Source organism: Delphinus delphis, chromosome 11 (genome assembly GCF_949987515.2).
Source record: "Delphinus delphis chromosome 11, mDelDel1.2, whole genome shotgun sequence".
NCBI classification, from domain to species: domain Eukaryota; kingdom Metazoa; phylum Chordata; class Mammalia; order Artiodactyla; family Delphinidae; genus Delphinus; species Delphinus delphis.
In genome coordinates this window covers 858,950-967,304 of record NC_082693.1, presented here as the reverse complement: position 1 = coordinate 967,304, position 108,355 = coordinate 858,950, and the positions used below count along the sequence as shown (strand labels likewise).

General features: G+C 47.5%; 2 protein-coding genes across 2 annotated transcripts; both read left to right on the top strand.

Annotated features, from left to right (window-relative positions):
* The first annotated feature begins 8,528 nt into the window (after positions 1-8,528).
* On the top strand, positions 8,529-24,842 carry TUBA8 (tubulin alpha 8). Its single transcript, XM_060026015.2, has 5 exons — positions 8,529-8,646; positions 17,646-17,868; positions 19,289-19,437; positions 20,996-21,676; positions 24,531-24,842. The coding sequence occupies exons 1-5, from the start codon at positions 8,644-8,646 to the stop codon at positions 24,822-24,824; spliced, it is 1,350 nt and encodes a 449-aa protein (XP_059881998.1). The 5' UTR covers positions 8,529-8,643; the 3' UTR covers positions 24,825-24,842.
* A 21,961-nt stretch (positions 24,843-46,803) lies between these two features.
* On the top strand, positions 46,804-63,925 carry USP18 (ubiquitin specific peptidase 18). Its single transcript, XM_060026014.1, has 10 exons — positions 46,804-46,913; positions 48,063-48,159; positions 49,629-49,774; positions 54,902-54,981; positions 55,244-55,390; positions 55,746-55,841; positions 56,277-56,444; positions 60,828-60,959; positions 61,423-61,472; positions 63,323-63,925. The coding sequence occupies exons 1-10, from the start codon at positions 46,910-46,912 to the stop codon at positions 63,366-63,368; spliced, it is 966 nt and encodes a 321-aa protein (XP_059881997.1). The 5' UTR covers positions 46,804-46,909; the 3' UTR covers positions 63,369-63,925.
* The last annotated feature ends 44,430 nt before the right edge of the window (positions 63,926-108,355 follow it).

Genomic DNA, 108,355 nt, shown 5'->3' with positions numbered 1-108,355 from the left:
TCTCCTATCCACCCAGCGTCCCCTCGCTGCACACGGTGCCCTCACATGCCCGGAGGTCAGCCGCCGAAGCTCGCTGTCAGCATGCAGCTGTGTCTGGAAGGTACCGCGGTCCGAGCGAGTGGGCTGGTCCTGCAGGTTCTGAGAGGATACGACGTGGGTTCTGTGGCCGAGGGGCCGCTGGGGAGGTGGGGTGAGGTGACGAGGGCTTGGGCTGCGGTGGGTGGTCACCGGTGCGGGTGGGGAGCAGCGGAGGGGAGGATGCAGGGTTCTGCTTCTAGAAGGGGGTTCGGAGGGGCCGAGGGCGTATTTCGTGGCTTTGTGCAGATGACGCCGTGGATGCGTTTGCACATGTGTGTGTCTAGACTGTTTAGAAACTATTTGAGGTTTACGTGTATAGTACAGAATTCAGAAGTCACAAAAGGGTGTTTGTGAAAAAGAGCGTCTTTCCTTCCCCGGCTGCCTGCCCCAGCCTACCTCCGCTGCCATCCGTATCCTCCCACAGCTAACCTCTGACACGAAGCTTCTCTTCCTCTCTGCAGAGGATGGCATCCTACACACACGTGCCACAGTCTTTTTAAAACTTAATTAATCTTGGATGTTTGTTCCGTATCAGCTGATGTAGAGCTGCCTTATTCTAACGAGCGCTCTGTATTCCGTTGCATGATAGGCTCACAGTATAAAGCCCGTACCCTTTCCCCTGAATGCAGTGAAGCCTGTCCACCCTCTCCTAAGCCCGAGTCTGAGATTAGCAGGTGGGGGTCACACCTCTGCTGTCTGCCTGCTGACTGCCTCAGCCACAGGGGAGCTGAGAGCCGGCCTCTCACACTCCGGACACTCCACTTCTGAACCGGGGCTCTTGCGTCCACTATTCCCCAGCTCCTCCTTTTCAAGCACCTCTTTGAAACTTTTCACATCCCCTTGTTACTTTTTCTACCATCCGATGGGGACTGACAGGCATCAGGTAATATTTGGAGACTTGGTTGAAAAACGAAAGGATTTTTGCGGAAGTACGTCAGCATAGAGAAGAGTCACTTTAACAGTAGCACCAGCATTATTGATGTGGAGAGGTTGCTTAGGCAGAAAACCAAAGTGTACGGTCCTTAGAAGGTAACCAGCAGCCTCACCCGCAGAGCTGCATTAAGTTCCGGAGAAAAGCACTGATGCTTTTATGTTAAGAGGCTTGTTTTCCAGATGCAACAGAGCGTAGTCCCTTCCTTGGCTCCTTGCTGCCTCTGAGGGCTCTGACTCTGCCCTTTCTGTTTCTTGGGCTGGTTTCCCTCTGCCCTTGGCCTGCGTGCTTGGAGGGAGCACACCCTCAGGGCTCTGCCGGCAGCTCTGCTCTGTCTGGTCTCCACCCCCATCTCTGACCTCACAGGCTATTTGTTTTTTATTTCTTCTTCTAGAGTTTCTTTGTATATAAATTTTTTCAAATTTGGTTATCGATCCCATTTTCTCCTGTTTTTAAATAAAAATATACACACTGTTTTATTCCTTTTTTATTTTTCAAAGAAGTGGCATGATTTTGAGGAATATAAAGGAATATAGGTTATTATAATGTGTACTTTTGCTGGTTTGGGTTCTAGCTCTGCTGCTGAATTGCTCTGTAACTTTGCAAAAAACACTTAATCTTTAGGTCTCAATTTTCTTACCTTAAAGATGGGGATAAAATTTTTCTGCCTTATTTTCTTTATGATACTTTTGTATCTTATGAGCAAAAGTCCACTAAAAAAACTTTGAAAAGTATTAAGTGATACATACATACACGGGATGGAGTATTTAAAACACCATGAAATATTTACTATTATAAAATAGGATGGTTCTCCAGACGCGCAGGCTCAGCGGCCATGGCTCATGGGCCCAGCCGCTCTGCGGCATGTGGGATCTTCCCAGACCGGGGCACGAACCCGTGTCCCCTGCATCGGCAGGCGGACTCTCAACTACTGCGCCACCAGGGAAGTCCAGTTAAGACTTTCTGATAAAATAGGTCTAAAATATTTGAAATAGGTGCGTGAAATAGGTTACACAGACACTGACTTTCCATATGGGCACATTTAGTTGGATTAAGGAAGACTAATGGCCCACTAGGGATCTGTGTCTAGTTACACAGGCAAATGCAAATCAACGCTTTCTCTCCTCTTTTTAAAATAATCAGGACTAGGCCAGGAAATGACACGCCCTCTGCCTCACCTTTACTTCAGGCCTGTGGGAGGAGGAGGGTGGGGCTGGAGAGTAGGCTCTGTGAGAGAATATTTGCTGAAGACAAAGGCTGGGGGTTGTGGTCTGAGGGGGTGGCTGTCTCAGAGGCAGGGAGAGTTCACGACAGGGAAGCAGGTGCAGGTGGGCACTCGAATTTTAGAGATGGATCTGTGAGCCGGTACTGCTGGGGTCAAAACTCTGACACCAAATTGACCAGAGTGAAAAATAGCTGGGGTCCAAGCCTGGCTCTGCTGCCACATGGGATGACCAGACTTTACTTTCAGATCTGTGAACAGGCCACGTTACTCATTATGTTTGTAAGACATGAAATGTGTTCATTCAAACAACCTTACTAAAAACCCCGTAGAAACATCTCCATCTTCTCTTCGATACATATGCCTATTGTTTGTCATAAACATATATCTAGTACTTTCAGTTCTGCGGTTTTCATTTAATATGATCATCTATTCAGTTTTCAGCATTGCTGCTTCTTTATGTATTTGTTTCCTGGGGTTGCTGAGACAAAATTAGCACAAACTGAGGGGCTTCAAACAACAGAAACGTACTCTCTCACAGCTCTGGAGGCTGGAAGCCCACAGTCATGGCGTCTCTCTCCGGAGGCCCTGGGGAGGGTCCTTCCTGCCTCTTCCAGCTCCCAGAGCTCCAGGTGTCCCTGGGCTTGTGGCCGCATCCCTCCTGTCTCTGCCTCTGTCCTCATGTGGCCGCCTTCTCAGTTTCTATGTTTTCTGCTTTTCTGTCTCTTTTAATGTCGCCGAATTTAGGAAACACCGTAATCCAGGTGATCTCATCTCGAGGTCTTAATTACACGTGCAAATGAGGCGACAGTGGAGGTTCCAAGTGGACGAATCTTTGGGGTCTCAGTTTTCCATTTTAGCAGCCATGTAACCCTTCCTACTGATGTGCTGGCCATTCTAGATCTTGCTGACATTTTGCTAATGTGAGCAACAGCTCTGCACAGACTGTGTGTACGAGGGCCATGTAACTGTTATTTTCCTTGTGGGTTATTTTCTTGGGATAGTCTTCTGAAGCAGATTTATGGCAACGGTGAGAGTGGTTTTCCAGCTCTTTTAACATGCTGCCAGGGTGTGGCCCAGAAAGGCTGGATGTCTGTGATACCCACAGCATTATGTGAAATATCTGGAAAACAGAGAAGCCAGCAATCGTTTCAGTGTCTGATAGGAGGCAGATATCCAACAAGTGAAGAATCAGCTGCATGCAGAGCACCAAGGCCTCAGAGAAGACCTGACCTGACCGCCTTACCTCTTCTGTGGTGCCGCTTTACCCCGCGCAGCTCGTTCGGTGCTTTCTGAGGGGCTGGCGGCTGAAGAAGGCGGTCACCGGATTGGTAACAGAGCCTTGGGTGAGGGCGGGGGCTTCCCCTGGCCTGTGAGCCACTTGCCCCTGTTTGTGAAGGAGACGAGTTTTCTTAGTTCACCAAGCTCAGGGTTCTCTGCACTTTGCCTCCCATCCCAGCTGCCTTGTATTTCTGCCGAGTTTTCTGTGCCTGACAGGTGATGGCCTAATGGGCTGCCCCCTGGGAGGTGAGCTTAGCAGGGATCAAAGGCAATGCCATGAAGTGTCCCACTTCTGACATCAGCCAGTTGGCGGGAGGGGAGCAAGGGGAGAATCCGGGCCGTTAGGAAAATGCTTCCATCCCCAGCTTAAAACAAGGCCACCCAGACCCTCCATGGTTGGTTTTGGAAGGGGACGCGCCTTGGAGAAGGGTTGGCTGGACCGTGTGTCTCCACATCTGCGCCTCTAGATTTCAGTGCCGCAGCCGTCCGCCCTCAGAGGGGAACCGCTGCACCCGCGACCCTGTGGCCATCGATGCCCCCTGCCCATCCAGCGCCCTGCAGTGCCTGAGACACAAGCGGGGAGTCCGGTATTCAGATGCGAGTGGTCTTACGGCAGGCGGTCACCGGAGTTAAATCCATGTGGCAAGTGCCTAAATCTAGATAGTCTGGTTATGAAACAGAGTCCCCCAGCAGCGTGGGACCTGGGAAGTACCGGGTCTTCTTTCTCCAGGCACCCATCGCCCTCTGCGGTCAGCTCCACCTTTAACACCCACCCCTGGAGCAGCTAGACATTTGACCTCCAAGTCTAGCCGAGCATGACAGGCCTCTAGCTGAGGCTCAGTCTGGAGGTGATGACTAAGCATGGAGTCTGACCCCCTGAGTGCAAACCCCAGCTCTGTCTCTTACCAGCATGTGATCAGTAATGACAGCTAACACTGCTAAGTTTCTGATTCTTCACCTGTAAAATGGGGGTGATAAGAGTGTTAAGTTCAGGGCCTTGTTGCGAGGAGTAAAAGAGATAAGCACCCAGCACAGCATCTTACACACACAGTGCTGAGTCAGGGAATCTGTAAGGAACACACACGTTGTGAAGGCCGGCCCCAGGGGCTTCCCTGGTGGCGCAGCGGCTAAGACTCTGCGCTTCCAATGCAGGGGGCTGGCTTCGAGCCCTGGTCGGGGAACTAGATCTCACACGCGTGCCACAACTAAGAGTGCACATGCTACAACTAAGGGGCCAGTGAGCCACAATGAAGGAGCCTGCCTGCTGCAACTAAGACCTGGCACAACCAAATAAATAGCTAAAATAAATATTAAAACAAAACCAAACCAAAAGACTGACTTTCCTCCTGGGGGATTGATAGGAATGATCTTACCTCCTACTCAGATGCGTGTGGCTCAGCACTTTAGGCATCACTATAATTATCGTATTGGAGAATACGACCCCATAGCACTAAATCCACACAAGAAGAAATAACATGGTCTCTGGAGTCTGGTGGATGTGGAGTGATCGCTTTACAAGGCCTAAATCACACTGGGAGGTTGCTTTCTCATGAATAGCCCAGACTTTTTTTTTTTTAATCATTGCAAAAGCTAATTTATTTCACTCTTTTTATAAGAACAGAACAAACTCTTGATCCCAGTTGGGCCCAAATCACCTATTTTCGAGGCTGATTTTTTTTTTAAATTTAATTAATTAATTAATTTTTTGGCTGTGTTGGGTCTTCGTTGCTGTGCACAGGCTTTCTCTAGTTGCAGCGAGCAGGGGCTACTCTTTGTTGCAGTGCGTGGGCTCCTCATTGCAGTGGCTTTTCTTGTTGCAGAGCACGGGCTCTAGGCACGTGGTCTTCAGTAGTTGTGGCATGTGGGCTCAGTAGTTGTGGCGCATGGGCTTAGTTGCTCCACGGCATGTGGGATCTTCCTAGACCAGGGCTTGAACCTGTGTTCCCTGCATTGGCAGGCAGATTCTTAACCACTGTTCCACCAGGGAAGTCCTCAAGGCTGATTTTTTAAAATCTCTACAGGGAGCAGGGAACTTTAAAGCTATTAGAGCAATGGTGCTCTCCTCTGTGAATAGCCTGAATTTGACTTCAGTTTTTCCACCTGCAAAAAAGGGGGACTGTGTTAGGGTTCTCCAGAGAGAGAGCACCCATGGGATATATGGAGACACACACACATGCACACGCACGCACACACACACACACACACACACACACACACACACGGAGAGAGAGAGAAAAAATAAGGAATTGGCTCACATGATCATGGAGCCCAAGATCTGGAGTCTGTAAGCTGAACCCAAAGTAGCTGCTGGTGTGAGTTCCAGTCCAAGGGCAGGAGAAGACCAGTATCTCAGCTCAAGGGTCAGGTAGGCAGCTGGTCCCTTTACTCAGCCCTTTTGTTTAATTCAGGTCTTCAACTGATTGGATGAGGCCCACCCACACTGGGGAGGACAATCTGCTTTCCTCAGTCTACTGATTCAAATGTTCATCTCATTCAGAAACACCTTCACAGACACACCCAGAATGATGTGTGGCCGAGTGTCTGGGTGTCCTGTGGTCCAGTGAAGCTGACACATAAAGTAGCCATCACAGGGACTGAAGACATGTGTCCTTCCTCCTTTCCAAACTTCTACTCAGAAAGAAAGGATGGAGGTGGGCTCCAGGTTGCCACAGATCAAATAATTGTGAGACAGAGGTCTTAAAAACCAAGAAGAAGTAGATGTTTTTTACTCTTAAAGACGGTCAGGCCACTATCTGAGTCTTTTTTTCACTATCTGAGTCTGAATGGGCTGCCATAACAAAATACCACACACCAGGTGGCTTAAACAACAGAAACTTATCATCTCACCATTCTGGAGACAGGTAGCCCCAGATCAAGGTCCAGCAGGGTCAGTTTCTGGTGAGGCCTCTCATCCTGGCTTGCAGACGGCCACCTTCTTGCTGTGTCCTCACCTGGCCTCCCTCTGTGCATACACTCCTGGTGTGTATTCCTCTCCTTATAAGGACACCAGTCCTATTGGGTCAGAGCCCCACTCTTACGACTGCATTTAACCGTAATTACCTCCCTAAAGGCCCTATCTCCAAGTACAGTCACACTGAGGGTTAAGGCTTCATATATAAACTGGAGGGGGCGGAGTACCCATCTTTTTACCTCCCTGGAACCAAAAGATGTCATATTCAGCATTTATGGTGTAGACATGGCTCCTTCCAACCCTTAACCCCATAAAGAGGAAAGATGATGAGGTTCAATGAATTATAATGAAGGCTCTGAATGCCATCATAATTACCACTGTTGTCATTATCATTTTTATCCCAAGACATTAAGAACCTGTTCATAACATATTTGGTGGTTTACAAAGAGAACTCGAAAAATCAATTTACTCAGCAATGTTTATTGAGCATCTTTGATGCCCTTGACTAGCTACTTTTGAGGGGGAGGGAACCAAGATGAATAACAACCCCTGCCTTCAAGGTGTACCACTTTTGTAGCAATACTTAAACACATGCACACGTACACATACCAAGAATCCAAAGTGGAAAGTGATAAATGTAATGGAAGTGATAAAGTGACAAATGTACACTCTGGGAGTTTGGAAGGGAGATAAATGCATAGTTGATAATAGTCATCATCCTTTATTGAGCATTTACCATGTGCTTGGCAGTTAGCTTAGTCACGGTTCTCAAGTTTTAGGATCTTACATTATAAGGTAGACAAAATTTAACTCATAGTTTACTAAGCACTGTATGTATCGATGGGTAAAGCATTGTGTCTGAGACTCTCTCAAATGCGAAGATGATTAAGACACGTGTCCCGTCCTCTAGAAACTCATAGTATAAATAGGAAACTATAGGAGTGGGTGCTCAGCAGAACAAATTGCTATAAAATAAAAAAGTGTTCTCACTCTCTACTGGCCGGAGATAGGCACCTGTCGGGAAGGGAAGGGAAAGTGAATCTGTGTTTGTGCTTGGACACTTGGCGAGTCTCCACGTCCGGCCAGAGCAGCTCTACGTGGTAATCCTTGCGGAAAAGCCACGGATTTGCCTGGAGTGACATGGGGTTGGAGGTTGGGGCCTGAGGAGAGCGGGAGAGGAGACAGAAGTGCCTTAACTCTCTTTAGCACTGAATGGACTCTGGTGGGGAAGTTTGCACTGAGACCAAGGATCAATGACGGTCCTGCCCACCACTAAACTGGGGAGGGGAGGGGAGAGTGAGGGAAATTCAGTAAGGTGGACAAAATCTGAAGTGTGAAGAGAGGGCCAGACCCGTTGTCCCCACCCCCTGCAACCAGGGGAAGCGGGGCAAGCCCCTGGCCCTTCAACATCACTTGTGGTCACCAAGAGAAAGGCTTATTACTGAGCAAAGAGGCAGCCAGAATCCTGGTATCGTTGTGCAAGTTCTGGGCTTAAAAGTAGGAAGAGGGAGTGATGAGAAATGGATCAAGAAAGAAACTTGAAAATAATGGTGGAGGGAGGAGTAGAAGCGGGAACAGAGGACGCACTGAGCACCTGCTATATTCTCACTAATTCTTATCTCAGTTAATCCCCCAGTAGGCAGGCCGGCCTCGATGGAGGCACAGCGGGCTTCAGAGCAGAGGCTCCACCCCTCACTCAGCACAGGCTGACGAGCGGCAGCAGGGCTGAGCTCGGAGACTGTCCCTCCCACCCGGTACCCTGCCCCACCACTCCTGCACTCCCCCGGGTTGGGGGTGACTTCGCGAGCTGAGCCCCAAGCAGGTGCCTTTCCTGCCTGGGCCGGGCCTTCCTGGCGCAGCTAGTGTTTGGCCGCAGGAAGAGGATGAAAGTTTGGGGACCGTGAACGTTTATTCTAAGCACTTTACATTTCTTCCTAAGCGGCTGGAATTACAAAGGCTGATCCTACAGACCATAGCGTGGGAGCCTGGAGCCCAGCCGCGCAACGCGCGCGTGCGGCGCCCGGGCAGAGACCCGAGCCGCGGGTGGGCGGGGAGGAGCGATTGTGACCTGCCCGGTCCCTCCCTCGCCAGCACTGTGATGCTGCAGGGCAGCTGCTGGCCCCCTCCCGCCTGGTGTCACAACAGCGGAGGCGGCTGTATCTGGAGCAGTTGGAGTGGGCAGGCCCAGCCGGGAGCTAGCGGGCTACGGGAGCGGCCGCGATGGTGAGCCTGCCGGGCCGGGGCGCGGTGCGCTGGGGGTTGGGGGTACGCGGCGCCCAGCGCAGGGCCGCATCCACGCGGGGGCTTGCAGCCATCGCTTTGGATCTAAGGAGTTCGAAGTCTCTTGGGGGTGTCAGTTCAGGGTCGAGGGATTCGTACCCTCGGGCGGAGGACAAGCCGGTGCCAGTGCCCCTTCTCGTAGAGAGAAAGTAGGGACGGGGGCGAGTTGCCCCTTAAAGGGACCCAAGGGAGATGTGCACACTCAGGTGAGGGGAAGGGGGACATGGGGGCCCTCGCAGAAGAGGTGAGGCTCTGAGGCATCACCTTGAGGCAACTCAGGAATCCGAGTGGGGGAGGGGCAGGCAGTCCAGGGATTCCCAGAGGCTGGGGGCGTGGGCGGTCAGGTCCCTACACCCAGCCAAATGTGACAGAGCCCCGAACGTGTCAGGGGACTTAGGGCGTCACAGCCCCACGCCTGGGGGCTTCGTTCTCCTTTCCCAACCCCGGCCATCTGGCTTGGGCTTCCCAGGCCCCCGGCACCCGCTCCAACTCCCCAGTTTTTCCAGTGGTCCAAGCCAGAGGACTCTGGCCCACAGGGCTCTCCTTCCGGAAGGCGGGGGGTGGGGTGGGGCTTCAGACCTGTGGTTTCCTACCCTGGCCTCTGGTCTGCCCGTCTCCTTCGCGGACTTACTTGCTGGAGAGGACCTCCCCCACCTCCTCCCTTCACCCCCTGCCCCCTGGGCTGGGTAAATTTGCCTCCAATACATTTGCCCGGACGCCTGGAAAACCAGAAATCTCCTCGTCCAGAGCCCGGCTGTCTGGGCCACTGGGAGTGGGGTGGAAAGGTTGGGTGGGGAAGGGGGCAGAGTGAGCAGTCTCACAGGCCAAGGTCAGGCTTTCCGCACTCTTGCCCGGGTGTCAGTGACCAGCAGGACAGGTGAGGACTGCCCTCCTCCCGGCCTCTGCTCGTTCTGGAGAGTGCCCAGGGCCCCTGGCTCTGGCCCCAGCTCTGCTGAGTCTAGTCCAGGTCTGTCCCGCACCCTCCCTCCCCAGAGCAGCCTCCTCGTGGCCAGAGGAATCCACTCCTGCCTGAGGCCCCTGGTGCCGGGTCATGGAAGGAGCTGAGCTGGGAGTTCAGAGTTTTGGCTCCTGTCTCTGCAGCTAGCTGTGTGACTTCAAGAAAGTCACTTAACCTCTCTGAAGTGGTTTTTCTCATCTACAAAATGAAGAGGGCTTATGGTTCAAATTTTCAAGGCTCCACCTAGTTTTACTATTTTAACCTTTTTATTACAGAGAATTCCAAACATATACAAAAGAAGAGTGTTATAATGAACCCCTGTATATGCCTTATCCAATTTCAACAGTTATCTACTTATGATGAGTCTTGCTTCATTTACTCCCCTTCCCCTCTCTCCCTGTTATTTTGAAGCAAATCCTAGGCAGCATACTCAAGATTTGATATTTAATATTTATAATATCTAGCACGTAGCTAGTGCTTTATAATTTTCAAAGTGCTGTCTCTTGCACGTTTTACTTCTGACCTGAGAACCGTAGTGAGTCTTAGAGGGGATCCCATGATTCTAATCCAGCTCTCTGAGCAAACTTCAACGTGCATTCAATAGGCCAGTTTCTGAAAATACCTAATAAACCAAAAAATGTGAAGTAAAACCTTATTTTAAATGTGCTAAAGAATTTGAACGATGTTTAACTGAAAACCTATGGCTGAATATTTTGGAAAGAGAATATCTTTATTTTGAAACACTGAATTTTGTATAGCAGGTTCTATTTGGAATATTGATGTACATGGGCAGCACTGTCTTGATGGGGAAACTTTTTTTTTTTTTTTTGCGGTACGCGGGCCTCTCACCGTTGCGGCGTCTCCCGTTGCAGAACACAGGCTCCCGACGCGCAGGCCCAGCAGCCATGGCCCACAGGCTCAGCCGCTCCGTGGCATGCGGGATCCTCCCAGACCGGGACACGAACCCATGTCCCCTGCATCGGCAGGCGGACTCCCAACCACTGCGCCACCAGGGAAGCCTGGGAAAACATTTTTATTGACCATTTCACACTCACAGAATCTAAATTTATTTATTTATTTATTTATATTTATTTTTGGCTGCATTAGGTCTTCGTTGCTGTGCACAGGCTTTCTCTAGTTGTGGCGAGCAGGGGCTACTCTTCGTTGTGGTACACGGGCTTCTAATTGCAGTGGCTTCTCTTGTTGTGGAGCACGGGCTCTAGGCGTTCAGGCTTCAGTAATTGCAGCACGTGGGCTCAGTAGTTGTGGCATGCAGGCCCTAGAGTGGGTGGGCGTCAGTAGTTGCGGCACGTGGGCTCAGTAGTTGCGGCACATGGGCTCAGTAGTTGTGGCACACGGGCTTGGTTGCTCTGTGGCATGTGGGATCTTCCTGCACCAGGACTGAAACCCGTGTCCCCTGCATTGGCAGGCGGATTCTTAACCACTGCACCACCAAGGAAGTCCCCAGAACCTCTTTTTCAAAACCCCTTGACTCATTCCTGAAAGGCTAGGCTGACACATCTGCACACCTGGACCCAGAGTCCCACCCGTGCCGAAAGGACTCTCCTTCCTCCAGTGGCTGGGCTTCCCTCCTGAGGGTTGGGGAAGGCTGCCCGTGTTGAGGATGGATGCAGCATTTCTGTAGTTTCTAGGTGAGGATTTTAGAACTAACCCTGTAACTGAACATTCCCATCTGCTCCCAGGGTCCCTCTGGTAAGCAGGTCTCCTGGGAACTGAGACTGTGACAACTTTTTTGGTGTCGGTGATTCCAGGCCTCAGAGAACGTGTCTGTGGTTCACGGGGGGAGTTGAGAACACAGCCTCCTCACTGCACTCCTCCTGGGGGGGCGGGCCCATGAGTTCAGGTGGGAACTGGCATCAGATGGCAACAAAGAGCCTGTCTTCCTGCAGAAATGGGCAGCTAGAAGGCAGAGTGTCCTGGGGGTGAGGTGGATGCTGCTTCCGAGTCCACGGGCCTCTGCAGACGACCTGAGCGGGTGGCGTGGCTGAGCCCCACAGGGCCCGGGCTTAGCTTCTGACTCCGAGCACCCCAGGGGCTGCAGTCACTAAGTGCGGGTCCCCAGAGGTCCCTGGGCATGTGCTCTGGGTGGCAGCAGAGGCCCCACCCCCAGGCACTGTGTCCACAGGGAGCGTCTGGGCTACAGTTGGGCCCACGCAGAGCCTGGGAGTGAGGCTGCAGCTCAGTGACCTCAGTGACCTTGAGAGGAAGAGAGAAAGTTACAGTAATTTTTGAGGAGGAAAGAGCTAGTGAGTACACGGCTAGTGATGGGGTGGGTGGGAGGATGTGGCTCTTGGGGGCAGAGTAGACCCACTGCTCCCTCCCTTTGGCCACGAAGGGACTGACAGGACTGTCTGTGGCCTTTGTGGCTGACGTCCCCCGTCGGCATCGTCCTGTTAGAATTTCTCCCAGATGAAGAGACCAGGAGGAGAGTGGGTACCGTGTGCGGCGGATTAACACTCGCTCGCTTTCTCCGGCACCTGACCCCAGTGTCGGCTGAAGCTCAAGGGCCTTTGGCCTCAAAGGATCTAGAGAGTCTAGGAGTCTACGACCAGCCCTGGCCACTCCTGAGGGCCGTCTCTGCCACCCCTGTTGCTGCCCTGCTGCAGCGCCTGCAGCCTGATGTTAACTTAGGTCGACTCTGTTCCTGCTGTTTCTGGCTTGCTATCTATTCTTTGAGTCCAAATATGCTCTAATTGAAGAATTTTGAGCAGAGGTAGTGCAGTCTTTCGTGAACCACGTTGTTCTTACTTTAATTATCCCTCTGGAACACTGGTTCTACTTTTTACCTGTCATCTCCGACCTAGATCCTGAAGTGTAGGTGATTTATTATCCTAGCCTGACAGCTAGAAGTAATTGGGTCTAAAAATATGCTTCCTGAAGGCAACTGTGTGGCCCTTGACCCACAGGTGGTCGGGGTATGTGGCCTGGTCTCAGGTTTTCACTGGCCTACACTGTCAGGTCCCTTCCAAGATAATATGCCAATTACACTGTTTTGTGATAGTTCGAAACTATTTTTAAAGCTACAAAGCCTCCTTCTGCAGAGGATTGCAGTGAGCTTATCAGAGTCCTCTGAGAGCAAATGAAAAGGAAACGATTACTATTTAAACAGAAATAATATAAGGTTGACCTAAGGAAAGATTCCTTGCAGTGGAGTTATAAGAGGACTGCCAGGTTCTGGAGTGTCTTTCTTCTGCTGTCCTGCAGAACTGGGCGCCCTCCCCGGGGAGGATGCTCGTGGGCAGCTCTGATGCTGCTTCTGCCCAGCCTTCACAAGCCTACACTTCGGACAAACAAAGCAGTTTGTGGGAGCTGCCCTAAATTCTCCCGCCTCTCGTTCACACTGCTCCAGAGTCCAGCTGAAACACCTGCTGGCACACCTACATTCTCCAAGATGTCTGCAAATATTCCTGCTGGGGGAAACCAAGCTGCAAGCTGTCTTTTCTCCTTTGAGCTCCTGTTGCCTCTCAGGCCCTGGCCACTCCCCTTGTTAGATGGACTCCAAGCCTCAGCAGGGTTTTCTTTCCAATCACCCCTGCTGCAGTCAAGCCCTGTACTCGATGCTGGGTATCTGGCCAGGAAATGGGGGCTCCTTGCTCTCCACCGGGTAAGTCAGAAAAGCAAAGAGCGGCTAGGAGCCGTGCAGTAGAGCAGTGATGGGGAGGCGGGGGCTGAGGGAGGGCGCGTGGGGCCCTGGCTGGTGCGGGACCTTCCAGACCTTCTGCAGGAGGGGACGACTAATGAGCGACTTGAAGGGCGAGTGGGAGTTGGCCCAGCCAACTCCTGATGCCGTCTTGCAGACAACGACAGTAGCTCTGTGCTGTGGGAACCAACAGAGCAGGTCACTTTGGTAGCCACCCAGCACTAGGTCTGGGGAGGGGTGTCATGCTTTCCTCGAGGAAGTGCGCTCCTGTGTTAGGTCTCTCCAGCTCCCTCACCTTCACCCCCTGGACTGCTGGGCCGGAGGCTCCAGCACCACTGGTGGGACCCCCTTCATCTCACAGGGGCCCAGGAGCAGAAAGCTGGCCTGAGCCCTACAAGCCCAGGGTCAAAATAGAACTGAGGGAGGAGCAGTGTGAGAGAGAAAGCAGGAACTCTGCCCAGCCAGAGAGGGAATCTGAAACATGAGTTTGGAGCAAACGCATGATGTAAAGGCCCTCTGCTGAGTCAGCTCACCCCCGGGCCCCGGCCTCGGCACTCACCACCCGGAGAAACAGTCCTGGTCTTGCAGGGAGGGTGGCCCACTTTCAGAGGCTCCCACCGCGGGCCCTTCCGTTTCTCTCTGCGATGGAGTTTTTTTGGTTTCGAGGTTTGCCGTCCAAGCTTGCCTTGCTCTCTGCTATCAGGCTTGTGCTGCCGTAGGTGTGGCCCACTAGAGCCCAGGGGGTTAAGAGTGCAAACGAGGCAGGGGGGTGGGTGGTGTCAAGGAGAGGACTCGGGCGGAGGTCAGAAGACCTGGATTTGGGGCCAGGCTCTTGCCCTGTGAAATTTCCAATCTGCCCCTTCACCTTTCTGAGCCTCAGCTTTTTCACCTGTAAAATAATGGGGTGGGAATCATATTCGGTGATCCGTGAGGCCAGCCCAACTCTAGAATCCTGAAGGCTCTGAGCTCACATAACGTCCCTGGTCATGGCAGATGGGTGACCTGTCTTGGGCATGAGGGCCGGCCCCCAGGCCGTCCGCACTGGGGGTGCTTTGCGTGTTCCTGTATAGAGCCTCCAGGCAGGAAGGGGGTGGGTGGCAACGAGGCACAGTGGCCAGAGGAGCCGTGGGGTCCTTGTCCTCTCAGAGCAGGTGCAAATGGTGCACAGACCTTAGCACCATTAGTTAAATGAGGGGCTCACCTAACTGTTCATTTCACTGGTGATTTCTCATGTGACTTTTTGTAATTAATTAATTTATTTAGGCCGTGCTGCGTGGCTTGTGGGATCTTAGTTCCCCGACCAGGGATTGAACCCTGGCCCCGACAGTGAGAGCACCCAGGTCCTAACCACTGGACCGCCAGGGAAGTTCCCCCCTCCATACCTTTAAAGTTCTCTTTTGCCCTGACAAACTGGGCTCTTGGTCATTGCTAGTTGAATCAATGACAGAGTGAAAAGGGACAGGAAGAGCCTGGCCCTTCGCAGTGGGTCGTTAGGGTGAGGGGAGCCGTCACTTGGCTCATACTGTTTCCTTTCTTTAATTTTTGTCATTTTAGTATGAAAACCGTCAAACCTTCAGAGAAGTACGGTAGTGTATCGCCACCCATATATCCATCATCTAGATTTAATAATTACTATTTCTCTGCCATGTTTACTTTACCTGATGTGTTTGTGTTCGGTAGTTGTGGCACACGGGCTTAGTTGCTCTGCGGCATGTGGGATCTTCCTGGACCAGGGCTCGAACCTGTGTTCCCTGCCTTGGCAGGTGGATTCTTAACCACTGCGCCACCAGGCAAGTCCCCCCCACACCATATTTTGATTTGTTCAAACCAGAATTCAGTTAACATTCACATACTCCATGTGGATGTTATGTGTCTTAAGTTCCTCTTGATGTGGGTCAGTCCCTCCTTCACCTTTGTTTTTCATGAGTTAAAAAGATTGGGTCAATTTCCCTGTAAAATGTCTCACCTTCTGGATTCATGTCGTTTTCTCGCCATGTCCCTTATCCCTTGGACCCCTGTGTTTTCTATAAAGTGGGAACTACATATAAAGGGTGTAATACGTTAAGGCTGAGTACTTTTTATTTTTTTTGCGGTACGCGGGCCTCTCACTGTTGTGGCTTCTCCCGTTGCGGAGCACAGGCTCCGGACTTGCAGGCTCAGCGGCCATGCCTCATGGGCCCAGCTGCTCCGCGGCATGTGGGATCTTCCCGGACCGGGGCACGAACCCGTGTCCCCTGCATCGGCAGGTGGACTCTCAACCACTGCGCCACCAGGGAAGCCCCTGAGTCTATCGTATACGTCCCGTTACTCTTGTGAATTAGTGTAACAGGGAAAACTGCTCCTCCTAAGGAGTGTGTGTGTGTGTGTGTGTGTGTGTGTGTGTGTGTGAGACTGATTTCATCTGTGGAGACTGGCATATTGACTAGCATGAGGTTAAAGGGGGGTGAAAACCTCCGTATCACTGTGTTGGTGGTTTTCAGGACCCTGAGATCCTTTACTCTTCCTTCTCTGACCTTTGATCTTCCTGAAATACCCCTGTTTCCTTCCAGAAAGGCCCAGGGGATGCTGGAGGATGGTTGGGAGGTGGGGTCACAGGACAACATGTGGGACCTGCTCCTTTCAGGTCTCTCCGGGTCCCCTCAGTTCACACACCCCCGAGGAAACCACAGCTGCATGTGAAGGTGTGGTCTGGTCGGTAGCTGCTGGTTATGGGGGGTTCCTGGGGGAAGGACCCTGCTGCCTTAGGCCTGAATTGAGTCCAAAGATAAAGTCGTTTCATTGTGAGAGGAACGTAGCCTGAGGTCTCCGGCTTTCCACCTGTGCCTCTTCCAGGTGGAGAGTGAAGCTCCAGTAATGAAAATGCATAATGATAAGAGCAATCACAACAAAAGTGATCGAGGTAACTTATGCTTTTCAGATGAAGGGGGTTTACGTAACTCAGCCCAGGTCACACAGCGCAGCATGTAACTTGAGAGGCAAGATTTGTGCCCTGGGGTGTGGGTGGCTGTGAGCAAAGCCCTTTCCTGGCCACCAGCCTCACAGAAGCACAGAGGCCAGGGCACAGAGACAGGTGTGGAGCAGTGCCACGTTGTATAAGTGTTAGGGCACCGGCTCCTGACACCGCTGGCTTCCCTGCACCCACACCCAGGGAGCCCCAGGGTCCCAGGAGTCCCATACCCCATGCCCAGCCACGGTCTCTGGAGGCTCTGCTCCTGGCTTGGGTTCCCCGGAGCTGGAAAATGCCAGGTCGGGTCACAGTTAAGAATAGAAGGCCACAGAGCAGGCACGTGCTTCCCTGCCCAGCTCCATCTGGAGCACACGGTCTCCTTGCAGGGCCCCTGCTTCCCCGGTGGGTGTTGGGGGTGACGAGTACACCGTCCCAGCAAAACCATAACACACACTCACACACTCACATCCACACACACACACTTACACATATATACACACATACACACCACACGAATGTACACAACACAAACACACACGCACACCCCTCCCCATCCTAAGCTGTTAGTACCAGGACCAATCAGGTAACTGCAGCTTCACACCAGAGTAACATGGAGAAAAGGACACTCTAAAGGTCAGCTTTACTTAGCACTTGGCCTGACGTGGGCGAAGGAGCAGGTTATGGTGGCCACAGAGGAACTTTCCAGTCCCTCAGAGTTCAGGAGGCGCCTACTTTGTCCCCTCCCAGCCCTCCCTTGCTGATGTACTGATCCTTTCTCATTCCTACAGTTGTAGCCAGAACACTAATGACACCCATGATACAGACTCCAAAGTACATTCCACCGTGTGCTTCCCTGTTCTGTGATGCGGAGACGGGGAGCGCGCGTGTGTGTGTGTGTGTGTGTGTGTGGCGGTGGCTGGGAGGCTCAGGCTGCAGCAGGAACGGGAGACCTGCGCCGGGCACGGCAGTGGATTTGGGAGTGGTTTCTGCTGTCCTCACTGGTTCTTCCTTTGACCGGCTCCATCCGTGCAGGAGTCTCGTGGTTTGGAATTAGCCCAGTTTCCTCCACGCAGCTGCCCTCTTTTTCCTTTTCTTGACACAAAGGATTAACCCTGGAAAGCAATCTTTACAGCAAACCACAAAGCTGCGGTGCTTCTTTGAGGAACCGAGTCTTGATCCGGAGGCTGTGGTGCCCAGACCCCACGTGGCTGGGGCATGGCATGGCGGGGGGCATGGCATGGCGGGAAGCATGGGTGTCCTGCCCGTCGAGTTCCAGGGATGGACAGGTCCTCAGAGGTGGGGGCCTGGGGGCCTGGGGGCCTGGGGCAGAGGCATGGCCGGGCTGGGGCTCTGACTGGGCTGCTCTCTCCCCGCAGCGGGAATGCATATCCGTCCACGTGGGCCAAGCAGGGGTCCAGATCGGCAATGCCTGCTGGGAGCTCTTCTGCCTGGAGCACGGCATCCAGGCCGATGGCACTTTTGGCAGGCAGGCCAGCAAGGTCCAGGACGACGACTCCTTCACCACCTTCTTCAGCGAGACCGGCAACGGGAAGCACGTGCCCCGGGCCGTCATGGTCGATCTGGAGCCCACCGTGGTGGGTGAGTGTGGGCCAGGGTCCCCGCACAGGGACAGCACCGGACTGCAGAGGTCGTGGTGTCTGGGGAAGCAGATCTGCACGTGGAAGGGGTGGCTCATCCGGAGCCCACCACGTGACTCTTGGCTCCTAGAGTTCTCCGCAGTCTCGGGATCTCAAGTGGGGATCACAGATCTCTGCTCCCCATTAAACCTCCAACCTAGTGCTCTCCACCGAAATCTGCTGAGACAGAGCGACATTGCCGACATTGTTTATTAAACACTAAGGGTCAAAATACAAATAATTTCAGAAATTATAAGGTGCCCTCCAACAGTCAGTTTCCCAAAGTGTATGTTTCCGCTCCTACGGTAATTGCAGTCTGTCCCGGCGGCCTGGGATAACCTTGCAGCGTCTCGCACACGAGACGAAATAGCAGCAGGCGCTTCCTCTTACAGCCAGAGGCTGCCGTAGGTTAGAATGAACCTCTTCTGGATCTTAGGGAGCAGGAATTCTGACTTGTGTTGGGGCAGGATTCTTGCTCTCCCAGCTCCCCCAGCCCCAGTACCCCCTGGATCAGTCCTCGCTCTTCATCAGGATTTTCTCATCTTCAAAGTCTGCTCACCAGCGAAGGTGGACAAGTCCCCCAGGGATGTCTGGGCACTGCCTGCGGTGCCTGAACACTGTTTCTAGGGCCACAGACCCCAGGCCCTCTATCCCATGGACGCTTGTACAAATACAGAAAGGGCAGATGAGCTTCCCAGGCCACTGCATAGATGGGTGCTTTCCCTGGGGGAGCAGAGGGACCCTGTAGAAGAGAGGGGCTGTAGGTGGGGCCTGAGGCACCTTGGCCTGCCGTGTGTCCACCTTGCGTGGACCTTGGAGGTGAGCAGAGCCCCCGGCCCCGCGGCCTCTCTTGGGCTCCAGCTCTTCTGGAGCCTGGAACATAGCTTTGCTTCAAAGTTGTTCTGAAATATCTCTAATGCCTGACATGTGTTGTTGCCACCAGAGATGGAGGTTAGGGCTGGGACAATTCCGGGGGAGCCTAGGAGCCAGGCATATTCTGAATCTTTCTCTGTGTCCCTGGAACATTTGGATGCAAGTGAAATCGGGTTAAATTCTGGGGTAAATTTTGCAGCATGAATGAAAAACAGGAGGGAAGCCTTGTGGGTCCAGGGGGAAGAGGCAGTCAACTTTGGTGTTTGGCCAGCTTTGTAAACCCAAGGCTTTTTAAGGTCCAGCCAGTAGAGCAGCTGGCTTCTCATTGCTGCTTGAGTCCCGGGCTTCTGGCTCTGTTAGTGCCTGTGTTACCCTGGAATTCTCTTAGCCTCGCAGGTATATTATAGGGTTGTCTGGTTCCACCTCAATGGAGTTCAGTAGGTAGGGGTGCCATGTGTATTCTCGTCTGGGAACCAGGTAGTAACACTGACGGTCCCCTCTCTTGGTAGATGAGGTTCGGGCAGGAACCTACCGCCAGCTCTTCCATCCAGAGCAGCTGATCACAGGAAAAGAGGATGCAGCTAACAACTACGCGCGCGGCCACTACACGGTGGGAAAGGAGAGCATCGACCTGGTGCTGGACCGCATTCGCAAACTGGTATGTGTTTACAAGGGCAGGGAGCTGCTGAGCTGGACGTACTAGGATTCACCTCTCTGAACAGGCTGGGTGGAGGCACGTGACCCCTGGCTACAGGATAAACGCCTAAGGTCTGGGAATTTCTGGGAATTTCTGCTTATGTCCGTAAGAGGCATTCACAGGGCTCACGCCCCTTCCTCTGGCTGGATGTTGTGGGCTGCCCTCCAGGTGATGCCCCGGTGGTGTCTGGGGAAATTCCAGGTGTGAGAAAGGCGAAGCTCTTTGCTTCCTGGCAGCACAGTTTAACAGAGCATTTAACTTGGAAGAGAAGAGGAAGATTGTTGATCTATTTCAGCACTTACAAACAGCATTACCAATGTCAAATACGTTCCGTTTAATCCCCTAAATAATGATACAAAGGAGGTCTTGTCCTTGAACTTTACAGATGGGGAGATTGAGGGCCAGGATGGTTCAATAACTTGGTCTGGGTCCCGCAGCTAGAAAGTGGCCAAGTCAGGATCTGAACCAGGTTGGTTTGACTAGAAAGCTCAGGGTGGGTCCCTTGTCTACTTGATCCCCCTTTCCTAATCTGTACAACGGAAAAGGTTGGGCTTGATCAGGGGTCCTTGGGAGCTAAGGATGCCGAATTTTCTGTTTAGAGGAGGGCTAGTAGGGTTCATCAGTCTCAGAGCCATCTGTGATCCCTAAAGCTCAGAACCACAGGACTGAACACAGTCATAGATCCCGGCCAATGGGGAAGTTCTGTGACCTGTGAATTCTCTTAGTTCCGGTGAGAGCTAACTGTCAGGTCCTTGCTTAATTATCACAACAACCTCATGAGATGAATTTTTTTTTTTTTTTTTTTTGCGGTATGCGGGCCTCCCACCGCTGCGGCCTCTCCCGTTGTGGAGCACAGGCTACGGACGCGCAGGCCCAGCGGCCATGGCTCACGGGCCCAGCCGCTCCGCGGCATGTGGGATCTTCCCGGACCGGGGCACGAACCCACGTCCCCTGCATCGGCAGGCGGACTCTCAACAAATGCGCCACCAGGGAAGCCCGAGATGAATATTTTTTATTGTTCTCACTTTAACCAAGAAGAAACATGAGTCTGGAGGATTCAGTTCAGTAACTTGCTCGAATTTTTACAACTCGGAAGTGGCAAAGTTGATGTGAAATCTCAGGTTCTCCGACCCATTTATCTTCCGGAGCCACCTTCCAAGGTTGGGCTGGGATGCGTAGGTCTGCAGTTCCCGCAAGATCAAATGACTAGGGCTGGGGAAGTGGGCAAGGAGCTGGGGCCCTCATGGGGCAAAGTCATTAACCGCCGTGGTTCTGGAAGCTCATTCCTGGTCCAACCAGGCCACTGGGCTGGAAGCTTCATGGACCCGGAGGTGTGTGCAGGTTTGCTGCCCGTATTTTAGCGGTTCCTCCCAAGACCGCCGAGGCTCCTTTGTGTTTCCTTGCTCCTTCAAGGCTGTTTTGATTTCACCCACTTGACAATGTTGAGGGATAGAGTGGGGCAGACAGAGAGGCCCGTGAGGGAGTCCTCAGAGCCTTGTCTCGTGTCCTCCGCTCCCAGACAGATGCCTGCTCAGGCCTGCAGGGCTTCCTCATCTTCCACAGCTTCGGGGGCGGCACCGGCTCCGGCTTCACTTCTCTGCTGATGGAACGCCTCTCCCTGGATTACGGCAAGAAGTCTAAGCTGGAGTTCGCCATCTACCCGGCCCCCCAGGTGTCCACGGCCGTGGTGGAGCCCTACAACTCCATCCTGACCACGCACACAACCCTGGAGCACTCGGACTGCGCCTTCATGGTCGACAACGAGGCCATCTACGACATCTGCCGCCGCAACCTAGACATCGAGCGCCCGACGTACACCAACCTCAACCGCCTCATCAGCCAGATCGTGTCCTCCATCACGGCCTCCCTGCGCTTCGACGGTGCCCTCAACGTGGACCTCACCGAGTTCCAGACCAACCTGGTGCCCTACCCCCGCATCCACTTCCCCCTGGTCACCTATGCGCCCATCATCTCGGCCGAGAAGGCCTACCACGAGCAGCTGTCCGTGGCCGAGATCACCAGCTCCTGCTTTGAGCCCAACAGCCAGATGGTGAAGTGTGACCCCCGTCACGGCAAGTACATGGCCTGCTGCATGCTCTACCGGGGGGACGTGGTGCCCAAGGATGTGAACGTCGCCATTGCTGCCATCAAGACCAAGAGGACCATCCAGTTTGTCGACTGGTGTCCCACAGGCTTCAAGGTGAGAGCTGGTGGCTTGGTGGAGACAGACAGCTAGAGAAGCAGAGGGAGACACCAAGGATGGGGAGAAAGAGGTGGACACTCAGGGTCTTGGACTGATGCACATTCCGTGGGAGCTCTGGGATGAGATGGGAAGAGGGGCTTAAGCCAAATGTAACACTAATTTCATTCATTAATTCGTTCATTCACCTATTTTAGGTCAGGAGAGATTTTGAGAGGATTATTGGAAGAGGGGGAGGGCACTAGTACAGTAGGGAGAAGGGCTCCACCTCTCCTGCCCTAAGATCTGCAGACATCTCAAAGGTCAGGCAGAAAGGACTTTTCTCTTACAGGGAGGAGTGAACGGGGCTAGAACGAACTTGTGTGCAAGTGGGATGAAGAGGATGACTGGGTGGAAGTAGCTCTGATCTGACGGTAGATCAGAGAATGCAGTAACCAGATTATTCAAGTTGCTGGAGAGGTGTAATTCCCTCCTCTAACACCTCAAAAGATGTGTTCTTCTCTCCCCAGTTTATTTTGAAAAATTATTCGCCCTGTAAGTTTTCATCGATTTCGAGAAAGGATAAGAAGTTTCATGGTTATCATATGGTTGTGATTCACATTATGAAGCCCTGACATTTCCACTAAGCAGGAGTGAGCTGGGAGCCTGTTGTAGGTCTGCGGTCTGGGGAACACCAGACTCTGAGGGTTGGTGTGGGTACACAATAGCCAGGGAAGACCCCCAGCTCCCAGGACCAGAAGATGTCGAGCACTGGAAGCCGCCCCCTGAGTCGCCCTGGCCGGGCAGGCAGCTGTCCCTGCACTCGTGCCTGCTTGACTGCTTTGTCCTGTGTCCCACGGTCTCATCCGAGTCCACCATCAAAGCGGCTGCCACCATTCATGTTAATTAGACCCCTGGCAGGCCTTTAATAATTTAGAGGTTTGCTGAACACCAGAGGTGGTTGTGACAGTTGCTCGAGACAGAGATGAGCACGTCTCAGTTTTCCCTGCTGGGACTTAATGGAAACAAGACACCTCATGCTGGCTTCTCAGCTGAGAGGCTGATGGCAGAGAGCATCTCCCACCCTGCTCTGCTCCAGCCACGTACAGAATCCTTTCCCCTGGACTGTGCCTATTTTTATGTGGCAGTTCTGGTCACTCTTGCGAAAACATTCAGGATCTTCCCCCAAGTTGTTGGGTTTTTCTTCTTTCAAATGGAAACAAACAACAAAACAAGCTAGTAGTAAAATGAATAGGCAAAAAAAAAAAAAAAAAAAAAAAAAAAAGAATGAGATATGAGGGTGGTGGAGAAATTAACAAAAAGGACATGCCCCGTATTCTCGCCCCTTTATTTTAAGCTGAAGCTCCAGGGTTATGACCAGAAAGATAAGGCAGTGCTGGAACCTTTAGCTGCTTCTCAGAAAGGCACATGCCGTGGGGGTGGATGGTGTTGAACTTCACCCTGTAGCATCCTCCCCAGGGTCAAGGGCTGCTACTGCTGAAAAGAGAGCAGAGTTGGCTGGTCTAGTGAAATGTCATGTGGCATTGCCTTCTCCCTTCTCACTTTGGTCCTTCGCCCCTGTCTCAGCATCACCTCCACCCCCAAGATGCCACTTTTGTTTAAGAGGAATGATAGATCATTGTGAATTCATTTAGTGGGTTACCCACCTTGGCTGTACAGCCTGCTGCCACTCCCACCTCCACCTCTCAGAGGACATGCATTTTAAAGCTGTGAATTTAAGAGACTGGCAGTTCAGACCTGGTGGCCTGGTGGAGAGGCATTTTGGGGCCAGCTCCATGGTTCTCAGTGTCCCATGAGTATTATCACAGTCGTCACCTGAGGCCCCTTCCAGGCTCCTAGAGTTCCTGGGGTCGGCTCCAGTTTGGGGTATGTGTGGGGAGAAGGGAGACTTCCGGGATATTAGCCCCCTCATCAGGGTGGGCTGGATCAACTTGGAGGACCCTCCGTGCTGCCAGAACTTGGGGGATTGGCTCATCCAGCAAGTTTTAATTGACTTTCTTTGATTTCCATGCTTTTCTTCCAAGAAACCCCACTCCCCAGAGACAGAGGGCCTGGTAAATGCTGACACCATCCGCAGAACCTTTTGCATCTCTTTATTTATTGCTTGAGGATATCTTTTTAAAAATTGATTAATTAATTAAGTTTTGGCTGCGTTGGGTCCTCCTTGTTGTGCATGAGCTTCCTCTAGTTGTGGCGAGCGGGGGCTACTGTTCGTTGCAGTGCGCCGGCTTCTCATTGCGGTGGCTTCTCTTGTTGCGGAGCACGGGCTCTAGGCGCGTGGGCTTCCGTAGTTGTGGCTCGTGGGCTCTAGAGGGCAGGCTCAGTAGTCGTGGCACACGGGCTTAGCTGCTTCGTGGCATGTGGGATCTTCTTGGACCAGGGCTCGAACCCGTGTCCCCTGCATTGGCAGGTGGATTCTTAACCACTGCGCCACCAGAGAAATCCTCTCCCTGATCTTTTAAACCGCCCTTCACCCTTGGCAGAGAAACTGCCCTAAACCCGTTGACGGCATAACTAAGAGGAACCCGAGATACCATTGGAAGGAGTGAACTTGTAATAACCCCTGTCTGCTGGCACTGTACACGCGCCCTGCTTGACCCCCTTTTCCCTATCCTCGTTTGCCTGCTTGAGTCTCCCACTAGGGTTTCCACCAGCCCTTCCCCTCCCCTTGAGTCTCCTGGCCCAGTGCCGCTTGCTTTTGCTTTCTCTCCCACACGCACCTCTCTACCCACCCGCGGTCCCACCTCCTGATCCCCTCTTCACATCCAGGCCTGCTGCCCCACCCACCACGTGACCAAGGTGCCCCAGCTTGTGTTATCCGCTGATTGCTGCATCTTCACCCTCTCTTCCCCAGGTGGGCATCAACTACCAGCCCCCCACGGTCGTCCCCGGGGGAGACCTGGCCAAGGTGCAGCGGGCCGTCTGCATGCTGAGCAACACCACGGCCATCGCCGAGGCCTGGGCCCGCCTGGACCACAAGTTCGACCTCATGTACGCCAAGCGTGCCTTCGTGCACTGGTACGTCGGAGAGGGGATGGAAGAAGGAGAATTTTCCGAGGCCCGGGAGGACCTGGCTGCCCTGGAGAAGGATTATGAGGAAGTGGGGACTGATTCTTTTGAAGAAGAAAACGAAGGGGAGGAATTTTAAATACAAACGTTCCTCGTGGCTGTGTCTCTTTATTCCTGCTGCCCCTCCAAGCACGTTTAACTTTTCCTAGAGCAGCAGACCCCGGCCTGGGTCCCGACACCAGTACCTGTGGGTGACGGGGCCAGCACGGACGCTGAGCTCTGCCAGACCCTCCCGTGGGGGAGCGCAGCTCCGTGTCAGCAAAGGAAACGAGAGTCACTGTCTCTGGGTTAGGGTGCAGGCCAGTCACACCTGTGCAGAGACCTAAGCGGGATTTAAAATTCTCTGTTAGGCTGGGCTCACCCCAAACACAGCCTGCTGGCTGGGGAGCAGAAAGGTGAGATCTGGGCACGGGGGAGATTCTGGAAAGGGAGTGTTCTCAGAGTTAGAGTTAGAAGCAAGAGCCCATTTCCTGCCCTTGTGAATACACAGATAAACGAGTGGGATCATTCCAGACAGTGTTCAGTGCTGTGAAGCGAAAAAGCAGTGATGGGAGAAGTGGGTGGTGAGGTCAGAAGAGGCCTCGTGGAGACCCGGGTGCAGCTCGGAGCCACCGCGGAGGTTCTGGAGTCAGAGCACGCCGGGTGGGTGTGTGAAGAGCAGGGAGGAGGTGAAGGTACCCGGAGGATGGAGGTGAGGGGTGCGGCCAAGAGCCAGGCGGAGTGCAGGGCACACTTAGGCTATCCTGCACAGGACGTGAGGAGCTTAGGTTTTCTCTGGGTGAAACACAGCATTTCTGTGTGGAATTCGGAAGGTTTTAAGCAAACACCTACTAAGCTTTATATACACAGACACCTTATCTCTAACCCCAACCATCTCAAAATGGATGGTCTTCTCATTTTATGGCTGAAGAAGCTGAGGTGTAGGGCGTTTATGTGTTGAGACACAAAAGGGCGGGGGCCAAGAGGCTGTTCTCTCGGCTACCCCGCCCTCTTTCCACCGTTGGTGTTTGTGTCCGGTTCCAACTGCTGCCTCATAAAATGAAAGGTGGGGAGAAGCAAAGTCCATTTATTGCAAAGGAGAGGACAAATTAATGCATCTCTTCCCTGAAGTTGGCAGCTCCGGTAGGATTTTTGGAAAAATCAAAAGGCTACTCTGATTAAACTAGTGATAAGACACCCAGGGTCGGGCCGTAGCAGGTCCCTCGTCAGCTGTGGACTTTCCCTGCATGTTTCTACTCTGTATTCCTTGGAGGCCCCGGGAAAAATAGAATAAAATGTTCCAAGGAAAGGAAGACCAGGCAGGAAGTGACGCTAACCACTCGCCGAGGACTGTTTTCGGAGAGACCACACTTTCTTGCTCTTCTGTGAAGGAGATGGTGGCGCTGAGGAGGAGTCCAGATCTCTGCCCATCAGGACCCCCTTGCCCGAGGTCACGCCTCACCAAGTCCCGCAGGGGCTGCAGGGACAGACCCAGCTGTGCGGAGAACTGGGGTCAGGAGCTGTGGCCCATCTCAGGAAGGGGCATTTCCCCTCTGACCGACGTGAGAGACCTACCCACGGGTTTCAGATAAGCCTCGAAGGACTTCCCGAGTGTGTAACTAGGACCTAATTAGGGAGAGAGTAACAGACCCCTGAGACCAGGGTTTAGGGGAAATCACCTACAGTGTCTTCCTTCCCTCTAGATCTATGTGAATTAGGTTAAAATAAATACGAATGGCAAAGTCACAGAGGTGATGTCTGGGAGGTATGGGGAAGGGGGAGTTTGAGGGGTGATATTTTAGGGCCTTGGATGTATTTCCCCCCAGTTTCTTTCTTTTTTTCTTTTGCGGTACGCGGGCCTCTCACTGCTGTGGCCTCTGCCGCCGCGGAGCACAGGCTCTGGAAGCGCAGGCTCAGCGGCCATGGCTCACGGGCCCAGCCGCTCCGCGGCATGTGGGATCATCCCGGACCCGGGCACGAACCCGTGTCCCCTGCATCGGCAGGCGGACTCTCAACCACTGCGCCACCAGGGAAGCCCTCCCCCCAGTTTCTTCTCTTCCATTTTCCCTTGTTTGGTTGAGTCCCTGTCCGATCATGGGGTTGGGCCCGTCTAGCCCTGCTGGCTTTTATCTCTGTTCACGAAGCAGGAGTATTGAATTTTAGAACTGGAGAAATGCATCCCTAGAAAGAGAGTGAATAGGAAGGTGGATGAGTCTCTATCTTCCCCCAAGAAAAGGCAGCTTCATAATTCTCCAGCACGGGATTGGCTAGAGGCTTCTTAAGACGGTAAAGTAAGTTTGGCAGGTGCCAGAATTGGGCCACGGCCCGTGGTAGGCAGCTTGTTTAGCTCACTGGGCTTTAGCCTGGGTTATCCAGTTTCTGGAATCCTAATGCCATCTCTGAAGGATTCCTAAGTAATTTCTACCGATAAAAAAAAAAGTCTTTTTTACTATTTTACCCCAGGAATTAGGAGAGCCCGTAGTTAACATAGTATCTAGTGGAATCCACATGCATATTCATATGTACTCCTCACCCCAGTGTTTGCAGTCTGGGTCCTTCTCAGCAAGAGGGACAGATCTCCAGCCTTTGAGTGCAAACAGCTTAGGTTCCAAAAAGAACCTACTGAGGAAAAAGATAGTATGTTTATATATTTATTTTCTCCAAACTGCTGATTCTATCAGTGATTTGATCGGCATTTAACTTTAATACAAAATTGCCACTAACCCCACCATTCTGAATTTTTAAGGGTCACTGGATCAACGTCATGCAACTGTCTTTCCTATTACAATGCCAGTCTACTAAAGGAATCAAAAACTTCCCTTTTTAAAAATTTTTTTGGCCACACTGCACAGCATGAGGGATCTTAGTTCCCTGACCAGGGATCGAAGTCATGCTCCCTGCAGTGCAAGCAGAGTCCTAACCACTGGACCGCCAAGGAATTCCCAAAAACTTCCCTTTTTAAGTTATCAGTCTAAACTGTCTACATTAAAAAACAAAAAAACCCCAGTGCTATAATTAGTTTTTTATTTTTAGGTCTTGTGACAAATTTATGATGTCGACCACTTTAGGGATGAAGGTGAGAGAGTGAGTGGGGCAAGAGGAGAGGATATCAATACGGATACTGTTAAATTTTGTAGAGTTTATTTCATCCTTCCTTCCCATATACACAGAACCCCCAAGAGCTAAGGTGAGTTGTCACTTATCCACATTTTTTTCATGAATATGCAAAATGAAGCTTCTTATGTGACCTTCTACATATTGTATTTGGGGCTTAGACACTGAAGTCTAAACTGTAAGGCTGTTTGTTTGGCTCATGGTTAGTGAGACAGGACATTGTCTCTCCAAGCAGGTTCTATTATCTTGCAGTGGGGAGAAATAAAAACACATGAAGTGATCTTTTGTATTAATGCCAGGGACTTCCCTGGCGGTCCAGCGGTTAAGACTCCGCACTCCCAATGCAGGGGGCACAGGTTCCATCGCTAGTTGGGGAACTAAGATCCCACATGACGCGTGGTGTGGCCAAAAAACATCCCGAAAAAAAAATCCCCCAAGCCCCAAGATTTGTATTAATGCCAATGCAAAAAACATTAGTAAAATGTCAGCAGAGTCCATACCACGTTAAAAAATATAGCACAACCAAGAAGGATTTATTCCAGGAATTCAACCGTGGTTCAGTTATTAGGAATTCCATCAGTCTATTTTTTTTAAGTAATTTTATTTTATCTATTTATTCGTTTATTTTTTGGCTGCGTTGGGTCTTCGTTGCTGTACGTGGGCTTTCTCTTTAGTTACGGCGAGCAAGGGCTTCTCTTCGTTGCGTTGCATGGGCTTCTCATTGCGGTGGCTTCTCTTGTTGCAGAGCACAGGCTCTCAGCGCACAGGCTTCAGTAGTTGCAGCACACGGGCTCAGTAATTGTGGCTCATGGGCTCAGTAGTTGTGGCTTGAGGGCTCTGTAGCGCCGGCTCAGTAGTTGTGGCGCATGGTCTTTGTTGCTCTGTGGCATGTGGGATCTTCCTGGACCAGGGATAGAACCCATGTCCCCTGCGTTGGCAGGCAGATTCTTAACCACTGCACCACCTGGTAAGTCCTACAATGTATATTGATGTGGATTTCTGTGGCCTTATCTAGGGAGTCCACCCAGTTTCTTAAATCTGCAGATTTATGTCTTTTGCCAAATTTGGGAAATTTTCAGCTTGTCATATCTTTGAATAGTTTTCAGCCTCACACTTCCTTCTCTTCTTTGGAGCTCAGTGAATGTTAGATCTTCCGTTATAGTACCACAGGCCACTGAGGCTCTGCTAACATTTTTCAGTCTATTTTCTCTCTGTTGTTAATATTAGATAATTTCAATTGTTCAATCCTCAAATTCACTGATTCTTTCTCCTGTCATCTCTCTTCTGTTGAGCTCACCCAGCGATTTTTTCCTTTTGAAACTCTGGCATGACCAAACAATTTTTTCTTTTTTAATAAGCTTTTTTGGGCACTGATTGTAAATACAGATTTTATTTAATACATTGCATTTTACAACATGTTAATAAAATGCAATGTTATTTCCTTTCCCTGTGCACATATTCCCTAAGTAATGAGAAAGCCAGTAATTCAGTACAGTATTGAATTACTCAATAGCTCAACCTTAAGACTGTCACTGGATTTGTTGTGAATTTGGCTCCTTCAATTTTTTTTTTTTTACCGTGGAACAGGGCTGAATTATCTATGCTCAGGTTGGCTTCACTTATATCTTCAAAGGTGGGCCCGGAAGAGGAGCTCCGTCAGCCGGGAAGCCCCAGGCCTTCCTCTCACACTCTGCTACAACTTGATAATGATGAGGTTGCAAATTTTCTCCAGCTCTTTCTGCCAGATTTCAAGTTCTTCCTTTTCTGCAGTCAGATTCTTATCAAGCCAGTTGATGATTTCATTATACTTGTCAAGAATCTTCTGTTTGTCCTCATCTTTGATCTTGCCTTTGAGTCTCTCATCTTCAACCTTTGCTTTCATGTTGAATGCACAGAACTCAAGTGGATTTCTGGAAGCCATCTGCTCCTCTGCTTCTCATATTCAGCTTTGCACTTCTTAGCTTTTGGACCATAAGCTCAATGTGTTCTTTGCTCAAATGGCCCTTGTCATTTTTTGATGGTAATCTTGTTCTATTTTCCTGTACTCTTATCCATAGCAGAGACACCTGGGATACCCATGGCATCCTGAAACTACATCACCAGAAACAAATACATTGAACTGTGTATCAAATGGACACCATAACCGCATAGAAGAAAAATAAAATCCACAGTATTGAACACAGTATTTTGACTATATATCTTCTGTGTAAAGATATAAAGAATGGAAAAAAGTATCTTGAACTTAGTAAGTTTGCTGTTGGTAGGTAGTGTAGCTATTCTCAAACTACGGTGTATGTGTTCTCAGATTGAGCAAAGAAAGAAATAGATTCATGCTAATGGGAACCAGAGTTCTCACTGTGGAAGAAGGAATATACAATTGTGGAATGGGATGGAGCAAAGAACAGCCCTGGGATAGTGGATCATATTGTAAATTGGAGTCTTCAGCATGAACTCATGTTTGCTTCTGTTTTTTTTTTTAATTTTGGCTGCACTGGGTCTTCGTTGCAGTGCGTGGGCTCTTCGTTGCGGTGTGCGGGCTTCTTTCTAGTTGTGGCGTGCAGGCTTCTCTAGTTGCAGATCACAGGCTTCTCTAGTTGTGGTGTGCCGGCTCCAGAGTGCATGGGCTCAGTAGTTGTGGCACTTGGGCTCTCTAGTTGTGGTGAGTGGGCCTAGTTGCCCCGTGGCACGTGGGATCTTAATTCCCCGACCAGGGATTGAACCTGCGTCCCCTGCATTGCAAGGTGGATTCTTATCCACTGGACTACCAGGGAAGTCCCTCATGTTTGCTTCTTTGGTTTTTTCTTTTTCTTTTCTTTTTTTTTTTTTTTTAGCTCTGCCATTGAAAGGACCTAGCAGCAATGACACCCCATAGCAATGAGAACATCTAGTGCTTGTATCTTGGTTTCTAAATACCATTCCCCTCTAAAAGGAATTATGACTCATTGGAGAACTGGCTGATTTCAGGGCTGAATCAGGAAAAGTACAAGATGAACCTGGAACATCTTGTGCCAGAAGGTAAAGAAGTGCTCAAAAAATGGTGGAAAACATGTCATGAAGACACAGGAGCCAGTCTGACAGAGCTCCTGCTGGCCAATTGAGCACCACCATTAATAAAGGCAGCACACATTGAGTAGAAATATGAAGAAACAAAGAAGCAAAGAGGAGGGGAGAAGAGAAAGGTCTTCTTTCTAGTAGAATGCCAACTAATAAAGGAGAACCATGACAGAATCACTAGGGGAAGCTAAAACCATTAGGTGAAAGGTTCTTTGGTATCAAAGATAAACAAAGCCAGCTATTAGTTTAAGAGGTGAAAACAGATTTTATTCAGTAACTACTGACAGTAGGGGAAAGAGCTGAACTCCCTTCTGATTGGCACAGAGGTGACTGGGTGTTTCAAGGGGAGAATGAGGGTGTGGGGAGGGGGCTCAAATGAGAAGTCACAAAGGGTTGGTCAGTGTGTGACCAGGCCAGCTGTGTCTGCTGCTGGCTGTGCTCCAAGGGAGGGCTCTGTCGCCACAGAGACTGGGGACAGGGGCCCGCATCGCAAAGGAATGGCTTTCAGGTATTTGAGAAAGATGCTCCTGAGCTGAAGGAGACACAAATACATCTTGGAGGGACAGAGAAAGGATTCACAATTGTGCCTTCTGAGTAAATGCTCTGAGAAACGGAGGTCGGGGCCTACCATCCGCTATCAGAACAAACAGTAAATTATTTTGACAGCCCTGAGGCTTTTCCAGACAGAAACTCAAGAGAGGGCTGGGTGTCCCAAAGATGTGGCTTTGCTGCTAGAAGCTGTGTTAAAGTTTGGTCAAGTCTCTGTTTTTTTCCCCCCACGTCTACCCTTTTTTTTTTTTGAATCAAGTCTCTTTGTTCAGAGGTTTGGATGGAGTGTTCGTGTGCAAAGTTTTTAGAGTTCTCATGGGTTAAAGAATATTTACACATTCTCGAAGTATCTGTTGTCAGATTACTCATTAATTAAAGGGAGGGAGATTACCTTTATAGTGGAGAAATCTGGTGGACACCGTCTTAATCAAGTGATGGAAGCTATCATCGCCAAAAACAAGACAAATGGCCACTGAGTGGCTCCTGACTTAAGGCACAGAGGATACGTCATGTACACAGCACTGCTGTCAGTCATGTGGAACCTGAATCATATTAGTAGGAAACAAGCCAGCAAACCCAAATTAAGGAACATTCCGGAAAACAAGAGGCCTGTATTTTTTAAAAATGCCAGTGTCATGTAGGACAGTGAAAGGTCAACCCCAGAGGAAAGGAAACTGAAGAGACATTAAAACTAGATGAAAAACCCCAATGAGATATTACTATAAACCCATCAGAATGGCTCAAATGAAAAACACTGATAACACTAAATCCTGGCAGAGATGCAGGGAAATTGGATCACTTACAGACTGCTGGTGGGGGTGTGAAATGGTATAGCCACTCTGGAAAAGAATTTGACAATTTCTTAAAAAATTAAGCATACACCATCCTACCACCTAGAAATTGCTCTCCTGGGCAACTATGCCAGAAAAATAAAAACTTATGTCCATGCAGAAAAGTCACATATGATTATTAATAGCAGCTTCATTTGTAATAGACAAAAACTGGAAATAACCCAGATATTCTTCAACAGATGAATGGATAAACTGTGGTCCATTAAAATAAAAAGGAGCAAACTCTTGATACACTCAACAACCTGGATGGATTTCTAGAGAGCTAAACTTAGTGAAAAAAAGCCAGTCCCCAAAGGCTACATACTGCGTCATTCCATTTGTATAACTTTTTTTTTTGGCCATAGCCCACTGCTTGTGGCATCTTAGTTCCTCCATCAGGGACCAAACCAGTGACCCTTGCAGTGGAAGCATGGAGTCCTAACCACTGGACACCAGGGAATTCCCCTATACAACGTTTTTTTAAAAATTTATTTATTTTTTATTTTTGGCTGCATTGGGTCTTCGTTGCTGAGCGCAGGCTTTCTCTAGTTGTGCTGAGCGGGGGCTATCCTTTGTTGCGGTGCGCGGGCTTCTCATTGAGGGGGCTTCTCTTGTTGTGGAGCACAGGTTCTAGGCGTGCAGGCTTCAGTAGTTGCGGCTCACGGGCTCTAGAACACAGGCTCAATAGTTGTGGCACACGGGCTTAGTTGCTCCGTGGCATGTGGGATATTCCTGGACCAGGGCTTGAACCCATGTCCCCTGCATTGGCAGGCCGATTCTTAACCACTGTGCGACCAGGGAAGTCTCCCTATATAACATTTTTGAAATGACAAAGTTATACAAATGGAGAACAGATTAGTGGTTGCCAGAGGTTAAGGAGGGGGATGGGCAGGAAGGAGGTAGGTGTGTCTATGAAGGGCAACCTGCGAGATTCTTTCTTTTCTTTTTTTCTCTCGTTCTCTCTTTCTTTCTTGCTGCGTTGGGTCTTAGTTGCGGCACGTGGGATATTTTGCTGTGGTGCATGGGCTTCTCTCTAGTTGCAGCACGCAGGCTTAGCTGCCCCGTGGTACGTGGGATCTTAGTTCCCTGACCAGGGATCGAACTGGCGTCCCCTGCATTGGAAGGCGATTCTTAACCACTGGACCACCAGGGAAGTCCCGGGATTCTTGAGTCTATGGAAATGTTCTGTATTGATGTTGGCTGCACTGGCGTCAATATCCTGGTTGTGATGTGTGCCACAGTTCTACAAGATGGGAAAATTCGAATCTCTCTGCATTATTTCTTACAATTATCGCAGAATAAAAAGTTTAATAATAAAGAACCTAAATGAATGAGATTATGGCTTAGATTCTGTATCGGAAAAAGGAGTTGATATAAAGGACAATACTGGGATAACTGGCAAAGTTTGAATATTGACTGTATATGTTAGAAAATATCAGTAATATTGTATTAGTGTTAAATTCCCTGAACTTGATAATAATTAAACTGGAGTTATATAAGAACATGTTTTTGGCCCTAGCAGGTATATTAGATTATTTGGGGCTCATGAGTCTTGATTGCTATTTCCTCTCAAATAGCCCAGCAAAAACAAAAACCAAAAAAGCTGATTTAATATATACTGATATAGGGTGTGTGGGTGTGTATAAGAGAGAAAAGTAATAAAGTCTGCCAAAATGTTAATAATGAGTGAAGAGTATATGGCGTCACTGGGATATTTTTGTAACCTTTCTCTATGTTTAAATTTTTTAAAAAATATTTTATTTATTTACTTATTTATTTGGTTGCCCCAGGTCTTAGTTGCAGCTCTCAGCTCCTTAGTTGCAGCATGCAAACTCTTAGTTGCAGCAGGCATGTGGGATCTAGCTCCCTGATCAGGGATGGAACCCAGGCCCCCAGCATTGGGAGCGTGGAATCTTAGCCATTGTGCCACCAGGGAAGTCCCTAAAATTTATTTTCCAAAATAAACTATTTATTTATTTATATAAATTTATTTATTTGGCTGTGTTGGGTCTTCGTTGCTTTGCACGGCCTTTCTCTAGTTGTGGCAAGCAGGGGCTACTCTTCATTGCGGTGCATGGGCTTCTCATTGCGGTGGCTTCTCTTGTTGCGGAGCACGGGCTCTAGGAGCGCCGGCTTCAGTAGTTGTGGTGCGAGGGCTCAGCAGTTGTGGCTCACAGGCTCTAGGTGCGCAGGCTTCAGCAGCTGTGGCACACGGGCTTAGTTGCTCCGCGGCATGTGGGATCTTCCCAGACCAGGGCTCGAACCCCGGTCCCCTGCATTGGCAGGTGTATTCTTAACTACTGCGCCACCAGGGAAGTCCCAAAATAAACTATTTAATTAAGAAAAAGTTCTCCATTAAGGCAACAAATCACTAGAGGACAGAGAATGACCAGGGATGGTAAGGGACGCCAAGCCACAGGCTGTTTCGATGCTGCCCTGAGACCTTTTGCTCCGTTTACTCCCAGCCCTCCTTCTCAGGAGTCTGTTCACCCAGATGAATCCTGTGGGGGAGGTTCGATCTACACACCTTAAAGGCAAATTTATTGGTTGTTTTTGGAACCCTACAAAATAAAGTAAAATTTAAAATAAAAAGGCATATCTTGACAAAATGCAGAGAGGAAAATGGGCAGGAGTTGTGCAGAGGAGAGGCGGACAGGTCACACAGAACCACCTGTTTGCAGAGAAGTGAACTTTATTCGTCATTGTTTTCCTTTTCTTTTTCTTAAAACACCACTTTCGCTTTTCGTAGAGCAAAAATTAGTGTCAGGTTCTATAAATTGCTCCTCACCTTGGACACATAACTTCTCTAAAGCAGCTTCCACCGTGAAGGAGAACTAGGTTATCCCACAAAGCCGTCAAGCGCCTTCTTCTGTGAGCAAGTTTTTAGGCAGAATTTTCAAGAGAGGCAGAAGGTGTGGCTTCTTGCCTCATACATCCAATTAAAAACAAAAAAAGGATAAAGAGAAAGAAATCCAGCTGCTGAGAATTTCAGTGACATTAAAAATATCTCAGGACTTCCCTGGTGGTCCAGTGGTTAAGACTCTGCACTCCCAATGCAGGGGGCCCGGGTTCCATCCCTGGTCGGGGAAGATCCCACATGCCGCGGGGTGCGGTCCCCCACCACCCAGAAAAATTCCTAAATAGGCAGAAATACTGCGTGAACTACTCGGGGCCCAAACTTTCTTTTGAAACAGGTGTTATGCAGTTTCAATTTAAACTCTTTCTGGCAAGGTTTTCAGAAATCTTTCAACTAATGCTCTCCAAGAGCACAATCTTTTTAATAGACTTCAGAAAAAAACACCAACCCATATTACTTTTTTACGTTAAAAAATGTTGAAACAGTGCTGAACTTACAGAAAAATACAAACCTTGTTTTCCTTGAACTATTTGAGAGTAAGTTTCCTCATGCTGCTTCATTTCTCCTAATGCCTTAGTGTGAGGCTGCTGCTACCTAGTCCTCTGACCCCATTCAGGTTATACCAGCTGACCCAATATTGTACTTTATAGCAAAAGGATCCCATTCAGGCTCTCCTGTTGCATCTGCTTGTAATTATCTCTTTGGTCTGGAATAGTTTCTCAAGCCTTTTTAAAAAGATTTTTATGACCTTGACACTTTTGAAGATTACAGGCCAGCCGTTCTGTAGAATGTTCCTCAGTTTGGGTGAGTCAGGTGCTTCCTCGTGGATGGAGGAAGGTTGTGTACTTCTACAGGAGCATCTCAGAAGTGATGCTGCGTTCCTCCAGTTTCATCCTAACAGACGGCACATAACTCAATTTCCCATCACTGATGGTGTCCAGTGAAAGTACTTCTTTTCCCATTTGTAATTAACATTTACATTAATTGTAAGTATAATGTAATATTACATGTGCATAATATTAGTAATTAATAGTATGTGTTTGGTGGCAAAGTGTTTTAAAACTGTGTAAATATTCTGTTCCTCATGAAACTTGGAGATTATTCAATTATTTATTTTTATTGGTGTGGACAGTGAGTTCCTATTTTATCTAGTGAGTTATAATCTGTCCGTTTCGACACTTATTTTGATGCTCAAATTGTTCTAGGTTGGGCCAATGGGAGTGCCTTCCAGCTGGCTTCCATGTCCCTTTGACATGTCCTCATCATTCTTTGAGCATTTTCTTACTTTCTGACAGAACAAGGCGTCCTAGACTCATCTTGTACTTAACCCTGAAAACAACCATTTCTCTAAGCACTCTGGCTCCCGTAACTAGAGAATGGCAATTAGAAGCAAATTCTGGGCGCTCGATGGGCACAGTGCTATCGGGGTGTCACTGGTCCAGGCCTTCTCAGTGGACAGAGTTGGGGACACAGTTATGCATACACACGGTTACCGCTCTGTTTGTTTCTCTGCCTATCTCTCTAACCATTCTGAAATCTTGAGTCCACACTAACTCCCATTCCAGTTCAACACAGTAGGGTTCATGCCCCCATTGGCCTCTCTGATGGTGACAAATCTGGTTCCAATTATCCTTCTCACCCTACTTGGGGGCCAACACCCTTGCTCAGGCCTCATAATAATTGTTATGGATTCTTACATTGTGTAGTCCGGTCTCCAGCCCCGAGACTGACCCTGACCATGTTACACCCGGGCAGCAATGCCAATTCCTTTGCTCCACTGCGTTACCAAGATTCAAATAGAATGAACTGATTGACTACAAGTAGCATCTGCTAAGAATCACTGAAGGCAGATACAACTGTTCCCTAGAATTCTACTGACTTAAAGTACTTAGAAATTGTACCTAATTTACAACACCCTCTCCCCATGCCCTCGCCTCAGGGGTCTGAGGCTCCTGTTTACTGATGGGTGATATTGGTTATATTGATTGCTCTGCAGTCACTGCACCTGTGTAAGCATGGGCTGCATACACTCAGCCCCAGTCTGGAGAGGACGTGCCCTGCGGTGCTCTCTCCTGCTTTCCATTCCGACAGCGGGGAGGGGGAGCTTTAGCTTATGTGCAGGGTATACGTGCATTCATGCACACCGACAGGTATATGCAGCATGGATACATGTGCCTTGTTCAAGCTTCTAACAGACACGTTATGCTACGTATATCTTCACATCAGGACAGTGTGAACAGGATACCTCACTGCAGACCTGCTGCAGCCTCAGTGAGGCCCCGGCAGCTTTGGGTTTCTGAAGCCTCTCACCCTCACACCTGGCCAGTGGATGGCTTTCCGAAAGGCTGAGCACTTGTGAGGAGATTCCATTCTGCTTCCCTGCACAAATCTACCACTGTCCAGCAGGGTGTCTGAGGCCCCTGGCAGACAACCCTTCTGCTGCCACCCCACGGGTCTACACACGTGAAGTGCGTTCTAAAGAGGTAACAAGAGTTTCACGTGTGCAAGTTGTCCATCCCTCTTTGAACCTTAACCTATCTGCATGCCCACCCGGTGAGCCCCTGACTTCACAGAACTGGCATTTCATATGAAGGGGTGCAATTAAAGTCAAGGTGGTGGCAGTGCGGGGTTAAGACCGAAGGTTAAGACCCCTCTGGAATCCTGGCTCCACCACTTGTAATCTCGTGACCTTGGGCAGGTCACTTAACCTCTTTGAAATTTAATATTCCCTCCTATAGGATTGGGATAAAAATAGGGCCTACATCAGGAGACTGTTGCATAGATTGAATCAGGTTTAGAGTTTAGAAGCGAGCCTGGCATTTCTCTGGGATCCAGTGTATGTTAGTTAGGTTCTAAGCAGCAAGAGGCAGTTCACTTTCTTTTCCCCAACTGCTCTGCGTCACAGCGGGTCCTCCCCTCCGAGCAGATAACCATGTGCGTATTTCATCGAATCTACAAGCCATCGATTTTAAGATACCCAATTTAAGAAATTATATTATGTCTTTAAAAAAGAAAAACATGCTGCCACGTGTACTACTAAATGCCAAACGATTGTAAGACGCCCCCTAATTACTACGAGGATCTTCAAATGTCAAAAGAATTGCTCATTCTAGGAGCCGCTGGGAAAGGGGATGTAACGCAAAGTGCGCGCACGTTTAAACGCGAAACCAGCTTCAGCTGCACTTGCTCGGTGCGCCGGGGCGAAACTCTCGGGTGCCCTTGAAGCGAAGCCTCGGTTGAGTTTCGCTTTCGGTTCGCAGGAAACGAAAGCTGCGCGGCGCGGCGGGGCGGGGCGGGGCCGTAGGCGGGGACATAGGTGCTGGCACAGAGGTGCCCGGCGCTTGGGGACAGAGGCGCGGGGACCGAGGTGGGGACATAGGCGCAGGGACAGAGTCGCAGGGACAGACGCGGGGGCCGAGGTGGGGACAGAGGCGCGGAGGCAGGCGCGGAGGCAGACGCGGGGACAGAGGCGCAGGGACTGAGGTGGGAACAGAGGTGCGGGGACAGACTTGGGGACCTAGACTTGGGGACCTAGGTGGGGACAGACGGGGCCCCGCTCACCCCGCCCGCAGCGCCCGCCACGCCGCTGCCTGGAGGTCCGGACGCGGTTGCTGAGTTTCTCCCTCATCCAACTTAGCAGCGCGGGTCTGACTCTTCGCTGCACCTGAGGCAAGTTTGGTGATACTTTTGGAGGCTTTCTTTCCAGGGAAGGCACAACGGGGCTGTGCTCAAATGCCACGTGGATAATTATGGGATTTTTTGGGGCTGAGCGAATTATAATAATGGTCTGTATTCGTTAATACGTATATTAGATCAGTGAAAATTTCCCACGCTGATATATTTATTTGGACTTTTTTTGCACGACTGTTTTTAATTAAAGAAGAAATTGCAAAATCCGCCTTCTACCGTCTCCCTCTTTTCCTGGAAGAAAGCTAAATTTAGACCTTTAAACCTAAAACTCTATTCTATGACCTCTGAAAAATCTGGGTTCAAAGTGTTTTGAAAACTAAAGCAGAGCCTTTAACTTCATGCTTTACAGCATTGAGGTAGTTATACTTTGAAATTGTTCAAAAAAGAGGCAAATATTTAAAACATATCTTTCTGGTGTTATATTGTGAGAGTGAGGCGGACGATTCAGGCCTAGACATCCAGGTGGTCTAATGTGCTCATACAAATCGGACTAATACAGGTGCACAGATCCATCTTGGTTTTTGGATCACTATCAAAGAACTGAAAAAAAAAAGAAACCGCTTTTTGTATTTTCACTAACAGAAATGTGTTGCACAGTTTGGGCACTTTTACACAATGATGAGCTTGCAAAGGGGAAAATGGGTTTCATCTGGAGTGTTCTAATCTGTGTGCCCGGCACATTACCATCACTTGAGAAACACACACGAATGATTAAGAATGAGGTCTGAATCTGTCGTTGCCATGATGGGTTGGATTTAGAACACTGTGAGGCTTGTGTCATTGGCTCTTTTCCTGGGCTGGTGGTTTTTCTTCCTGTGCTGGCAAAGATGGTCTGATTTATGTTCTTCTGGCTTAAAACGCCTTAAAAAGAGGCTGATTATGAGCAGCCCTGAGCGGGTCACGTGACCACTGCTGAAACAGTCACCTTGGGCCCTGAGTGGCCAGGCCTTTGAGCCGGACTGTGCGTGTGGGCTCCACCCAGTACTCATATTCTGAAAGTGGAGATAGTGTTTGTAAAGAAGAGGTGAGTATGCTACCAAAAGGTGGGGCACTGGGCTGGCAGAAATGACAGGCGTCCACTGGGGTCATTTTCAAGGTTGCGGTACATGTTGCCAAGTGGTCGTCCAGGCTGGCTGTGGCAGTGTCCACTCCCAGTAGCTGGCTGCTGCTGTGTACCCGGACTGAAAGATCTCTCTGCACAAGTAACACCAGGAGGCCTTCACTGGTGACCCCTTAAATGGAAATAAAGCAGCCGGGAGTCATGCACCTTCAGGGAGAGCAACGCTGGGACTGAACTGAAAACAGTCTTCATGAAATGACCTGAAGGTAGCTGGTCTGCAGTAAATCCTCTATGCCGGTGGCCAGTCCCCTGCAGCCTGAGCTTGGTCAGTGCTTGTCTAGAACAGCTTCTCAACCTTAATGCTTGCGTAGGTCACCTAGGAATCTTGTCAAAAGGCAGATTCCAATCCTGCCTTTTTAACAAACTTCAGGTGATGCTGTTGCTGCAGGTCCAGAGACCTGCCTACCTGCTTCCAAGATGCTGGACCAGTGGTTGCCAATATTTTAGCAGAACAAAAGAAAAAAATTGAGGACCCAGCTCCCCTTCAGATAAGAACTGAACTCTTAGTAGCCATTAATTGAGAAAACGCACTGAAAATCTCTGCGTTCAGGAAAGCTTTTGCACCTTTTGGCAGAACACTGAAGGGCTGAGTGTTAGACTCAGTGTTTGGTTACAGTCGAGGCCATTTGCCCCTCACCTTTGCTTAAACGCACAGTAATTTCAGCACATCACTGGGACTGTAGAACGGGAGGATCTTACAGCAGTTATCGCATGAGAAATATTTGGATTCTCAAGAAGACTTTTAGTGTGGTTACTTCAGTAGTTTCTAGTGAACAAACTGCAGGTGCTAAGTTCTGAAAACTATGGCATTAGGGCTTCCCCCGCCCCCAACCCCGTGGTCGTTACTGTCTTAGTAGCCCTTTAAACACATAGTGTCTGCTACCCCATAGTGTTTGAACATCTCACATAAGTACTTGACGAGACTATTCCAAAGTCTCTGATGAAGGATGATGAAACCGTCTCCCCATCTTTCTCCTCTGACCAGGATTTCTTGTTACATTCTTCTGTGCTGTAATTACCCTGCTGTACGCATACTGAAGGATGTGAACAAAACACTATATACAAGACAGTCTACATAACTTGTAGGTCCCCTAGGAAAGTAAAAACTTGGGGCTCCTTATTAAACAATTGTGAAGAATTTCAGGACTGCAACAGGAGAGCATTAAACCAAGCCGGGGTCTTCTGAGTGCAAGTCTGGGCAGCTACACAGGTTGTGTACTCACCAAGTCAGCCCTGACCAAGTGTGTGATTCCCAAACCATTCATAGCCTTCATCTTCTTTGTTCCACTGTTGATGACAACTGTATGGCGTTGACATTTAAAAAACTGGTTTTCCAGTCTATAAATATTTCTTCAATCAGACTTGCAAGGAGAGAATCGACCGAACTCACCATTAACCCACCGTTCTGTTTAAAAGAGGCTCTGGTTGTTTCTGCCTGTTCAGATGCCTGATATACATGATATAGAAGTAGCACATTTAAAACTATCACTTTTTTTTGTGTGTGTGTGTGTGCGCACAGCGGAATGTAATTCAGGAAAATTATTTTTAGGAATGTATTTTCCAGAGCAATGTTGTCCCTAGGATTCATAGTTTGGGTAACTGTCAAAAGTTGAGAGTTTTATTTCCAACTATTAAACTGAGTGACAATCTAAAGCCATCATTTGAACAACAGTTTTTAGCCTCCATAAGTAGACCAAACATTACAAAGAGCAGTGTGCTTGATTCACGTGTGTAGTCTGTGGTTTTTGAAGTTTGACTAGTGAGAACAAGCTGTGTTTTGGGTGCTTTGGTTCTTTTCAGATTTTTTATATTCTTTATCACACCTGGATTGAATGATGATTTAATTATTGATTTTTTTGTAGATATGTTTGGAGTTTTTCCTCCTCATGATAAGTGGTAAAGTTGATGTTCTGGTTTTAATTCATCTTCACAAGATGTGAAGAATTTGCAAAAAGGGTTTTTTTCTTGAAAGACTCATGGCTTAATTGGGATTAATAATTAAAATTTAAATACAATTCTTAAAGATTATTTTGTTTAATATTATGAGAAGGCTGGCATACCAAACAATTTTGCAAAGTCTAACTCTGTTAGACTTGATACAGTCTAACTCTGTTATTCTCAATTACTTTTAAAATTTAATAAAGTTGTAAGCCAAAAAAGATATAATATCCTCTATAAACTATTTAGCAAACTTACTCTCTCTTTACTATATGTATTAATTTCTTTTCCTTTTTTAAGATTTTAAAATAATTTTATGCATATAATGGCCCAGACCATTCACTGTTGCAGCATCTTTCTTTTGCAGTGAAAATTATGCTTTTATATCTCAACATACAAAGTACAATATATGAGATTTTCTACCCTAAGTTGTGTGGATCATTTGCAACTGGATATTCAGATATTAACAGTTAATCCAAGTGACCCCCCCCCCTTTCTGTTACACTGGTCACATGGGGTGGTAACCAAAGTGATCACTTGATTGTGTACCAGCGCAGGGACACCAGAAGGGGACTGAGGTGGGCGTTTGGTGGATGGCCTTTCAAAGGCTGAGGCCAAGGAGCAGATCTCAGATGAATAATAATAATAAAGTGAAGCCATGCTTTGGTACTTTTCTACTTCATCTGAAAAATGTACGTCTTCATACAACGTTTAGCATGCATTTGGATGCAATGCCACTATCATTAAGTGCTCTGGCAGTAGGTGGGAACGACTGGTCTTTCGGTATGATTCAGGGTTTTCGTTTTAGGTCTTTTATTATCTGTCCTTGGGTGTGTGCTCCTGTCTGTTTACTTGGTACCAGCCTTGGCAGTCTGTCTTCAGCCCACGTCCACCGGGACATTCCCATGTATCCACTAGGGGGCAGTGCCGACACTCCCATGCCTGGTTTGGCCTCTGCTTTTCTCACTGGAGAGAGAGATCTAAGGGCATCTGCCTTAAGGACTTCTCTAGTCAATTAAAACTGAGCTTGTTGGGGAAAGTCCTGGAAGTGATTTGTGGTTCAGATCTGTCAGCAGTTGAGTTAGCTGTGCCTTCACTGCTGGGCTGTGTGCGTGCTCTTTGCAGAGAATGACTCCACACCTGCATCAGACCATGTCTGTTTGCCTCAGACCACTGGCCTTGACTCCAAGTTCCAATTAATTAATTAACTAATTAATGATAAAATGAACACTTATGAAACCCTTCCCCCCAAACTAGAGCATTACTGGCGATTACATGCTCTCTACTTCTCTCATCCCTCTGCCTGCCCATTGGAGGTAATGACCTGGTCTTTTCTTAATATTTATTTATTTATTATTTATGTGGCTGCTCCGGGTCTTAGTTGCGGCAGGTGGGCTCCTTAGTTGCAACTCATGGGCTCCTTAGCTGCAGCATGCACGTGGGATCTAGTTCCCTGACCAGGGATTGAACCCGGGCCCCCTGCATTGGGAGCACAGAGTCGTAACCATTGTGCCACCAGGGAAGTCCTTGGCCTGGTCTTTTTGATCTTCATTATCCATTTAAAAATCTTTGTCACACATGCACGTTGATGCCTAAATAGCATAGTGTCTCATTTTCCTTGAGTTTGAATCTACAAAAAGAAATACTAGATATTATCTTCTAAGAATTGCCTTTTGACTCAACATTGTGTTTCTAAGATTCACCCTATTGTGACATGTTCACTCAGGTGCAACTGAGGAATATTATTTCATTGTATAAATTTATTACAGCTCATGTACCCACTCTTCTGACATTTGGGTCGAGCGCTTGGATTGTTTCCATGTTTTTGCTGCACAAACAGCACTGCTATGAACATTCTTGTTTATGTCTCCAGGGACACATGTAAGAATTTCTCTTTTGAATTTTTAGGTTGAAGTTAAGTGAATGTTTAACTTTACAAGATGATGCCACAAAAAAAAAAAAAGATGATGCCACGTTGTTTTCCCAAGCGACTGTATCATTTTACACCCTCCCCTAGTAGTATATAAAAGACCCTATTTATCTACATCCCCTCCAACAGTTGGTTCCATCAGAATTCTTAACTGTTGCCAGTTGAATAGTGTAAAATGGTATCTCATTATGGTCAAGGTTTGCACTTCCCTGACCACTAGTGACCACTTACTTTTTATAAAAACTAAAATTCTGGAATGTCTACATTTTATTCCAGTCCTGGCTTGGGTTCACCTGTGCAGGTCTGCTCACAGCCCTTTGCACACTCTTCCCCACATGCTTCTCCCCCAGACCCCGGGGCTTTTTTTGCATAACACCTGCCCTGCCTCAAGGTGCCCCTTATTTTAAACCATACCCTTTCCTCTTTAATAAACTCAGATCCAGACTCACTTTTCCCACGAACCCTGCCCTCGTGAATATCAGTGAACTTAGGTCACTTCATTAAACCACTGAATCCTGACGGGCCTCTGAGCCACTGACTAGAGTACAGACGGGGGCAGGTCATTTAGCTACGTATATTAAGAGCCTTAAACTTCGTACACTGTGACCTTGTAATTATATTTTTAAGAATATGTCCTAGGGCTTCCCTGGTGGCGCAGCGGTTAAGAATCCACCTGCCAATGCAGGGGACACGAGTTTGAGCCCTGGTCCAGGAAGATCCCACATGCCATGGAACAACTAAACCCGTGTGCCACAACTACTGAGCCTGCGCTCTAGAGCCCGCGAGCCACAACTACTGAGCCCGTGTGCCACAACTACTGAAGCCCGTGTGCCTAGAGCCTGTGCTCCGCAGCAAGAGAAGCCACCGCAGTGAGAAGCCCGTGCACCGCAGTGAAGAGTAGCCCAAGAGTAGCCCCTGCTCACCGCAACTAGAGAAAGCCCACGCTCAGCAACAAAGACCCAATGCAGCCAAAAATAAAAATATAAATAAATAAATTTATATAAAAAAAGAATATCTCCTAGATATTTAAATACTTTTTTTGAAGTGGACCATTTTTAAAGTCCTTATTGAATTTGTTGCAATATTGCTTCTGTTTTATGTTTTAGTTTTTTGGCCGCGAGGCATGTGGAATCTTAGCTCCCCGACCAGGGATCGAACCCGCACCCCCTGCATTGGAAGGCGAAGTCCTAACCACTGGACCGCCAGGGAGGCCCCTCTCCTAGACATTGATTTAGCATCTGGTTGTATCTGAAGGCCACAGGTTTATCTGCACGGGGACAGAGGAGCAATTGAGGAAAGAGCATGGGTTGTGCCCAAGCTTAGACCCGGGGGCAGGCCTGAGCCCTGGGGAGAGATGGCTTCCCGCAAAGCTGAAGAACTTGGTGAAATGAAAAGGCACGAGGCAGTAGGAGGACTGGGCTTGTATCCCACTTCCACGTGAAGACCCTGCTTGTAGATATGAGGGAACCTTTGTGCATGGATTGCTGTGTCGGGCAGTGCCCTGCAGACACCAGTGGGCACTCCAGGGCAGGAAGGGACAGGGTATGGTGGTTGTGACCTCGCTCCAAAACACAAGAGACTCCTCCTGAGATTCCCACACACCTGGGGAGAATTCACAGGCTGAAGCCTGTGTTGCCAGGAAGACGTGGGTTCTGGTTAACATGACCTGGTTTATAGCTGCAGTTTTGTTGTGTCTATGACCTTTGGTTTGCCTGAGGAAAAATCACATAGGTAGAAAAAGGTTTTATACCTAAAAATGTTCACTGCAGTTTTTTTATAACTGCAAAAAATTGAAGACAGCCAGAATGTTCTGCAATGTTCTGTTGCTGTATCAGGCATCACTGTGACATGGTTGAAAATACACTGCTTTTTCCATTTCACATTATAACAAGGATATTCGATTACAGGCCTCTTTCAATTGCTTGTGCCCATGCAAGGGAAAAAGGAGAAAGCCCAGGGCAGAAAAGAATGTGTCAGAAAGTTTATGTATGTGAATATATACATATGGGCGTGGTGTTTGGGTTCCCAAGGACATTCGCCAGCCAGTCCTGGCTGAGTCTCGGCATTTCTTGGTGGAGCCCGTTGAGAAGTCTCTATACCCTGTGTGTGTGGGTTTTGTCTGAGAAAGCTCAATAGACTCAAGGCCCTGCCATTGATTTGCCCTCCTTTGACGGTGTAGTCCCAGCTGAGCTGTGTGTGGGGAAGGTCTGCTGGGGAGCACCCTTGGGAACGACACCCAGAGGGTGAGCACAGCAAGGTGGGCAAACGGAGGACTTGAACTCCCAAAATTTGTGACAGAGGCTTCAGCCAATGCCAAGGGGAGCTCGGGGGCTGGGTGACCCTTCAGGCAGGTGGTAAGGCCCTTAGGCCCCCTCATCGCCCAGACTCTGGATAGGAACCGGGCCAGCTTTCTTCACTGGGGTGAATTCTGGAGGGGGCCTCAGCTGGGGGCCGTCGACCACCAACACCCGGTGGCCTGGGGAAGGGCTCCTGTTCCGCTGGAGTGTGAGTGGTCACCACCTCCCGCTACAGGCAGACATAGCTGTTCCCAGCCCCAGTTACTTGAACGGCCCTGTGTACAACACGCGTGGGTGTTCACAGCAGCCCCTTCCCCAGGAGCCAGGACGGGCTTCCTTGGGGCCAGCGTGTGGACAGCAAGGAGAGGGCTTTGAGCAGCCTTCAGGCAGTGGAGGGCCTGGGAGTGAGGAACAGGGAGACCCAGGTGTCTTGGTCTGGACCCCTTGGTGAATGTCGAACCATTTGCCAGAACAGAGGGCCCAGGGCAGAGGCTGGGGCCGTGGGTCCCAATGAGGACACAGTGGGAATGAGGGACCAAGGGGACGGAGTCTCACCGAGTTGTCGTTTCTCGCCCTAGAGCTTGGCGGGCCAGTCTCCCCAGACACTGATCTCCCCCCAAGCCTTGCTCTTGGGGATCAGAACTGATCACATGGATATGCTTCCCCTTCTCTCATCCTTTCCTCTGCGGTGTGTTTTCACAGAGGTCCGGCCAAGGCCGGCTCATGAGAGCTCTTCCTGGAAGTGAGGTCGCGCCGTCCTGAAGACGCCCTGCAGCTGCCGTCCGGGGGTCTTGGAGTGACTGCTGATGGGTATGGTTCCGGGTCCCTAGGCTGGTCTTGGCTGTCTCAGCGTTTCTCAGCAAAGCCCATTAGGAGAAGGACGGGAGCAGCAATGGGAAGAGACACAGGGAGCCCCGAGCCCGGGCTCCCAATGGGCCGAGAACCCCAGTCTTCTCTCTTGACTGCGCAGAAACGCTTTGCTCGTCCGCTGGGCCGTAGAGTTCTGTGGTTGATGATTGCTGCTCTTTGTGCCTCCACTTCTGCCTCTGTGAAATGGGGATGATTATGCTCCTGAGCCCATAGGATTGTTGGGAAGAATAATGAGGTTGTTGTGGAAGCTGCTTTAATCCTGTGCTTGGCATGTCGTGGCCCCCAGCCTTCCCCTGGGTGCTAGTGTGTCTGGTGACAAGGTGCTTCTGCTGATCGGGTTCCTGCTGACCGTGGATTCTTACGTTCTTACTGCCCCAGCTCGTACACCAGAGCCCTTTCCCCGGGAGCTCTGAGATTAGTGGACTCCCTCCCTCTTAAATTACACACCTTGTGGGGTCTGCGGAGCCCAAGGTTGGGTGGGAAAGGGGAGGTTGGTTGCTAGTGGGTCAGAGAAATACTACCTTTTGGTTTTGTCACATCCTCATAAGTTCCTTGTGGTTTCCAGCCTCTCAAGGTGAGTTTAGATGAGGTGGATCTCCCCCAGAGCTTTCTTCTGATTCCTTTCCACCACCTGGTAGGGCCTGGGCAGGGGCCTTACCCCTGGGGCCCAGAGTAGATTGCCTGGGAGATGACTCTCGCCCCTGAGCCCATAGATGCCCACTGTGAGCCAGCTCTGTAGGGACAGCTTGGGTGGGCAGGGCCCCTAGTTCTCCCCAGTGCACTGTCTGTAAGGTTTCTCTTCCTTTGCTCTTACTGTTGCTTGGGTTATAAGTTTGACAACGAGTGATACACCTCCTTGTGGCCTCTCTTTTCCTAACGGACTGTTAAAACTTCTGCTGCTATTCACTTTGCAGAGGGTCGTGTTTCTCTCTCCTTTCCAATTTGTTTCCAAGCTCCTTAGTGAATTCTTTATGCCTCTGGGAGTACCTTATAGTGTTTCATGTCCTTAGGAGGGTCTGGAGGAGTGTTTGGTATTTTTTGAATTCTGTGGCAGGGCTTCCCTCAGTATCTTCCCTCTGCTCTTCATAGGCCCGGTCGGTTTACACAACATTGGGCAGACCTGCTGCCTTAACTCCCTGATCCAGGTGTTCGTTATGAACGTGGAATTCACCAAGATACTGAAGAGGTAAGGCAATTGTTCAGGCAGATAAATGTGTATATTATTTTATGTTTTCAGTTATTCAGTTATTCACAGTGGTTTGGACTTTTAGAAGTCTACTTCCAAAAGCTAACAGAGAAAAGATCTTGCTCTGCACAATCTAGACGATATACTATAATCATCTAAGATGATTTTTAAAAAATGTAAATGCTGATCCCACCCCCAGATATTTGGTTCCACTTGGGGCCTAGGTGGGTGTCTAGGGTGAGGCCCAAGCATTCGTACTTTTCGGAAGATTCCCCAGGTGATTCTAAAGTGTAGCCAGATTGGCAGCCACTGACTTGGTTAAAAGGAAGTGGGGACCCTGCCAGTGTCTAATCAACGGGCAGGTCTATGAGTCTATTGATTTTTCTCAAGTGAAACACATCCACACTCACACAGTATACACATCCTGAGAACCCTTCTTTCTTTTTTTTTAAAAATGATTGAACATTTATTTTATTTTATTTTTATTTATTTTTGGCTGCGCTGGGTCTTCGTTGCTGTGCGCGGGCTTTCTCTAGTTGCGGCGAGCGGGAGCTACTCTTTGTTGCGGTGCACGGGCTTCTCGTTGCAGTGGCTTCTCTTGTTGCGGAGCACGGGCTCTAGGCGCACAGGCTTCAGTAATTGTGGTGTGCAGGGTCAGTAGTTGTGGCTTGCGGGCTTCAGAGCACAGGCTCAGTAGTTGTGGTGCACAGGCTTAGCTGCTCCGCGGCATGTGGGATCTTCCCGGCCAGGGCTCGAACCTGTGTCCCCTGCGTTGGCAGGCGGATTCTTAACCACTGTGCCACCAGGGAAGCCCGAGAACCCTTCTTTCTTCTCAACCTGTTCTGCAGAGACATGCTGAGACTCCGCCAGGACTGACAGGCAAATTTCCTTGGGAACGCAAGCACCACGCCCATATGTATATGTTCACATACATAAACTTTATCACTCATTTTTTTCTGCCTTTTGCTTTCTCCTTTTCCCCTTCCATGGGCATGGGCAGTTGAGAGATGCCAGTGATTAAACAAACCATTGCCAAGATACACTGCCATTCCTTTATGTGTCCTTCCCAGGGCCTAGGTCATACTTGCTTTTGGCCTTTGGAGAACTTCAGGCTGGCCATTTTGCTGTAGGTGCAGGACCTACTGCACCTGCCGTTCGTTTTGGTGTGACTGCCATGCAGGGTGGGGAGAGGGGTGAGGCCGCAGCTGTGCTGATTCCCCTCTTGAGAGGATACTCCCCTATAGCTGATTTGCTAACACGGTAGCTCTTCAACCTTGTCTATATGTCTAAATCATCTAGGAAACTTAAAAATCCTGGTAACTGGGCCCACCCGCAGAAATTCTGATGTAGTTAGTCTGCAGAGTGGCCTGGACGTGAGATTTTTGAAAGTTCTCCCATGTGATTGTGGTGTGCCCCCAGCACTGGGAACTGTGGGGACAGGGAGGTTCGTGGCTGTTCTCACTTGGCAGGATGACAGTGCCAAGGGGAGCTGCGGAGCAGAGGAGAAGTGTCCCTTTCCAGCTGCTCTTGCTGCTGGAGAAGATGCAGGACAGCCGGGAGAAAGCGGTGCGACCCATGGGGCTGGCCTACTGTCTCCAGATGTACAGTGTACCACGTAAGGCGTTCCTCCTCCAGGAGCTCAGGATCCTGGCCTGGTGCTCTAAGAGGGAGGGGAGTGCGAGGGGGAGGGGACGCGGGAGGGGGCAGCAGAGGAGAGGAGAGGAGAGGAGGGGGACTGAGGCTCAGTGAGTGAACAGGAAGGAAACCCTTGTGTCGGAGGCACGTGTGTGGATGCGAGATCTCTTAAGGAACCCCCATCTTCCAGGCGCAGCACTGATGTTATCTATGCATGTATTACTTCCACACTCACCCTTTTTCTGCCTCCTGGTGGAGTAAATAAGCCTAAGAGTCTCCTCAAAGCTGATTCAACTGCAGGCAAAGGATTCTAGGGAAACAGAATAAAGGATTCATAAGGAGAAACTGTGTTCTACAAAAGGAAACTCTTAAATAGCTTAGTTTTTTTTTTAACAGCCTTAATGAAGTATACATCACACACTGTAAAATTCAGTCAATTAAAAATGTACAATTCAGAGGATTTTCGTATTTCACAGAGTTGTGCAATTATCACCACAATCTAAATTTAGCAAATTTTCATCACCCCCCAAAGCAACCCCATACCCATTAGCAGTCATTCTCCTTCGTTTTCTTCTAGGTTTTATACTTTTAGCTCTTACATTAGATCCATGTTTCACTTAGAGCTAAATTTTGTGAATAGTGTGAGATAGGAGTCCAACTTCATCCTCCTGCATGTGGGCATCCAATCGTTCCAGCACCATTTGTTGAAAATACTACTCTTTTCCCACTGAATTGATTCAGTCTCTTTCCTTGTTACAACAAGCATCCTTTCATTTCAGCTTGACGAACTCCTCTCAGCTGTCCTTGTAAGGCAGGTCTAGTGGTGATGAGCTCTCAGTGTTTCTTTGCCTGGGAAAGCCTTTGTCTCTCCTTCATTTCTGAAGGACAGTGTTGCTGGGTACAGTTTTCTTTATCAGCAGTTTTCCCTTTCATCACTTGCCCTATCATCCCACCTTCCCATGGTCTGTAAGGTTTGTGCTGAGAAATGTGCTGATAGTCTTATGAGGGTTCCCTTGTAGGTGGTAAACTTCCTCTCTCTTGCTTTTAAGATCTCTCTTTGTCTTTGATTTTCGACAGTATTTTTGACAGTATTATGATGTGTCTTGGAGAACATCTGTTCAAAGGGAGTATGTTTGGGGACCAGTGAGCTTCATGAACTTCAATGTCTAAATCTCTTCCCAGATTTGGGAAGTTGCAGCCGCTATTTCTTTAGATGAGTTTTCGGCCCCCTTTCCCCTCTCTTCTTCTGGGACTCCATTAAAGTGTAGGTTGTTTCTCTTAATGGAGTCCCATAGACTTTCTTCAATCCTTCTCAGTCTTTTTGCTCCTTTGACTGGACAGTTTCAAATGACCTGCCTTCTAGTTCACTGATTCCTTTTGCTTGGTCCAGTCTGCTTTTGAAGCTCTCTGTTGAATTTTTCAGTTCAATATTCTTTAGCTCCAAAATTGCCCTTTGGTTCTTTTTTATGTTCTCTATCTCTTTGTTGAACTTCTGTTTTTCTTGTATTGTTTTCCTGATTTATTTAAATTGTTAATCTGTGTTCTCTGGTAGCTCTCCAAGCATCTTTAGAACAATTATTTAGAATTATTTTTCAGACAATTTGGTATCTCCATTTCTTTGGTTTCAGTTACTGGAAGTTTACTGTTTTCTTTTGGTGGTATCATGTTTCCCTGATTGTCCATGATCCCTGTAGACTTGTGTAGGGACTTTGCTAAGAAGGACCTTCACCTGCAGCTGGGGTGTGCTGTGATCCAGGTGTAGTGGTGTGAGGCTTGTGGTGGCTCTGGTTCTGGGTGGGTGTGATATCTCATTGGCTCAGGCTGCTGGGGTCCACGACCTCGATTACTGTGCCATCCTTGGAGAGAGCTGCAGGGGGTCTGAAGTAGCTGCAAGGGCTGTGAGGTAGTATTTCATTGTAGTTTTCTTTTCTTTTTTTTTTTTTTGTGGTACGCGGGCCTCTCACTGTTGTGGCCTCTCCCGTTGCGGAGCACAGGCTCCGGACGAGCAGGCTCAGCGGCCATGGCTCACGGGACCAGCCGCTCCGCGGCATGTGGGATCTTCCCGGATCGGGGCATGAACCCATGTCCCCTGCGTCGGCAGGTGGACTCTCAACCACTGCGCCACCAGGGAAGCCCTTCATTGTAGTTTTGATTTGTATTTCCCTAATGATTAGTGATGCTGGGCATCTTTTCATGTGCTTACTGCCATTTGAATGTCTTCTTTGGAAAAATATCTATTCCAGTTCTTTGCCCATTTTTGAATTGGGTTATTTTTGTTGTTGAGTTTAAAAGTTCTATGTATTCTGGATGTCAATCCCTTATCAGATATATGCTTTGCAAATATATTCTCTCATTCTGTGGGGTGCCTTTTTACTCTGGGGATACTGTCTTTTGATGCATACATTTAAAAAATTTTCATGAAGTTGAAGTTTTCTATGTTTTCTTTTGTTACCTGTGCCTTTGGTGTCACATCCAAGAAGTCATTGCCAAATCCAAGGTCGTGTGCTTTTGTCCTATGTGTTCTTCTAAGCATTTTATTGTTTAGGGTCTTACATTTAGGTCCTTGATCTGTTTCGAATTAATTTTTGTATATGCAGTTAGAAGCGTTCAACTTCATTTCTTTGCATGTGGATATCCAGTTTCCCCAGCATCATTTGTTGAAGAGACTATCCTTTCCCGACTGTATACTCTTGGCTCCCTTGTCAAAAATTATTGGACCAAAAAAAAAAAAAAAAATTATTGGACCATACATGTGAGGATTCATTTCTGGACTCTATTCTATTGCATCAATCTGTATGTCTGTCCTTATGCCAGTACCACACTGTTTTGCTTACTATAGCTGTGTAGTAAGTTTTGAAATGAGAAAGTGTGAGTCCTCTAGTTTGTTATTCTTTTTCAGAATTGTTTTGGCATTTTGGGGTCCCTTAAGATTCTATATGAATTTTATGATGAGTTTTTCTATTTCAGCAAATATCTTATTGGGAGTTTGTTAGGAATTGCATTGAATATGTAGATTGCTTTGGGTAGTATTGACTTTTAAATAATATTAAATATTCTAGTCCATGGAATGTGTTTCCATTTATTTATGACTTCTTTAGTTTCTTTCAGCAGTGTTTTGTAGTTTTCATAATACAAGTCTTTTACCAATTTGGTTAAGTTAATTCCTAAGTATTTTATTGTTTTTGAAGCTATTATAGATGGATTTGTTTGTGTTATTTCATTTTCAAATTGTTTATTGTTCATGTATTTATAGAAATACAATTGACTTTTGTGTGTTGACTTTGTATCATGTTTTTAATTTCATTTATTAGATCTAAAAGCTTTGTTTTGTGGAGTCTTTTAACATATGAGATTATATCATCTGCAAACAGCGGTAATTTTACTTCTTCCTTTCCAATTTGGATGCATTTTATTTCTTTTCTTATCTAATTGCTCTGGCTAGAACTTCCAGTACTGTGTTGAATAGAAGTGGTGAAAGCAGGCATCCTGCTTTTACAGAGACCTGCACTCCACTGTCCTAGTTGTATGTCACCTTTCTTTAGCTTTCCATAGCAGTTTGTACACCTGGGGAATTTTTCTCATTCTTCTTCTTTTTTTTTTTTAAATAAATTTATTTATTAATTTTTTTTTTTTTTTTGGCTGAGTTGGGTCTTCGTTCCTGTGTGCGGGCTTTCTCTAGTTGCGGTGAGCGGGGGCTACTCTTGCTTGTGGTGCGCGGGCTTCTCATTGCGGTGGCTTCTCTTGTTGCAGAGCACGGGCTCTAGGCATGTGGGCTTCAGTAGTTGTGGCACGTGGGCTCAGTAGTTGTGGCACACGTGTTTAGTTGCTCCACGGCATGTGGGATCTTCCTGGACCAGGGCTCGAACCCGTGTTCCCTGCATTGGCAGGTGGATTCTTAACCACCGCGCCACCAGGGAAGGCCCTAAATTCTTCTTTGAATTGTGAGTACATGGATACTTGCCTCCCACTAGACTATAGGTTTCTTGGGGATAGGAAATTTCTCTGGCCTCTGCAATGCCTTGCACGTAGCAGGTGTGAAGGAAGTTATGGGTTGGGCAAGCATCCCTGTATTTCTTAGATGAATTGGGACTTCTGGCTCTGGGATGGTCAGGTGTGGCAAGGTGGCTCTATGTGGCAAGCTGACGCGACTCCCTTTATGTCCTGTGTGGTGGACAGCCTTCTGAAAATAATTCCCTGGAGACTGCATCAGTGCAGCCTGCTACCAGGCTGCTTGTCTACAGATTGGGATTATTAGCTTGGAATGTGGATTAATTAACCATTCAACTAATATGTAATGTTCACCTATTATGTGCCAGTTACTGAGCTGGTAAGGGAATTAGACTGACAGAGTATTTGCCTCCATGGAGCTGACAGTTTAGAGGAGAGACACAGGCCAAAACAAAATACAACCCCAAAACATTAAGTACAGATTGTGATAAGTATCATGGAGGAAATGGTGTTGAGATAGTAGATATGAATGTTTAATACCTTTTCTTGCAACGTCTTTGCAACTCGGGAACATGGATTCATTCACCCCTGTGCACCGCTTGTAGCCTGATGTTCACGTGTGTAGGATTCATGGCTTATTCCTGCTTCCTCTCCGCTAGCACCTTCTATCACCGAGAAGGTTATTTCCCTTCTTGTTCTCCCGTACACCTTTGGGGAAGACCTGGGTCAGGTATTAGTGTTGGGAAACTGCTCAATTTTAAGGGGAGTGAATAAAGAAAGTACGGAGAGGCATAGAGAAGTCAGTGGCCACAGGAGTCCAGTTGGAGGCTTGGCAGGGACATAGGAGAGAATCCACCACTGACTATTGGTTTTGTGTAGCTGGGTTCCCCAGCGGAGGCCAGCAGGGGTGGGTGGCAACTCAGAGGACAGAAGACTTGTGTGATGCAGTGGGGCTGGACTTTGAGTTTTAAAAGGAGTTCTCAAAATCAATACCAAGCTTATCTTTCATTTTTATGACCGAACATCCTGTGGAAACTTAGCCTGAAAGCGGGGAAAGGCAACGTGACGAGTGTTCGCATGCATCTAGGTAGCTGGGGCAGGAGGGCAGGACAGGTGTCCCTGGGTCCTCACCCTGGGCGTTACTTTTCTCTTTGGCCAGTGTTTGTCCAGCATGATGCTGCCCAGCTCTACCTCACAGTCTGGAACCTGATTAAAGACCAAATCACAGATGTGGACTTGGTAAGTCCTAGAACGAGAGAGCTCAGAAGGTGAGGATGCTGTCCGTGTGACGTGTAGAGAGGACTGAAAGGGGAAATGCATGTAAAATGCTTATCACGATTGCATAGTGCAGTTGCTGTGATTTCTCTACGCCTTTGTGAGCGAGCGGAGAGCGGCTGCCCTTCCGGAGCTGTGTGCGGTGGCTCCAGCGCTGGAGCTTGGCCGGACCTGCTTACTCGCGGCTTTCTCTGCACCTTCATCCTCCTCCCCCTCCCTTTTGCAGGTAGCGAGGCTGCAGGCCCTCTATGCCATTCGCGTGAGGGAGTCCCTCGTTTGCCTTGGATGTACCATGGAGAGTGACAGAAGCAGCAGCATGCTGACCCTCCCCGTCTCTCTTTTCGACATGGATTCAAAGCCCCTGAAAACACTGGTGAGGGGTCCTTGTGGGGAGTTTTCTGTTCCCACACAGCCCAGAGCTTCTGGTGCCCCCTTCCTTCTTTAATCCACCCTTGGCTTTTAAAAAATCATTTCCGCTTCCTTTGCATGGCACTGGCTAAGTTCTCCTTTCATTTGCGGGGAAAAAACGTTTCTCCTCCTATAGCCCCTTATCCTCACTGCTTCCTCCAAAACGTAGGTCTTTCCTGAGACCCTGGCACATGTACCACGCTGGGCTGGATGTTAGGGGACCTGGGGAAAATGAGGAGAGAAGCTTAAGCTCATCGGCAGGGTGAGGGGTTGTACCCAGAAGGTAATAACCTTGCCTTTCCCTTGCTCCCCTGGGACAGGAGGACGCCCTCCGCTGTTTCTTCCAGCCCAGGGAGCTGTCCAGCGAGGACATGTGCTTCTGTGGGAATTGTGAGAAGAAGACCTGCTGGAAGCAGGTACTTGCTCCCAAACCGGGTGCTTCTGGCCCGTCTGGGGTTCCCCTTGGGGGCCTCCCACTGAGGGAGGGAATCCCTTCAGGCTGGGGATCCTGGGGCTTGTGACTTCCAGGGCTGTGGGCACGCTCCTCGGACCCCATCACTGAGACGGAGGGGGGAAGGCACAAGAGCAGGTGCTGTTTTCCCCTCAGGGCCAGACTCCCCTGGGAGGGGAGCAGACCCCGTAGTTCCCCTGGGTTCCTGGGCGGAGCCCTGGGCTTCTTGAGTCTTCCGTGGGAGGCCCAGCAGATCCAGCAGGCGGGGCCCTTACCGTGTGATTCCATTCCGCTCCCTTCTTTTCTGGAAGAAGAACATACCGTCGGCCCTGGTGTTTCTCGGAATCGACCTGTTTCAAGTGCCTGGGACTCGTCTCCATGGTGACTTTGCTTTTTCCAGGTCTTGACACTGACCCACCTGCCCCAGACATTGACCATCCACCTCATGCGTTTCTCCAGCAAAAATCTGCGGACAGAAAAAATCTGCCACTCACTGTGTTTCCCCCAGAACTTGGATCTAAATAAGCTCCTTGAGATGGAGGGAGAGCCCTGCGCTGCTGAGGAGCAGGTGAAGGCCCCTCGTGTCCCTTCCACCCCCCACGTAAGACACCCCGTCCTTTGTCTTCCCTCCCCTGAGATGATTGGCATCAAGATCACCAGAGATGCATTTTGAGCATCCTTCTCTTCTCCGGTGGCCGAGCTCGGGACACAGAGGGAGGGACGCTCACCAACGGCTTGGTATGATTCATAGAAACATATTCATACACTCGAGAAACACTTGTTTTTCAAAAAAGGAGTTTAGTGATGGGAACCCGAGTCTCTCGAATAACAGCGATGGGCTGTCAGCCTCACGTTGCCACCAACATTTGCTGTTGGCCGTTGCATTTCTTTTAAGATTCAAAAGACTTTATTTCTGATGATTGGATTTGTACTCATCTACCTCACAGCAATGAGGGAAGGAACCCATAAGTCAGAACCTTCCTTTTAAATAGGATGTGCAGTGCTTACGTAGCCACAGGTAACCACAGCACCCTGGGTTCTAAATAGAGCCCCAGCCTAACGTTCTACTTCCGGCAGCTTATGCTTACCTTGGGGATAATAAGAAAGCAGCCAGCATGTTGGGCCAAATTGATTCAGAGTCAAGTTGGATTCAATTGTCTTGAGCTAATGAATTGTTGGGAAATTCTGAGAAAAAAGTGACATAAATGTCTTTTCTCCATAGGTTTAAAATGCTACATTTATTCCCATACATATGTGAGTCCATTTGTGGACTTTCTGTTTTGTTCCACCCCTGGGCGGTTTACTATCCATGCTCTAGAACCATGGTTTTTTAAAAATTGAGGCCTGACAGCGTGTGATGGTGGCTCCTTCCCTGTTCAGGGCATGTACATTTCATAGGATTCTCAGTTTCTTTCCTTCTAGTTTCCTTATTTCCACTTGCACAGCCTACCTAATGAAATATATCTTAAAATTTTTTTTCCTCTTGAAAAGACTTGTGAGGAATTATAGAATGAATCTCCACATCCACCAACGGCTTAAACAGTTACCTAACTCATGGCCACTCTTGCTTCACCTACACCCCATCCTCTTCTTTCTCCAAACCTCTACTGGATGATTTTGACGCAAATCCCAGACACCATACATGTCATTTGTAAGCATTTCATTATGTCTCTCTAAAGAATAAGCACTCTTTTTCTAAACAAGACCAAGTCCATCTTATGATTCTTTAATATCCTCTAATAGCCGGTAAATATTTGCATTTCCCTGACTGTCCTGTAAGTTGTTTGCTTCGTTTGAATCTAGAGCCAAATAAAGTCTACACTTGTATTTGCTTACCTTTGTTTCCTCCCTCCCTCCCCCTTGCCTTTCTTTCTTCTTCAGGTTAAGTTTCTTTGATGCTTCCCCTCCTTTTCTTTTCCTTGAAATTTATTTGCTTGAAGGTTTTTTTAAGTGTATATCCAGAATTGGCTGGCAGGTCTTATTTGACATACTCCTCTAGCCCTGGTATTTCTCGTGAACTGAGAGTTAGATCCAGAGATTGCCCCGCACTTTTTGCACAGCAAAGGAACCCATAAACAAGACAAAAAGACAACCCTCAGAATGGGAGAAAATATTTGTAAATGAAGCAACTGACAAAGGATTAATCTCTAAAATATACAAGCAGCTCATGCAGCTCAATATCAAAAAAAAAACCAACAACCCAATCCAAAAATGGGCAGAAGACCTAAATAGACATTTCTCCAAAGAAGACATACAGATGGCCAACAAGCACATGAAAGGATGCTCAACATCACTAATCATTAGAGAAATGAAAATCAAAACCACAATGAGGTATCACCTCACACCAGTCAGAATGACCATCATCAAAAAATCTACAAACAACAAATGCTGGAGAGGGTATGGAGAAAAGGGAACCCTCTTGCACTGTTGGGAATGTAAATTGATACAGCCACTATGGAGAACTGTATGGAGGTTCCTTAAAAAGCTAAAAATAGAACTACCATATGACCCGGAAATCCCACTACTGGGCAGATAGCCTGAGAAAACCATAATTCAAAAAGAGTCATGTACCACAATGTTCACTGCAGCACTATTTACAATAGCCAGGACATGGAAGCAAGCTAAGTGTCCATCGACAGATGAATGGATAAAGAAGATGGGGCACATGTATACAATGGAATATTACTCAGCCATAAAAAGAAATGAAATTGAGTTATTTGTAGTGAGGTGGATGGACCTAGAGTCTTGTCATACAGAGTGAAGTAAGTCAGAAAGAGAAAAACAAATATCGTATGCTGACACATATATATGGAATCTAAAAAAAAGAAATAAGGTGCTGATGAACCTAGGGTCAGGACAGGAATAAAGAGTCAGACGTAGAGAATGGACTTGAGGACACGGGGAGGGGGAAGAGTAAGCTGGGACGAAGTGAGAGAGTGGCACTGACATATATACACACTACCAAATGTAAAATAGATAGCTAGTGGGAAGCAGCCGCATAGCACAGGGAGATCAGGTTGGTGCTTTGTGACCACCTAGAGGGGTGGGATAGGGAAGGTGGGAGGGAGATGCAAGAGGGAGGGGATATGGGGATATATGTTTACGTATAGCTGATTCACTTTGTTATATAGCAGCAACTAACACACCATTGTAAAGCAATTATACTGCAATAAAGATGTAAAAAAAAATCCAGTGTAACATCCCCACGTGAGAATAGAGAATGATTTTAGCCCTCCCTTTTGGGGGACTAAGCTTCGTTTGTCCTACCCTCATCCTGTCCCCTTCACAATCTTGTTTCAAAGTGTCAGGTTAGAGATATTATTTGACTGTGTTGAGAAAACAAGTACAATTTTCCCAACTCATGTGGAGATCTTGCTCACAATCAGTGAAAACTCTCTCTCTTGCCACTGTTGTCTTTTCACAGAGAATTCTCTCATCTTGACTTGCTAAGATTTGAGGGAGTAGAAAGACTTACTGCCAAACCTAGTGAATACTTTTTGGTCTTTCCCTTACTTGATCTTTTTGTGATATTCTGTTATTGATCCTATTCTCCTTCAAAGTCTGCCTACTCTAGGCCTCTCTCCTGGGGTTTCTTTCTCCATTGCTGGATCCTTTCCTGCCCATTTTTATTGGTATTTAGTTTTAATTCCATTCCTTTTTCTTCCCATTTTTTGAATGTCATCTCATTAATTCTCATGGTTTCAATCACCTCAAACTGAAGACTTCCAGTCCCTGTCTCCTGCTCAGGTCTCACTCTTGACCTCCAAACAGTGTGTCCACCTCCTACTCAGTGCTGTCACACGGTCCCCAAATGCACTGTCTTCATCCCCAGACACCTCTGTTCCATGTGTGACCTTATAGCAGCAGCGTCTTCCTAATTTCCAAGCCAAAAATCTGGGGTTCATCCTTGTAGTGCCCCCTACTTGCTCCCTCACCACCATATCCATCAGTTGCAAAGGAACTTATTATTTTTCCTTAACTTTGCACAAATCTGTCCCCTCGTCTCTACGTTCACCCTCACTTCCTCAGTATAGGGGTCGAGAGCTTGGGCTTCGAAGCCGGGCAGGCCTGGGTTAAACTCCCGCCTCTTCTCTTTATGAGCTCTGACCCTTGAGTAAATTACTCTGCTCCCTGAGCTCAGACTCCACGTCTGCAAAGTAGGACTTATGCTGGCACCCAGTTTACAGGTTTGCTGTGGATGTTAAATGGAACAATGCATGGGAAGACTTGGCCAGGTGCTGGCAGTCAGCTAGTAATTGCTGTGTTAATAATGCTTATTATCGTTTACTGGCTGCTCCTGGGGGTAATGGCTGGGCTCTCAACACTTCTTCCTCATGCCATCATGGTTCCCTAACTTGTCCCGTTGGCTCTGCCTCACTTGAACTCTCAGTCCATTTTTCACACCACGTTATTTCAGTGTTTCTCAAACACAAATCCGATGATGTTGCTCCCCTGCGTAAAGCCTTCCGACGGCTCCCGCTGCTCGGGATAAAGTTCTGGTTCCTGACTTGGCCTTTGTGGACGTTAATCCCATGGCTCCCAGCACCCCCAGCTGCATTTCCGGGTATACTGTTCTGTTCCCACCGGGCCGCCACAGTTCCTGGTCCATACTCCATCACGCGTGTGCCATGATGACCCTTCAGGATCAGTTCAAGCACGTCTTCTCTGGGAGCTTTCCTCAGCAGGTCATTCCTTCTCCTTTTTGGGGCAAAAAGTGGTTCTTCCCAAATTTACCTCCAAATGCATCTGGTATAAAACATGGGATTACAGCTCTGGCATAATTAGCTGTGAGTCTTGAGGTCAAAGACGGTTTTCTAGTGCCCTGGAAGCACCAGTGCCTGGCAGAGAAAGGCACTGAATGAGCAAAGGCACGATGAAGTAGTTTCCTCCTCCTAGACGAGGGTCAGAAGAGGAGGGATGATGGGGCTCTCTTTGTCCTTGTGTTCTTCAGCGTGGGGGACAGTATGAACTCTTCGCTGTGATTGCCCATGTGGGGAAGGCTGACTTCGGTCACTACTGTGCTTATGTCCGGAGTTCTGTGAATGGAAAATGGTTCTGCTTCAACGACTCCAACGTTTGCTGGGTGAGAAACATCTTCCAGAACTGCCTCTTGCCCTGGATTCTGCACCTCTAATAAGTTCTGAGCCAGGACTAGATGGGCCCTCAAGGCCCAGACACGCTGTGGTCCTGTTCTCTGTGTGTGTGGCCTTTCGTGGGCTTTGAAGCCCTTTTCTGCATGGAGTCCCTGTCTGGTTTACAGCGTTCTGCTACTCCACTTAGCTCAGTGTCTAGGTTTTTGGGATTCTAGGCTCAGTGCCCTGTAGCCTCGTGCTCTGGGGGAAGCTTACTGAAAGCAAGAAGAGTCAGAAAGAGTTAGAAAATCCTGGCTCATCAACACCAAGTTTAAACAGAGGGACAGTGTACTAAAGAAACTTCATACCATGGCACCTGTCACTAGGTGATCCAGGTCATGGGCGTAACGGGGGTGGGTTTGTCTGGGTGAGTGAGGGAGGGCCGCTTCACCTTGTCTGTCTGTGTGCTTCCAGGTGTCCTGGGAAGATGTCCAGTGTACCTATGGAGATCACAGCTACCGCTGGTGAGAGAGCACTGGGGTGATGGGGTCCCAACGCGCTCACACACCCTGAGCAGCGTAGGGTGCTAGCTACTCTATGAAACACTCACGGACTCAGCTGCCACTCGCCTTTGGATGGCCCTCTGGTGAATACTGCTCAGCCTCATCTTTCAGTACCACCCACCACACTGCTCTTCCTGCAGTTTAGACTCCAACAGTACTGAAGTATAAGTGGCTCCCAAATATCACGCTGTGCGTGGCTTTGCGTGGGCTGTTCCCGGCCTGTACTGCCTTTTCCTAATTTGTCACTGCGGCAACCCCCCTCTCATGCTTCAGTACTTCTGCTCGTGCCCACCTGCTCTGTAAAGGCTTCCCAGCAGCATCCAGGCAGGTTTGTAGGAGCTTCTCAGATGCTTTCCCTGCATTTGGAGCTCACCTCCTTTACAGCAAGGATCCCACTGCTCTGTAAGTGTTCGCCTACATAACATTCTTTCACATTAACCATGAACTTTTTGGAGGCAAGGATCACTCTTTTCCTCCTTCTTTGTCTGGTACAGTGGCTTGCATGTAGTAAATAACAATAACTAAATTGTTAAAAATCAATAACTACAGAGGGGAAGCTGGAGAGAAAAAAGCTGGGTGAAGGTAAAGCAGAGACTTTGTAAGTTTTTCCTGCTAAGCTTAGAGATGACATTGTACACTAAGCATGATGTGCAGGATGACCCCAGCTGCACACGTAGGCCTTCACTTGGAAACTAATGAATTAGGTGAAATTCGTGCTTGGAATCCTCCCCGCCTCCACCTTGTACCTTTCGTCTTCTCTTCCTTTTCTTCTAAGCATCTCCTTAGATGCCCACTCTTTGTCACCTTTTGGTTGTCAGTGATCCCCCATTATTATTATTTTTTAAAAAAAATATTTATTTGGCTGCATGGGGTCTTAGTTGTGGCACGAGGGATTTTCATTGCAGCACACGGGCTTCTTTCTAGTTGCGGCATGCAGGCTCCAGAGCACGCGGGCTCAGCAGTTGCAGCGCGCAGGATTAGTTGCCCTGCGGCATGCGGGATCTTAGTTATCTGACCAGGGATCGATCCCATGTCCCCTGCATTGGAAAGCGGATTTTTTTTTTAAATTAATTACTTTTATTTTTGGCTGCATTGGATCTTGCTGCCCATGGGCTTTCTCTAGTTGTGGCGAGCAGGGGCTACTCTTCATTGCGGTGCATGGACTTCTCATCGTGGTGACGTATCTTGTTTCGGAGCATGGGCTCTAGGCGCGCAGGCTTCAGTAGTTGTGGCACGTGGGCTCAGTAGTTGTGGTGCATGGGCTTAGTTGCTCCGTGGCACGTGGGATCTTCCCGGACCAGGGCTGCACTGGCAGGCGGATTCTTAACCGCTGTGTGGAAGGTGGATTCTTAACTACTGGACCACCAGGGAGGTCCCGATAACCCATTATTTAGATCAGGATTTGGCAGACTTTCTCTGTAAAAGGCCAGAGAGTGAATGTTTCAGCCTCTGGGACACAAAGTCTCTGTCGCAACTCCTCAACTCTGCCTCTGCAGCACAAAAGCAGCCACAGATGATACGTGGGTGAATAAGCGTGGGTTTGTTCCAGTTATGTTTATTTGCAAAAACAGGGTTGGATATGGCTCACAGGCTCATAGTTTGTCAACCCCTGATTGAGACGTTAACTAGCAGCTTAATAATAGTTATTTTCCTAGGTCACCAGTTTTGTCCCCTCTAAGGTGATGGATATGAAGACTTGATCCAATAACCTGGAAAGTTTTCTGACGGGTGTCCTATCGTGAATTAATAATGTATTAATTAACTATGAATGTTTCATTTCTGTGACACTGTTGCAATTGTTTTCTTCCTAGGCGGGAAACTGCATATCTTCTGGTTTACATGAAGATTGAGTCCTAATGGATGTACCCTAAACCTTCAGAGACCTACAGAGTATCATTTTCCTTTTCTGTTCCTGGATCTGCAGACTCTTTTAAGATATTCTGCAGTGAGGAGAGGCACTGTTTTGAAATTGTTTAATTAAACTTTATTTATTATCAGTGGTGGTTATCAAAATACTTAACAGTGACACTGTGCAGGTTTGGATCAGTCAGAGTGGATACTTCCACCAGTGGACCCTGGCCCCATGGCTGCATCAGGTCTGGAGTACTCCTGCTGTACAAGGTGGTGGTCCTTCAGCTGGGAGATTGTGGAGCCCAGGGGCTCCCAGGGGAGTAGAAACCAGGCCAGCACTGGTAGCAGGGGGCAGTCAGGTGGCAAGGGGCAGTGGTAGGGAACTATTTCCATATTTTACAGCTAAGCTTACTGTACTGGTTGGTACTGACTGTATATCATTTCTGTTTATAATTTAAAAAATTTTAGAACCTGTATCAATTACATAAAACTCAAGTACTTTGTAATTGTTATTCATTTATTTGGCAAATATGTATTGATCACCTACTGTCCATGAGATGGTGTGCCAGACACAATAATGAATAAAGTTCTTTCTCTCAAAAGGAGTTTTTAGTTTAATGGGGGTTATACTAAGGGTTAATGCTACAGGAATTCAAAGGAAGGTGAAATTTCTCCTGTTTGGGGGCCATGGGAGAAGGCTGAAGGCTGAAATGGGGCTTAGAGTGAGGACAGTTAGTTTACAGGGAGAAGCATACCCAGTGGCATGCTTGAAAGGGCAAGGTTCAAGGTCCACAGGTCATCCACACACCTGGATGGAAGGGAAGTGGGGCTCAGAATGTAGAAGGTCTTGATCTACCCTCAGAAGTTTGGGTTTAATTTAATAAGTAATGAGGAATTTCTTTTTTTTTGGAAAGGGTTCAAAAAGGAAAGGAACAGTTAGTGGTGTTTTCGTAAAATGGATTTGCCAGGGCTGGCGACATGGATTAGAGACAGGATGGCAGAGTGGGTGGAAGGGCGTTCACAGTCTCTGGAACCACGTTAGAGGAAGAACATGGACGGTGAGGGGGGGTCCCGGGAGAATCCGTACCAACCTGGGAGGTGAGTATGTGGACAGCCCCGTCTTACAGATGAAGTGACTGAGTCCTTCACATGTTTAACAACTTGCTCCAGGTTTCATACTTGGTAAGTGGCAGGGGCCAAAACTTCCAATGTGAAATGTGAGTGGTTTATTATTTTACTTTTTTTGGCAAAAAATTAGCCATGCAAGAATAAATTCTCACTGTAAAATATATTGATAGAACCTCTTCCTGAGACGTAAACATTGTTAAACAGGTGTGTATTCGTTTCCCAGCACTGCCGTAACAAATTATCACAAAGTGCTTGGCTAACAACAAGAGAAATTTTATTCTCTCACAGTCTGGATGCCAGAAGTCTGAACTCGAGGTGCCACAGGGCTGGTTCCTTCCGGAGGCTGTGAAGGAGAGTCTGGCTGGCCTCTCTCCTGGCAGCTGGTGGTACGGCCCTGCCTGTCATTGCTTGTGTGTCACTGGGTCACTCTGGTCTCTACCTCTGTCTTCCCGTGGCCGTCTTCCCTGTGTGTTTTAGTGTAAGGACACCAGCCACAACTTAGGGCCAATCCTAATCTGGCGTGACCTCATTTTCACTTGTCTGATTACATCTGCAAAGACTCTATTTCCAAATAAGTTCACACATTCTGAGATTCCAAGTGGATAGGAATTGTAGGGCATACTATTCAGAGTAGTAAAATGTGTATATCCCTCTAGGCCTCCTTCTAGGCATTTGCATACGTGTATATAGCAGATACAAATACTTTTTACATCATAAATTCTACTGTACAAATTATTCTGCTCATTGTTTTTTTTTCACTTAATAATGTCTTAGGAAAATTTCCAAGTCTGCATACAGATGGATAATATTCTTTTAAATTGTTACATTTAACCCATAAATAGATACACTATATTTTTCCCATTCCCATATTGGTAAATATTGAGGACATTCCCATTTTTTCACTATTTAAAATGCAGAGCGAATGAACACCTTTAGATGTATTTTTGTGCATGAGTAAATATTCTGCAGGTACTGAGAGGTGGAAGTACTGGATCAAAGGGCATGAGTGTCTAAAACTGTGGTAGGCACTGCCAAGTTGACTCCAATTAACACCAATTACTTAGTAAGTTTTAATTTTTGTCAGTCTGATAGATTTTAAATATCTCATCTTTTTTTTTTTTTTTTTTTTTTTGCAGTACACGGGCCTCTCCCATTGTGGAGCACAGGCTCCAGACACGCAGGCTCAGCGGCCATGGGTCACAGGCCCAGCCGCTCTGCGGCATGTGGGATCTTCCCAGACCGGGGCATGAACCGGCGTCCCCCGCATCGGCAGGCAGACTCCCAACCACTGCGCCACCAGGGAAGCCCTAAATATCTCATTTTTAAAAAATAAATTTATTTATTTATTTTTGGCTGCGCTGGGTCTTTGTTGTTGCACGTGGGCTTTCTCTAGTTGCAGCGAGCAGGGACTACTCTTCGTTGCGGTGGACGAGCTTCTCACTGCAGTGGCCTCTCGTTACAGAGCATGGGCTCTAGGTGCGTGGGATTCAGTAGTTGTGGCTTACGGACTCAGTACTTGTGGCACACGGGCTCAGTAGTCGTGGCACGTGGACTCAGTAGCTGTGGCTTGCGGGCTCTAGAGCGCAGGCTCAGTAGCTGTGGTGCACGGGCTTAGGTGCTCCGCGGCATGTAGGATCTTCCTGGACCAGGGCTCGAACCTGTGTCCCCTGCATTGGCAGGCGGATTCTTAAGCACTGTGCCACCAGGGAAGCCCTAAAAATCTCATTATTGATTAAATTAGATCAGATTTAATTTATAGATTAATACAGTTGAGTATCTTTCCATATGTTTATTAATCATCTGTATCTCTTCTATGAATTTCCTATTATATACTCTGTCCTTGTTGTAGTATTTTACATTTTTGTTATTGATTCATAGGAGTTTTCATTTATTTTGGATAATAATTTTGTCTATTACATATGTGGCAAATATTTCTCCCCAGTCGGTTGCTTGACTTTAATTTATTCGTTAGTATTATTACTTTATGTTGCAAAAATTTAACATTTCTTCCTAGTTGTATCTGCTAGTGGGTGGAGTAACTGTGGGGGGTTAGAAGTTGGTGTGCGTGTGAATACAGTCTTTTTGGAAAATTCCATGGTTAGGTAAGATGTTGGAGGGGGTTCCCATCTGGGAGTCCTGTCCTTTCATACCAGGTTTGGGGCAAACTTGCTCTGTTTTTCTCTCCTTCTTTCCTTTGGCTCTGATAGATTGATAAAAGCTTGATTGGACTTCAGGGAGGAAATGACAGAGTGGCTTGTGATCTTCTTTGAACAGAGGATACAGAGGCCTGTCTGATATTGGAAAAATGAGTCCTCCACTTAGCTTGGCTTAGCCACTGGAGTTCTGTACTGGTGTTTGGGGTCAAAGCTCCAGCTCGTAGTGAAATGTTACCTTGCTTGCTTTGTATACTTTAGATAAATCTCTTCTGGTTTCCTTGAAGAGAACTGGCTGGATGCAGATATCTTTTATTTATTTATTTATTTAGGTATTCTATGTTTTTTAACATCTTTATTGGGGTATAATTTCTTTACAATGGTGCGTTACTTTCTGCTTTATAACAAAGTGAATCAGTTATACATATACATATGTTCCCATATCTCTTCCCTCTTTCGTCTTCCTCCCTCCCACCTTCCATATCCCACCCCTCCAGGCGGTCACAAAGCACCGAGCTGATCTCCCTGTGCTTTGCGGCTGCTTCCCACTAGCTATCTACCTTACGTTTGGTAGTGTATATATGTCCATGCCTCTCTCTCCCTTTGTCACAGCTCACCCTTCCCCCTCCCCATATCCTCAAGTCCGTTCTCCAGTAGGTCTGTGTCTTTATTCCGGTCTTACCCCTAAGTTCTTCATGACATTTTTTGTTTTCTTAAATTCCATATATATGTGTTAGCATATGGTATTTGTCTTTCTCTTTCTGACTTACTTCACTCTGTATGACAGACTCTAGGTCCATCCACCTCACTACAAATAATCAATTTCGTTTCTATTTATGGCTCAGTAATATTCCATTGTATATATGTGCCACATCTTCTTTATCCATTCATCCGATGATGGACACTTAGGTTGTTTCCATCTTATGGTTATTGTAAATAGAGCTGCAATGAACATTTTGGTACATGACTCTTTTTGAATTATGGTTTTCTCAGGGTATATGCCCAGTAGTGAGATTTCCGGGTCATATGGTAGTTCTATTTGTAGTTTTTAAAGGAACCTCCATACTGTTTTCCATAGTGGCTGTACCAATTCACATTCCCACTAGCAGTGCAAGAGGGTTCCCTTTTCTCCACACCCTCTCCAGCATTCATTGTTTCTAGATTTTTTGATGATGGCCATTCTGACCGGTGTGAGATGATATCTCATTGTAGTTTTGATTTGCATTTCTCTAATGATTAATGATGTTGAGCATTCTTTCATGTGTTGGTTGGCAGTCTGTATTTCTTCTTTGGAGAAATGTCTATTTAGGTCTTCTGCCCTTTTTTTTTTTTTTTTGCAGTATGCGGGCCTCTCACTGTTGTGGCCTCTCCTGTTGCGGAGCACAGGCTCCGGACGTGCAGGCTCAGCGGCCATGGCTCACGGTCCCAGCCGCTCTGCAGCATGTGGGATCTTCCCGGACCAGGGCATGAACTCGTGTCCCCTGCATCGGCAGGCAGACTCTCAACCACTGTGCCACCAGGGAAGCCCTGCCCATTTTTGGATTGGGTTTTTTTTTTGTTACTTTTTGTTATTGAGCTGCATGAGCTGCTTGTAAATTTTGGAGATTAATCCTTTGTTAGTTGCTTCATTTGCAAATATTTTCTCCCATTCTGAGGGTTGTCTTTTGGTCTTGCTTATGGTTTCCTTTGCTGTGCAAAAGCTTTGAAGTTTCATTAGGTCCCATTTGTTTATTTTTGTTTTTATTTCCATTTCTCTAGGAGGTGGGTCAAAAAGGATCTTGCTGTGATTTATGTCATAGAGTGTTCTGCCTATGTTTTCCTCTAAGAGTTTGATAGTTTCTGGCCTTACATTTATGTCTTTAATCCATTTTGAGCTTATTTTTGTGTATGGTGTCAGGGAGTGTTCTAATCTCATACTTGTACATGTACCTGTCCAGTTTTCCCAGCACCACTTATTGAAGAGGCTGTCCCTTCTCCACTGTACATTCCTGCCTCCATTATCAAAGATAAGGTGACCATATGTGCGTGGGTTTATCTCTGGGCTTTCTATCCTGTTCCATTGATCTATATTTCTGTTTTTGTACCAGTACCATACTGTCTTGATTACTGGAGCTTTGTAGTATAGTCTGAAGTCAGGAAGCCTGATTCCTCTAGCTCCATTTTTCGTTCTCAAGATTGCTTTAGTTATTCGGGGTCTTTTGTGTTTCCATACATATTGTGAAATTTTTTGTTCTAGTTCTGTGAAAAATGCCAGTGGTAGTTTGATAGGGATTGCATTGAATCTGTAGATTGCTTTGGGTAGTAGAGTCATTTTCACAATGTTGATTCTTCCAATCCAAGAATAAGGTATATCTCTCCATCTATTTGTATCATCTTTAATTTCTTTCATCAGTGTCTTATAATTTTCTGCATACAGGTCTTTTGTCTCCTTAGGTAGGTTTATTCCTAGATATTTTATTCTTTTTGTTGCAATGGTAAATGGGAGTGTTTTCTTAATTTCACTTTCAGATTTTTCATCATCAGTGTATAGGAATGGCAGAGACTTCTGTGCATTAATTTTGTATCCTGCTACTTTACCAAATTCATTGATTAGCTCTAGCAGTTTTCTGGTAGCATCCTTAGGATTCTTTATGTATAGTATCATGTCATCTGCAAACAGTGACAGCTTTACTTCTTCTTTTCCGATTTGGATTCCTTTTATTTCCTTTTCTTCTCTGATTGCTGTGGCTAAAACTTCCAAAACTATGTTGAATAAGAGTGGTGAGAGTGGGCAACCTTGTCTTGTTCCTGATCTTAGTGGAAATGCTTTCAGTTTTTCACCATTGAGGACGATATTGGCTGTGGGTTTGTCATATATGGCCTTTATTGTGTTGAGGAAAGTTCCCTCTATGCCTACTTTCTGGAGGGTTTTTATCATAAATGGGTGTTGAATTTTGTCGACAGCTTTCTCTGCATCTATTGAGATGACCATATGGTTTTTCTCCTTCAATTTGTTAATATGGTGTATCACATTGATTGATTTGCGTATATTGAAGAATCCTTGCATTCCTGGAATAAACCCCACTTGATCATGGTGTATGATCCTTTTAATGTGCTGTTGGATTCTGTTTGCTAGTATTTTGTTGAGGATTTTTGCATCTATGTTCATCAGTGATATTGGCCTGTAGTTTTCTTTCTTTGTTACATTCTTGTCTGGTTTTGATATCAGGGTGATGGTGGCCTCGTAGAATGAGTTTGGGAGTGTTCCTCCCTCTGATATATTTTGGAAGAGTTTGAGAAGGATAGGTGTTAGCTTTCCTCTAAATGTTTGATAGAATTCGCCTGTGAAGCCATCTGGTCCTGGGCTTTTGTTTGTTGGAAGATTTTTAATCACAGTTTCAATTTCAGTGCTTGTGATTTGTCTGTTCATATTTTCTATTTCTTCCTGATTCAGTTTTGGCAGGTTGTGCATTTCTAAGAATTTGTCCATTTCTTCCAGGTTGTCCATTTTATTGGCATAGAGTTGCTTGTAGTAATCTCTCATGATCTTTTGTATTTCTGCAGTGTCAGTTGTTACTTCTCCTTTTTCATTTCTAATTCTATGGATTTGAGTCTTCTCCCTTTTTTTCTTGATGAGTCTGGCTAATGGTTTATCAATTTTGTTTATCCTTTCAAAGAACCAGCTTTTAGTTTTATTGATCTTTGCTATCGTTTCCTTCATTTCTTTTTCATTTATTTCTGATCTGATTTTTATGATTTCTTTCCTTCTGCTAACTTTGGGGTATTTTTGTTCTTCTTTCTCTAATTGCTTTAGGTGCAAGGTTAGGTTGTTTATTCGAGATGTTTCCTGTTTCTTAAGGTAGGATTGTATTTCTATAAACTTCCCTCTTAGAACTGCTTTTGCTGCATCCCATAGATTTTGAGTCGTCGTGTCTCCATTGTCATTTGTTTCTAGGTATTTTTTGATTTCCTCTTTGATTTCTTCAGTGATCACTTCGTTATTAAGTAGTGTATTGTTTAGCCTCCATGTGTTTGTATTTTTTACAGATCTTTTCCTGTAATTGATATCTAGTCTCATAGCGTTGTGGTCGGAAAAGATACTTGATACAATTTCAATTTTCTTAAATTTACCAAGGCTTGATTTGTGACCCAAGATATGATCTATCCTGGAGAATGTTCCATGAGCACTTGAGAAAAATGTGTATTCTGTTGTTTTTGGATGGAATGTCCTATAAATATCAATTAAGTCCATCTTGTTTAATGTATCATTTAAAGCTTGTGTTTCCTTATTTATTTTCATTTTGGATGATCTGTCCATTGGTGAAAGTGGGGTGTGAAAGTCCCCTACTATGAATGTGTTACTGTCGATTTCCCCTTTTATGGCTGTTAGTATTTGCCGTATGTATTGAGGGCTCCTACGTTGGGTGCATAAATATTTACAATTGTTATAGCTTCTTCTTGGATCGATCCCTTGATCATTATGTAGTGTCCTTTGTCTCTTCTAATAGTCTTTATTTTAAAGTCTATTTTGTCTGATATGAGAATTGCTACTCCAGCTTTCTTTTGGTTTCCATTTGCATGAAATACCTTTTTCCATCCCCTTACTTTCAGTCTGTATGTGTCTCTAGGTCTGAAGTGGGTGTCTTGTAGACAGCAAATATATGCATCTTGTTTTTGTATCCATTCAGCCAATCTGTGTCTTTTGGTGGGAGCATTTAGTCTATTTACATTTAAGGTAATTATCGATATGTGTGTTCCTATTCCCATTTTCTTAATTGTTTTGGCTTCGTTATTGTAGGTCTTTTTCTTCTTTTGTGTTTCTTGCCTAGAGAAGTTCCTTTAGCAGTTGTTGTAGAGCTGGTTTGGTGGTGCTGAACTCTCTCAGCTTTTGTTTGTCTGTAAAGGTTTTAATTTCTCCATCAAATCTGAATGAGATCCTTGCTGGGTAGAGTAATCTTGGTTGCAGGTTTTTCTCCTTCAACACTTTCAATATGTCCTGCCACTCCCTTCTGGCTTGCAGAGTTTCTGCCGAAAGATCAGCTGTTAACCTTATGGGGATTCCCTTGTGTGTTATTTGTTGTTTTTCCCTTGCTGCTTTTAATATGCTTTCTTTTTATTTAATTTTTGACAGTTTGATTAATATGTGTCTTGTCATGTTTCTTCTTGGATTTATCCTGTGTGGGACTCTCTGTGCTTCCTAGACTTGATTAACTATTTCCTTTCCCATATTAGGGAAATTTTCAACTATAATCTCTTCAAATATTTTCTCAGTCCCTTTCTTTTTCTCTTCTTCTTCTGGAACCCCTATAATTCGAATGTTGGTGCGTTTAATGTTGTCCCAGAGGTCTCTGAGACTGTCCTCAGTTCTTTTCATTCTTTTTTCTTTATTCTGCTCTGCAATAGTTATTTCCACTGTTTTATCTTCCAGGTCACTTATCCGTTCTTCTGCCTCAGTTATTCTGCTATTGATCCCATCTAGAGTATTTTTCATTTCATTTATTGTGTTGTTCATCATTGTTTGTTTCACCTTTAGTTCTTCTAGGTCCTTGTTAACTGCTTTTTGCATTTTGTCTATTCTATTTCCAAGATTTTGGATCATCTTTACTATCATTATTCTGAATTCTTTTTCAGGTAGACTGCCTATTTCCTCTTCATTTGTTAGGTCTGGTGGGTTTTTATCTTGCTCCTTCATCTGCTGTGTGTTTTTCTGTCTTTTCATTTTGCTTATCTTACTGTGTTTGGGGTCTCCTTTTTGCAGGCTGAAGGTTCGTAGTTCCTGTTGTTTTTGGTGTCTGTCCCCAGTGGCTAAGTTTGGTTCAGTGGGTTGTGTAGGCTTCCTGGTGGAGGGTACTAGTGCCTGTGTTCTGGTGGATGAGGATGGATCTTGTCTTTCTGGTGGGCAGGTCCACGTCTGGTGGTGTGTTTTGGGGTGTCTGTAGACTTATTATGATTTTGGGCAGCCTCTCTGCTAATAGGTGGGGTTGTGTTCCTGTCTTGCTAGTTGTTTGGCATAGGATGTCCAGCACGGTAGCTTGCTGGTCGTTGAGTGAAGCTGGGTGCTGGTGTTGAGATGGAGATCTCTGGGAGATTTTTGCCGTTTGATATTATGTGCAGCTGGGAGGCCTCTTGTGGACCAGTGTCCTGAAGTTGCCTCTCCCACCTCAGAGGCACAGCACTAACTCCTGGCTGCAGCACCAAGAGCCTTTCATCCACACGGCTCCTTAATTTGGGATGATTCTTTGTCTATTCATGTATTCCACAGATGCAGGGTACATCAAGTTGATTGTGGCGCTTTAATCCGCTGCTTCTGAGGCTGCTGGGAGAGATTTCCCTTTCTCTTCTTTGTTCTCATAGCTCCCAGGGGCTCAGCTTTGGATTTGGCCCTGCCTGTGCGTGTAGGTCGCCGGAGGGCGTCTGTTCTTTGCTCAGACAGGACGGGGTTAAAGGAGCCGCTGATTCGGAGGCTCTAGCTCACTCAGGCCGGGGGTAGGGAGGGTCACGGAGTGCGGGGCGGGCCTGCGGCGGCAGAGGCCGGCGTGACATTGCCAGCCTGAGGCGCTCCTTGCGTTCTCCCGGGGGAGTTGTCCTTGGATCCCGGGACCCTGGCAGTGGCGAGCTGCACAGGCTCCCCGGAAGGGAGGTGTGGATAGTGACCTGTGTTTGCACACAGGTTTCTTTTGGCGGCAGCAATGGCCTTAGCGTCTCATGTCTGTCTCTGGGGTCCGCACTTTTAGCCGCGGCTCGCGCCCGTCTCTGGAGCTCCCTTAAGCAGCGTTCTTAATCCCCTCTCCTCGCGCACCAGGAAACAAAGAGGGAAGAAAAAGTCTCTTGCCTCTTGGGCAGGTCCAGACTCCCCCCCCACCCCGCACTCCCTCCCGGCTAGCCGCCAAACCCAGTCCTCTCCTGGCGCTCCGACCGAAGCCGGAGCCTCAGCTCCCAGCCCCGCCCGCCTTGGCGGGCGAGCAGACAAGCCTCTCGGCTGGTGAGTGCTGGTCGGCCCCGATCCTCTGCGCTGGAATCTCTCCACTTTGCCCTCCGCACCCCTGTTGCTGTGCTCTCCTCCGCTGCCTCGAAGCTCCCCCACTCCGCCACCCGCAGTCTCTGCCCGCGAAGGGGCTTCCTAGTGTGTGGACACTTTTCCTCCTTCACAGCTCCCTCCCGCTGGTACAGGACCCGTCCCTATCCTTTTGTCTCTGTTTATTTTTTTCTTTTGCCCCAACCAGGTACGTGGGGGGTTCCTTGCCTTTTGGGAGGTCTGAGGTCTTCTGCCAGCGTTCAGTAGGTGCTCTGTATGAGTTGTTCCACGCGTAGATGTATTTCTGGTGTATCTGTGGGGAGGAAAGTGATCTCCGCGTCTTACTCTCGAGAGGTATCATTTTCAATGGAAAAGCATTTAAAACAAGATTGAAGCTTCAGCCAAGATTATTAGATGTACATCCTTGGAAAGAAATCACTTCGTTTCTCTAATAGTGACCTGACAAATAAGACAAACCTTTTCACTGAACTTGCTTATAATAAAGTGATGGAAATATCCAATGGAAGTGTCAGAAACATCTTATTTTACCCAAGCCTTATACACTGTTCTATGTTAATTACAGTTTGGCTCACACATCTGTTCATTGAAGTTACAATGTTCTCAATTTCTGTTACTGATCCTCCAGAGTGGACCCCAACAAGGGTCCCCCTGCCCAGTGTCATTGGAGCCAACAGATCGAGACTGAGTTTGGTTCAGAAGCAAGGGAAATTTTATATTTTGATCAGAGAATGGAGAGATGAGAGCGTGTGCTACCCCGCGGGCTGTGGGCCGGGCTGCTGTGTAGGGATCCCCCTCCCCCCCCCTCCCCCGGCAGCCTCAGCGGGAGGGAGGGGGCGGAGCTCTCGAGGGCCGGGTTGGCTGCAGCTCAGGCTCTATGTTGCGGAGTCTGCACGGGGCCCCGTGAGCTGAGGTGTCGACCCAGCCATTCTGCATTAGGAAATCGGGTCTGAAGTGCCAGCTGTGGGACCTCTGCATGTGGAAACCTAGTGAAATTAGCAAAGCACAAAGGAAAAAAAGGTTAGACTTTATTTTATTGCCCAGATTCTATTTTTATCTCCCAGGAATTTTTCATGGGCTTTGCCGGTGACAAACCCCTCCTCTGCCTTTTGTCCCATTCCTCATTCTTGGGGCGCTGTGGGTGCAGACCCCTCTTCTGTAACTACTTTGTGCTGAGTTGGGAGTCCTCATACGTGGGGGGAGGGGCAGAACTTCTCCCCAGCAGCCTCCAGGTGAGGTTGATTGTCCCCAGGCCTCCTTCCTCACTGCTCGTCTGCCTGAGCACCGGCATTGGAAGTGTTATAGATTCTAATGACCTTTAAGGGTCCAGGAAAGAGACACACAGAGACGCTGTGGGGGCCGGTTTCACCCCGCCCCACATTTGTTCGGCCACCTTAGGCTGACGGTTTCTGCCAGCCTAGATGCTCTGACCGGTAGTCTGCGCTTTCTTCAATTAGGCCCCTGAATTAACGTACAAACAGCACCAGGTGTCAGAGCCCTGCCCGCTCAACTCCCAGACAGTCCAGGCCCGGTGGTGATCCAGGACCATGATGGCCACTGAGTCAACGGCCTTTTGAAGTAGCCAGGAGTCCAGCCGGTCTTATTGGCCACCATCATCACGGTGTCTGTAGGCTTTTCTATGGTGACAGCGTGATATACGGTTCCCCCGCCAAGCTTATTAGCTCCCCTCTGGGTGCCGTAAGTCCTGCAAGCAGTAGTCTGCTCTTTTGGGGCACACTCTTGTTGTTTTCTGAGAGAAACTCCAGGTCAAGTGATGGTCACACGAGTTGTCATCGGGGCCCGTTGCCCCCAGTTGTCTGTCTGGAGGTTGGAGTTGGAGGGCCTTGTCACTCGAGGTCAGTGTGCCCACGGAGCGAACCCTGCAACTTCAGGGCATGGTTGGTGGTTAGGATCACCACGTGGGGTCCTTTTCCCTTAGGAGGGAGCTGGATTCGTGGGCTGCTGATTTCCAGGTTTTTAGATACTGCCAGTATCCTGGCTGGATGGGGCGGTGGGCCAAGCCCTTGGTGACCATAGTTTATCCTACCTGGAGGGCATTCTTGCGTTGTTCCATTTCAAGTGGTCCCAGTTTTTGCACTAACACTCCAAGGGCGATTCACATTCTATGGGGATGTAAAGTTCAAAGGGTTTAGCTAAATTAGGGAGTTCCAGGGCAAGGGTCTGAATTGACTGCTCTTTGCATTCTTGAAAGGCCGCTTCTGGATTCTATTCAAAAGGATCGTCATCTTTTCCTTTCAGTGTTTCATATAGAGGCCCAGCTATTAGACTGTAGTTAGGGATCCAGATGCAGCAACCCCCGGCCTCCCTAGGAACCCCTAAGCTGTCTTCAAGTTTTAGAAGGGGTCAGACTGCAAATGGCTTCTTCCCTTTCCTGGGATGGGCTTCTCCGACCTTCTGTGAGAATGAAGCCCAGGCAGGTCACCGCAGTCTGTGATATTTGAGCTTTTCCTTGGACAACTTCTATCCTTTATTGGCTTGGTAGTTCAGAGGCCTCCTTAGTAGGGCTGGAGATCAGAATGTCGTCTGCATGTTGAAGGAGGGTTCCCTTTTGCAGAGGTAGAACTTTTAGGTGTTTAGCTAACGTTTCCCCAAAGATGGTGTGGGAATTTTTGAACCCTTGGGGCAGGATGGCCCAACAGTATTGTTTTTGTTGTATGTTGAGTCCTGCCACTCACAAGCCAAAATTTCTTGTGACTCTGGGACTAATGGAATACAGAAGAAGGCATCATTGAAGCCTAATACCGAATACCATGTCCTGGTGGATGGTAGAATGACCAGTAGGGTGTAGGAATTAGGAACTACTGGATGTATATCCTCGGTGGCTTCACTGACTGTCCTGACATCCTTTACCAGGCCCCCAGCAGCCCACGGGGCTCTCGTGGTCAGGCCCCTCCCAGGATACAGAGCTCCCCTGGGCAGGTACCCCGGCAGGGCTGGGCACACAGGAACCGTGCACATAGCCCTCATTGCAGAACACCCCCAGCTCACCTGTCGCTCAGAGTTGACCCTGAGCACCTCAGAGCAGGACTTGAACTAACAAACAGCAGCTCCGACAGGTCTGTGACCCTGGGCATCACTCTGTGCGGCTTCCCTCCACGTGGTCTTCCAGAGACTTCCACTGCAGCCGGGACACAAGGCCTCTGTCTCCACCCACCACCCCTCCTCTCCCTGACTCCTGGGCTCCTCTCATTAGGAGAGGGTCTTCTTGAAGTTGTCTCCCACTCATGGGCCAGATAAAATGATTAGAAAACAAGCTAGAGCTGCAGCCCCTTGTCTATCTATCCTGACTCTCAGGAGCCCACACCTGTTCCTTGGACCTGGCTGGTTCAGCAAGGTCCATTTGCTGCAACTGTGAGCCCCTGAGGGGTGAGGATTGGCTGACCTGGGCAGCCTGACCGTGTGGGCCAGCCCTCCCCAGGTGTGCCTGGGTTGAGGTCAATATAAACACCGCTCCAGGCAGCAAGAGCCCCTGCAGCTGTGCCTGACGCCATATTCTCTGCCCCATCAGCAGTCTCGGGGCTGGGCTGGTGGGTGGGAGTGAGGGGCCACGGCTTTGTGGGTGGCCCGGTGTGAGTGGGGCTCTGCTGGACTTTCTGCAGGAGTTGCCAAGCTGCCACCTGCTAAAGAAGAGGATGTGTCACCCGTAACTGCCGCTGGAATTTCTCCGCGGGCAGAGGTGAGGAAGGAAAAAAGCAGTGCGGGCCTGGACAGAAGGGGTATCTCAGGCAGGGAAATGGAAAGCTTCCAGAAGAGTGCCCGGGGCCAGGACCATCCTGGCTGGCCTGCAGGCACCAACTTGGCCTGCGTGCTGTGGCTGGTGTGGCTCCACGGCCCTTCCTGTAGGCTTTCAAGTCCTTGTACATATTCAGGTGTTTTACCTGGGAAGGGTGGGAACAGTTCAGCAGCAGCTGGCCTGGGGCTGGGCTCACGTTTACTCACAGACGCCTCAGCACCGTCCCCCAGCTTTGCAATGAGGACGCTCCTTGCAGGGGGGCTGCTGGCTGCATGGGAGACGATTCCCCACCTCTGACCAACTTCAGAATTGTTTACCACTGGAGCAAGTGCCCTGATAGGGTTTTCATCTGTGTAACTGGTGGGTTCTGTTTTTTTTTTTCTTTTTTGGTTCAAGGTAGATTTTATTCCTCTTTTTTGTACTTATAGATATAAGCATGGAAATAATTCATTCATATAAATACATGTATGTGAAGGGAATAACTTTTTTCTGTTTTTTAAAAAATTTTATTTATTTTTAAATTTTATTTTATTTATTTTTTATACAGCAGGTTCTTATTGGTTATCTATTTTATACATATAAATGTATACATGTCAATCCCAATCTCCCAACTCCTCCCACTGCCAGCCCCCCACGGCTTTCCCCTCTTGGTGTCCATACATTTGTTCTCTACATCTGTGTCTCTATTTCTGCTCTGCAAACCGGTTCATCTGTACCATTTTTCTAGGTTCCACATATATGCATTAATATACAATATTTGTTTTTCTCTTTCTGACTTACTTCACTCTGTATGACAGTCTCTAGATCCATCGACGTCTCTACAAATGACCCAATTTCATTCCTTTTTATGGCTGAGTAATATTCCATTTTATATATGTACCACATCTTTATCCATTCTTCTGTCTGTGGGCATTTAGGTTGCTTCCATTACCTGGCTATTTTAAATAGTGCTGCAATGAATATTGTGGTGAATGTATCTTTTTGATTTATGGTTTTCTCTGGATATATGCCCAGTAGTGGATTGCTGGATCATATGGTAATTTTATTTTTAGTTTTTTAAGGAACCTCCATACTGTTCATACTGATACAGTCACATAGTGACTGTATCAATTTACATTCCCCCCAATAGTGGAAGAGGGTTCCTTTTCTCCACATCCTCTCCAGCATTTGTTGTTTGTAGATTCTCTGATGATGTCCATTCTAACCGGTGTGAGGTGATACCTCATTGTAGTCTTGATTTGCATTTCTCTAATAATTAGTGATGTTGAGCAGCTTTTCATGTGCTTCTTGGCCATCTCTATGTCTTATTGGAAGAAATGTCTATTTAGGTCTTCTGCCCATTTTTGTATTGGGTTGTTTGTTTTTGTAATATTGAGCTGCATGAGCTGTTTATATATATTGGAGATTAATCCTTTGTCCATTGATTCGTTTGCAAATATTTTCTCCCATTCTGAGGGTTGTCTTTTCGTCTTGTTTGTAGTTTCCTTTGCTTTGCAAAAGCTTTTACGTTTCATTAGGTCCCATTTGTTTAGTTTTCTTTTTTATGGCATTACTCTAGGAGGTGGAGCAAAAAAGATCTTGCTGTGATTTATGTTAGAGTATTCTTCCTATGTTTTCCTCTAAGAGTTTTATACTGTCTGCTCTTACATTAAAGTCTCTAATCCATTTTGAATTTATTTTTGTGTATGGTGTTAGGGGGTGTTCTAATTTCATTCTTTTACATGTAGCTGTCCATTTTCCCCAGCACTACTGATTGAAGACACTGTCTTTTCTCCATTGTATTGTCTTGCCTACTTTGTCATAGATTAGTCGACCATAGGTGTGTAGCTTTATCTCTGGGCTTTCTTTTTTTTTTCCTTTTACACCTTTATTGGAGTATAATTGCTTTACAATGGAGTGTTAGTTTCTGCTGTATAACAAAGTGAATCAATTATACCTATACATATATCACCATATCCCCTCCCTCTTGCATCTCCCTCCCACCCTCCATATCCCACCCCTCTACGTGGTCACAAAGCACCGAGCTGATCTCCCTGTGCTATGTGGCTGCTTCCCAGTAGCTATCGATGTTACATTTGGTAGTGTATATATGTCCATGGCACTCTCTCACTTCGTCCCAGATTACCCTTCCCCCTCCCCGTGTCCTCAAGTCCTTTCTCTACGTCTGTGTCCTTAATCCTGTCCTGCCCCTAGGTTCTTCATAAACTTCTTTTTCTTTAGATTCCATATATCTCTGTTAGCATACGGTATTTATTTTTCTCTTTCTGACTTACTTCACTGTGTAGGACAGACTCTAAGCCCATCCACCTCACTACAAATAACTCAGTTTTGTTTCTTTTTATGGCTGAGTAATATTCCATTGTATATATGTGCCAGATCTTCTTTATCCATTCATCTGTCGATGGACACTTAGGTTGCTTCCATGTCCTGGCTATTGTAAGTAGAGCTGCAATGAATATTGTTGTATATAACTCTTTCTGAATTATGGTTTTCTCAGGGTAAATGCCCAGTAGTTGGATTGCTGGGTCGTATGGTACTTCTATTTTTAGTTTGTTAAGGAAGCTCTATACTGTTATCCCTAGTGGCTACAGCAATTTACATTCCCAGCAACAGTGCAAGAGCGTTCCCTTTTCTCCAGTAAATGCCTCTCCAGCATGTATTGTTTGTAGATGTTGTGATGATGCCATTCTGACTGCTGGGAGGTGATACCTCACTGTAGTTCTGATTTGCGTTTCTCTAATGATTAGTGATGTTCAGCATGCTTTCATGTGTTTGTTGGCAATCTGTATGTCTTCTTTGGAGAAATGTCTATTTAGGTCTTCTGCCCATTTTTGGATTGGGTTGTTTGTTTTTTTTGTTATTGAGCTGCATGAGCTGCTTGTAAATTTTGGAAATTAATCCTTTGTCAGTTGCTTCATTTGCCAATATTTTCTCCCATTCTGAGGGTTGTCTTTTGGTCTTGTTTATAGTTTCCTTTGCTGTGCAAAAGCTTTGAAGTTTCATTAGGTCCCATTTGTTTATTTTTGTTTTTATTTCTATTTCTCTATGAGGTGGGTCAAAAAGGATCTTGCTGTGATTTATGTCATAGAGTGTTCTGCCTATGTTTTCCTCTAAGAGTTTTATAGTGTCTGGTCTAACATTTAGATCTCTAATCCATTTTGAGTTTATTTTTGTGTATGGTGTTATGGAGTGTTCTAATTTCATTCTTTTACGTGTAGTTTTCCAGTTTTCCCAGCACCACTTACTGAAGAGACTGTCTTTTCTCCATTGTATATCTTTGCCTCCTTTGTCATAGATGAGTTAGCCATAGGTACGTAGGTTTATCTCTGGGCTTTCTATCTTGTTCAGTTGATCTATATTTCTGTTTTTGTGCCAGTACCATATAGTCTTGATTACTGTAGCTTTGTAGTATAGTCTGAAGTCAGGAAGTCTGATTCCTCCAGCTCTTTTAATTTTCCTCAAGACTGCTTTGGCTATTCGGGGTCTTTTGTGTCTCCATACAAATTTTAAGATTTTTTTGTTCTAGTTCTGTAGAAAAAGCCACTGGTAATTTGATAGGGATTGCGTTGAATCTGTAGCTTGTTTTGGGTACTATAGTCATTTTCACATTATTGATTCTTCTAACCCAAGAACATGGTTTATACCTCCATCTGTTTATATCATCTTTGATTTCTTTCAGCAGTGTCTTATAGTTTTCTAAGTACAGGTCTTTTACCTCCTTAGGTAGGTTCATTCCTACGTATTTTATTTTTTTTGTTGCAGTGGTGAATGGGATTGTTTCCTTAATTTTTCTTTCTGATCTTTCATTCTTAGTGTATAGGAATGCAAGAGATTTCTGTGCATTAGTTTTGTATCCTGCAACTTTACCAGATTCATTGATTAGCTCTAGTAGTTTTCTGGTGGCATCTTTAGGATTCAGTACGTGTAGTATTGTGTCATTTGCAAACAGTGACAATTTTACTTCTTCTTTTCCAATTTGTATTCCTTTTATTTCTTTTTCTTCTCTGATTGCTGTGTCTAGGACTTCCAAAACTATGTTGAGTAATAGTGGTGAGAGTGGACATCCTTGTCTTGTTCCTGATCTTAGAGGAAATGCTTTTAGTTTTTCACTATTGAGAATGATGTTTGCTGTGGGTTTGTCATATACTGCCTTTATTATGTTGAGGTAGATTCCCTCTATGCCCACTCTTTGGAGACTTTTAATCATAAATGGGTGTTGAATTTTGTCAAAAGCTTTTCCTGCATCTATTGGGATGATCATATTTTTATTCTACAATTTGTTAATATGGTGTATCACATTGATTGATTTGTGTATATTGAAGAGTTCTTGCATCCCTGGGATAAACCCCACCTGATCATGGTGCATGATCCTTTTAATGTGTTGTTCAATTCTGTTTCCTAGTATTTTGTTGAGGATTTTTACATCTATATTAATCAGTGATATTGGTCTCTAATTTTCTTTTTCTGTAGTATCTTTGTCTGGTTTTGGTATCAGGTTGATGGTGGCCTCATATAATGAGTTTGGGAGTGTTCCCTGAAAATTTCTGAAGAGTTTGAGAAGACTGGGTGTTAGCTCTTGTCTAAATGTTTGATAGAATTCACCTCTGATGCCATCTAGTTCTGGACTTTTGTTTGTTGGAAGATTTTTAATCACAGTTTCAATTTCATTACTTGTGATTGGTCTGTTCATATTTTCTATTTCTTCCTGGTTCAGTCTTGGAAGGTTATACCTTTCTAAGAATTTGTCCATTTCTTCCAGGTTGTCCATTTTATTGGCATAGAGTTGCTTGTAGAGGTCTCTTAGGATGCTTTGTATTTCTGTGGTGTCTGTTACAACTTCTCCTTTTTCATTTCTAATTTTATTGATTTGAGTCCTCTCCCTCTTTTACTTGAGTCTGGCTAAAGGTTTATCATTTTTGTTTATCTCTCAAAGAACCAGCTTTTAGTTTTATTGATCTTTGCTATTGTTTTTATTTCATTTATTTCTGCTCTGATCTTTATGATTTCTTTCCTTCTATTAACTTTGGGTTTTGTTCTTCATTCTCTAGTTCCTTTAGGTGTAAGGTTAGATTGTTTATTTGAGATTTTTCTGGTTTCTTGAGGTAGGCTTTTATTGCTATAAACTTCCCTCTTAGAACTGTTTTTGCTGCATCCCATAGGTTTTGGATCATCGTGTCATTTGTCTCTAGGTAGTTTTTGATTTCCTCTTTTATTCCTTTAGTGATCTCTTGGTTATTTAGAAACGTATTGTTTAGCCTCCATGTGTTTGTGTTTTTTACGTTATTTTCCCTGTAGTTGATTTCTAATCTCATAGCATTGTGGTCGGAACAGCTGCTTGATATGATTTCAGTTTTCTTAAATTTACTGAGGCTTTATTTGTGACCCAAGATGTGATTTATCCCGGAGAATGTTCCATGTGCCATTGAGAAGAACGTGTAATCTGCTGTTTTCGGATGGAATGTCCTATAAATATCCATTAAATCTATCTGGTCTATTGTGTCATTTAAAGCTTGTGTTTCCTTATTAATTTTCTGTCTGGATGATCTCCATTGGTGTAAGTGACGTGTTAAAATCCCTTGCTATTATTGTGTCACTGTTGATTTCCTCTTTTATAGCTGTTAGCAGTTGCCTTATATATTGAGGTGTTCCTATGTTGGGTACATATATATTTATAATTGTTATATCTTCTTGGATTGATCCCTTGATCATTATGTAGTGTCCTTCCTTGTCTCTTGTAACATTCTTTATTTTAAAATCTATTTTATCTGATATGAGTATTGCTACTCCAGCTTTCTTTTGATTTTCATTTGCATGGAATATATTTTTCCATCCCCTCACTTTCAGTCTGTATGTGTCCCTAGGTCTGAAATGGGTCTCTTGTAGACAGCATATATATGGGTCTTGTTTTTGTATCCATTCAGTGAGCCTGTGTCATTTGGTTGGAGCATTTAATCCATTCACGTTTAAGGTAATTATCGATATGTATGTTCCTATTATTATTTTCTTAATTGTTATGGGTTTGTCTTGGTGGGTCCTTTTCTTCTCTTGTGTTTCCCACTTAGAGAAGTTCCTTTAGCATTTGTTGTAGAGCTGGTTTCGTGGTGCTGAATTCTCTTAGCTTTTGCTTGTGTGTAAAGCTTTTGATTTCTCCATCAAATCTGAATGAGATACTTGCTGGGTGGAGTACTCTTTGTGGTAGGTTCTTCCCTTTCATCACGTTAAATTTATCATGCCACTCCCTTCTGGCTTGTAGATTTTCTGCTGAGAAATCAGCTGTTAACCTTATGGGAGTTCCATTGTATGTTATTTGTCATTTTTCCCTTGTTGCTTTCGATAATTCTTCTTTGTCTTTAATTTTTTCAATTTGATTACTGTGTGTCTCGGCATTTTTCTCCTTTGGTTTATTTATCCTGCCTGGGACTCTCTGCGCTTCGTGGACTTCGGTGGCTATTTCTTTTCCCATGCTAGAGAAGTTTTCAACTATAATCTCTTCAAATATTTTCTCGAGTCCTTTCTCTCTCTGTTCTCCATCTGGGACCCCTATAATGTGAATGTTGTTGCATTTAATATTGTCCCAGAAGTCTCTTAGGGTGTCTTCATTTATTTTCATTCTTTTTCTTTATTCTGTTCCATGGCAGTGATTTCCACCTTTCTGTCTTCCAGGTCACTTATCCGTTCTTCTGCCACAGTTATTCTGCTACTGATTCCTTCTAGTGTATTTTTCATTTCAGTTATTGTACTGTTCATCTCTGTTTGTCTGTTCTTTAATTCTTCTAGGTGTTTGTTAAACATTTCTTGCATCTTCTCGATCTTTGCCTCCATTATTTTTCTAAGGTCTTGGATCATCTTCACTATCATTATTCCGACTTCTTTTACTGGAAGGTTACCTATCCCCACCTCATTTCATTGTTTTTCTGAGGATTTATCTTGTTCCTTGATCTGGTATAAAGTCCTCTGCCTTTTCATTTTCTCTATCTTTCTGTGAATGTGGTTTTCCTTCCACAGGCTGCAGAATTGTAGTTCTTCTTGCTTCTGCTGTCTGCTCTCCAGTGATTGAGCCTATCTGAGAGGCTTGTGCAAGCTTCCTTATGGGAGGGACTGGTGGTGGGTAGAGCTGGGTGTTGCTCTGGTGGGCAGAGCTTTAATCTGCTTGTCTGTGGATTAAATAAAAGTTTAATAAAAAGTTTAATCCGCTTGTCTGCTGATGCATGGGGCTGGGCTCCCTCCCTGTTGGTTGTTTGGATTGAGGCGACCCAGCCCTGGAGCCTAGCTTGCTCTTGGTGGGGCTAATGGTGGACTCTGGGAGAGTTCACGCCAAGGAGTATTTCCCAGAACTTCTGCTGCCAGTGTCGTTGTCCCCATGGTGAGCCGCAGCCACACCCCGCCTCTGCAGGAGACCCTCTAAAACTAGCAGCTAGGTATGATCATTCACCTACGGGGTGACTGCTCCTTCCCCTGGGTCCTGATGTGCACACTACTTTGTGTGTGTCCTCCAAGAGTGGAGTCTCTGTTGAGACTCTGAGTCTCTGAGTGCAGTTGAGACTCTGAGACTCGGAGTGGAGTCGCACAGACTCTGGGTCCTGTGAAGCTTCGATGCTTTGTGGTTCTAGAAATCCTATAGGAGATGGTCCACAGCAGGTGAAGCTAATGCTGTCATAGAGGTGGTGAAGCCAAAGATCTGCAGTTCCGACTAGAGGTGCTGATGTACATACAGGACAAAATCATCTCGTGTGAATGTAGTTCAGGCACGTTTAAGATGAATGCAGTCATGTTAATGCCTAACATCTTCTATCTTGTGCCTCTCCTCAGGGACCCCCTCCTCAGTTCCTAAGCCTCCTGTAAGTCATGTACAGGGGAATGGAGAGTGGGCTCTGTCCAGTCTGAGCCCTGAGTTACCTTGTGTGCATCTTAGGATACTTTGTATTTCTGTGGTGGCTCTTGTAACATCATCTCTTTCAGTTCTGATTTATTTGGGCCCTCTCTTTTAAGAAAAGTACTATTGTTGTCTTTTATTCTTTACAGAAGTTTAATAAGTGTTTGATCTACTACCCTTACTCTATGTATACTTTTTGCCGTGAGGTTTTTACTTTTGTTTGTTTTCTTGTTACTGTCAATAATTAGTGAGAATTCTTTTAAGCTACCTTCAACATTGCTTATAAAGCTGCTTTATTAGTGATGACAGAGCTTTAATGGAAGTCGTGTTCTGGTTGTAAACTAGAATGCAATGTGCCAGCAAAAAGCCCCTTAAGTGTATGTCTCATTACTTCTCGTTCTTTTTTTCCCTTTTTTCTCTTTTTTTTCTTGTTCTTTTTTTAATTTTTATTTTTTATCAGAGCAAATTTGATTAAAATGTTTTGTTTGTTCTAGGTGTGTAAGATGTGGTTCTTTTACACATATACATGTATCTATACTTCTTCAGATCGTTTTCTCATGTAGCTTGTGACACAATGTTGAGTAGTCTTCTCTTGGTATTCCGTAGGTCTTTGGTGATTATATATTTCACATGTGTTTCTATATCTGTGTTAACTCCAATATCCTAATGTATCCAGTCCTCACACCTTTCCATTTGGTGAACCATAAGTTTGTTTAATGAATCTGTGATTGCCTTTCTCTGTGGAAATATCTTCATTGGTATCAATTTTTTGCTAACACCTATAAGTGATATTATAGGATATGTGTCTTTTGCTGTCTGACTTAGTACAATTTGCCTGATTACCTCTAGAATCATCTACGGTGCTGCAAATGGCATTGTTTCATTTTTTTCCCTAGCTAGTATTCCATCAGTACATGTACCAGTTCTTCTTTGTCCACTCACCTCTTGATGGACTTTTTGGTTGCCTCCATGTCTTGGCTATTGTAATACTGCTGCACTGCACATTTGCCTGCCTGTGTCTTTCCAATTCTGTCTTCTTATGTTATAGGCCCAGGAGTGGGCATCCTGTATCATATGGTATCTCGGGGTTTACCGTTTAAATGCACCACGATTCTGTGCTCATTAGTGGCTCTTTCCAGGTTACATCCCACTTAAAGTTGAGGGTATGCATTTCTCCACAACACCTTCAGCATTTATTTATTTATTTATTTTTAACATCTTTATTGAAGTATAATTGCTTTACAATGGTGTGCTAGCTTGTGTTTTACAACAAAATGAATCAGTTATACATATACATATGTTCCCATATCACTTCCCTCTTGCGTCTCCCTCCCTCCCACCCTCGCTATCCCACCCCTCCAGGCGGTCACAAGGCACCGAGCTGATCTCCCTGTGCTATGCTGCTGCTTCCCACTAGATATCTACCTTACGTTTGGTAGTGTATATATGTCCATGCCTCTCTCTCCCTTTGTCACAGCTTACCCTTCCCCCTCCCCATATCCTCAAGTCCATTCTCTAGGAGGTCTCTGTCTTTATTCCTGTTTTACCCCTAGGTTCTTCATGACATTTTTTCCCCTTAAATTCCAGGTATATGTGTTAGCATACGGTATTTGTCTCTCTCTTTCTGACTTACTTCACTGTGTATGACAGACTCTAGGTCTATCCACCTCATTACAAATAGCTCAATTTCGTTTCTTTTTATGGCTTCAGCATTTATTGTTTGTAGTTTTCTTGCTGATGGATATTCTGACTGGTGTGAGCTGATACCTCTTTGTGGTTGAATTTGCATATGACTCATAATCCTTTGAAATTGAGCTTTAAGTCATGTCCTTTTTATTTTTCAAACTGTGATTACAGCTTAGCTCTTCAAAGTGTTTTCTAAAGTATGTGTTACATTTTGAAATTTATTGGCCATTACCTCCCTCAAAACATTTTGAGGGCAGGTTTCATTTACAGCCCTGCAGTACTTGTTCACATGAAGTGACCATTAGCACAGGCTTTAAAGCTGCTTTTGCAGGGAACGGCCAGATTGCGGCAGCCTTTCTTTGTTCCCCATGCTGGTACTAGGGAAACAGAGCTTCTGGCCGGTGGTCTTCCTCGGTTATAAATTAGAGTGGAATGTGCCCGGATAAACCCCCAAAGGCTGATGTCTCCTTACTTTTGTTTGTTTTTTTAATTTAATTTATATTTTTATCGGAATAATATTCCATTTTGTATATGGACCACTTCTTGGTGCATTGCTCTGTTGAGGGACATTTTCGTTGCTTCCAAGTGTTGGCTATATTAAATATTGCTGGAGTGCAAGATTGCCAGCTTGTGACTTTTTGATTCTCATTTTCTCAGGTGATAGGCCCAGCAGTGGGTGTGACTGATTGACTAGTAGCTCAATGTTTACCTTTTCAAAGCACCTCCATTGTGTTTTCATTAGTGGCTCTTACCATGTCTCCCTTAGAGCCGAGGGTACGAACTTCTCCACAATCCCTTCAGCATTTATAGTTTGCAGCATTTTTGCTAATGGCCAATCTGACTGCTGTGACCTGATAGGTTTTTGTAATTTGGGTTTGCATGACTTTAAAAATTCCTAAAATTCATCATTTTCCACGCCTTTTTCCTTTCTGTTAAAAATCAAGTGTGAGTACAATCTATCTCTTGAAGCTGTCTTCTTGGAAGGTTGCCCTCTTTTGAATTTTTGGTGGATATTCGACCCCAGGATTTTTTTGGAGGGCAGATGTCATTACAGAACTGCAAGTTTGGTGAATATTTAGTGACCATTAGCACTGGGTTTAAAGCTGCTGTTGTGGGAAACGGCCACAAGGAGGCAGCATTTGTCCTTTCCCAAATCTGGGTACTAGGGCAGCAGAGCCTTTCTGGAAGTCGTGGTCCTAGGTTTTAAGTTAGAATGGAATGTGCCAGGAGGAACGCCCATAAGTTTATGTCTCATTACATCTTGGTTTTTAAAATTTATTTAATCGGGGTAATGATTAGATATTGTTTGTCCAGATGTACACAATCTGGTTCATTTGTACAATATATATGTCTATTCATGTTCAGATCCTCTTCCCATGTAAAATATTACAGTGTTCCATAGACCTCCCTTGCTATATGGTCCGTCTTTTTGATATATGTTTATTATATGTATTTGTATACATATGGTAACGTTAATCTTAATTTATCCATTCTGCCCACCTTTCCTTTTAGATAAGCATACTTAATTTCTAAGTCTGTGAGTGTCTTTCTCTGTGGAAATATGTTCATTTGTGTTAGTTATTAGATAACGCCTATAAGTGATATCATAGGATATAGGTCTTTTGCTTTCTGACTTACCTCCTATTCTGTGATTATCTCCAAGCTCATCTATGGCACCTCAAATAGCAGTGTTTCATTGTTTTCCATGGCTAATATTCTATTGTGAACGTGGACCACTTCTTCTTCATCCATACATCTGTTGATGGACATTTTGGTGGCCTCACTGTCTTGGCTATTGTGAATAAGGCTGCAGTGCAGCTTTTGCAGCCCGCGTCTTCTCGATTCTGGTCTTCTCAGGTGAGAGGCCCAGTGGTGTGACTGCTGCATCGAATGGTACCTCAACTTTTACTTTTAATCGTAGCTCCTTTCTGTTCTCATTATTGGCTCTTACCATGTTACATCTCACCAGCAGCTAGAGGGTACACAGTTCTCTAAAACCCCTTCAGAATTTATTGTTTGTAGACCTTTTGCTGATGGTCAGTCGACTGGTGTGAGTTGAAACCTTTTTGTACATTAGATTTGCATGAGTCTAATAATTCCTGAGGTTGAGCTTTCACCCATTTTCCTTTTTTTAAACAAGAGAGTGAGTCAAACTTACCTCTTCATACTATCGTCTTGAAAAATTTGCCAGTTTTGAATTTTATTGTCCATTCCCTACCTCAGCACAGTTGTTTAGGGCAGGTGTCCTTTGCAGCCCTGAGTCCTTGTGAATGTTAAGAGAACATTAGCTGTGGGCTTAACGCCGCTCTTGCGGAAAACGGCCACAAGGCAGCAGAATTTCTACATTTCCAACTCTGGGTTTTTGGGCAGCAGAGCCTTCCTGGAAATCGTGTTAGTAGGCTGCAAATTAGAGTGGAATGTGCCAGAGCACATCCCCAAGAGCTTATATCTCCTTACTTCTTGTTTGTTTTATAAAGTTAATTTTTATTAATTATCAGAGCAAACTTGATAAAAATATTTTGTTTCTCCTAGGTGTACAGAATCTGGTTCATTATATCAATGTATCTGTCATTTATCTTTGCATTCTTTACCGTGTAGGTTATTACAGAGTGTTGCCTAGACCTCTCTTGGTATTCCATAGGTAATTTGTGATTATATATTTCATATGTATTAGTACATGTCTGTTAACCCTCATATCCTAATTCACACATTCCTTACACTTTTCCATTTGGTTAAACATAATTTTTTTTCTTAATCCATGCTTTTCCTTCTCTTGGAAATAAGTTCATGAGTATCAACTTTTAGGTAACACCTAGAAGTGATGTCATAGGATATCTGTCTTTCACTTTCTTTCTTTAATTTGAGTGATTATCTCTAGGTCCTTATATGGTGGTGCAAACGGCACTGTTTCATTGTTTTCCATGGCTAATATTCCATTGTTTACATGGACCACTTCCTCTTTGTGCATTTTTCTGTTGATGGACATTTTGGTTTCTTCCAAGTCTTGGCTATGTTAAATATTCGTGCAGTGCAGGATTGCCAGCCTGTGCCTTTTCCATTCTGCTCTGCTCAGGTGATAGGCACATCAAAGGACCTACCAGATCACATGGTAGCTCAATTTTTTCCCTTAAACGCACCTCCATTATGTTCTCACTACTGGCTGTTACCAGTTTACATCCCCCCAGCAGCTGGAGGGTACACAGTTCTCTGAAACCCCTTCAGCATTTATTCTTTGTAGACTTTTTGCTGAAGAACATTCTGACGGCTGTGAGGTGAACATTTCTGTAATTGGATTTGCATGGCTTTATTCATTGCTGATGTTGCGCATTTTTCAATTCCCTTTTATTTTAAAGAGAAAAAAAAGAAAAGACAAAATGTGCGTAAAATATGCCTCTTGACATTGTCTTCTTGAAATGTTGACGTCTTTTGAATTTTCTGGTCGATTACGACCCCAGGACATTTTTTGAGGCCCGATGTCCTTTACAGTGCTGCACATATTTTGAATATTAAGTGACCATTACCTCTTGGTTTAAAGCTGCTGTTGTGTGAAACAGCCACAAGGCGGCAGCATTTCTCCTTTACCAAATCTGGTTACCAGGGCAACAGAGCCTTAATGGAAGTCCTGTTCTAGGTTGAAAATTAGAATGGGATGTGCCAGGAAAAATTCCTTTCAGTTTATGTCTCATTATTTCTTGTTCATATTTTTAATTTAATTTTTATTTTTTATTGCGGCAAATTTGATTACAATGTTTTTTTTTTGTTCTAGGTGTGCAAGATGTGGTTCTTTCACACACATACATATATCTATTCTTCTTCGGAACCTTTTCCCAGGTAGGTTGTGACACAATGTTGAGTAGTCTTCTCTTGGTATTCCGTAGGTCTTTGGTGATTATATATTTCACATGTGTTTGTATATCTCTGTTAACCCCAATATCGTAATGTATCCAATCCTCACACCTTTCGATTTGGGGAACCATAAGTTTGTTCAATGAATCTGTGATTGCCTTTCTCTGTGGAAATATCTTCATTGTTATCAATTTTCAGGTAACACCTATAAGTGATATACGTTAGGTGTCTTTCACTTTCTCACTTACTACAAGTTGCATGGTTACCTCTAGACTCATCTATGGTGCTGCAAATGGCATTGTTTCATTTTTTTCCCGAGCTAATATTCCATCTCTACATGTAACAGTTCCTCTTTGTCCACTCATCTGTTGATGGACTTTTGGTTGCTTCCATGTCTTGGCTATTGTAATACTGCTGCAGTGCAGATTTGCCTGCCTGTGTCTTTCCAATTCTGTCTTCTTATGTTATAGGCCCAGGAGTGGGCCTGCTGGATCATATAGTAGCTCAATGTTTACCTTTTAAAGGCACCTCCACCCTGTTCCCATTAGTGACTCTTACCAGGTTACGTCCCACTTCAAATTAAGGGTATGCATTTCTCCACAACCTCTTCAACATTGATCGTTTGTAGTTTCTTTCCTGATGGTTATTCTGAATGGTGTGAGCTGATACCTCTGTGTGGTTGGATTTGCATGTGTCTCATAATCCTTTGAAATTGAGCTTTCAGGCATGTCCTTTTATTTTTCAAACGGTTATTACGGCTTAGTTCTTCAAATGGTTTTCTTGAAATATGTGCCACGTTTTGAAATACTTTGGCCTTTACCTCCCGCAAGACGTGATGAAGGCAGGTGTCCTTTACAGCCCTGCAGGACTTGTTCATATGAAGTGACAATTAGCATAGGTTTTAAAGCTGCTTTTTCAGGTAATGGCCAGAGGGTGGAGCATTTCATAATTCTATGAAACGTAACTGAACACACAATATATATTTTTTCTTTTAAATTTCCATTGTTACTTTTTTAAAGTACAATTATAATTGAAGTTCTTTGTAACAAGTGAAATTTAAAAAATTAAAGGAAAAGATAATATTTTACCACTTGCCATCCTTTCCCATTTACTGAACCGACCAGCATAATGTGTAGAGTTCTCATTTTATCCAGGTGTTCTATACATCTGGAATATCATGCTTCTCACTGTAGAAAAACAGATTTAGCTCTCACACTTTCTATAGGCTACATGACAGTCCATAGAACAGAAGTACCAACTATTTCAGACTTAGCTTTTTGAGGGACACTCAGGTTACTTTCTGTTTTATTTTGTTGTTCTTTTTTTTGAGGGGGGGTAGGAGTTTATTATTTATTTATTTATTTTTGTTGTGTTGGGTCTGAGTTTCCATGTGAGGGCTTTCTCTAGTTGTGGCAAGTGGGGGGCCACTCTTCATCTTGGTGCGCGGGCCTCTCACTATTGCGGCCTCTCTTGTTGCAGAGCACAGGCTCCAGATGCGAGGGCTCACTGGTTGTGGCTTATGGGCCTAGTTGCTCCATGGCATGTGGGATCCTCCCAGACCAGGGCTCGAACCTGTGTCCCCTGCATTAGCAGGCAGATTCTAACCACCGCACCACCAGCGAAGCCCCCTATTTTGTTGTTCTGCTAGTTTGTTTTAACCCAAGAAAATATTTTTTTAAGTACAAAAAAACAAAATTAAGCTAGGGGTAAGGATTAGGGTTTAGGGTAAGGTTTAGGGTTAGGGTACGGGTTAGGATTATTGTACGGCTTAGAGTATGGTTTAGGGTTATGGTTATGGTACGGGTTAGTGTTAGGGTACAGTTTAGGGTATGGCTATGGTTTAGTGTTAGGGTACGGGTTAAGGTATGGGTTAGTGTTAGGGTATGGGTTAGGATTAGGGTACGGTTTACGTTCAGGGTTATGGTTAGGTTTAGTGTATGGGTTAGTGTTAGGTACGGGTTAGGGTAAGGGTTAGGGTTAGGTTTAGTGTTAAGGAAGGGGTACAGTTTAGGGTACAGTATAGGGAACAACAAAGGGTTAGGGTTAGGGTACGTGTTAGGGTACAGTTTAGTGTTAGTGTACGGGTTAGGATTAAGGTATGGTTTAGGGTAAGGTTTAGGGTTACGGCTAGGGAACGGGTATGGTTTGGGGTACAGTTTAGGGTATGACCACGGGTTAGGAGTAGGGTAAGTGTTAGGGTACGGTTTAGTGTTAGTGTACAGGTTAGGATTATGGTACGGGATAGTGTAAGGGTTAGGGTTAGGGTTAGGGAATGGGTACGGATTAGGTTACAGGTTAGGGTATGACAACGGGTTAGGGTTAGGGTACGTGTTAGTGTATGGGTTAGGATTAGGGTACGGGTTAGGTTATGGGTTAGTGTTAGGGGATGGGTTAGGATTAGGGTACGGGTTATGGTACGGTTTAGGGAAAGGGTTAGGATACGGGGTAGGGTTAGGATAAAGTTTAGTGTATGGCTATGTGTTACTGTTAGGGTACATGTTAGCGTACGGGTTAGTGTTCGTGTACAGCTTAGGGTGAGGGTTAGGGTTAGGGAACGGGTATGGTCTCAGGTACAGGTTAGGGTACGGTAGCGGGATAGGGTTAGGGTACGTGTTAGGATGAGACTTCTTTGTAGTGCAGATTTGAATTTCCTGCTTGCTTGGTTGGCCAAAAAAGGCGTATGTGTTTTATCCTGAATATATTCAGGAAAAAACGCATACGCCCTTTTTGGCCAAGTGCATCGTTGCCGAAGATCTGCCGCTTTTCATATGCTTTAAATGCAATTCCAATCTACCCCCTGAAATCTGTTTCCTGCAATTGTGCCTTGCTTTCAAGTCCTCTTGGCAGCCTTACCTCAATATATTTTTGGACGATAGTTGTCCTTTATAACTCTGCAGGTTTGTGAATTGCAGTGACCCTGAGCTCCTTTTTTCAGCTCGCTTTCTGTGAGCTGGCCGCAAATCAACAGGATTGCTTCAGGCCCTATTCTGGTTCCGGCACGGCACGCTGAGTCTTTGGTTAATTCTACATCCTGGTGGGAAATTAGAGTGAAATGTGCCCGTCCAAACACCTACAGCTAGTCTCTCATTGGTTCTCCCTATTCCCGTTCATCCTCCGCAGAAATTGCAGAGTGTGCCAAACAGGAGGTTACAAGCACTGACTCTCCAAGTGGGGAGATTGTTAGTAAAGCGTCTGGAATGGCGAACCCGAGTACCAGAGGACGAATAATGAGATGCGTTTTAGAAACCTTGCCCGATCACACTGTGGACCATCCTCTGGGTTTCCCACGCATGTTTTAGCTGTAGGAAGAATCCCTTAAACCTGGAGGGTTGGGACCCATGGAATGGGTAGCACGTAGTACTACTTCAAAGGGTCTGCATTTGCTCACCGAACCTCACCAATCCTCACAGCCCCAAGTGTCCAGCCTTATGTCTCACCCAGCTGTGGGTGTAGATGTGGTAAATCCAGGTTTCATCACAAGCTCTGAACGAGTTATTTAAGAATTTCTCTCTCTTTCACTGTCTTTGTGTTTTGATTTTGAAATTTATTTTTATAATGGGGTTTAGCTGATTTGCACTGCTGTGTTTATGCCGCTCGATGCACACTTGATCCTCTTACGGAGACCTATAAATACATAGGTTTTAAGATTCTTACTAGTCAGATGTATTCCTCTGCGGTGAATAGGGGGTGTTGAGTCCACTTCGTTGAACAAGGAGTATATCTTGTCTATTACTGGCTTATGGAACGGTATCTGTGCTAATTTCAATCTCTGGTTTTATGCAGCACCCCAACTCACCTTTCCCCTTAAGCAAGCAAAAGTTTGTTTTCTAAATGTGAGACCCTGTTCTGTTTTGTAATTCAGTTCATGTGTAGCCAAGTTTACATTCCCTCTATAAGTGTTATCTTATGACTAGTTTCTTTTTCTGTGTGACTTATTTCACTCAGAATCATCGTACCTAAATCCACTCGTTATGCTGCTACAGGCCTGATGACATTGATTTCATTGCGGAGTGATATTCCATTGTATGTAAGTACCACAACTTCTTTATCCATTTTCCTCTTTCTGGGATATTTAAGTTGTTCCATAGTCGAGGTTCTTGTAAACACAGCAGCCCTAAACTTTGGGGTGGCTGTGTCTTGTTGATTTTAATTTCCCTAAGCTATAGGGCCATAAGGGGAAGCAACCTAGGCTCTGTTGCTTTGTTTTTTAGAGGTTTCAGGAAACACCATACACTTCTCCCGAGTGGCTGTTGGCCATTTACATCCCGCCCATCAGCATAACAAGGCTCCCTGTTCTCCATGGCCTGTCCTGCCTTTCTGGATTTTACACTTTTTTCAGATGGCCCTTTTGACCGGGGGGAAGTGAGACTTCATTGTAGTGCGGATTTCCATTGCACGCTTCCTTGGTTGGCAAAAAAGGCCGTATGCGTTTTTTCCTGCATATATTCAGGAAAAAACGCATATGCATTTTTTGGCCAAGTGCATAATTGTCGAAGTTCTGCCGCTTTTCATATGCTTTAAATGCAATTCCAATCTACCTCCTGAAATCTGTTTCCTGCAATTGTGCCTTGCTTTCAAGTCCTCTTGGCAGCCTTACCTCAATATATTTTTGGACGATAGTTGTCCTTTATAACTCTGCAGGTTTGTGAATTGCAGTGACCCTGAGCTCCTTTTTCCAACTCGCTTTTTTGTGAGCTGGACGCAAAACGGCAGGATTGCTTCAGGCCCTAATCTGGTTCCGGCGTGGCACGCTGAGCCTTTGGTTAATTCTTCTTCTTGGTGGGAAATTAGAGTGAAATGTGCCCGTCCAAACACCTACAGCTAGTCTCTCATTGGTTCTCCCTATTCCCGTTCATCCTCCGCAGAAATTGCAGAGTGTGCCAAACAGGAGGTTACAAGCACTGACTCTCCAAGTGGGGAGATTGTTAGTAAAGCGTCTGGAATGGCGAACCCGAGTACCAGAGGACGAATAATGAGATGCGTTTTAGAAACCTTGCCCGATCACACTGTGGACCATCCTCTGGGTTTCCCACGCATGTTTTAGCTGTAGGAAGAATCCCTTAAACCTGGAGGGTTGGGACCCATGGAATGGGTAGCACGTAGTACTACTTCAAAGGGTCTGCATTTGCTCACCGAACCTCACCAATCCTCACAGCCCCAAGTGTCCAGCCTTATGCCTCACTCAGCTGTGGGTGTAGATGTGGTAAATCCAGGTTTCATCACAAGCCTGAACGAATTATTTAAGAATTTCTCTCTCTTTCACTGTCTTTCTGTTTTGTTTTTGAAGTTTATTTTTATAATGGGGTTGAGCTAATTTTCACTGCTGTGTTTATGCGTCTGTACACACACTTGATTCTCTTACGGAGACATATAAATACATAGATTTTAAGATTCTTACTAGTCAGATGTATTCCTCTGCGGTGAATAGGGGGTGTTGAGTCCACTTCGTTGAGCAAGGAATAGGTCTTGTCTATTACATATTTGGCTTATGGAACGGTATCTGTGCTCATTTCAATCTCTGGATTTATGCAGCACCCCAACTCACCTTTCCCCTTAAGCAAACATGTTTGTTTTCTAAATGTGAGACTCTGTTCTGTTTTGTAATTCAGTTCATGTGTAGCCAAGTTTACATTCCCTCTATAAGTGATATCTTATGATAAGTTTCTCTATCTGTGTGACTTATTTCCTTAGAATCATCGTACCTAAATCCACTCATTATGCTCCTACGGGCCTGATGATATTGATTTCATTGCGGAGTGATATTCCATTGTACATAAGTACCACAACTTCTTTATCCATTTTCCTCTTTCTGGGATATTTCAATTGTACCGTAGTCGAGGTTCTTGTAAACACAGCAGCCCTAAACTTTGGGGTGGCTGTGTCTTGTTGATTTTAATTTCCCTAAGCTATAGGGCCATAAGGGGAAGCAACCTAGGCTCTGTTGCTTTGTTTTTTAGAGGTTTCAGGAAACACCATACACTTCTCCAGAGTGGCTGTTGGCCATTTACATCCCGCCCATCAGCATAACAAGGCTCCCTGTTCTCCATGGCCTGTCCTGCCTTTCTGGATTTTACACTTTTTTCAGATGGCCCTTTTGACCGGTGGGAAGTGAGACTTCATTGTAGTGCAGATCTCCGTTGCAGGCTTGCTTATTTGGACAAAAAGAGCGTATGCGTTTTTTCCTGCATGTATTCAGGAAAAAAACGCATACGCCCTTTTTGGCCAAGTGCATCATTGTCAAAGTTCTGCCGCTTTTCATATGCTTTAAATGCAGTTTCCATCTACCTCCTGAAATATATTTCCTGCAATTGTGCCATGCTTTCAAGTCCTCTTCGCAGCCTTACCTCAATATATTTTTGGACGATAGCTGGCATTTATAACTCTGCAGGTTTGTGAATTACAGTGCCCCTGAGGTCCTTTCTTCAACTCGCTTTCTTGTGGGCTGGCCGCAGAACTGCAGGATTGCTTCAGGCCCTAATCTTGTTTCATCACGGCACGCTGAGCCTTTTGTTAATTCCTCTTCCTGGTGGGAAATTAGAGTGAAATGTGCCCGTCCAAACACCTACAGCTAGTCTCTCATTGGTTCTCCCTATTCCCGTTCATCCTCCGCAGAAATTGCAGAGTGTGCCAAACAGGAGGTTACAAGCACTGACTCTCCAAGTGGGGAGATTGTTAGTAAAGCGTCTGGAATGGCGAACCCGTGTACCAGGGGACAAAAAATGAGATGGGTTTTAGAAACGTTGCCCGATCACATGGTGTACAATCCTCTGGGTTTCCCACGCATGTTTTAGCTGTAGGAAGAATCCCTTAAACCAGGAGAGTTGGGACCCAGGGAATGGGTAGCATACAGTATTACTTCAAAGGGTCTGCATTTGCTCACCGAACCTCACCAATCCTCTCAGCCCCAAATGTCCTGCCTTATGTCTCACCCAGCTGTGGGTGTAGATGTGGTAAATCCAAGTTTCATCACAAGCCCTGAACGAATTATTTAAGAACTTTCTCTCCTTCACTGTCTTTGTTTTTGAAATTTATTTTAATAATGGGGTTTAGTTGATTTTCACGGCTGTGTATACTGCTCTATCACACTTGATTCTCTTATGGAGACATATAGATACATATGTTTTAATATTCTTATTGTCAGATATATTCCTCTGCGGTGAATACGTGGTGTTGAGTCTAATTCGTTGAGCAAGGAGTATATCTTGTCTATTACATATTTGGCTTATGGAATAGTATCTGTGCTAATTTCAATCTCTGGTTTTACGTAGCACCCTAACTCACCATTCCCCTTAAGAAAGCATAAGTTTGTTTTCTAAATGTGAGACTCTGTTCTGTTTTGTAATTCAGTTCATGTGTAGCCAAGTTTACATTCCCTCTATAAGTGATATCTTATGATAAGTTTCTTTTTCTGTGTGACTTATTTCCTTTGAATCATCGTAACTAAATCCATTCATTATGCTTGTACGGGCCTGACGACATTGATTTCATTGTTGAGTGATATTCCATTGTACGTAAGTACGAAAACTTCTTTATCCATTTCTCTCTTTCAAGGATATTTAATTTGTACCGTAGTCGAGGCTCTTGTAAACGGAGCAGCCCTAAACTTTGCGGTGGTTGTTTCTTGTTATTTTAATTTTCCTGAGCTATAGTGCTATAAGTGGGTTTAGGGTTAGGGTTAAGGTTAGGGTTAGGGAACGGGTATGGTTTAGGATGCGACAATGGTTTAGGGTGAGAGAAAGTGTTAGGTTACAGGTCAGTGTTAGTGTACCGTTTAGGATTAGGGTAAGTGTTAGGGTAATGCTTTGGGTTAGGGTTACGGTTAGGGAACGGGGACGGTTCAGGGTACAGGTTAGGGTACGACAACGGTTTAGGGATAGCGTACATGTAAGGGTAAGGTTTAGTGTTACCGTACGGGTTAGGATTAGGGGACGGGTGAGGGTAAGGCTTCAGGTAAGGGTTAGGGTTAGGGGAGAGGGACAGTTTAGGGTACAGGTTAGGGTGCGACAATGCTTTAGGATGAGCGTACGTGTTAGGGTACGGGTTAGTGTTAGCGTATGGGCTAGGATTAGGTGACGGGTTAGAGTAAGGCTCCGGGTAAGGGTTAGGGTTAGGGTTAAGGGACGGGGATGGTTTAGGGTACAGGTTAGGGTACGACAACGGTTTAGGGTGAGCATAGGTGTGAGGGCACGGGTTACTGTTAGCGTACGGGTTAGGATTAGGAGAGAGGTTAGGGTAAGGCTTCGGGTAAGGGTTAGGGTTAGGGGACGATTTAGGGTACAGGCTAGGGTACGACAATGGTATAGTGTGAGCGTACGTGTGAGAGCACGGGTTAGTGTTAGCGTACGGGTTAGGATTAGGGGACGGGTGAGGGTCAGGCTTCGGGGAAGGGTTAGGGTTAGGGTTCGGCCTAGGGTTAGGGTTAGGGGACGGGGACGGTTTAGGGTCCAGGTGAGGGTACGGCAACGCTTTAGGGGGAGCGTGCGTGTGAGGGCGCGGGTTAGCGTTAGCGTACGGGTTAGGATTAGGGGACGGGTGAGGGTCAGGCTTCGGGGGAGGGTTAGGGTTAGGGTTCGGGCTAGGGTTAGGGTTAGGGGACGGGGACGGTTTAGGGTCCAGGTGAGGGTACGGCAACGCTTTAGGGGGAGCGTGCGTGTGAGGGCGCGGGTTAGCGTTAGCGTACGGGTTAGGATTAGGGCACGGGTGAGGGTCAGGCTTCGGGGAATGGTTAGGGTTAGGGTTCGGGCTAGGGTTAGGGTTAGGGGACGGGGACGGTTTGGGATCCAGGTGAGGGTACGACAACGCTTTAGGGGGAGCGTGCGTGTGAGGGCGCGGGTTAGCGTTAGCGTACGGGTTAGGATTAGGGGACGGGTGAGGGTCAGGCTTCGGGGAAGTGTTAGGGTTAGGGTTCGGGCTAGGTTTAGGGTTAGGGGACGGGGACGGTTTAGGGTCCAGGTGAGGGTACGACAACGCTTTAGGGGGGAGCGTGTGTGTGAGCGCGCGGGTTAGCGTTAGCGTACGGGTTAGGATTAGGGGACGGGTGAGGGTCAGGCTTCGGGGAAGGGTTAGGGTTAGGGTTCGGGCTAGGGTTAGGGGTAGGGGACGGGGACGGTTTAGGGTCCAGGTGAGGGTACGACAACGCTTCAGGGGGAGCGTGCGTGTGAGGGCGCGGGTTAGCGTTAGCGTACGGGTTAGGATTAGGGGACGGGTGAGGGTCAGGCTTCGGGGAAGGGTTAGGGTTAGGGTTCGGGCTAGGGTTAGGGTTAGGGGACGGGGACGGTTTAGGGTCCAGGTGAGGGTACGACAACGCTTTAGGGGGAGCGTGCGTGTGAGGGCGCGGGTTAGGGTTAGCGTACGGGTTAGGATTAGGGGACGGGTGAGGGTCAGGCTTCGGGGTAGGGTTAGGGTTAGGGTTCGGGCTAGGGTTAGTGTTAGGGGACGGGGACGGTTTAGGGTCCAAGTGAGGGTACGACAACGCTTTAGGGGGAGCGTGCGTGTGAGGGCGCGGGTTAGCGTTAGCGTACGGGTTAGGATTAGGGGACGGGTGAGGGTCAGGCTTCGGGGAAGGGTTAGGGTTAGGGTTCGGGCTAGGGTTAGGGTTAGGGGACGGGGACGGTTTCGGGTCCAGGTGAGGGTACGACAACGCTTTAGGGGGAGCGTGCGTGTGAGGGCGTGGGTTAGCGTTAGCGTACGGGTTAGGATTAGGGGACGGGTGAGGGTCAGGCTTCGGGGAAGGGTTAGGGTTAGGGTTCGGGCTAGGGTTAGGGTTAGGGGACGGGGACGGTTTAGGGTCCTGGTGAGGGTACGACAACGCTTTAGGGGGAGCGTGCCTGTGAGCGCGTGGGTTAGCGTTAGCGTACGGGTCAGGATTAGGGGACGGGTGAGGGTCAGGCTTCGGGGAAGGGTTAGGGTTAGGGTTCGGGCTAAGGTTAGGGTTAGGGAGCGGGGACGGTTTAGGGTCCAGGTGAGGGTACGACAACGCTTTAGGGGGAGCGTGCGTGTGAGGGCGCGGGTTAGTGTTAGCGTACGGGTTAGGATTAGGGGATGGGTGAGGGTCAGGCTTCGGGGAATGGTTAGGGTTAGGGTTCGGGCTAGGGTTAGGGTTAGGGGACGGGGACGGTTTGGGATCCAGGTGAGGGTACGACAACGCTTTAGGGGGAGCGTGCGTGTGAGGGCGCGGGTTAGCGTTAGCGTACGGGTTAGGATTAGGGGACGGGTGAGGGTCAGGCTTCGGGGAAGTGTTAGGGTTAGGGTTCGGGCTAGGTTTAGGGTTAGGGGACGGGGACGGTTTAGGGTCCAGGTGAGGGTACGACAACGCTTTAGGGGGGAGCGTGTGTGTGAGCGCGCGGGTTAGCGTTAGCGTACGGGTTAGGATTAGGGGACGGGTGAGGGTCAGGCTTCGGGGAAGGGTTAGGGTTAGGGTTCGGGCTAGGGTTAGGGGTAGGGGACGGGGACGGTTTAGGGTCCAGGTGAGGGTACGACAACGCTTCAAGGGGAGCGTGCGTGTGAGGGCGCGGGTTAGCGTTAGCGTACGGGTTAGGATTAGGGGACGGGTGAGGGTCAGGCTTCGGGGAAGGGTTAGGGTTAGGGTTCGGGCTAGGGTTAGGGTTAGGGGACGGGGACGGTTTAGGGTCCAGGTGAGGGTACGACAACGCTTTAGGGGGAGCGTGCGTGTGAGGGCGCGGGTTAGGGTTAGCGTACGGGTTAGGATTAGGGGACGGGTGAGGGTCAGGCTTCGGGGTAGGGTTAGGGTTAGGGTTCGGGCTAGGGTTAGTGTTAGGGGACGGGGACGGTTTAGGGTCCAAGTGAGGGTACGACAACGCTTTAGGGGGAGCGTGCGTGTGAGGGCGCGGGTTAGCGTTAGCGTACGGGTTAGGATTAGGGGACGGGTGAGGGTCAGGCTTCGGGGAAGGGTTAGGGTTAGGGTTCGGGCTAGGGTTAGGGTTAGGGGACGGGGACGGTTTCGGGTCAAGGTGAGGGTACGACAACGCTTTAGGGGGAGCGTGCGTGTGAGGGCGTGGGTTAGCGTTAGCGTACGGGTTAGGATTAGGGGACGGGTGAGGGTCAGGCTTCGGGGAAGGGTTAGGGTTAGGGTTCGGGCTAGGGTTAGGGTTAGGGGACGGGGACGGTTTAGGGTCCTGGTGAGGGTACGACAACGCTTTAGGGGGAGCGTGCCTGTGAGCGCGTGGGTTAGCGTTAGCGTACGGGTCAGGATTAGGGGACGGGTGACGGTCAGGCTTCGGGGAAGGGTTAGGGTTAGGGTTCGGGCTAAGGTTAGGGTTAGGGAGCGGGGACGGTTTAGGGTCCAGGTGAGGGTACGACAACGCTTTAGGGGGAGCGTGCGTGTGAGGGCGCGGGTTAGTGTTAGCGTACGGGTTAGGATTAGGGGATGGGTGAGGGTCAGGCTTCGGGGAAGGGTTAGGGTTAGGGTTCGGGCTAGGGTTAGGGTTGGGGACGGGGAACGGTTTAGGGTCCAGGTGAGAGTACGGCAACGCTTTAGGTGGAGCGTGCATGTGAGGGCGCGGGTTAGTGTTAGCGTACGGGTTAGGATTAGGGGACGGGTGAGGGTCAGGCTTCGGGGAAGGGTTAGGGTTCGGGCTAGGGTTAGGGTTAGGGGACGGGGACGGTTTAGGGTCCAGGTGAGGGTACGGCAACGCCTTAGGGGGAGCGTGCGTGTGAGGGCGCGGGATAGTGTTAGCGTACGGGTTAGGATTAGGGAACGGGTGAGGGTCAGGCTTCGGGGAAGGGTTAGGGTTCGGGCTAGGATTAGGGTTAGGGGACGGGGACGGTTTAGGGTCCAGGTGAGGGTACGGCAACGCTTTAGGGGGAGCGTGCGTGTGAGGGTGCGGGTTAGTGTTAGCGTACGGGTTAGGATTAGGGGACGGGTAAGGGTCAGGCTTCGGGGAAGGGTTAGGGTTAGGGTTCGGGCTAGAGTGAGGCTTAGGGGATGCGGACGGTTTAGGGTCCAGGTGAGGGCACGGCAACGCTTTAGGGGGTGCGTGCGTGTGAGGGCGCGGGTTAGTGTTAGCGTACGGGTTAGGATTAGGGCACGGGTGAGGGTCAGGCTTCGGGGAAGGGTTAGGGTTAGGTTTCGGGCTAGGTTTAGGGTTAGGGGACGGGGACGGTTTAGGGTCCAGGTGAGGGTACGACAACGCTTTAGGGGGGAGCGTGTGTGTGAGCGCGCGGGTTAGCGTTAGCGTACGGGTTAGGATTAGGGGACGGGTGAGGGTCAGGCTTCGGGGAAGGGTTAGGGTTAGGGTTCGGGCTAGGGTTAGGGGTAGGGGACGGGGACGGTTTAGGGTCCAGGTGAGGGTACGACAACGCTTCAGGGGGAGCGTGCGTGTGAGGGCGCGGGTTAGCGTTAGCGTACGGGTTAGGATTAGGGGACGGGTGAGGGTCAGGCTTCGGGGAAGGGTTAGGGTTAGGGTTCGGGCTAGGGTTAGGGTTAGGGGACGGGGACGGTTTAGGGTCCAGGTGAGGGTACGACAACGCTTTAGGGGGAGCGTGCGTGTGAGGGCGCGGGTTAGGGTTAGCGTACGGGTTAGGATTAGGGGACGGGTGAGGGTCAGGCTTCGGGGTAGGGTTAGGGTTAGGGTTCGGGCTAGGGTTAGTGTTAGGGGACGGGGACGGTTTAGGGTCCAAGTGAGGGTACGACAACGCTTTAGGGGGAGCGTGCGTGTGAGGGCGCGGGTTAGCGTTAGCGTACGGGTTAGGATTAGGGGACGGGTGAGGGTCAGGCTTCGGGGAAGGGTTAGGGTTAGGGTTCGGGCTAGGGTTAGGGTTAGGGGACGGGGACGGTTTCGGGTCCAGGTGAGGGTACGACAACGCTTTAGGGGGAGCGTGCGTGTGAGGGCGTGGGTTAGCGTTAGCGTACGGGTTAGGATTAGGGGACGGGTGAGGGTCAGGCTTCGGGGAAGGGTTAGGGTTAGGGTTCGGGCTAGGGTTAGGGTTAGGGGACGGGGACGGTTTAGGGTCCTGGTGAGGGTACGACAACGCTTTAGGGGGAGCGTGCCTGTGAGCGCGTGGGTTAGCGTTAGCGTACGGGTCAGGATTAGGGGACGGGTGAGGGTCAGGCTTCGGGGAAGGGTTAGGGTTAGGGTTCGGGCTAAGGTTAGGGTTAGGGAGCGGGGACGGTTTAGGGTCCAGGTGAGGGTACGACAACGCTTTAGGGGGAGCGTGCGTGTGAGGGCGCGGGTTAGTGTTAGCGTACGGGTTAGGATTAGGGGATGGGTGAGGGTCAGGCTTCGGGGAATGGTTAGGGTTAGGGTTCGGGCTAGGGTTAGGGTTAGGGGACGGGGACGGTTTGGGATCCAGGTGAGGGTACGACAACGCTTTAGGGGGAGCGTGCGTGTGAGGGCGCGGGTTAGCGTTAGCGTACGGGTTAGGATTAGGGGACGGGTGAGGGTCAGGCTTCGGGGAAGTGTTAGGGTTAGGGTTCGGGCTAGGTTTAGGGTTAGGGGACGGGGACGGTTTAGGGTCCAGGTGAGGGTACGACAACGCTTTAGGGGGGAGCGTGTGTGTGAGCGCGCGGGTTAGCGTTAGCGTACGGGTTAGGATTAGGGGACGGGTGAGGGTCAGGCTTCGGGGAAGGGTTAGGGTTAGGGTTCGGGCTAGGGTTAGGGGTAGGGGACGGGGACGGTTTAGGGTCCAGGTGAGGGTACGACAACGCTTCAAGGGGAGCGTGCGTGTGAGGGCGCGGGTTAGCGTTAGCGTACGGGTTAGGATTAGGGGACGGGTGAGGGTCAGGCTTCGGGGAAGGGTTAGGGTTAGGGTTCGGGCTAGGGTTAGGGTTAGGGGACGGGGACGGTTTAGGGTCCAGGTGAGGGTACGACAACGCTTTAGGGGGAGCGTGCGTGTGAGGGCGCGGGTTAGGGTTAGCGTACGGGTTAGGATTAGGGGACGGGTGAGGGTCAGGCTTCGGGGTAGGGTTAGGGTTAGGGTTCGGGCTAGGGTTAGTGTTAGGGGACGGGGACGGTTTAGGGTCCAAGTGAGGGTACGACAACGCTTTAGGGGGAGCGTGCGTGTGAGGGCGCGGGTTAGCGTTAGCGTACGGGTTAGGATTAGGGGACGGGTGAGGGTCAGGCTTCGGGGAAGGGTTAGGGTTAGGGTTCGGGCTAGGGTTAGGGTTAGGGGACGGGGACGGTTTCGGGTCAAGGTGAGGGTACGACAACGCTTTAGGGGGAGCGTGCGTGTGAGGGCGTGGGTTAGCGTTAGCGTACGGGTTAGGATTAGGGGACGGGTGAGGGTCAGGCTTCGGGGAAGGGTTAGGGTTAGGGTTCGGGCTAGGGTTAGGGTTAGGGGACGGGGACGGTTTAGGGTCCTGGTGAGGGTACGACAACGCTTTAGGGGGAGCGTGCCTGTGAGCGCGTGGGTTAGCGTTAGCGTACGGGTCAGGATTAGGGGACGGGTGAGGGTCAGGCTTCGGGGAAGGGTTAGGGTTAGGGTTCGGGCTAAGGTTAGGGTTAGGGAGCGGGGACGGTTTAGGGTCCAGGTGAGGGTACGACAACGCTTTAGGGGGAGCGTGCGTGTGAGGGCGCGGGTTAGTGTTAGCGTACGGGTTAGGATTAGGGGATGGGTGAGGGTCAGGCTTCGGGGAAGGGTTAGGGTTAGGGTTCGGGCTAGGGTTAGGGTTGGGGACGGGGAACGGTTTAGGGTCCAGGTGAGAGTACGGCAACGCTTTAGGTGGAGCGTGCATGTGAGGGCGCGGGTTAGTGTTAGCGTACGGGTTAGGATTAGGGGACGGGTGAGGGTCAGGCTTCGGGGAAGGGTTAGGGTTCGGGCTAGGGTTAGGGTTAGGGGACGGGGACGGTTTAGGGTCCAGGTGAGGGTACGGCAACGCCTTAGGGGGAGCGTGCGTGTGAGGGCGCGGGATAGTGTTAGCGTACGGGTTAGGATTAGGGGACGGGTGAGGGTCAGGCTTCGGGGAAGGGTTAGGGTTCGGGCTAGGATTAGGGTTAGGGGACGGGGACGGTTTAGGGTCCAGGTGAGGGTACGGCAACGCTTTAGGGGGAGCGTGCGTGTGAGGGTGCGGGTTAGTGTTAGCGTACGGGTTAGGATTAGGGGACGGGTAAGGGTCAGGCTTCGGGGAAGGGTTAGGGTTAGGGTTCGGGCTAGAGTGAGGGTTAGGGGATGCGGACGGTTTAGGGTCCAGGTGAGGGCACGGCAACGCTTTAGGGGGTGCGTGCGTGTGAGGGCGCGGGTTAGTGTTAGCGTACGGGTTAGGATTAGGGCACGGGTGAGGGTCAGGCTTCGGGGAAGGGTTAGGGTTAGGTTTCGGGCTAGAGTGAAGGTTAGGGGACGGGGACGGTTTAGGGTCCAGGTGAGGGTACGGCAACGCTTTAGGGGGAGCGTGCGTGTGAGGGCGCGGGTTAGTGTTAGCGTACGGGTTAGGATTAGGGCACGGGTGAGGGTCAGGCTTCGGGGAAGTGTTAGGGTTAGGGTTCGGGCTAGGGATAGGGTTAGGGGACGGGGACGGTTTAGGGTCCAGGTGAGGGTACGGCAACGCTTTAGGGGGAACGTGCGTGTGAGGGCGCGGGTTAGTGTTAGCGTACGGGTTAGGATTAGGGCACGGGTGAGGGTCAGGCTTCGGGGAAGGGTTAGGGTTAGGGTTCGGGGACGGGGACGGTTTAGGGTCCAGGTGAGGGTACGGCAACGCTTTAGGGGGAGCGTGCGTGTGAGGGCGCGGGTTAGTGTTAGCGTACAGGTTAGGATTAGGGGACGGGTGAGGGTCTGGCTAAGGGGAAGGGTTAGGGTTAGGGTTCGGCCTAGGGTTAGGGTTAGGGGACGGGGACGGTTTAGTGTCTAGGTGAGGGTACGACAACGCTTTAGGGGGAGTGTGCGTGTGAGGGCGCGGGTTAGCGTTAGCGTACGGGTTAGGATTAGGGGACGGGTGAGGGTCAGGCTTCGGGGAAGGGTTAGGGTTAGGGTTCGGGCTAGGGTTAGTTTTAGGGGACGGGGACGGTTTAGGGTCCAAGTGAGGGTACGACAACGCTTTAGGGGGAGCGTGCGTGTGAGGGCGCGGGTTAGCGTTAGCGTACGGGTTAGGATTAGGGGACGGGTGAGGGTCAGGCTTCGGGGAAGGGTTAGGGTTAGGGTTCGGGCTAGGGTTAGGGTTAGGGGACGGGGACGGTTTAGGGTCCAGGTGAGGGTACGACAACGCTTTAGGGGGAGCGTGCGTGTGAAGGCACGGGTTAGGGTTAGCGTACGGGTTAGGATTAGGGTACGAGTGAGGGTCAGGCTTCGGGGAAGGGTTAGGGTTAGGGTTCGGGCTAGGGTTAGGGTTAGGGGACGGGGACGGTTTCGGGTCCAGGTGAGGGTACGACAACGCTTTAGGGGGAGCGTGCGTGTGAGGGCGTGGGTTAGCGTTAGCGTACGGGTTAGGATTAGGGGACGGGTGAGGGTCAGGCTTCGGGGAAGGGTTAGGGTTAGGGTTCGGGCTAGGGTTAGGGTTAGGGGACGGGGACGGTTTAGGGTCCTGGTGAGGGTACGACAACGCTTTAGGGGGAGCGTGCCTGTGAGCGCGTGGGTTAGCGTTAGCGTACGGGTCAGGATTAGGGGACGGGTGAGGGTCAGGCTTCGGGGAAGGGTTAGGGTTAGGGTTCGGGCTAAGGTTAGGGTTAGGGAGCGGGGACGGTTTAGGGTCCAGGTGAGGGTACGACAACGCTTTAGGGGGAGCGTGCGTGTGAGAGCGCGGGTTAGCGTTAGCGTACGGGTTAGGATTAGGGGACGGGTGAGGGTCAGGCTTCGGGGAAGTTTTAGGGCTAGGGTTCGGGCTAGGGTTAGGGTTAGGGGACGGGGACGGTTTAGGGTCCAGGTGAGGGTACGACAACGCTTTAGGGGGAGCGTGCGTGTGAGGGCGCGGGTTAGTGTTAGCGTACGGGTTAGGATTAGGGGATGGGTGAGGGTCAGGCTTCGGGGAAGGGTTAGGGTTAGGGTTCGGGCTAGGGTTAGGGTTGGGGACGGGGAACGGTTTAGGGTCCAGGTGAGTGTACGGCAACGCTTTAGGTGGAGCGTGCGTGTGAGGGCGCGGGTTAGTGTTAGCGTACGGGTTAGGATTAGGGGACGGGTGAGGGTCAGGCTTCGGGGAAGGGTTAGGGTTCGGGCTAGGGTTAGGGTTAGGGGACGGGGACGGTTTAGGGTCCAGGTGAGGGTACGGCAACGCCTTAGGGGGAGCGTGCGTGTGAGGGCGCGGGATAGTGTTAGCGTACGGGTTAGGATTAGGGAACGGGTGAGGGTCAGGCTTCGGGGAAGGGTTAGGGTTCGGGCTAGGATTAGGGTTAGGGGACGGGGACGGTTTAGAGTCCAGGTGAGGGTACGGCAACGCTTTAGGGGGAGCGTGCGTGTGAGGGTGCGGGTTAGTGTTAGCGTACGGGTTAGGATTAGGGGACGGGTGAGGGTCAGGCTTCGGGAAAGGGTTAGGGTTAGGGTTCGGGCTAGAGTGAGGGTTAGGGGATGCGGACGGTTTAGGGTCCAGGTGAGGGTACGGCAACGCTTTAGGGGGTGCGTGCGTGTGAGGGCGCGGGTTAGTGTTAGCGTACGGGTTAG

Excerpts from the sequence above, each read along its gene's own strand:
- USP18 (XM_060026014.1), top strand. Across the intron at positions 48,160-49,628 it reads TTCACCAAGATACTGAAGAG|GATGACAGTGCCAAGGGGAG; the intron begins GTAAGGCAATTG and ends CTCACTTGGCAG. Across the intron at positions 55,391-55,745 it reads CAAAGCCCCTGAAAACACTG|GAGGACGCCCTCCGCTGTTT; the intron begins GTGAGGGGTCCT and ends CCCCTGGGACAG.
- TUBA8 (XM_060026015.2), top strand. Across the intron at positions 17,869-19,288 it reads TCTGGAGCCCACCGTGGTGG|ATGAGGTTCGGGCAGGAACC; the intron begins GTGAGTGTGGGC and ends CTCTCTTGGTAG. Across the intron at positions 19,438-20,995 it reads TGGACCGCATTCGCAAACTG|ACAGATGCCTGCTCAGGCCT; the intron begins GTATGTGTTTAC and ends CTCCGCTCCCAG.